We start from the raw sequence: 125,929 nt of genomic DNA, 5'->3' as shown, positions 1-125,929 counted from the left end.
ATAAAAATTCTGAATATTAAACATTTAGGTACATATCGGTTGAACGTTTTATTTATTGTTAATCTAACTGCACTGTCCGATTTACAGTAGACTTTCCAGCGAATGCATGAAATGCGATTGTTTGAGGACGGTTCCCCACATCAAAATAGTTTTCCACCGGCACAGGTTTCTTAAATTCACAAATAGCGATTAAATATTCACTTACTTTTTGAAAATCTTCCTCTGATTTGTCATCCAAAGGTTCCCAGCTATAACACGTAGTGTCGTTTTATTAGATAAAATCCTTCTTTATATCCCAAAAAGTCTGTTTAGTTGGCGCCATCGATTTGACTAATCCACTCGTTCAACATGCCAAGATAGGAATCCGAAAATCTACCCCTAAACTTTGTTTCAACAAGTCAAAATATGTTTCTGTGTAATCCTCAAACTTAATCAAACTATAATATTTCATACGGAAAGAAGTATGTTCAATAGGAATCTGATTTTAGCAGGTGCGTTTTGCCTTCATGGCGCGTGCACACACACATTTCCAAGCAGGTGTCCTTGAACTAAAACATAATTCTTACTAGTTTTGGAAAAAACAAGCCTGCAACCTTGAACAAAGACTACTGACACCCAGTGGAAGCCATAGGAATTGTATACTGGGAGCTAGATAAAATAAATTCCAGTTGGTTTTTCTTTGGATTTTCTCCTACCATATCTATTGTGTTATAGTCTCCTACATTATTTGAACATTTCTACAAACTTCAAAGTGTTTTCCTTCCAATGGTACCAATTATAAGCATATCTTGACATCAGGGCCTGAGCAACAGGCTTGGGCACGTCAGTCAGTCTGAAATTGAGAAAAAAGGACCCTAGCCTGAAGAAGTTTTTTAATGAATCAATTCAATCATTTGTTTTGAAACCATGACAAATGAAAACAAATGAAAACCGAATGTAACCATATGATTCTTTCTCACCAGACAAACATTGTAAAAATTATACATGATGACCAACAGTCTCTAATCAAAAACTAATCAGAAACATAATTTAATTTAATCGAGGACACGACCCTCCTCACAACGTTAGTAGATCCGTCCTTCTTGTTGGGTAGTAGAGCAGAGCAGCCAGCATCAGGACTTTACATTGCACTGTGTTTGTCAAGTGTCAGTTTGTTGTGATAAATATCTTGTTGTCTTGGCTTGGGCTCCTGTGAGACGCACAGACAGACAGTGATACAGGCAGTCTGAAGGAGAGGATAGGTTTCTATATACCAGCAACTGTCACAGGCAGAGGGAAGGAGAGGATAGGTTTCTATATACCAGCAACTGTCACAGGCAGAGGGAAGGAGAGGATAGGTTTTATATACCAGCAACTGTCACAGGCAGAGGGAAGGAGAGGATAGGTTTCTATATACCAGCAACTGTCACAGGCAGAGGGAAGGAGAGGATAGGTTTCTATATACCAGCAACTGTCACAGGCAGAGGGAAGGAGAGGATAGGTTTCTATATACCAGCAACTGTCACAGGCAGAGGGAAGGATAGGAGGTTTCTATATACCAGCAACTGTCACAGGCAGAGGGAAGGAGAGAATAGGTTTCTATATCCCAGCAACTGTCACAGGCAGAGGGAAGGAGAGGATAGGTTTCTATATCCCAGCAACTGTCACAGGCAGTCTGAAGGAGAGGATAGGTTTCTATATACCAGTAACTGTCACAGGCAGAGGGAAGGAGAGGAGGTTTCTATATACCAGCAACTGTCACAGGCAGAGGGAAGGAGAGGATAGGTTTCTATATACCAGCAACTGTCACAGGCAGAGGGAAGGAGAGGATAGGTTTCTATATACCAGCAACTGTCACAGGCAGAGGGAAGGAGAGGATAGGTTTCTATATACCAACAACTGTCACAGGCAGAGGAAGGAGAGGATAGGTTTCTATATACCAGTAACTGTCACAGGCAGAGGGAAGGAGAGGATAGGTTTCTATATACCAGTAACTGTCACAGGCAGTCTGAAGGAGAGGATAGGTTTCTATATCCCAGCAACTGTCACAGGCAGAGGGAAGGAGAGGATAGGTTTCTATATACCAGCAACTGTCACAGGCAGTCTGAAGGAGAGGATAGGTTTCTATATCCCAGCAACTGTCACAGGCAGAGGGAAGGAGAGGATAGGTTTCTATATACCAGTAACTGTCACAGGCAGTCTGAAGGAGAGGATAGGTTTCTATATACCAGCAACTGTCACAGGCAGAGGAAGGAGAGGATAGGTTTCTATATACCAGTAACTGTCACAGGCAGTCTGAAGGAGAGGATAGGTTTCTATATACCAGCAACTGTCACAGGCAGAGGGAAGGAGAGGATAGGTTTATATATACCAGCAACTGTCACAGGCAGAGGGAAGGAGAGGATAGGTTTATATATACCAGCAACTGTCACAGGCAGAGGGAAGGAGAGGATAGGTTTCTATATACCAGCAACTGTCACAGGCAGAGGGAAGGAGAGGATAGGTTTATATATACCAGCAACTGTCACAGGCAGAGGGAAGGAGAGGAGGTTTCTATATACCAGCAACTGTCACAGGCAGAGGGAAGGAGAGGATAGGTTTCTATATACCAGCAACTGTCACAGGCAGAGGGAAGGAGCGGATAGGTTTCTATATACCAGCAACTGTCACAGGCAGAGGGAAGGAGATGATAGGTTTCTATATACCAGCAACTGTCACAGGCAGAGGGAAGGAGAAGATAGGTTTCTATATACCAGCAACTGTCACAGGCAGAGGGGAGGAGAGGAGGTTTCTATATACCAGCAACTGTCACAGGCAGAGGGGAGGAGAGGAGGTTTCTATATACCAGCAACTGTCACAGGCAGAGGGAAGGAGAGAATAGGTTTCTATATACCAGAGGGAAGCTTGTAAGACAAGGGATGGAAATGTGGTCCTGGATTCTGGAAGTGTGGTCCTGGGTTTTAGAAAGTCCTGTGGTCTGGAAGGAAGTGTGGTCCTGGGTTTTAGAAAGTCCTGTGGTCTGGAAGGAAGTGTGGTCCTGGGTTTTGGAAGTATGGTCCTGGGTTTTGGATGTGTTGTCCTGTGTTTAAGAAAGTCCTGTGGTCTGGAAGGAAGTGTGGTCCTGGATTCTGGAAGTATGGTCCTGGGTTTTGGATGTGTTGTCCTGTGTTTAAGAAAGTCCTGTGGTCTGTAAGGAAGTGTGATCCTGGGTTCTGGAAGTGTGGTCCTGGGTTCTGGAAGGAAGTGTGATCCTGGGTTCTGTAAGTGTGGTCTTGGTTTCTAGAAGTGTGGTCCTGGGTTCTGGAAGGTCCTGGGTTCTGGAAGTGTGGTCCTGGGTTCTGGAAGAAAGTGTGGTCCTGGGTTCTAGAAGAAAGTGTGATCCTGGGTTCTGGAAGTGTGGTCCTGGATTCTGGAAGTGTGGTCCTCTCCTATTGGAGTCTTCCACCATGGCCTCACATATAGCTATTAGCCAATATCAGGTTCACTACCAGTGGAGGTCCAGTAGAATATACTGTATAGTATATGAATAAATCAGTGGAGGTCCAGTAGAATATACTGTATAGTATATGAATAAATCAGTGGAGGTCCAGTAGAATATACTGTATACTATATGAATAAATCAGTAGAGGTCCAGTAGAATATACTGTATACTATATGAATAAATCAGTGGAGGTCCAGTAGAATATACTGTATACTATATGAATAAATCAGTAGAGGTCCAGTAGAATATACTGTATACTATATGAATAAATCAGTGGAGGTCCAGTAGAATATACTGTATACTAATAAATGAATAAATCAGTAAATCAGAGGTCCAGTAGAATATACTGTATACTATATGAATAAATCAGTGGAGGTCCAGTAGAATATACTGTATACTATATGAATAAATCAGTGGAGGTCCAGTAGAATATACTGTATACTATATGAATAAATCAGTAGAATGGAGGTCCAGTAGAATATACTGTATACTATATGAATAAATCAGTAGAGGTCCAGTAGAATATACTGTATACTATATGAATAAATCAGTGGAGGTCCAGTAGAATATACTGTATACTATATGAATAAATATACATACTATATGAATAAATCAGTAGAGGTCCAGTAGAATATACTGTATACTATATGAATAAATCAGTAGAGGTCCAGTAGAATATACTGTATACTATATGAATAAATCAGTAGAGGTCCAGTAGAATATACTGTATACTATATGAATAAATGAGTGGAGGTCCAGTAGAATATACTGTATACTATATGAATAAATCAGTAGAGGTCCAGTAGAATATACTGTATACTATATGAATAAATCAGTGGAGGTCCAGTAGAATATACTGTATACTATATGAATAAATGAGTGGAGGTCCAGTAGAATATACTGTATACTATATGAATAAATCAGTAGAGGTCCAGTAGAATATACTGTATACTATATGAATAAATCAGTAGAGGTCCAGTAGAATATACTGTATACTATATGAATAAATCAGTGGAGGTCCAGTAGAATATACTGTATACTATATGAATAAATCAGTGGAGGTCCAGTAGAATATACTGTATACTATATGAATAAATCAGTGGAGGTCCAGTAGAATATACTGTATACTATATGAATAAATCAGTAGAGGTCCAGTAGAATATACTGTATACTATATGAATAAATCAGTGGAGGTCCAGTAGAATATACTGTATACTATATGAATAAATGAGTGGAGGTCCAGTAGAATATACTGTATACTATATGAATAAATCAGTAGAGGTCCAGTAGAATATACTGTATACTATATGAATAAATCAGTGGAGGTCCAGTAGAATATACTGTATACTATATGAATAAATCAGTAGAGGTCCAGTAGAATATACTGTATACTATATGAATAAATCAGTAGAGGTCCAGTAGAATATACTATATGAATAAATCAGTGGAGGTCCAGTAGAATAAATACTAGAATATACTATATGAATAAATCAGTAGAGGTCCAGTAGAATATACTGTATACTATATGAATAAATCAGTAGAGGTCCAGTAGAATATACTGTATACTATATGAATAAATGAGTGGAGGTCCAGTAGAATATACTGTATACTATATGAATAAATCAGTAGAGGTCCAGTAGAATATACTGTATACTATATGAATAAATCAGTGGAGGTCCAGTAGAATATACTGTATACTATATGAATAAATCAGTAGAGGTCCAGTAGAATATACTGTATACTATATGAATAAATCAGTGGAGGTCCAGTAGAATATACTGTATACTATATGAATAAATCAGTGGAGGTCCAGTAGAATATACTGTATACTATATGAATAAATCCGAAGTGGACTAGAAGCTATTTAATCAGTGGGGAGGAATAGTCTTGTGTTACTTCAGCATGCATAAATTAGTCCTCCTGCTGACTTCTGTGTCAGTGTTTTTATTTTTCCAGGCCTGGTTTCCAAGTGTCTGGACTTACACACGATATTGGTGGGAGTATTTTCAGAGCCACAGCTGAATCCAATTAGGACACTACACTCAGATACACACGTCTGGTGCATGCACTGTTTGTGGTTTTCCTTGCTCCTTCACTGTGCACGTCCAACTAAATGAGGTTTCATGTGAACTAAAAAGAGTCTCTTGTCTCATTGTGGACTTTTATGTTGATTTGGAGTGTACTTTCTCAGGTCCTGCAATAGACTAACATCCTGGCCAGGGATTGTACTTGTATATCAAGCTGCCTCACACTTCAGAAACAGGTTATAGGCTCCTGCAAATGTGAGCTGTTCTGGCTGGTACAAGGCTTCTTACTTACTTTCTAAGATATGAATAAGATATGACTCTCTCTCTCAACTCAACACTTGCATGAGTGTCTGAAACAATCAACTTACAGTGCCTTTTAGAACTCTTGATTGTAAATTTCAATATTCACAATGTTAAAATGGAGCCAGTCCAGTTACTGAGCTGGAAATCTCTTGACTAATAGAAGTTACGGTAACTTAGATTATATTGACTATATCATCACGAAGTTCTAAAAATTATTCTTGCATATAAATTGAGTTTGTAAATCCTCCATGATTCACATTTTGATTCAAGTCTTTTTCAAGTCATCGCCTCAATGATATTTTCTCTGATATGAGCTACGAGAATTCAAATACATGGAGATAACACATGACAATCCTGTTTCTTCATCTGAAACTTAACAATGCAATTATACCATTGTCTGTTCTCCAGCTGTTAGTTTGTGTGTGTGTGTGTTCGTGTGTGTGTGTATCTGTGTGTGTGTGTGTGTGTGTTTGTGTTTGTGTGTGTGTGTGTGTGTGTGTGTGTGTATCTGTGTGTGTGTGTGTGTATCTGTGTGTGTGTGTGTGTGTGTGTGTGTTCGTGTGTGTGTATCTGTGTGTGTGTGTGTTCGTGTGTGTGTATCTGTGTGTGTATCTGTGTGTGTGTATCTGTGTGTGTATCTGTGTGTGTGTATCTGTGTGTGTGTGTTTGTGTGTGTGTGTGTGTGTGTGTGTGTGTGTGTGTGTGTGTGTGTGTGTGTGTGTGTGTGTGTGTGTGTGTGTGTGTGTGTGTGTGTGTGTGTGTGTGTGTGTCTGTGTGTGTGTGTGTGTGTGTGTGTGTGTGTGTGTGTGTGTGTGTGTGTGTGTGTGTGTGTGTGTGTATGTGTGTGTGTGTGTGTGTGTGTGTGTGTGTGTGTGTGTGTGTGTGTGTGTGTGTGTGTGTGTGTGTGTGTGTGTGTGTGTGTGTGTGTGTGTCTGAATGGAACAAACGTCTAAATCTCTCAATGTCCCTCATCCATCTGTGTCGGATTGCTCAAGGGAGAGTTGCGTTTAACAGCCTTTTTGTATCTGTCTGGCCCAACATTGATTCATCCATCACCCACAGACACACACAAGATCAGTCACACACTTCCTTGCTTCCTTGGTGCCATTGTTTCCAAGGCTGAAACACCTGTTATCTCTGGCATCTGAAATGACCATCTGACAGACTAACATGGTTGAAGAGGAAAGGAAAACATTTAGGTAACAGGATAGAGGTAGCCAAATGAGTGGTCAATGTGTCTAGTCTGTCCTATGTTTTACATGTTAACTGTCCTATGTTTTATATGTTAACTGGGTTTTACTTGAGCTGCTAACAGATTGCTGCAGAGTTCCATAAGAGATAAATGGCTTGTATCATCTTGTATAATCATCAGAAGATGCCGGATGTGGAGGTCCTGGGTTGGCGTGGTTACACGTGGTCTGCGGTTTTGAGTCTGGTTGGACGTACTGCCAAATTCTTTAATACGATGTTGGAGGCGGCTTTAGGTGGAGAAATTAACTTTCAATTCTCTGGCAACAGCTCTGGTGGACATTCCTGCCGTCAGCATGCCAATTGCACGCTCCCTCAAAACATGAGACAAAACTGCACATTTTAGAGTGGCCTTTAATTGTCCTCAGCACAAGGTGCACCTGTGTAATGATCATGCTGTTTAATCAGCTTCTTGATATGCCACACCTGTCAGGTGGAAGGATTATCTTGGCAAAGGAGAAATGCTCACTAACAGGGATGTAAATAAATTAGTGCACAACATTTGAGAGAAATACGATTTTTGAGCTTATGGAACATTTCTGGGATCTTTTATTTCGGCTCATGAAACAATGAGCCAAAACTTTATATGTTGGGTTTATATTTTTGTTCAGTATAGTCAACACCGTTAAAGTTGTCTGTTTCACTTCAGCTCGGTCCTTACCTCCTGGAGCAAGGAGGTTTAGGAACTGGGCCGGGGACAAAACTCAATAACTCCAAAACAGTGGAAAGATTGCTCCCGTGCAAAATGTTCAAACACAGCAGGTTGACCGGTTTTAAGGAAATTAAAAGCTGTGAAAATGAAAAAAAAAAATGTTTCTGATAAGACTTCAGTTCGTCGTGGCTATATATAATTTATATTAGCTGAAATACTGTCTGCTTACATAACAGTGTCAAAGATAACATGTTAAGAGCAGGGTGGCAGGTAGCCTAGTGGTTTTACACACATACACACACACACACACACACACACACACACACACACACACACACACACACACACACACACACACACACACACACACACACCCTCTGCTTCGCCACCACAGACACACATTGGCAGCCTGCAGCCAATACATATTTTCAGAGTGCAAAGGCTACATATTTCGCTAATACCACACAGATTAAAGGCATAAAAAGCCTATAAACGAAAACAGAGGAAGAGAAGTGATTTTGATAATAGCCTTGACTTGGCTTGAAGCTCCTCATTGTGTCCACCTTCGATATTTGGCCTACATTCTTTGTTGTGGGAGAGATAAATCTAAATCACATTTTTATAGAACACATCGCTAGCTATACCTGTGATGTCTGGTTTTACTTCGTGCAAGGTTGTGGTAAGGTCAACCCTCCAGGACTGATTTACAGAGACTGGGGCTGTGAAGCCTGACTTTGTGCATCTGTTCCCAGTTTCACACCAAATCTGTCAAACCCAGGGACCCTCAGAGGAGACAAGATTGTAATATCTGTTTTTGTGGTTTGTACATATTATGCTGGGTATAGGTTATAATAGGTTGTATAAAAGATTGTACGTAAGCTATGTATGAAAAATGGCATCAGAATTTACACAAACCTATCAGCAAGACAGTGAGTTACTTGATTTATAGGACAGCAGCTTTAGCTCAGTGGGCTTACACAGTCTTGATGGTGTGCAGAAGACCCGGATGTTGAAGTCCAATAGCATGCTTGTTTACTACCATGCTCCTTAGTTCTACTCCATGACAAGTTAGCACTAACCTGGATTGTGCCAGCACTGCTACTAGCAGCCAGACCCAACATCAAACTCAACATCACAGAGAAAAGGTAATGTAGCTGTAGTGTAGCACACTTACAGATCTAATATTGCTGGTTTAGCAAGCTCTCTCTTGCTCTCTGACCCCCCCCCCTCTCTCTCACTCTCTCTGTCTCTCCCTCAAGCTCACTCTCTCTCACCTTCCTTCTCTGCAAGCAATGGGTCTGCAGTTAATGTTAGGGGTTGTTCATTAGCATGGCGTTGCAGAGTTAGGTTCTGTTCATTAGCATGGTGTCGCGGAGTTAGGTTCTGTTCATTAGCATGGTGTCGCGGAGTTAGGTTCTGTTCATTAGCATGGTGTCGCAGAGTTAGGTTCTGTTCATTAGCATGGTGTCGCAGAGTTAGGTTCTGTTCATTAGCATGGCGTTGCGGAGTTAGGTTCTGTTCATTAGCATGGTGTCGCAGAGTTAGGTTCTGTTCATTAGCATGGTGTCGCAGAGTTAGGTTCTGTTCATTAGCATGGTGTCACAGAGTTAGGTTCTGTTCATTAGCGTGGTGTAGCAGAGTTAGGTTCTGTTCAAGCATTTCGCTACACTCGCATTATCATCTGCTAACCATGTGTATGTGACAAATAAAATACAATTTGATTTGATTTGGATTTGATTTGTTCATTAGCATGGTGTCACAGAGTTAGGTTCTGTTCATTAGCATGGTGTCACAGAGTTAGGTTCTGTTCATTAGCGTGGTGTAGCAGAGTTAGCATGGCGTAGCAGAGTTAGCTTCTGTTCATTAGCATTGTGTAACAGAATTAGCATGGCTTAGCAGAGTTAGGTTCTGTTCATTATCATGGTGTAATAGATAGCATCGTGTGGCAGAGTTAGTTTTTGTTCATTAGCATGGTGTAGCAGAGTTAGCATGCTGTAGCAGAGTTAACATGGTGTAGCAGAGTTATTAATAGCATGGTGTAGCAGAGTTAGTTTTTGTTCATTAGCATGGTGTAGCAGAGTTAGTAATAGCATGGTGTAGCAGAGTTAGTTTTTTTTTATTAGCATGGTGGAGCAGAGTTAGCATGTTGTAGCAGAGTTAACATGGTGTAGCAGAGTTAGCATGGTGTAACAGAGTTAGCATGGCATAGTGGAGTTAGGTTATGTTCATTAGTATGGTGTAACAGAGTTAGCATTGCGTAGCAGAGTTAGGTTCTATTCATTAGCTTGGTGTAATAGATAGCATGGTGTAGCAGAGTTAGTAATAGCATGGTGTAACTGAGTTAGTTTTTGTTCATTGGCATGGTGTAGCAGAGTTAGCATGTTGTAGCAGAGTTAACATGGTGTAGCAGAGTTAACATGGTGTAGCAGAGTTAGCATGGTGTAACATAGTTAGCATGATGTAGCAGAGTTAGCATGGTGTAGCAGAGTTAGCATGGTGTAACATAGTTAGCATGGTGTAGCAGAGTTAGCATGGTGTAACATAGTTAGCATGGTGTAGCAGAGTTAGCATGGTGTAACAGAGTTAGCATGGTGTAGCAGAGTTAGCATGGTGTAACAGAGTTAACAGAGTTAGCATGGTGTAGCATTAGCATGGTGTAACAGAGTTAGCATGGTAGCATGGTGTAACAGAGTTAACATGGTGTAGCAGAGTTAGCATGGTGTAACAGATTTAGCATGGTGTAGCAGAGTTAGCAGAGTTAGCATGGTGTAACAGAGTTAGCATGGTGTAGCAGAGTTAGCATGGTATGGTGTAACAGAGTTTGTAGCATGGTATAACAGCAGATGGTTAGCATGGTGTAACATAGTTAGCATGGTGTAGCAGAGTTAGCATGGTGTAACAGAGTTAGCATGGTATAGCAGAGTTAGCATGGTGTAACATAGTTAGCATGGTGTAGCAGAGTTAGCATGGTGTAGCAGAGTTAACATGGTGTAGCAGAGTTAGCATGGTGTAACAGAGTTAGCATGGTGTAGCAGAGTTAGCATGGTATAACAGATTTAGCATGGTATAGCAGAGTTAGCATGGTGTAACATAGTTAGCATGGTGTAGCAGAGTTAGCATGGTGTAACAGAGTTAGCATGGTGTAACAGAGTTAGCATGGTGTAGCAGAGTTAGCATGGTGTAGCAGAGTTAGCATGGTGTAACAGAGTTAGCATGGTGTAGCAGAGTTAGCATGGTGTAACAGAGTTAGCATGGTATAACAGATTTAGCATGGTATAGCAGAGTTAGCATGGTGTAACAGAGTTAGCATGGTGTAGCAGAGTTAGCATGGTGTAACAGAGTTAGCATGGTGTAACAGAGTTAGCATGGTGTAACATAGTTAGCATGGTGTAGCAGAGTTAGCATGGTGTAACAGAGTTAGCATGGTGTAACAGAGTTAGCATGGTGTAACATAGTTAGCATGGTGTAGCAGAGTTAGCATGGTGTAACATAGTTAGCATGGTGTAGCAGAGTTAGCATGGTGTAACAGAGTTAGCATGGTGTAACAGAGTTAGCATGGTGTAGCAGAGTTAGCATGGTGTAACAGAGTTAACATGGTGTGGAGGTCGGTGCCGCTTAAAGACAGGTTTTTTTTAATGAGCATGGCCTTATTTCTATTACAGCACATTGGATGACTGTCATCCATATTCCATTCACCCACTTTTATTTTCTGTAAGTATTATGTTAACAGGGACTTTTTACATAAAGTAAATGAAAAAGACCTCCAAAAAGGTACTGGGTCGTCAGCACAGTTGGTTGTGTGGATGAGTTATATATTTTTAACTAGGCAAGTTAGTTAAGAACAAATTCTTATTTACAATGATGGCCTACCCCGGCATCTTTGGACCAATTGTAGGCGCTATGGGAGTCCCAATCACAGCCAGTTTTGATTCAACGTGGAATTGAACCAGGGTCTGTGGTGACACCTGCTAGTATTGAGATGTAGCGCCTTAGAACGCTGCGCCACTCGGGATCCCCAATGCACAGATGGTTGTGGAGGAGGAGTCATGCACAGATGGTTGTGGAGGAGGACTCATGCACAGATGGTTGTGGAGGAGGACTCATGCACAAATGGTTGGGGAGGAGGAGTCATGCACAGATGGTTGGGGAGGAGGAGTCATATCCTGTTGAGATCATTACATTTTTCCTCTATTTGGAATCCTTTTTTCATCCCTGTTATGCTGCCAAGCATCAACCACCCACCACCTAAATGTATTATATCTTGGCTGGATCAGATAAGAGACGAAGCTGGGAGAGAATGGGAGAAGAGGTTTTATATTTTGACTGAATCAGATAAGAAAGAAGAGGAAGAGGGACCGCATGGATGGTGTGGAGAGTGGTGAAGAGAGAGAAGTGATGGAAGATAAGAGAAAACGAGAAAGAAAGAGAGATTAAGAGAAAGATGATGAGAAAAAGAGATATGTGGAGAGGGAGGTGGAGAGAGAGATGGAGAGAGAGCCGTGGAGAGAGAGATGGAGAGAGAGAGGTGGAAAGAGAGGGAGGTGGAGAGAGGGAGGTGCCGAGAGAGAGAGAGGTGGAAAGAGAGGGAGGTGGAGAGAGGGAGGTGCCGAGAGAGAGAGAGGTGGAAAGAGAGGGAGGTGCCGAGAGAGAGAGAGGTGGAAAGAGAGGGAGGTGCCGAGAGAGAGAGAGAGGTGGAAAGAGAGGGAGGTGCCGAGAGAGAGAGAGGTGGAGAGAGGGAGGTGCCGAGAGAGAGAGAGGTGGAGAGAGGGAGGTGCCGAGAGAGAGAGAGGTGGAAAGAAAGGGAGGTGCCGAGAGAGAGAGAGGTGGAAAGAGAGGGAGGTGGAGAGAGGGATGGAGAGAGAGAGGTGGAAAGAGAGGGAGGTGCCGAGAGAGAGAGGGTGGAAAGAGAGGGAGGTGCCGAGAGAGAGAGGTGGAAAGAGAGGGAGGTGCCGAGAGAGAGAGAGAGAGGTGGAAAGAGAGGGAGGTGGAGAGAGGGAGGTGGAAAGAGAGGGAGGTGCCGAGAGAGAGAGATGGAAAGAGAGGGAGGTGCCGAGAGAGAGAGAGGTGGAAAGAGAGGGAGGTGGAGAGAGGGATGGAGAGAGAGAGGTGGAAAGAGAGGGAGGTGCCGAGAGAGAGAGAGGTGGAAAGAGAGGGAGGTGCCGAGAGAGAGAGAGGTGGAAAGAGAGGGAGGTGGCGAGAGAGAGAGAGGTGGAAAGAGAGGGAGGTGGAGAGAGGGAGGTGGAAAGAGAGGGAGGTGCCGAGAGAGAGAGGTGGAAAGAGAGGGAGGTGCCGAGAGAGAGAGAGGTGGAAAGAGAGGGAGGTGGAGAGAGGGATGGAGAGAGAGAGGTGGAAAGAGAGGGAGGTGCCGAGAGAGAGAGAGGTGGAAAGAGAGGGAGGTGCCGAGAGAGAGAGAGAGAGAGGTGGAAAGAGAGGGAGGTGCCGAGAGAGAGAGAGGTGGAAAGAGAGGGAGGTGCCGAGAGAGAGAGAGGTGGAAAGAGAGGGAGGTGCCGAGAGAGAGAGGTGGAAAGAGAGGGAGGTGCCGAGAGAGAGAGAGGTGGAAAGAGAGGGAGGTGGAGAGAGGGATGGAGAGAGAGAGGTGGAAAGAGAGGGAGGTGGAGAGAGGGAGGTGGAAAGAGAGGGAGGTGGAGAGAGGGATGGAGAGAGAGAGGTGGAAAGAGAGGGAGGTGCCGAGAGAGAGAGAGCCTGGGGATAAGCGGCACACAGGGCGGTTTTCCCTTTAAACCTGTTTGAATAAGAGTCCAGAATGGCACCCTATTCCTTATGCAGTGTCTTTTTGACGAGGACCCATACAACTCTGGTCAAAAGTAGTCCTCTGTGTAGGTAGTAGGGTTATATTTGGGAAACAGCCCAGGGCTCGCTTATTTAGACTGATGTTGTGGTGCCAAGGTCCATAGCCGGCTAATTGTGTCAACCTAGTCAGACAGGACACACACACACACAAAGCTAGGGTTACAGTACGCAAATGTGTGTGTGTGTGTGTGTGTGTGTGTGTGTGTGTGTGTGTGTGTGTGTGTGTGTGTGTGTGTGTGTGTGTGTGTGTGTGTGTGTGTGTGTGTGTGTGTGTGTGTGTGTGTGTGTGTGATCTTAGAGCTAAAACCTCTCAAACATATCTTCGGATTCACACAGCAACGTCAGAGAAGAAACCTGTCCCTCAGATATATTGTTTATCATCAAAGCACTTTTATGGAATGTGAACATTAGCAACATGTTATTTACCATCTAGCCAGGGTAAACGCCTTTCTATCAACACCGACTGCTACTTTGGGAAATGCTTTACATAATAGGGGCTGCAGGTAGCCTAGTGGCAGGTAGCCGAGTGGCAGGTAGCCTAGTGGCAGGTAGCCGAGTGGTTAGAATGTTGGGCTAGTAACCGAAAGATTGCAAGATTGAATCCCGAGCTGACAAGGTTCAAATCTGTCATTCTGCCCCTGAACAAGGCAGTTAACCCACTGTTCCTAGGCCGTCATTGAAAATAAGAATTTGTTCTTAATTAACTGACTTGCCTAGTTAAATAAAAAATAGCTTTGAAATTATTGTATCCATGTCTGTCTGTCGGTTCCATCCCCCAGCACCACCACTCCGATGCCCATGGAGCATGGAGCTGGGTGGTGCTGCACTCAGGGAGACCGGAAGAGGTTCTGTCTCATGTTGACTTCCGGCGCCGACTGAGATGGCCGCCTCGCTTCGCGTTCCTAGGAAACTATGCAGTTTTTTGTTTTTTTACGTGTTATTTCTTACATTAGTACCCCAGGTCATCTTAGGTTTCATTACATACAGTCGAGAAGAACTACTGAATATAAGATCAGCGTCAACTCACCATCAGTACGACCAAGAATATGTTTTCCGCGACGCGGATCCTGTGTTCTGCCTTACAAACAGGACAACGGAATGGATCGCTTGCAGCGACCCAAGGAAACGACTACGAAAAAGAGGGAAACGCGGCGGTGTTCTGGTCAGACTCCGAAAAAGGGCACATCGCGCCCCACTTCCCAGTATTCTTCTTGCCAATGTCCAGTCTCTCGACAACAAGGTTGATGAAATCCGAGCAAGGGTGGCATTCCAGAGGGACATCAGAGACTGCAACGTTCTCTGCTTTACGGAAACATGGCTTACTGGGAAGACGCTATCCAGGGCGGTGCAGCCAACGGGTTTCTCCACGCATCGCGCAGACAGAAACAAACATCTCTCTGGTAAGAAGAGTGGCGGGGGCGTATGCCTCATGACTAACGGGACATGGTGTGATGAAGGAAACATACAGGAACTCAAATCCTTCTGTTCACCTGATTTAGAATTCCTCACAATCAAATGTAGACCGCATTATCTTCCAAGAGAATTCTCTTCGATTATAATCACAGCCGTATATATCCCCCAAGCAGACACATCGATGGCTCTGAACGAACTTTATTTAACTCTTTGCAAACTGGAAAACATTTATCCGGAGGCTGCATTCATTGTAGCTGGGGATTTTAACAAAGCCAATCTGAAAACAAGACTCCCTAAATTTTATCAGCATATCGATTGCGCAACCAGGGGTGGTAAAACCTTGGATCATTATTACTCTAACTTCCGCGACGCATATAAGGCCCTGCCCCGCCCCCTTTCGGAAAAGCTGACCACGACTCCATTTTGCTGATCCCTGCCTACAGGCAGAAATTAAAACAAGAGGCTCCCACGCTGAGGTCTGTCCAACGCTGGTCAGACCAAGCTGACTCTACACTCCAAGACTGCTTCCATCACGTGGACTGGGACATGTTTCGTATTGCGTCAGATGGGAATATTGACGAATACGCTGATTCGGTGTGCGAGTTCATTAGAACGTGCGTCGAAGATGTCGTTCCCATAGCAACGATAAAAACACTCCCTAACCAGAAACCGTGGATTGATGGCAGCATTCGCGTGAAACTGAAAGCGCGAACCACTGCTTTTAATCAGGGCAAGGTGTCTGGCAACATGACTGAATACAAACAGTGCAGCTATTCCCTCCGCAAGGCTATTAAACAAGCTAAGCGTCAGTACAGAGACAAAGTGGAATCTCAATTCAATGGCTTAGACACAAGAGGCATGTGGCAGGGTCTACAGTCAATCACGGACTACAAGATGAAATCCAGCCCAGTCACGGACCAGGATGTCTTGCTCCCAGGCAGACTAAATAACTTTTTTGCCCGCTTTGAGGACAATACAGTGCCACTGACACGGCCTGCAACGGAAACATGCGGTCTCTCCTTCACTGCAGCCGAGGTGAGTAAGACATTTAAACGTGTTAACCCTCGCAAGGCTGCAGGCCCAGACGGCATCCCCAGCCGCGCCCTCAGAGCATGCGCAGACCAGCTGGCCGGTGTGTTTACGGACATATTCAATCAATCCCTATACCAGTCTGCTGTTCCCACATGCTTCAAGAGGGCCACCCATTGTCCCTGTTCCCAAGAAAGCTAAGGTAACTGAGCTAAACGACTACCGCCCCGTAGCACTCACTTCCGTCATCATGAAGTGCTTTGAGAGACTAGTCAAGGACCATATCACCTCCACCCTACCTGACACCCTAGACCCACTCCAATTTGCTTACCGCCCAAATAGGTCCACAGACGATGCAATCTCAACCACACTGCACACTGCCCTAACCCACCTGGACAAGAGGAATACCTATGTGAGAATGCTGTTCATCGACTACAGCTCGGCATTCAACACCATAGTACCCTCCAAGCTCGTCATCAAGCTCGAGACCCTGGGTCTCGACCCCGCCCTGTGCAACTGGGTACTGGACTTCCTGACGGGCCGGCCCCAGGTGGTGAGGGTAGGCAACAACATCTCCTCCCCGCTGATCCTCAACATGGGGCCCCACAAGGGTGCGTTCTGAGCCCTCTCCTGTACTCCCTGTTCACCCACGACTGCGTGGCCACGCACGCCTCCAACTCAATCATCAAGTTTGCGGACGACACAACAGTGGTAGGCTTGATTACCAACAACGACGAGACGGCCTACAGGGAGGAGGTGAGGGCCCTCGGAGTGTGGTGTCAGGAAAATAACCTCACACTCAACGTCAACAAAACTAAGGAGATGATTGTGGACTTCAGGAAACAGCAGAGGGAACACCCCCTATCCACATCGATGGAACAGTAGTGGAGAGGGTAGCTAGTTTTAAGTTCCTCGGCATACACATCACAGACAAACTGAATTGGTCCACTCACACTGACAGCGTCGTGAAGAAGGCGCAGCAGCGCCTATTCAACCTCAGGAGGCTGAAGAAATTCGGCTTGTCACCAAAAGCACTCACAAACTTCTACAGATGCACAATCGAGAGCATCCTGGCGGGCTGTATCACCGCCTGGTACGGCAACTGCTCAACCCTCAACCGTAAGGCTCTCCAGAGGGTAGTGAGGACTGCACAACGCATCACCGGGGGCAAACTACCTGCCCTCCAGGACACCTACACCACCCGTTGTTACAGGAAGGCCATAAAGATCATCAAGGACATCAACCACCCGAACCACTGCCTGTTCACCCCGCTATCATCCAGAAGGCGAGGTCAGTACAGGTGCATCAAAGCTGGGACCGAGAGACTGAAAAACAGCTTCTATCTCAAGGCCATCAGACTGTTAAACAGCCACCACTAACATTGAGTGGCTGCTGCCAACACACTGTCATTGACACTGACCCAACTCCAGCCATTTTAATAATGGGAATTGATGGGAATTATGTAAATATATCACTAGCCACTTTAAACAATGCTACCTTATATAATGTTACTTACCCTACATTATTCATCTCATATGCATATGTATATACTGTACTCTACATCATCGACTGCATCCTTATGTAACACATGTATCACTAGCCACTTTAACTATGCCACTTTGTTTACTTTGTCTACACACTCATCTCATATGTATATACTGTACTCGATACCATCTACTGTATGCTGCTCTGTACCATCACTCATTCATATATCCTTATGTACATGTTCCTTATCCCCTTACACTGTGTATAAGACAGTAGTTTTGGAATTGTTAGTTAGATTACTTGTTGGTTATCACTGCATTGTCGGAACTAGAAGCACAAGCATTTCGCTACACTCGCATTTAACATCTGCTAACCATGTGTATGTGACAAATAAAATTTGATTTGATTTGATTTGATGCACCATCTGTGGCTGCAGAGGTCACACTGCCGGTCGGTGCCGGGTTGGTTCCTCTGGGAGTCGAGGCAGCAGGCAGGGCACTCTGGCGTCACCTCAGGTGAGAAGGCACCATTCTCACCCAGAGCCTTCTGTTGCACAAATGTTTTTGTTCATTATGTTTCCTGAATTTTCCCTGCATTCCCAGCATAAGGCGCTCGTCGATTCAGGCGCGGCTGGGAATTTTATAGACAGATCATTAGCCTTTAGTTTCGGGATCCCCATCATTCCTGTGGAAATGCCCTTCACAGTTAATGCCTTAGTTAGTTGACCATTAGGGTCAGGGTTGATTAGGGAGACCACCGCTCCTCTGGGAATGGTGACGCAGGGGGGTCACACAGAGAAAATCAGTCTCTTTCTCAGTGGCTCTCCTACGTTTCCAGTGGTGCTAGGTCTACCCTGGTTCGCTTGTCATAACCCCACTATTTCATGGCAACGGAGGGCTCTCACTGGGTGGTCGCGAGAGTGCTCGGGTAGATGTTTAGGGGTTTCCATAGGTGCTACTATGGTGGAAAGTCCAGACCAGGTCTCCACCGTGCGCATTCCCCCCGAGTATGCTGATTTGGCTCTCGTCTTCTCAATTACCACCTCATCGACCGGGCGATTGAGCGATAGATCTCCTGGTAGACGCCACACTTCCCAGGAGTCACGTGTATCCCCTGTCACAGGCGGAGACGTTGGCTATGGAAAAATATATCTCCGAATCACTGCGTCAGGGGTGCATTCGGTCCTCCACTTCACCCACCTCCTCCATTTTCTTTTTTGTAAAGAAGGAGGGAGGTTTGCACCCGTGTATTGACTATTGTCATGTTCTGACCTTTATTTCCTGTGTTTTGTATTTAGTTAGTATGGTCAGGGTGTGAGTTGGGTGGGCAGTCTATGTTTGTTTTTCTATGTTTTGGGTATTTCTATGTTTCGGGTATTTCTATGTTTCGGCCTAGTATGGTTCTCAATCAGAGGCAGGTGTCATTAGTTGTCTTTGATTGAGAATCATACTTAGGTAGCCTGGGTTCACTGTGTGTTTGTGGGTGATTGTTCCTGTCTCTGTCTTTGCACCAGATAGGACTGTTTTGAGTTTTCACATTTCTTGTTTTTTGTAGTCAGTTGTTCATGTGTACCTTAACGTATTAAAAAGAACCATGGACAATTACCACGCCGCGTATTGGTCCTCTGATCCGTTTCGCCTCTCCTCTTCGGAAGAAGAGGAGGAAATTCATTACAGAATCACCCACCCAAATCGGACCAAGCGGCGTGGTAAAGGACAGCGACGACAGCAGCAGCAGCATCAACAACAGAGGCCAGCATCACAGGACTCCTGGACATGGGAGGAGATACTGAACGGAGAGGGACCCTGGGCACGGGCTGGGGAAAATCGCCGCCCTAAAGCAGAGCTGGAGGCAGCGAAAGCTGAGCGGCGGCAATATGAGGAGCCAGTGCGACAGGTACGAGAGGCAGCCCCAAATTTTTTTTGGGGGGGGGCACACGAGGTGTGGTACTAAGCCAGGTAGCAGACCTGAGCTCACTCCTCGTGCTTATGATAAGCAGCGCATTACTGGTCAGGCACCGTGTTATGCGGTTAAGCGCACGGTGTCGCCAGTGCGTGTCCATAGCCCGGTGCGCTATAGGGCAGCCCCCCGAAAGTGCCATGCGAGTGTGGGCATTGAGCCAGGGCGTATGGTGCCTGCTCAGCGGGTCTGGTCGCCGGTACGCAGTCTTGGTCCAGGTTATCCTGCGCCGGCTCTGCGTGCTGTGTCTCCGGGGCGCTGGGAGGGTGCAGTGCGTCCTCTGCCTGCGCTCCGCTCGTGCCGGGCAACTGTGGGAGTGGAGCCTAGGGGAGAGGTGCGTGTAGTAAGCACTAGATCTCCCGTGCTTACCCACAGCCCGGTTCAACCTGTGCCTGCACTCTGGAGGGTCTGGGCTAGAGTAGTTGTCCAGCCTGGGGAAGTGGTGCCAAGGTTGCGCACCAGAGCTCCAGTGCTCCCCCACAGCCGGTCTTTCAGGCTCCTCCTAACACCAAGCCTCCTGAAGGTCTCCCCAGCCTGGTGGTTCCTGTGGCAGCCCCACGCACCAGGCTGTCTCTCAGTCTCCTCCCTGCAGGTGCTCCCGCCTGTCCGGCGCCGCTGCCGGAGCCTCCCGCCTGTCCGGCGCCGCTGCCGGAGCCTCCCGCCTGTCCGGCGCCGCTGCCGGAGCCCCTCAGCCCAGAGGCGCCAGAGCCCCTCAGCCCAGAGGCGCCAGAGCCCCTGTCCCTCTGTCCCGAGCCCCTGCCCCTCTGTCCAGAGCTTCTGCCCCTCTGTCCCGAGCTGCCCCTCTGTCCAGTGGGGTCATTGAGAGGGGTTGCCATGGTGAGAAAGCCACGGAGGCGGACAATAAGGCGGACTAAGACAATGGTGAAGTGGGGTCCGCGTCCCGCGCCAGAACCGCCACCGCGGACAGACGCCCACCCAGACCCTCCCCTATAGGTCAAGGTTTTGCGGCCGGAGTCCGCACCTTTGGGGGTACTGTCACGTTCTGACCTTTATTTCCTGTGTTTTGTATTTAGTTAGTATGGTCAGGGTGTGAGTTGGGTGGGCAGTCTATGTTTGTTTTTCTATGTTTTGGGTATTTCTATGTTTTCGGCCTAGTATGGTTCTCAATCAGAGGCAGGTGTCATTAGTTGTCTTTGATTGAGAATCATACTTAGGTAGCCTGGGTTTCACTGTGTGTTTGTGGGTGATTGTTCCTGTCTCTGTCTTTGCACCAGATAGGACTGTTTTGAGTTTTCACATTTCTTGTTTTTTGTAGTCAGTTGTTCATGTGTACCTTAACGTATTAAAAAGAACCATGGACAATTACCACGCCGCGTATTGGTCCTCTGATCCGTTTCGCCTCTCCTCTTCGGAAGAAGAGGAGGAAATTCATTACAACTATCGAGGCCTTAATCAAATAACTGTGAAGTACAGTTACCCGCTACCTCTAATCGCCACGGCGATTGGGTCAATGAACAGGGCGCGCTTCTTCACCAAATTTGATCTTAGGAGTGCTGACAACCTGGTGCGTATCCGGGAGGGAGATGAGTGGAAGACGGCGTTCAGTATGACCTCAGGGCATTATGAGTACCTCGTCATGCCGTACGGGTTGATGAATGCTCCATCAGTCTTCCAAGCATATGTAGACAAGATTTTCAGGGACCTGCTAACCAAGGTTGCCAGGTGCACGGTGTTTCCTCCGACACATTGGTGCGGCTGGCTTCCTGGTTGGATGCGCGCTGTGTTAAGAAGCAGTACGGCTTGGTTGGGTTGTGTATTGGAGGACGCATGACTTTAAACCTTCGTCTCTCCCGAGCCAATACGGGAGTTGTAGCGATGAGACAAGATAGTAGCTACTAAAAACAATTGGATACCACGAAATTGGGGAGACAAAGGGGTAAAAACTCCACAAAAAAAAAAGAACATGGCCAAGATGTTCAAATGTTCATAAATGACCAGCATGGTCAAATAATAACAATCACAGTAGTTGTCGAGGGTGCAGCAAGTCAGCACCTCAGGAGAAAATGTCAGTTGGCTTTTCATAGCCAATCATTAAGAGTATTTCTACCGCTATTTCTACCTGCTGTCTCTAGAGAGTTGAAAACAGCAGGTCTGGGACAGGTAGCACATCCGGTGAACAGGTCAGGGTTCCATAGCAGCAGGCAGAACAGTTGAAATCGGAGCAGCAGCACGGCCAGGACGACTGGGGACAGCAAGGAGTCATCATGCCAGGTAGTCCTGAGGCATGGTCCTAGAGCTCAGGTCCTCCGAGAGAGAGAGAAAGAAAGAGAGAATTAGAGAGCATACTTAAATTCATGCAGGACACCGGATAAGACAGAAGTACTCCAGATATAACAAACTGACCCTTGCCCCCTGACACAAACTACTTCAACATAAATACTGGAGGCTGAGGTCAGGAGATACGTCACCCTCCTCTGGTCATCCAGGCATTGGTCGGACAGTGTCTGACTGGGAAGTACTGGTGGCCCACTTTGGCTAAGGATGTGAGGGTTTATGTTTCCTCCTGCTCGGTGTGCGCCCAGTGTAAGGCTCCGAGGCACCTGCCCAGAGGTAAGCTACACCCCTTACCCGTTCCACAACGGCCATGGTCACACTTGACGATCGATTTCCTGACGGATCTTCCCCCATCACAGGGAAACACTGCGATCCTGGTTGTTGTGGATTGTTTCTCTAAGTCCTGTCGTCTCCTCCCGCTACCCGGTCTCCCGAAAGCCCTACAGACTATGGAGGCCTTGTTTACACACGTCTACCGGCACTACAGGGTGCCTGAGGATATAGTGTCTGATCGGGGTCCCCAGTTCACTTCGAGGGTCTGGAAGGCGTTCATGGAACGTCTGGGGGTCTCGGTCAGACTTACCTCAGGTTTTCACCCCGAGAGTAACGGGCAGGTAGAGAGAGTTAACCAGGATGTGGGTAAGTTTCTAAGGTCCTATTGCCAGGACCGGCCAGGGGAGTGGGCAGCGTTTGTGCCCTGGGCAGAGATGGCCCAGAACTCGCTCCGCCACTCCTCCACTAAATTTTCCCCCTTCCAGTGTGTATTGGGTTATCAGCCGGTTCTGGATCCTTGGCATCAGAGGCAGACTGAAGCTCCTGCGGTGGACGACTGGTTCTGGCGCGTGGAGGAAACATGGGACGCCGCCCATGTTCACCTTCAGCGTGCCGTGCTGCGCCAGAAAGTTGACGCAGACCGTCACCGCAGTGTTCGCACCGGGGGACCGGGTCTGACTCTCGACCCAAAACCTGCCCCTCCGCCTGCCTTGTTGGAAGCTGGGTCCGCGGTTTGTGGGGCCATTTAAAGTCCTGAGGAGAGTGAACGAGGTTTGTTACAGGTTACAGCTTCCCCCCGATTACCGTATTAACCCCTCGTTCCATGTGTCTCTCCTCAGGCTGGTGGAGGCTGGTCCGCTCCAGGAGTCTGAGGTGCGGGAGGTTCCTCCGCCCCCCCTGGACATCGAGGGGGTCCCGGTGTACTCCGTTCGTTCCATCCTGGATTCGAGACGTCGGGCGAGGGGCCTTCAGTACCTCGTGGACTGGGAGGGGTATGGTCCGAAGGAGAGATGCAGGGTTCCGGTGGAAGACGTGTTGGAGAGAGAGTTCCACCGTCTCCGTTCCGGAACGCCCTGCGCCTCGCCCCCGGAGGTGATGACGCGCGCCTGGAGCCGGGGTGGGGGGGTTACTGTCACTGTCGATGCCTCTCCTTGTTCGGGCTGTGTTCTGTGGTCGACGTCGCCGGTCTTCTAGCCATCGTCGATCCAGTTTCCATTTTCCATTTGTTTTGTCTCTCTTTCCCACACACCTGGTTCTCATTTCCCTCATTATGTGTTGTGTATTTAACCCTCTGTTCCCCCATGTCTTTGTGTGGTATTGCTTATTGTAAGTGCTTGAGCACATTTTGTTTGACTGGTGCTCATCGGGTTATTGTGCCCATACTTTGCATTTCTTATGCCATTGGTTTTACTATTAAACTCACAAACTTCTACAGATGCACAATCGAGAGCATCCTGTCGGGCTGTATCACCGCCTGGTACGGCAACTGCTCCGCCCACAACCGTAAGGCTCTCCAGAGGGTAGTGAGGTCTGCACAACGCATCACCGGGGGCAAACTACCTGCCAGCCAGGACACCTACACCACCCGATGTCACAGGAAGGCCATAAAGATCATCAAGGACAACAACCACCCGAGCCACTGCCTGTTCACCCTGCTATCATCCAGAAGGCGAGGTCAGTACAGGTGCATCAAAGCTGGGACTGAGAGACTGAAAAACAGCTTCTATCTCAAGGCCATCAGACTGTTAAACAGCCATCACTAACATTGAGTGGCTGCTGCCAACACTCGGACTCAACTCCAGCCACTTTAATTGGCTGGAGTTGATGGGAATTGATGTAAAATATATCACTAGCCACTTCAAACAATGCTACTTAATATAATGTTTACATACCCTACATTATTTATCTCATATGTATACGTATATACTGTACTCTATATCATCTACTGCATCTTTATGTAATACATGTATCACTAGCCACTTTAACTATGCCACTTTGTTTACATACTCATCTCATATGTATATACTGTACTCGATACCATCTACTGCATATTGCCTATGCCGCTCTGTACCATCACTCATTCATATATCTTTATGTACATATTCTTTATCCCTTTACATTTGTGTGTATAAGACAGTAGTTTTGGAATTGATAGCAAGATTACTCGTTGGTTATTACCGCATTGTTGGAACTAGAAGCACAAGCATTTCGCTACACTCGCATTAACATCTGCTAACCATGTGTATGTGAACAATAAAATGTGATTTGATTTGATTTGAAACTGCTCTGGCTATTATCAAGTTCTGCTCTCCTGCGTCTGACTTCCCTGCCACCAGATAGGCACCCCTTCCAATATTTCTCTTTGAATATGATAGATTCACATTCAAATGGAGGGACTATATATTTTATCTTCACTTGACAATATTTAAAGGATCTGATGTATTAATTAATCAATCAATCAGTTTAATGGTAAATATAAATCAATTTCATTTTATGACATATTTATAACAATCCATCATTTCCATTATCACAATGAAGAAGACATGGTGTACAAACAATTTATTTAGGAAATAAGATCATCTCTTTTAAGTGGAACTCCTCCACAACTATCACAATTAATAATGGTACATTTAACAACAAACAAATAACTTTTACATTTATTTTTTTTTTACATTTCTGCATTGCAATATCGCTCACAAAATATAACAAAGCTAGTTATTAACAAAGAAAACTACATTTGACAACAATTAATGCTATGCAGACTGATGACAACTTAAAAGCTATACATTGCAAATATCCTTGATACATAAAATTCAACCAAAAGTTACAAGAAACATTTTTACTTGATTTTTGAATAGATTCATCTGGTTAAATGTTTGAATAGATTCTAGAATGGTTAAATGTTGGAATAGATTCATCTGGTTAAATGTTTCACTCATTCAAAACAGAAAGTTCTCTTCTCATGACCACCTGTTTCTACGTTAACACGTGACCGACACATTTACATTGACATAAAGTCAAGTGTTTTCATTGTGTCCCATCTGAAATGTCCCCGTCACACCAGGCAAACACACTCAAACATCAGACCGTCAGCTGTCGTGGTCAAGGATGCTGTGATAATAATAATAATAATCATTGTTGTTCTCTCACACATACTACAACTAACCCCAAACATGACATTTGCCCTTACATCAATGTAGCACTCTTACATCAACACTTAAGTCTATGTTCCAATGTCCATACGAGCATACTACTAGAATGCATGCTCAATATATTGCTTGATTCTATCGAAGTGGGATGCCAGAGGGGTATTGGAATAGAGCGCTACAACAAACCCAAACTACTACAACTGTTCCACTTGAAACCACTGCATTGTTTTGCGTGACGATAGGGCCTCTCTTGGGGAATTACTGAACATATGAATCAAGTAATACATGACATAACACTGCATAGTGCACAAAGTTTGTGATAGAATAGACTATCTTGATGTTTGAGACATTTTGATGTTGATATCCAACGATTTTTCTGTTGTACTTCAATTGTGAAATTTCGTCAGTGTAAACAAATAAATAAATGATTTACCATCTCTAACAAACAAAACAAACAAGACATAAACTCAAAATAATAATTTACAGAAGAAATTATAGTACAAACTTAGTATAAACATCCCAAAGTACTTTAAAATGCTATAAAACGGTCTCAAGGTCAACCTTCTTAGAGTTTGACAAACATTTTAAATGGGTAACTAAAGACCAGTTCAGGATGGCATAAGAAACAATTCAAAATATAATTTTGTTTAATTAAGTCAGCAACATACATCAGTGTGCTTTGGTATCAAATAAGAATTTGGCAGTTAATATTACATTTGATTGTATTTTTCACTGTATGGCTGAAACTGCTGAGCTCAATACAGAGACCTTTAGTTGCTGGGCGACCTAGACACCTTTACTGTACCAAGTTGCTCTCTATTCCAGCAAGAATATCAATATTTATCAAGTAACAATCATTTTATATTTACTTTTGTTAATGTAAAGCTGTAGAAAGTTAGAAAAGCACAAAAGTGGTTGTTCAAAGAATCCCTATAATATGTTGTCAACATCAGTTACTTAGTTTTTTTTCCATCGCCAAGGCCTTTTTCAGTTGTCCACTTGTCATCTGTTTTCACTTCTCAAGGAAATGTCTTTTCACATAAGGCACTCAGAAAACCTGCAAAGGGCCATGGCTGCTCTTCAATGGAAAGTTAGAGGCAAAAAGACATTGGAGGGGCGAAGTTGAAGCTACATTTCTTTGGTTGAAACGACAAGCGACTCAGCAATAGGCTGATGAACAAGTTATGAGGTTTAGTGTCTTTAGCCATTTGAAGTTTTCACATCCAACGCTGTTCAGTTATCTAGATAAAAAAGGAAGAAAAAGTATGATTATTTATAAACACAAAGCTAAGGAATAGCAGCATATCCAGAGTCATACAGTATGTAGATTAAGTCTATATACAGTATACAGCTGTATACCTATACAGTCTGGCAGTATGGTTCTGGGAAGGTAGAACACTGACTACAGCAAAAGGTGCAGCATTGGGTGTATCATTCCATAAAGCAAGACAACAACTATTTCACTGTGACAGTGATCAAGCAGTATTCTCATATTTGTGATCAAAGTACCACCTGAAACATTTAAGACCACACACACACACACACACACACACACACACACACACACACACACACACACACACACACACACACACACACACACACACACACACTAGTCTGAGTCATTGGAACCAGGCAAGGTGACAAGCAGAAACAAAGCATGACTGCTGTTTTCTTTTTAACAAAGCGTGATTTTTGTATTTTTTAAAAATATTTTTTACAGCCGACACAAAGCAGAGACCTCTTTATGATTGTTACCTGATGGACAACACAGTTGGAAACTCCAGCTCATCTGAGTATTGGAAAAGATTTAGAAGGTTTTAACAACACTTTCCCCCCCTTCAGCTGCATTTTGTCTCCATAAAGGAGAGATCTCTCACCAACCAACCATTCAACACAGCACAAACAGATCTGGGACCAAGCTAGAATGGTGCTACTAGCTATAGAACTCACCTCTGCACTCGTATTTGAGATCGGAGAAGAAGACCAGTTCCTGGGAGAACACAAACAGGCCTAACCGTCCTCCAGCAAACGTCTTGTCGTACACTGGTCCTGAGTCTGCCAAGATCTGTTTCCCTTCATAAACCACAACCCTGCAAAACGCAACAAGACAATACATGAATGATTGAAAATGATCGCTTGGTGTGATCAACTGGATTCTATCCCAGGTCTCCTACATGCCACCAGACACTTAGATAAAACACACTATGGACAAAACACCCTGGATAATATCTTAGCCTATTGTATATCATTTGTGCTTCTATTATACAAATAATTTTCAGACTGTTATTGAGGAAATAGTGATGGGTGTGATCAACTGGATTCGATCCCAGGTCTCCTACATGCCACCAGACTGTTTTAGCCCACTGAGCTAAATTCTAGGTATTAGGCTAGACTTGCTCACCTGATGAAACCAGTCTTGGGTCTGTGGATGAGGTGCCACCTGTAGGCTGTGTAATCCTTCCAGCCAATGTTTTTGGGATCGTGCCAAAGAGTGCGCACCTGTAGACAACAGAGAAGGAGAAAAATGATTTACTAAAGAGCTATGATCTATGGTTACTTTATATATTTGATTGATTGACTGAAAGATTGCTCAATAGAGGGTATGACTACACCAGAGACACAGTATGATATGTTGGCTTATATGACTTAGCTGTGTCAGGGTGAGTGGCCACTTTGGATGACTTAGCTGTGTCAGGGTGAGTGGCCACTTTGGATGACTTAGCTGTGTCAGGGTGAGTGGCCACTTTGGATGACTTAGCTGTGTCAGGGTGAGTGGCCACTTTGGATGACTTAGCTGTGTCAGGGTGAGTGGCCACTTTGGATGACTTAGCTGTGTCAGGGTGAGTGGCCACTTTGGATGACTTAGCTGTGTCAGGGTGAGTGGCCACTTTGGATGACTTAGCTGTGTCAGGGTGAGTGGCCACTTTGGATGACTTAGCTGTGTCAGGGTGAGTGGCCACTTTGGATGACTTAGCTGTGTCAGGGTGAGTGGCCACTTTGGATGACTTAGCTGTGTCAGGGTGAGTGGCCACTTTGGATGACTTAGCTGTGTCAGGGTGAGTGGCCACTTTGGATGACTTAGCTGTGTCAGGGTGAGTGGCCACTTTGGATGACTTAGCTGTGTCAGGGTGAGTGGCCACTTTGGATGACTTAGCTGTGTCAGGGTGAGTGGCCACTTTGGATGACTTAGCTGTGTCAGGGTGAGTGGCCACTTTGGATGACTTAGCTGTGTCAGGGTGAGTGGCCACTTTGGATGACTTAGCTGTGTCAGGGTGAGTGGCCACTTTGGATGACTTAGCTGTGTCAGGGTGAGTGGCCACTTTGGATGACTTAGCTGTGTCAGGGTGAGTGGCCACTTTGGATGGAATCTTGGATCTTAGCATACCTGATCTTTAGTGTTTCCTGTGTGCCACAGGGCGTTTCTCAGGTTCTCCCCTGTGCCTGTGGTTGAATTGACCACCTTCAGGGAGACACCAGAGATACCGAAGGCCTTGGAGGGTTTGTCTTCCCAGTAGGTCTGAGTGACCTGCTTCCACATCACCACGTAGAAGCGGCCGCTCGACTGGTAGCCAAACACGAAACCAGCGTAGTCGTCATCCCGGTCCGTATTCACATAGAACGTACCACTGAAGTCCACCGCGTTGAACTCATCAAAGCCTGGAATGGTGGGACAGAACATGTGAATACTAAGCATGAAGGGTGGGAGAGAACATATGAATACTAAGGATGGATGGTGGGACAGAACATGTGAATACTAAGAATGGATGGTGGGACAGAACATGTGAATACTAAGGATGGATGGTGGGACAGAACATGTGAATACTAAGGATGGATGGTGGGACAGAACATGTGAATACTAAGGATGGATGGTGGGACAGAACATGTGAATACTAAGGATGGATGGTGGGACAGAACATGTGAATACTAAGGATGGATGGTGGGACAGAACATGTGAATACTAAGGATGGATGGTGGGACATAATATGTGAATACTAAGGATGGATGGTGGGACAGAACATGTGAATACTAAGGATGGATGGTGGGACATAATATGTGAATACTAAGGATGGATGGTGGGACAGAACATGTGAATACTAAGGATGGATGGTGGGACAGAACATGTGAATACTAAGGATGGATGGTGGGACAGAACATGTGAATACTAAGGATGGATGGTGGGACAGAACATGTGAATACTAAGGATGGATGGTGGGACAGAACATGTGAATACTAAGGATGGATGGTGGGACAGAACATGTGAATACTAAGGATGGATGGTGGGACAGAACATGTGAATACTAAGGATGGATGGTGGGACATAATATGTGAATACTAAGGATGGATGGTGGGACAGAACATGTGAATACTAAGGATGGATGGTGGGACAGAACATGTGAATACTAAGGATGGATGGTGGGACATAATATGTGAATACTAAGGATGGATGGTGGGACAGAACATGTGAATACTAAGAATGGATGGTGGGACAGAACATGTGAATACTAAGGATGGATGGTGGGACATAATATGTGAATACTAAGGATGGATGGTGGGACAGAACATGTGAATACTAAGGATGGATGGTGGGACAGAACATGTGAATACTAAGGATGGATGGTGGGACAGAACATGTGAATACTAAGGATGGAGGATGGATGGTGGGACAGAACATGTGAATACTAAGGATGGATGGTGGGACAGAACATGTGAATACTAAGGATGGATGGTGGGACAGAACATGTGAATACTAAGGATGGATGGTGGGACAGAACATGTGAATGCTAAGGATGGATGGTGGGACAGAACATGTGAATACTAAGGATGGATGGTGGGACAGAACATGTGAATACTAAGGATGGATGGTGGGACAGAACATGTGAATACTAAGGATGGATGGTGGGACAGAACATGTGAATACTAAGGATGGATGGTGGGACAGAACATGTGAATACTAAGGATGGATGGTGGGACAGAACATGTGAATACTAAGGATGGATGGTGGGACAGAACATGTGAATACTAAGGATGGATGGTGGGACAGAACATGTGAATACTAAGGATGGATGGTGGGACAGAACATGTGAATACTAAGGATGGATGGTGGGACAGAACATGTGAATACTAAGGATAGATGGTGGGACAGAACATGTGAATACTAAGGATGGATGGTGGGACAGAATATGTGAATACTAAGGATGGATGGTGGGACAGAATATGTGAATACTAAGGATGGATGGTGGGACAGAACATGTGAATACTAAGGATGGATGGTGGGACAGAACATGTGAATACTAAGGATGGATGGTGGGACAGAACATGTGAATACTAAGGATGGATGGTGGGACAGAACATGTGAATACTAAGGATGGATGGTGGGACAGAACATGTGAATACTAAGGATGGATGGTGGGACAGAATATGTGAATACTAAGGATGGATGGTGGGACAGAATATGTGAATACTAAGGATAGATGGTGGGACAGAACATGTGAATACTAAGGATGGATGGTGGGACAGAACATGTGAATACTAAGGATGGTTGGTTATTAAAAATTCATCAGGGATTCAGAATTAAAATGCATATACTATACACTACATGGCCAAAAGAATGTGCACAGATGCTCGTCGAACATCTCATTCCAAAATCATGGGCATTAATATGACGTTGGTCCCCACCTTTGCTGCTATAATAGCCTCCACTCTTCTGGGAAGACTTTCCACTAGATGTTAGAACATTGCCGCAGGGACTTGCCCTGATGTTTGGTGATTAGGCCTGAATCTCAGTCGGCGTTCTAATTAATCCCAAAGGTATTGGATGGGGTTGAGGTCAGGGTTAAGTGCAGGCAAACAGTTATTGTGCTGATGTTGCTTCCATAGGCAGTTTGGAACTTGGTAGTGGCATATTGAACTGGCATATTGAACTGGAACTGTAAAACCAAGGACAGACGGTTTTCACTTGCTTCGCGCTTCAGCACTCCGCGTTCTCGTTCTGTGAGCTTATGTGACCAATCACTTCGCGGCTGAGCTGTTGTTGCTCCTAGACGTTTCCACTTCACAATAACAGCATTTACAGTTGACGGCTCTAAGTGTACGGCTCTAGCAGGAGCGGCAGGGCAGAACTTTGACTAACTGACTTGTTAGAATGGTGGCATCCTATAACGGTGCCACATTGAAAGTAACTGAGCTCTTCAGTTAGGCTATTCTAAAGCCAATGTTGTCTATGGAGATTGCATGGCTGTGTGCTTGATTTTATACATATGTCAGCAACAGATATGGCTGAAATAGCAGAATCCACTAATTGGAAGGGGTGTCCACATACTTTCATGTACACTATATATACAAAAGTATCTGAGGTAAGGTTGTCCTGCTCTACTCGCCCACTGTGATTCAAGGTCAGAATTGACAGTCTGCACATCTCTAAACTGTAGTGAATTAAATATCTCAAACGTATCTCTAATAATTCTATATTTTACGTCAGTATAGGGACTACATATTGAGGTTAATGTCCTTCTCACCAACAGCGATGCCTGGGTCAGAGTTGACGGTCTGCACCAGCTCCTTGCCCTGATGCCTAACCACCCAGTTGGGGTCGATCTGCGTGGTTCCCTTGGGGTCCAGGTGCACCATCTGAAACTTCCGGAAGTTTGTGACGCTGATGGCGTTGTTCTCAGGACACACGTCAAGGATGTCTGGGATGTTGTCGTTGTCAAAGTCGTCTTTGCAGGCGTCTCCTCTACCGTCGCCTGTTGATAGAAGAACAGAAGACGCTGGGTTAAAATACAAAGTCGTCTTTGCAGGCGTCTCCTCTACCGTCGCCTGTTGATAGAAGAACAGAAGACGCTGGGTTAAAATACAAAGTCGTCTTTGCAGGCGTCTCCTCTACCGTCGCCTGTTGATAGAAGAACAGAAGACGCTGGGTTAAAATACAAAGTCCTAGTGTGACAACTTGGTCGTAACGAGGTCTGCTTTTTAAATGAATAACAGAGCACCATGAATTTATAATACAATGTTCCATCTTTGGTTGTTGCTCTCCTATTCCCTTTCAATGGAAGCTTTTATTGATTTCTTATTAGGATCCCCATTCGTTTTTGCAGAAGCAGCAGCTACTCCTCCTGGGGTGCACGATGAGTGAAAACGATCCACGCTAACCTGTAACTTTACTTCAAATGTCCATCATTTCTGGCGACTAAAATTGCCACCCCAGGGAAGGCAGAAGTTTCACTTAGTCTGCTAAGATTTCATCAAAAGAGCGGAACAGAAAATAATCACAGAACTTTTAGCTTTTAATACTAATGTCCTCCAAGTCCAATAAGGAGTCTCAGCCATCTCTGCATGCCATGAAAACGACCATTGATACGTGTAACTGTCTTAGAGGACATCGTCTATTAAAAAATAGACTCAGGGCATAATACAGAGTGAAGGGAAGTGGCCAGCGAGATTAAAGCCTGTGCTATGGTGAAGTAGCTTCATTTTCTCCTCTACTCTTTTGTTATTGCACAGGGGGCTGACTTGATTCTATCAAATAAACACCTTTTGATGAGATGTGAAGAGGATGAAGGGATCTGGCACACTCTCTTTCTCCCTCTCCATCTTTCCCATATCTCTCTCCCTCCCTATCCCCCCTCTCCACACAGACTGTTTCAATTTAAAGCCAACTAAACCATTTCCAGGTAATCCTGCATGATGAAACTGAAATTGGGCACTGTGGATTAATCGAGAGCAAGCGAGCCCAGATGCCCCCTTTTGGAAATAAAACTGTCCTGGCCGCAGGGTGGCTAGCTGGCTGATGATACCATCATGGGTTCCTGCTCCGCACGATGAAGTCATACGCTAATGACTTCATCAACCCTGACCTAGAAATACTCATTTTTGTTAACTCTTTCCTGTCTGACCCACCCACCATACTTGCACAATAAAACTGTGGGAGCATTCAACAACAGTTACTGGATGTGCATATACTACTTATAAACCTCTAACCATACTTCACTATACACCTGCTTTTTATAGAGAGAGAGGGGAAATAGAACAAGGCATATTAAACTGTAAAACGATGAGTGAAAAAGGAGGGGATAAAAGGAATCTCATGTGTGTTTATGGTACACAGGTACAGGGTTAGGGTTCCCAGGTGCAGGGTTAGGGTTCCCAGGAGCAGGGTTAGGGTTCCCAGGAGCAGGGTTAGGGTTCCCAGGAGCAGGGTTAGGGTTCCCAGGAGCAGGGTTAGGATTCCCAGGTGCAGGGTTAGGGTTCCCAGGAGCAGGGTTAGGGTTCCCAGGAGCAGGGTTAGGGTTCCCAGGAGCAGGGTTAGGGTTCCCAGGTGCAGGGTTAGGTTACCCAGGTGCAGGGTTAGGGTTCCCAGGAGCAGGGTTAGGGTTCCCAGGAGCAGGGTTAGGATTCCCAGGAGCGGGGTTAGGGTTCCCAGGAGCAGGGTTAGGGTTCCCAGGAGCAGGGTTAGGGTTCCCAGGAGCAGGGTTAGGGTTCCCAGGTACAGGGTTAGGGTTCCCAGGAGCGGAGTTAGGGTTCCTAGGTGCAGGGTTAGGGTTCCCAGGAGCAGGGTTAGGGTTCCCAGGTACAGGGTTAGGGTTCCCAGGAGCAGGGTTAGGGTTCCTAGGTGCAGGGTTAGGTTACCCAGGTGCAGGGTTAGGGTTCCCAGGTGCAGGGTTAGGGTTCCCAGGTGCATGAATGTAAAAGGGAGGGGAATAGGTTCTGCTTTGTGATTTATGGTGGACAGGTGCAGGGTTAGGGTTCCCAAGTGCATGAATGTAAAAGGGAGGGGAATAGGTTCTGCTTTGTGATTTATGGTGGACAGGTGCAGGGAAGCCTCAAAGGGAGATTCCTGTACCACAAGCAGCAGTCTGTGTGATTATAGATAGTATCTACAGTATACTATATTGGGCTCTTACAGAGTCTACCTAATCGCTACAAATTCAGACAGCTACAGTCACAGCACTGTTCACAGGTGTGAGGGTATTCAATATGCTGATGCACATTGTGTGTGTGTGTGTGTGTGTGTGTGTGTGTGTGTGTGTGTGTGTGTGTGTGTGTGTGTGTGTGTGTGTGTGTGTGTGTGTGTGTGTGTGTGTGTGTGTGTGTGTGTGTGTGTGTGTGCATGGCTATGCATACGTGTTTTCCTCCTTACCATCAGAGTCCAGTTGATCTTTGTTGGGCGTCAATCTACAGTTGTCTCTATCGTCAGGGATACCGTCATTGTCATCGTCGAAGTCACAGGCGTCCCCTTTACCGTCCTTATCGTGGTCTGCCTGGTTTGAGTTGGCCACATAAGGACAGTTGTCCAGGTTGTTCTGGTGACCGTCTTCATCAATGTCCTGGTTGTTGTCACATTGGTCTCCTACAAGGTCATTGTCTGTGTCAGCCTGTTAGAGAGGAGAGAGGAGGATTACAGGTCATATCCTGTGTCAGCCTGTTAGAGAGGAGAGTTACAGGTCATTGTCTGTGTCAGCCTGTTAGAGAGGAGAGTTACAGGTCATTGTCTGTGTCAGCCTGTTAGAGAGGAGGGTTACAGGTCATTGTCTGTGTCAGCCTGTTAGAGAGGAGAGAGGAGGGTTACAGGTCATTGTCTGTGTCAGCCTGTTAGAGAGGAGAGTTACAGGTCATTGTCTGTGTCAGCCTGTTAGAGAGGAGGGTTACAGGTCATTGTCTGTGTCAGCCTGTTAGAGAGGAGAGTTACAGGTCATTCATTGTCTGTGTCACCCTGTTAGAGAAGAGAGAGGAGAGTTACAGGTCATTGTCTGTGTCAGCCTGTTAGAGAGGAGAGAGGAGAGGGTTACAGGTCATTGTCTGTGTCAGCCTGTTAGAGAGGAGAGGGTTACAGGTCATTGTCTGTGTCAGCCTGTTAGAGAGGAGAGAGGAGGGTTACAGGTCATTGTCTGTGTCAGCCTGTTAGAAAGGAGAGTTACAGGTCATTGTCTGCGTCAGCCTGTTAGAGAGGAGAGTTACAGGTCATTGTCTGTGTCAGCCTGTTAGAGAGGAGAGGGTTACAGGTCATTGTCTGTGTCAGCCTGTTAGAGAAGAGAGAGGAGGGTTACAGGTCATTGTCTGTGTCAGCCTGTTAGAGAGGAGAGAGGAGGGTTACAGGTCATTGTCTGTGTCAGCCTGTTAGAGAGGAGAGTTACAGGTCATTGTCTGTGTCAGCCTGTTAGAGAGGAGGGTTACAGGTCATTGTCTGTGTCAGCCTGTTAGAGAGGAGAGTTACAGGTCATTCATTGTCTGTGTCACCCTGTTAGAGAAGAGAGAGGAGAGTTACAGGTCATTGTCTGTGTCAGCCTGTTAGAGAGGAGAGAGGAGAGGGTTACAGGTCATTGTCTGTGTCAGCCTGTTAGAGAGGAGAGGGTTACAGGTCATTGTCTGTGTCAGCCTGTTAGAGAGGAGAGAGGAGGGTTACAGGTCATTGTCTGTGTCAGCCTGTTAGAAAGGAGAGTTACAGGTCATTGTCTGCGTCAGCCTGTTAGAGAGGAGAGTTACAGGTCATTGTCTGTGTCAGCCTGTTAGAGAGGAGAGGGTTACAGGTCATTGTCTGTGTCAGCCTGTTAGAGAAGAGAGAGGAGGGTTACAGGTCATTGTCTGTGTCAGCCTGTTAGAGAGGAGAGTTACAGGTCATTGTCTGTGTCAGCCTGTTAGGGAGGAGAGAGGAGAGTTACAGGTCATTGTCTGTGTCAGCCTGTTAGAGAGGAGAGTTACAGGTCATTGTCTGTGTCAGCCTGTTAGAGAGGAGAGGGTTACAGGTCATTGTCTGTGTCAGCCTGTTAGAGAGGAGAGTTACAGGTCATTGTCTGTGTCAGCCTGTTAGAGAGGAGAGTTACAGGTCATTGTCTGTGTCAGCCTGTTAGAGAGGAGAGTTACAGGTTATTGTCTGTGTCAGCCTGTTAGAGAGGAGAGAGGAGACTTATAGGTCATTGTCTGTGTCAGCCTGTTAGAGAGGAGAGTTACAGGTTATTGTCTGTGTCAGCCTGTTAGATAGGAGAGTTACAGGTTATTGTCTGTGTCAGCCTGTTAGAGAGGAGAGTTACAGGTCATTGTCTGTGTCAGCCTGTTAGAGAGGAGAGTTACAGGTCATTGTCTGTGTCAGCCTGTTAGAGGAGAGAGAGGAGGGTTACAGGTCATTGTCTGTGTCAGCCTGTTAGAGAGGAGAGTTACAGGTCATTGTCTGTGTCAGCCTGTTAGAGAGGAGAGAGGAGGGTTACAGGTCATTGTCTGTGTCAGCCTGTTAGAAAGGAGAGAGGAGGGTTACAGGTCATTGTCTGTGTCAGCCTGTTAGAGAGGAGAGTTACAGGTCATTGTCTGTGTCAGCCTGTTAGAGAAGAGAGAGGAGGGTTACAGGTCATTGTCTGTGTCAGCCTGTTAGAAAGGAGAGAGGAGGGTTACAGGTCATTGTCTGTGTCAGCCTGTTAGAGAGTAGGGTTACAGGTCATTGTCTGTGTCAGCCTGTTAGAGAGGAGGGCTACAGGTCATTGTCTGTGTCAGCCTGTTAGAGAGGAGGGCTACAGGTCATTGTCTGTGTCAGCCTGTTAGAGAAGAGAGAGGAGGGTTACAGGTCATTGTCTGTGTCAGCCTGTTAGAAAGGAGAGAGGAGGGTTACAGGTCATTGTCTGTGTCAGCCTGTTAGAAAGGAGAGAGGAGGGTTACAGGTCATTGTCTGTGTCAGCCTGTTAGAGAGGAGAGTTACAGGTTATTGTCTGTGTCAGCCTGTTAGAGAGGAGAGTTACAGGTTATTGTCTGTGTCAGCCTGTTAGAGAGGAGGGCTACAGGTCATTGTCTGTGTCAGCCTGTTAGAAAGGAGAGAGGAGGGTTACAGGTCATTGTCTGTGTCAGCCTGTTAGAAAGGAGAGAGGAGGGTTACAGGTCATTGTCTGTGTCAGCCTGTTAGAGAGGAGAGGGTTACAGGTCATTGTCTGTGTCAGCCTGTTAGAGAAGAGAGAGGAGGGTTACAGGTCATTGTCTGTGTCAGCCTGTTAGAAAGGAGAGAGGAGGGTTACAGGTCATTGTCTGTGTCAGCCTGTTAGAAAGGAGAAAGGAGGGTTACAGGTCATTGTCTGTGTCAGCCTGTTAGAGAGGAGGGTTACAGGTCATTGTCTGTGTCACCCTGTTAGAGAGGAGAGTTACAGGTTATTGTCTATGTCAGCCTGTTAGAGAGGAGAGAGGAGGGTTACAGGTTATTGTCTGTGTCAGCCTGTTAGAGAGGAGAGAGGAGGGTTACAGGTCATTGTCTGTGTCAGCCTGTCAGAGAGGAGAGAGGAGGGTTACAGGTCATTGTCTGTGTCAGCCTGTCAGAGAGGAGAGAGGAGGGTTACAGGTCATTGTCTGTGTCAGCCTGTTAGAGAGGAGGGTTACAGGTCATTGTCTGTGTCAGCCTGTTAGAGAGGAGAGAGGAGGGTTACAGGTCATTGTCTGTGTCAGCCTGTCAGAGAGGAGAGAGGAGAGTTACAGGTCATTGTCTGTGTCAGCCTGTCAGAGAGGAGAGAGGAGGGTTACAGGTCATTGTCTGTGTCAGCCTGTTAGAGAGGAGGGTTACAGGTCATTGTCTGTGTCAGCCTGTTAGAGAGGAGAGAGGAGGGTTACAGGTCATTGTCTGTGTCAGCCTGTCAGAGAGGAGAGAGGAGAGTTACAGGTCATTGTCTGTGTCAGCCTGTCAGAGAGGAGAGAGGAGGGTTACAGGTCATTGTCTGTGTCAGCCTGTTAGAGAGGAGGGTTACAGGTCATTGTCTGTGTCAGCCTGTTAGAGAGGAGAGAGGAGAGTTACAGGTCATTGTCTGTGTCAGCCTGTTAGAGAGGAGAGAGGAGAGTTACAGGTCATTGTCTGTGTCAGCCTGTTAGAGAGGAGAGGGTTACAGGTCATTGTCTGTGTCAGCCTGTTAGAGAGGAGAGTTACAGGTCATTGTCTGTGTCAGCCTGTTAGAGAAGAGAGAGGAGGGTTACAGGTCATTGTCTGTGTCAGCCTGTTAGAGAGGAGAGTTACAGGTCATTTTCTGTGTCAGCCTGTTAGAGAAGAGAGAGGAGGGTTACAGGTCATTGTCTGTGTCAGCCTGTTAGAGAGGAGAGTTACAGGTCATTTTCTGTGTCAGCCTGTTAGAGAAGAGAGAGGAGGGTTACAGGTCATTGTCTGTGTCAGCCTGTTAGAAATGAGGGTTACAGGTCATTGTCTGTGTCAGCCTGTTAGAAAGGAGAGGGTTACAGGTCATTGTCTGTGTCAGCCTGTTAGAGAGGAGAGTTACAGGTCATCTTCTGTGTCAGCCTGTTAGAGAAGAGAGAGGAGGGTTACAGGTCATTGTCTGTGTCAGCCTGTTAGAGAGGAGAGGGTTACAGGTCATTGTCTGTGTCAGCCTGTTAGAGAGGAGAGTTACAGGTCATTTTCTGTGTCAGCCTGTTAGAAAGGAGAGAGGAGGGTTACAGGTCATTGTCTGTGTCAGCCTGTCAGAGAGGAGAGAGGAGGGTTACAGGTCATTGTCTGTGTCAGCCTGTTAGAGAGGAGGGTTACAGGTCATTGTCTGTGTTAGCCTGTTAGAGAGGAGAGAGGAGAGTTACAGGTCATTGTCTGTGTCAGCCTGTTAGAGAGGAGAGAGGAGAGTTACAGGTCATTGTCTGTGTCAGCCTGTTAGAGAGGAGAGAGGAGGGTTACAGGTCTGTGTCAGATACCAGCTTGATTTTCCAGAACTTTTCTAAATGTTTTCCAGAATTCCCGATTGGAAGATTCCTGGAATGAGGAATAAGGTGGGAGTGAATCCTCCAACTACAACTGGGATTTCTGGGAATTTGTATAATGTTTCTGGAATTTAGCAACCCTAATAGCAATGGGGTAGCTTCTGTAATTACACAAGTAGTGTAATAGTGACTGTTTCTTTTTCCTACCTGGTCAGGGTTGTGTAATAGAGGACAGTTGTCACACTGGTCACCCACTCGATCCATGTCAGTGTCCTTTTGGTCATTGTTGTACACGTACGGACAGTTGTCTTGCTCATTTGGGATTTCTGAAGGAAAGGGGAAATGGACAATGAAAAGGAAATTGTAATATTGTGTGTGCAGGACTTATCTTGAGTCATAATCTTAGATATTTGCTTGCATGTGGCATATATATATATATATATATTTTAAACCTTTATTTAACCAGGCAAGTCAGTAAAGAACAAATTCTTATTTTCAATGACGGCCTAGGAACAGTGGGTTAACTGCCTGTTCAGGGGCAGAACGACAGATTTGTACCTTGTCAGCTCAGGGATTTGAACTTGCAACCTTCTGGTTACTAGCCCAACGCTCTAACCACTAGGTTACCCTGCCACCCCGAGCTAATGCTAATCAATCAGTTGATAGTTGAGGGTGAAAAGATGAATCGCAAATCTGCCAGCTAGTCATTCCTTTGCATGATTTACTATCCCGCAATAATCCATGAAATATCTTCTTAGTACCCATTACCAAGTACTGTTAAAGGGACACTTGGGGATTTTGGCAATGAGGCACATTATCTACCTCCCAGAGTCAGATGAACTTGTGGATAGCATTTATATGTCTTTGTTTCCAGTTTGAAGGAAGTTAGAGGAGGTTTCACAAGCCAATGCTAACTAGCGTTAGCACAATGACTAGAATGTTAGAAGATACCCATAGACGTCCAGCCATTGAGTTAACACTAACTAGCAATTGAGCTAGCACGAGTTAGCAACTTCCTTCAAACCGCATGCAAAGACATAAAAATGGTGTCGGCGAGTTCATCTGCCTCTGGGGAAGGAGATAAATGATCCCTTTAAATAATACATTAGAGGCATATGAAAGTTAAGAGTTGAAGGAGCCTTCCCCTGACTACAATATAACAGTGAAGCAGTGGTCAGAAATAACTGGTACCATCTCCATCAATGTCGACAGCACAGGCATCTCCTTCGCCGTTGTGGTCAGTGTCAATCTGGGCAGGGTTGTGTTCGTAGGGGCAGTTATCACAACGGTCACCCACATCATCTTTATCAAAGTCAAACTGTCTGGGGTTATACAGGAGAGGACAGTTGTCCTGAGGAGAGAGAGAGAGAATCAAAATGAGAATTATTAAAGCGTCCGTTGCTTGAAGATTTGATTTCCTATTTAATTCATCTAAATACCCTGATGAAGGCATTTGCCGAAATGTGTTGGTTTTAACCATAAAACATTGACCCTTGAAGCAAACTTCTATTGTCCTTCCAAGAGATACTGAATATCTTTTCACCCATTTAATACATTTGCCTTAAAGGTCCAACACAGTCATTTTTATCTCAATATTAAATCATTTCTGGGTAACAATCAAGTACTTAACTGTTATTGTTTTCAATTAAAATGGTTGAAAATAAACAAAAATAGCTTCTTAGCAAAGAGCAATTTCTCAAACAATAATTTTGCTAGGAGTGTCTGGAAGTGGTCTTAGTGAGAGGCCTAATTGGAGAAGCCTAATGGGAGGCATAAGTAGCTAGGTTTGAAACTATCTTTGTTATTGGTCTATTAGCTTATATCGCCAGGCAGGTCAAAACTCCACCCATGCAAAACAAGTTGAAATTTCAGGAGGCATTATCATCATTTTCAGAATTTCACACTTTTATTCCAACCTCATAGTGTGGAAATATATATATTAAAATAAAGGACAATAATGTTTTGGACTTCACAGGGCCGTTAAAAAAGGTCTCCTACTCTCTCATCCACGATTGCATCATTGTCATCATCCTTGTCGCAAGCATCTCCCTGGCCGTCTTTGTCAAAGTCCTCTTGTCCAGAGTTAGGCAGGTTGGGGCAGTTATCCTGTTAAAGATTGATAAAGAAATGGAAACAGTTTTAGAAATAGCCACAGGAAGAACTATCAACAAGTGACATACTGTAAGATTGGAAAAATATGGAAAATCTGCAGGTCTGGTATTGAGGATAAACGTTTCCTGGACCTAGATTAAGCCTTGTCCTTGACTAAAGTGCATGACAATTGAAAATCTCAATTGAAACAAATGTTTATTCCAGGACTAGTCCAGGAAGGTCTAGGTTTAATCAAGGACTGTGGACTTTAGGCTTAATGTGGCCCAGGAAACATAATGTTAGGGTCTGTTACCTTCCTGCAGTGATAGGTGGCGTTGGCGTCACACACCAGGTTCTGATTGGGCCATCCGTCTAGGTCAGAGTCCTCTCCACAGATGAAGCCATCCCCGGCATAGCCTATCCTACAATCACACTTATACATGGGGTCACTGAAGTGGCTAAGGTAGATACACTCAGCTGAACGGTGACAGTTGTGGGTCTTGTCTTTGCAGGGGTTCTCTGGCTCGCAAACCTAGAGAGATAGAGATGCGATAGAGAGAAAGAGAACAGTCTAAGAAGACCCCTCAGCCGGGGTATATTGGCCATATACCACACCCCCTCTGACCTTATTGCTTAAATAAACCATTTTGTTTTGTCTAATTTATCATATTTTCATTTCCCAAGGAAGAACATGGTAAAAGTGCTGTAAATCAGCGTATCAATCTCATCGTAAAGTGTGTTCTCAGATGTTATGTCATGTTATGTAACACTATGTGATGTTATGCCATGTTATGTGATGTTATGTCATGTCTTTTCATGTTATGCCATATGTGAGGGCTGTACTTCTGAACCTATATGCCCCCTGCTCTGCCCTGTGGATTCTGCTACAGTGTATTGTGTAGCGACAGCAAGAGAACACTGTTATGGCTACAGCTGTTATATCTCTATGGCTACAGCTGTCCATCTATAGGAAGTGAGTGGATGCCAGTCCATGAGCTCATACCATAACGTTACAACAGTGTTGCGTGATAACCAATAAGAAAACATTTATTCCTTTAATCAGCTCTGGGATACAGAGGCGCTCAATGCCAGCTATGAGACAATTCCCTTTCCCCTTCCCTCAAATCCATTTGTAGGATGTTAGCCTCAGATGTTAGCCTCGGATATTAGCCTCAGATGTTAGCCTCGGATGTTAGCCTCAGATGTTAGCCTCGGATGTTAGCCTCAGATGTTAGCCTCGGATGTTAGCCTCGGATCAGAGCAGGCCTAGTTTTTAAAGGCCAGTGACAAGGTAGTGATTTACTAGGTATGTTATGCAACATTAGGGCAGAGCAGATCTGGGTTCAAATATTATTTGAGATCATTCAAATACTTTTGAGTGTTTGTTTTTGCCTGTCTGGAGTGCCAGAAGGGCAGGGTTTGTAGTTTTGTGACGATTCTATTGGTTCCATTGTGCCAGGTAAGCTCAATCAAGCCCTGATAGTATTTTAAATAATTTCAAATATTATTTGAACCTGGTCTATTGGAAAGCAGAGCTATGTAGCGAAATGATTCAACTTCACAACAGGATTCACAGTTCTAAAGGAGAAACAATGTATGTATACCACAACCGACATGGTGCCAGTGTTAATGACCTAACAAAGCATCATTAAAACATCAGATATTTGTGGTTAGAGTGGAAACCGAGTGCTAACATATACACCATCAGATACACATACACATTACTTTGTAAAGTTCCACACACTTTATAGCAACTACCACCTCTACTAATACTGTAAACCAAGCCTCACACCACCTCTACTAATACTGTAAACCAAGCCTCATACCAGCTCTACTAATACTGTAAACCAAGCCTCACACCACCTCTACTAATACTGTAAACCAAGCCTCACACCACCTCTACTAATACTGTAAACCAAGCCTCACACCACCTCTACTAATACTGTAAACCAAGCCTCATACCACCTCTACTAATACTGTAAACCAAGCCTCACACCACCTCTACTAATACTGTAAACCAAGCCTCATACTACCTCTACTAATACTGTAAACCAAGCCTCATACTACCTCTACTAATAATGTAAACCAAGACTCATACTACCTCTACTAATAATGTAAACCAAGCCTCATACTACCTCTACTAATACTGTAAACCAAGCCTCATACTACCTCTACTAATACTGTAAACCAAGCCTCATACTACCTCTACTAATAATGTAAACCAAGCCTCACACCACCTCTACTAATACTGTAAACCAAGCCTCATACTACCTCTACTAATAATGTAAACCAAGACTCATACTACCTCTACTAATACTGTAAACCGAGCCTCATACCAGCTCTACTAATACTGTAAACCAAGCCTCATACCACCTCTACTAATACTGTAAACCAAGCCTCATAACACCTCTACTAATACGCTGCCTAAAGAATACACTAGGTCTAAAACCGATATAGAGTGGCACAGACGTACCTGTTTGTTCTTGCTGGCAGCCTCCACCCCCACACCGAAGGGCTGTGTTCCCTTGTAGCGGGGTGGGCAGGCCAGACAGTGGAACCCTGGGTCTGTGTTGACGCAACGCAATGCTCCACCAGCTTTAAAGCAGACATCTGACACAATGTCACACTGAGAAGGGGAAAAAACATATCAAATAAATGAATTAATCAGTTCATCAGTCAGAAAGCAGAGCCCATGATCTATCAGAGCCCATGATCTATCAGAGCCCATGATCTATCAGAGCCCATGATCTATCAGAGCCCATGATCTATCAGAGCCCATGATCTATCAGAGCCCATGATCTATCAGAGCCCATGTCACACTGAGGAGGAAGAGGGTCAGATCAATCAATCAATCATTCATATTGATCTATTAGAGCCCATGTCACACTGAGGAGGAAGAGGGTCAGATCAATCAATCAATCATATTGATCTATCAGAGCCCCTGTCCCCTCCTGTCTCAGCCTCCAGTATTTATGCTGCAGTAGTTTGTGTCGGGGGGCTAGGGTCAGTTTGTTATATCAGGAGTACTTCTCCTGTCCTATTCGGTGTCCTGTGTGAATCTAAGTGTGCGTTCTCTAATTCTCTCCTTCTTTCTTTCTCTCTCTCGGAGGACCTGAGCCCTAGGACCATGCCCCAAGACTACCTGACATGATGACTCCTTGCTGTCCCCGGTCCACCTGACTGTGCTGCTGCTCCAGTTTCAACTGTTCTGCCTTGTTATTATTCGACCATGCTGGTCATTTATGAACATTTGAACATCTTGGCCATGTTCTGTTATAATCTCCACCCGGCACAGCCAGAAGAGGACTGGCCACCCCACATAGCCTGGTTCCTCTCTAGGTTTCTTCCTAGGTTTTGGCCTTTCTAGGCAGTTTTTCCTAGCCACCGTGCTTCTACACCTGCATTGCTTGCTGTTTGGGGTTTTAGGCTGGGTTTCTGTACAGCACTTTGAGATATCAGCTGATGTACGAAGGGCTATATGAATAAATTTGATTTGATTTGATTTGATGTCACACTGAGGAGGAAGAGGATCAGAAGTAGGGTCAGATTATAAAAGGGTAACAGGTCAAGACTATGAATGAGTTCAGGATGAACTAATGGTTAGAGTTAGGCATAGCCTGGTGACCTACATTTTTTAGGGCTATGATTAGAGCTAAGGTTAAGGTTAGCGTTAACCATTAGTTAAAGTATCTAACTTGTGTAACCTCCTTTAACCCTAAATTACCTCGTTGACATCTTCACAGTGGGTGCCATTGCCACGGAAACCAAGGGGGCAGGGTCCACACTCCCAGGATCCGTCAGAGCCGCTGTTACAGTGCACTCCCCCAAAGCATGGGTTAGACAGACAGCCGTCTGACAGGGAACAATAAAACATGGTTAGACAGACAGCATTAGCATGGGTTAGACAGTCGTCTGACAGGGATTAGCATGGGTTAGACAGCCGTCTGACAGGGATTAGCATGGGTTAGACAGTCGTCTGACAGGGATTAGCATGGGTTAGACAGACAGCCATTTGACAGGGATTAGCATGGGTTAGACAGACAGCCGTCTGACAGGGATTAGAATGGGTTGGACAGAGCCATTTGACAGGGATTGGCATTGTTAGCAGAAGGCCATCTGACAGGTGTTAGCATGGGTTAGACAGACAGCCGTCTGACAGGGATTAGCATGGGTTAGACAGACAGCCATCTGACAGGGATTAGCATGGGTTAGACAGCCGTGTGACAGGGATTAGCATGGGTGAGACAGACAGCCGTCTGACAGGGATTAGCATGGGTTAGACAGCCGTCTGACAGGGATGAGCATGGGTTAGACAGCCGTCTGACAGGGATTAGCATGGGTTAGACAGCCGTCTGACAGGGATGAGCATGGGTTAGACAGCCGTCTGACAGGGATGAGCATGGGTTAGACAGCCGTCTGACAGGGATTAGCATGGGTTAGACAGACAGCCATCTGACAGAGATTAGCATGGGTTAGACAGAGCCATTTGACAGGGATTGGCATTGTTAGCAGACGGCCATCTGACAGGTGTTAGCATTGTTAGCAAATACATAAAAGAGCTATAACTAAAACAGCCATGTGAAAAAAACATGGGGACCGGTTATGATAGTGAAGAGAACCAATGCATGTCTAATGCAGCTACGTTTGGACATTTGTGTGTTGATATTTCGATATTGACATTTAGCTTCTCCAGGTTGCTCCCTTCAGGTTGCTCCCTTCATGTCTCTCCAAGTTAGCAGGTTTCAGTGCTTTCAGAGCAATGTTAGCATTAGCTAATGTCTTCCTTCTCATAATAGGCCAAACACATCCTCCCAGACTTTGTTATCAGCCCAAATATGTAAATAAATTAGTCTGGAAGCCATTCTAAGAACACCTATCACAGGAATGTTGAAATGAGGTATAATAACTAAACAGGAATGTTAGAATGAACTGAAATAACTCAAAGTTACAGAGGGAAAGGGATGAGGGTGGAGGTGCGACACATACAGACGCACACAAACACACACAGTCCACACACGTACACACACACGTACACACACACGTACACACACACGTACACACACACGTACACACACACGTACACACACACGTACACACTCACTTACCGATAGGGCAGTCCTTTTTGTTGCAGGCGTTACTGTCATTGGTCTCCCCGGGGCACTTCTTGCCTTTGTACTGGGGTTCGGGGCTGTTACAGACACGGGTCCGACCCTTAACTCCACCCCCACAGGTTGCCGAGCAGATCGCCCATGGCGACCACGGTCCCCAACCACCGTCAACTGCAGATGGACAACAAATAAACAGTTAGTGGGCCATCACTACTGTTTGTTAGGATCTCTTTTAGATCACGTTGGGGGCTAGTCTTCAAGAGTCCATGGGGAGGTTTTACTACTTTACATTACTGCCTTATCAAGTCTCTTTGACCGTAAGAAAGTGAATTACAGTAGTAGTTGAAGGCCTACAGTCACAGACAAACCACTCTACACATCTCCTAGGGGTCATTGGATTCTCAGCCCTGTTGTGGTCTGGAAGCTAGAACCGCAGTTGGGCACATGCCGAGTTGATTTGAACTTGACGTTTTATAAAAGACAGACAGAATGTTTAGCATGTGAATGGTGCCCCGTCCTATATGAATGGAACGAGCTATAAAACGTTTCATTCTGCCTGTTTTTAAATACATGTTAGTGGTTATTAATCAGATCAAATTCCCAGGTTCAAAGTAGTTCTCTTTCTAAAGCAAGAGGCAAGCTCAATCAGTGCACAGCTAAAATGTTGAACCCAGGTCTGGTATGGACAATGTGCCTGTCTGTCTGTGTTGTTCCTCTTGGGCCACCATACTCACTGGGACAGGGCTTGGCCTCACAGCGCTGTGTCTCTCTCCCCTGGCCCTCACAGTCTTTGCCCCCCAGTTGTGGTGTGGGGGCATTGCAGTGGCGTATCCTGGTGATCTGACCCTCGCCACACGTCACCGAACATGATGACCATGGAGACCACAGGCTCCACCTACCATCCTGACGAACTGAATACACACAGGTCAGTCAAGGCAGTGTATAGTAAAATACATACATGTAATATGGTGGTCCTTTTTAGTGCAGTAGAACATGTCGCTTGTAACGCCAGAATAGTGGGTTTGATCCCGGGGATCACCCATACATAAAAATGTACAGTATGCACGTAGGACTGCACGTGGCTTTGGATAAAAACTTCTGCTAAATGGCATATCTGATTTTTTCAGATTTAAAAGGTCTTTATTATCAATTTCTGGGTAATTTGGTTGCAGTATAATAAACCACTAATATGTAGATCACTATGGGTGACATTGTTTGGTGGGTACTAGTGAGTCCTTTAGGGCTAACAGGATGGACACACTCTCTACAGCCATAGACATGACCTATTTCCCACAGCAGACAGAGATAGACAGAGAGAGAGACAAACAGAGAGAGAGAGACAGACAGAGAAAGAGAGAGAGAGAGACAGAGACAGAGAGTGAGAGAAGTATTTTGAGTCAGAGTAGGATGAGGTCCCTGTCCAGCCATCTCCAGTCTAGCAGCGCAGTATGTCTATTCAGTCACTTTGTCCCCTGTTCCATCATTACACAGCTGCTTCTAACGACATCATCCTCTCACTTGATCCTTTAACAAATATACACACACACACACACACACACACACACACACACACACACACACACACACACACACACACACACACACACACACACACACACACACACACACACACACACACACACACACAAACACACACACACACACACACACACACACACACACACACACACACACACACACACACACACACACACACACACACACACACACACACACACACACACACACACACACACACACACACACACACACACACACACACACACACACACACACACACACACAGAGAGAAACACATCACAAGGCTGTGTTGGCTAAAACTTCTCTAACTTTCTCAGTGGTAATGGTATGAGATGGGAGAGAGGTACCATCATGTTCACCCAAAGGTCCTTAGTTGGTCTAATTAAATCATATTAAATCAAACTTTATATAAAGTGTATTTAAAATCTCAACAACCTTTAGAGTAAAACAGTCTAACCAATAGAGTTCAAGGTAGGTTGACACAAAGGAGACTGTAGCAGAGATGTTGACTCACCTCGGCTGTCACATTTTCCCAGGCTGCATTTCCTGGTCTGGATGGATGGTCCAGAGCAGGGGTTACTGGTGGCATCACATGAGCGTCCTCTCTGTTGAGTACCTGTCCCACAGGTGACAGTACACTCTGTCCACTCTGACCAGGGGGACCAGCCGTCCTCACTGTCTTTGGCTGGAGGAAACTCAAGGGGTTATTAATGACAAATCATCATGTTCTGTCTCTGAAAAGTGAAAACCCTGCAATCTAGATGAATGTATATATATTTTTTTACAACATAAGCTCTCATAAAAAATTACATTATTTCAACTAAATGTACCAAAACTTAAACAAAATAAACGTGCAGAGCTCCCTTTCTACGATGAAGTCAACTCATTGCATTATTGCATGTCCCCCCACACCATCTCGTCTACAGTTGCTCTGTGTCATTGTTGGAACTAGGAACGCTTCAAAAGATGCAGAGAAACAAAGCTCTGGAGAGTAGTCTGTTTTGATGCTTCGGTTTTATATGACGTCATGGTTCACAGAGACCACTTCAGCACTTCAGAGTATGGCAGCCTGTGGTGCTGCTGTTTTCATGTAGAACAATAAAACGTGGTCGTCCCTTTACAGACCAACCAGCTGTACAACAATAACACGGCTCTATTAGTCAAACTTAATATGCATGGAAACGTTGTTTCTCTGGTACTCAGATTTGGCATTGGAGGCCTTGGCTCTAGAAAGGACTTCAGCCACATGTGAAATGAAGCGAAGTGTGTTTGCGAGAGAATACATGTTATAGTAATTTTTAATATTCAGACAGATGTGAAATTAAGCGAGGTAAGCAATTGTTTATTGGTCAATGTGATGCCATTGTTTTTACAGGGCTCAGGAGTCTCGTTTTCACTTCAGTACGTTTCCTAATTGCGATTACTCTCCTGTAAAGCTTATGGAAACAGTTATTAAAGCCACATTCTGCTATTTTTCCTTCTGTTCAATGGTCATGGGTCAGGATTAGGCTGTTGCAAGGGTTTAATGATGTATAGAATGAGTGGCTACTTACGCAGACACACAGGGCAACACTCTCCGTCGATGAAGGAGGGGCCAACACAGTCCACAGGAGGACAGGTGATTTGGTGACACACAATCTTTGAGTCCTGTCATGTGCCAAAAAACATTTTTCGGGGACATTAGTTGCTATAGGTGACCTATGTATAAATTAGTGTCTTGTAAGACCTCAGGATCTGGGCACTTGTCAAAGGTTTATGACTGATTAATTTGGGATCAATTAATCAACCAACCAACCAACCAACCAACCAATTAACCAAACAAATCTATCAATCAATCAAAACAACATCCACCCTATGACATTCTGTGTCTGTCATGTCTCTCCATTTAAGGAGGTTTGTATGTCTCCTACCTGGCAGGTACATGTGGTGCAGCTGTCCACCACCCAGTCCTCCTTATCTTCAAACATCCGTCCATCCTGCCAGCACATGTGTTTCTCCTTGGAGTTCTTTATCTTTCCCAGAGTGTCCTTCATCACTGTGTTCTCCTCGGTCTGGAGAGAGGAGACAGACACACATACATAGTCAGACACAGACAGACAGACAGACAGACAGACAGACAGACAGACAGACAGACAGACAGACAGACAGACAGACAGACAGACAGACAGACAGACAGATATAGTCAGACACACACACAGACAGACAGACACACAGACATCCACACAGACATAGACAGCCACACAGGCAGAGACAGACACACAGACAGACACACAGATATAGACAGACACACAGACAGACACACAGATATAGACAGACACACAGACAGACACACAGACATAGACAGACACACAGACATGGACAGACACACAGACATGGACAGACACACAGACAGACACACATACAGACACACACACACATAGACATAGACAGACCAACAGACATAGACAGACACACAGACAGATACACACAGACACATCACTGGTTTTTACTCAGCCTTAGGAGAAGGATACAGACACAGACAGACACGCATAGTCTAGACTCTACAGCAGGGTTGGTTTGAGTAAAAATTTTGACAATGAGAATATACAACACATTTTCAGTAAAACCCTTTGGACCTCATTGAAGACCAAATGTGGCCCCGGGGCACCCCTGCTCTATAGTAAAAGCCTGTCTGAGGATACGACAGCCAGAAAGACATAGCCTAGAGTCAAAAAGCTTTCATAAAGCAAAAAAAAGACAATAAAAGCACATAGGACACATAACTCCATCCATTTGAAAGGAAGATGTATGGAGCTAGCCTGTTTTCTTTGTCTGAGGAGACCCCAACAGACAGACAATAGAATAACTTCATACCTCCCTCCATCTGGGAGGGAGCTACAGCACATTTTGCTCCTGACAATCTTACTGCTTCAAGGTCACTTTATTAAGTTGTGTGTGTGTGTGATTATGTGTATGTGTGTGAGATTGTGTGTGAGATTGTGTGTGTGATACCACAGAGGGTAGTGTAGCCCCACTTCAGTGTTACGAGACACCACTTGGTCTGGAAGAGCCTTGGGGACCATAGCTGTTCACAGTGAGCAGTGACAAACACACACACACACAGACACACACACACAGACACACACACACACACACACACACACACACACACACACACACACACACACACACACACACACACACACACACACACACACACACACACACACACACACACACACACACACACACACACACACACACACACACACACACACACACACACACACACACACACACACACAGAGGAAGGAGAATGAAGCACAAGAAGCTGTTTAAACACAGCCAGATATCAGGCTTGAGAGGAGCCGCTAGCTGAAGCCAATCACAGCCAAGGGAAGTTGGGAACACTTCCTATATCCACATGTTACGTGCCATAAAACCAACCTCATTGATTCACACTCTGACTCTGACCACACAGTTAGCTCCACTGCTTTAGTAGTTCTACCACGCCTTGCTTCATGACTTCAACAGGGTCTTCGGTTTGCTTTACCAGCTGCTCTCTAGAAAGTCTCTCATGTTAATCCCCAAAGAAGACTTCAAACTATTTATACCGACTCCCAAATGTTCCCTAATCGTCTTGGTTACACCTAACAACAGTCTATCATTCCATAAACATGATTTTAAAGAATCAAGGTAACTGGTAACATTAGTTCATGGAGTGTACAAATTTTTTCACAAACATAGTTCCATAGAAAGCTGGTTGTAGACAAGACAAACTGATAGTAGACAAGACCAACTGATAGCAGACAAGACAAATTGATAGTAGACAAGACAAACTGATAGTAGACAAGACAGACTGATAGTTGACAAGACAGACTGATAGTTGACAAGACAAACTGATAGTTGACAAGCCAAACTGATAGTTGACAAGACAAACTGATAGTAGACAAGACAAACTGATAGTAGACAAGACAAACTGATAGTAGACAAGACAAACTGCTAGTAGACAAGACAAACTGATCGTAGACAAGACAAACTGATAGCAGACAAGACAAACTGATAGTAGAGAAGACAAACTGATAGTAGACAAGACAAACTGATAGTAGACAAGACAAACTGATAGTAGACAAGACAAACTGATAGTTGACAAGACAGACTGATAGTAGAGAAGACAAACTGATAGTAGACAAGACAAACTGATAGTAGACAAGACAGAACGTATGGAGCACCCCCCCAATGATCAGAGGACATCTGTTACATACCACTTTCTGAAGGCCGTCAATGAGGTTCCCCACTACCACCCGCAGTCCTTTGAGCTCCTGAAACATGATGCTGAGTTCCTCACAGGATCGTTCACACATATCTGCTCCTAGATTCTCTGTTTTCTGGCCAATGAAGTTAGTGGTGATGGCGGTGGAGGAACTCACATCCACCATGTCTGTGCTCTCACTCACCACCGTGTTGGCCTCGTCTGACAGGAGGTCGGAGGGGGGGGGGGGGTGGACAGAGAGAGAGGGAGAATGGATGATCATTACATGTGATGAACCCTGCTGATGCAAGAGCACAATGAAGAGGAAAGCACAAAGAACTTCATCAAATAATTCAATTATTTTCAGTCTTTCCTATCTGTTAAGATCGTCTTAATGAGTCCTTAAAGCAGATGTCATTGAGTAGAAACAGCATAGAGATTGAGGGATTGCATATGTTTCACTTTAGGAAATGAAGTCTTCCATCTATGTGAACTATATCATCATAGAGCACACAGAATCTGAGGTGTAGAAGAGAACTCCTAACAGAGCTGTCTGCTCACAACATGATGCCTCTTAAATCATCACGACCCAGGAGATTATGGAGGGCACTCAGTAGAGTCCTCAATGTGAAGCACATTGTTCAGTTTCATCATCCACTTCCTTTTTATTTTTAACATGGGGCCTCAACCTATCGAACAAAGGAGTATGTCCCAACTGGCACAGAATCCCCTTTAGAGATTCGGTACCAGGGCCCGTAGGGTGCACAAATTAGGGAATAGGATGCCTTATTGGATGCGGGTCCAGAGTTCTCCAACTTTTGTTTATGTGATCTCTGTTCACGGACGGAGTGCTGATCTACGGCAGGAAGCCGTGTTCATGTCCAACACAATGACACTGATCCTGGTCAGTTCAACACACTGACACTGATCCTGGTCAGTTCAACACACTGACACTGATCCTGGTCAGTTCAACACACTGACACTGATCCTGGTCAGTTCAACACACTGACACTGATCCTGGTCAGTTCAACACACTGACACTGATCCTGGTCAGTTCAACACACTGACACTGATCCTGGTCAGTTCAACACACTGACACTGATCCTGGTCAGTTCAACACACTGACACTGATCCTGGTCAGTTCAACACACTGACACTGATCATGGTCAGTTCAACACACTGACACTGATCATGGTCAGTCCAACACAATGACACTGATCCTGGTCAGTTCAACACACTGACACTGATCCTGGTCAGTTCAACACACTGACACTGATCCTGGTCAGTTCAACACACTGACACTGATCCTGGTCAGTTCAACACACTGACACTGATCCTGGTCAGTTCAACACACTGACACTGATCCTGGTTATCATATCCAACACACTGACACTGAACCTGGTCAGTTCAACACACTGACACTGATCCTGGTCAGTTCAACACACTGACACTGATCCTGGTCAGTTCAACACACTGACACTGATCCTGGTCAGTTCAACACACTGACACTGATCCTGGTTATCATATCCAACACACTGACACTGAACCTGGTCAGTTCAACATACTGACACTGATCCTGGTTATCATAACCAACACACTGACACTGAACCTGGTCAGTTCAACACACTGACACTGATCCTGGTTATCATATCCAACACACTGACACTGATCCTGGTCATCATGTCCAACACACTGACACTGATCCTTGTCATCATGTCCAACACACTGACACTGAACCTGGTCATGTCCAACACACTGACACAGAGCCTGGTCATTGTGTCCAACACACTGACAATAATCCTGTTCATGTCCAACACACTGACACTGCGTCTGGACACGACCAACACACTGACACTGAGCCTGGTCATCAAGTCTACCATACTGACGCTGAGCCTGGTCATCTGCAACATACTGACACTGAGCCTGGTCATCATGTCCAACATCCTGAGACTGGGCCTATTCATCATGTCCAACACACTGACACTGAGCCTGGTCATGTCCAACTCACTGATCCTGGTTATCATGTCAAACACACTGACACTGAGCCTGGTCATCATGTCCAACACACTGACACTGAGCTTGGTCATCATGTCCAACACACTGACACAGAGCCTGGTCATCATGTCCAACACACTGATCCTGGTCATCATGTCCAACACACTGACACTGATCCTGGTTATCATGTCAAACACACTGACACTGAGCCTGGTCATCATGTCCAACACACTGACACAGAGCCTGGTCATGTCCAACACACTGATCCTGGTCATCATGTCCAACACACTGACACTGATCCTGGTTATCATGTCAAACACACTGACACTGAGCCTGGTCATCATGTCCAACACACTGACACAGAGCCTGGTCATCATGTCCAACACACTGACACTGAGCTTGGTCATCATGTCAAACACACTGACACTGAGCCTGGTCATCATGTCCAACACACTGACACTGAGCCTGGTCATCATGTCCAACACACTGACACTGAGCTTGGTCATCATGTCCAACACACTGACACAGAGCCTGGTCATCATGTCCAACACACTGACACTGAGCTTGGTCATCATGTCCAACACACTGACACTGATCCTGGTCATCATGTCCAACACACTGACACTGAGCTTGGTCATCATGTCCAACACACTGACACAGAGCCTGGTCATCATGTCCAACACACTGACACTGAGCCTGGTCATCATGTCCAACACACTGACACTGAGCTTGGTCATCATGTCCAACACACTGACACAGAGCCTGGTCATCATGTCCAACACACTGATCCTGGTCATCATGTCCAACACACTGACACTGAGCTTGGTCATCATGTCCAACACACTGCCACTGATCCTGGTCATCATGTCAAACACATTGACACTGAGGATGTCCGTAATTTCCAACACACTGACACTGCGTCTGGACACGATCAACATACTCATACTGATACTGATCATCATGTCCAACACACTGACACTGAACCTTGTCATCATGTCCAACACACTGACACTGATCCTGGTCATCATGTCAAACACACTGACACTGAGCCTGGTCATCATGTCAAACACATTGACACTGAGCCTGGTCATCTTGTCCAACACACTGACACTGAGGATGTCCGTAATTTCCAACACACTGACACTGCGTCTGAACACGATCAACATACTCATACTGATACTGATCATCATGTCCAACACACTGACACTTCGTCTGGACACAACCAACATACTGACGCTGAGCCTGGTCATCATGTCCAACACACTGATCCTGGTCATCAAGTCTACCATGCAGACACTGAGCCTGGTCATCTCCAACATACTGACACTGAGCCTGGTCATGTCCAACACAATAACACTGAGCCTGGTCATCATGTCCAACACACTGACACTGAGCCTGGTCATGTCCAACACACTGACACAGAGCCTGGTCATTGTGTCTAACACACTGACAATAATCCTGTTCATGTACAACACACTGACACTGCGTCTGGACACGACCAACACACTGACACTGAGCCTGGTCATCAAGTCTACCATACTGACGCTGAGCCTGGTCATCTGCAACATACTGACACTGAGCCTGGTCATCATGTCCAACACACTGATCCTGGTCATCATGTCCAACACACTGACACTGCGTCTGGACACGATCAACATACTGACACTGATCCTGGTCATCATATCCAACACACTGACAATGATCCTGGTCAGTCCAACACACTGACACTGATCCTGGTCAGGTCAACACACTGACACTGATCCTGGTCAGTTCAACACACTGACACTGATCCTGGTCAACATATCCAACACACTGACACTGATCCTGGTCAACATATCCAACACACTGACACTGATCCTAGTCAGTACAACACACTGACACTGATCCTGGTCAGTTCAACACACTGACACTGATCCTGGTCATCATATCCAACACACTGACATTGATCCTGGTCAGTCCAACACACTGACAGTGATCCTGGTTATCATATCCAACACACTGACACTGATCCTGGTCAGTCCAACACACTGACACTGATCCTGGTTATCATATCCAACACACTGACACTGATCCTGGTCAGTCCAACACACTGACACTGATCCTGGTTATCATATCCAACACACTGACACTGATCCTGGTCAGTCCAACACACTGACACTGATCCTGGTTATCATATCCAACACACTGACACTGATCCTGGTCAGTCCAACACACTGACACTGATCCTGGTCAGTCCAACACACTGACACTGATCCTGGTCAGTTCAACACACTGACACTGATCCTGGTTATCATATCCAACACACTGACAGTAATCCTGTTCATGTACAACACACTGACACTGCGTCTGGACACGACCAACACACTGACACTGAGCCTGGTCATCAAGTCTACCATACTGACGCGGAGCCTGGTCATCTGCAACATACTGACACTGAGCCTGGTTATCATATCCAACACACTGACACTGATCCTGGTCAGTTCAAAACACTGACACTGATCCTGGTCATCATGTCCAACACACTGACACTGATCCTGGTTATCATATCCAACACACTGACACTGATCCTGGTCAGTTCAACACACTGATACTGATCCTGGTTATCATATCCAACACAATGACAATAATCCTGTTCATGTACAATAATATAATAATAATATATGCCATTTAGCAGACGCTTTTATCCAAAGCGACTTACAGTCATGTGTGCATACATTCTACGTATGGGTGGTCCCGGGAATCGAACCCACTACCCTGGCGTTACAAGCGCCATGCTCTACCAACTGAGCTACAGAAGGACACGACCAACACACTGACACTGAGCCTGGTCATCAAGTCTACCATACTGACGCTGAGCCTGGTCATCTGCAACATACTGACACTGAGCCTGGTCATCTGCAACATACTGACACTGAGCATGGTCATCATGTCTAACATCCTGAGACTGGGCCTATTCATCATGTCCAACACACTGACACTGAGCCTGGTCATAATGTCAAACACATTGTCACTCAGCCTGGTCATGACCAACACACTAACAATGATCCTGGTCATCATGTCCAACACACTGACACTGAGCCTGGTCATCATGTCCAACACACTGATCCTGGTCATCATGTCCAACACACTGACACTGAGCCTGGTCATCATGTCCAACATACTGACACTGAGCCTGGTCATGTCCAAAACACTGACACAGAGCCTAGTCATTGTGTCCATCACACTGACAATAATCCAGGTCATGTACAACACACTGACACTGCGTCTGGACACGATCAACATACTGACACTGAGCCTGGTCATCAAGTCTACCATACTGACGCTGAGCCTGGTCATCTGCAACATACTGACACTGAGCCTGGTCATCATGTCCAACATCCTGAGACTGATCCTGGTCAGTTCAACACACTGACACTGATCTTGGTTATCATATCCAACACACTGACACTGATCCTGGTCACGTCCAACACACTGACACTGATCCTGGTCACGTCCAATACACTGACACTGATCCTGGTCAGTTCACCACACTGACACTGATCATGGTCAGTTCAACACACTGACACTGATCCTGGTCATCATATCCAACACACTGACACTGATCCTGGTCAGTCCAACACACTGACACTGATCCTGGTTATCATATCCAACACACTGACACTGATCCTGGTCAGTCCAACACACTGACACTGATCCTGGTTATCATATCCAACACACTGACACTGATCCTGGTCATGTACAACACACTGACACTGCGTCTGGACACGACCAACACACTGACAATGAGCCTGGTCATCAAGTCTACCATACTGACGCTGAGCCTGGTCATCTGCAACATACTGACACTGAGCCTGGTCATCATGTCCAACATACTGAGACTGGGCCTATTCATCATGTCCAACACACTGACACTGAGCCTGGTCATCATGTCCAACACACTGACACTGATCCTGGTCATAATGTCAAACACATTGTCACTCAGCCTGGTCATGACCAACACACTAACAATGATCCTGGTCATCATGTCCAACACACTGACACTGAGCCTGGTCATCATGTCCAACACACTGATCCTGGTCATCATGTCCAGCACAATGACACTGATCCTGGTTATCATGTCCAACATACTGACACTGAGCCTGGTCATGTCCAAAACACTGACACTGATCCTGGTCAGTTCAACACACTGACACTGATCCTGGTCAGTTCAACACACCGACACTGATCCTGGTCAGTTCAACACACTGACACTGATCCTGGTTATCATGTCCAACATACTGACACTGAGCCTGGTCATGTCCAAAACACTGACACTGATCCTGGTCAGTTCAACACACTGACACTGATCCTGGTCAGTTCAACACACTGACACTGATCCTGGTTATCATATCCAACACACTGACACTGATCCTGGTCAGTTCAACACACTGACACTGATCTTGGTCATCATATCCAACACACTGACACTGAACCTGGTCAGTTCAACACACTGACACTGAACCTGGTCAGTTCAACACACTGACACTGATCCTTGTTATCATATCCAACACACTGACACTGATCCTGGTTATCATATCCAACACACTGACACTGATCCTGGTTATCATGTCCAACACACTGACACTGAGCCTGGTCATGTCCAACACACTGACACAGAGCCTGGTCATTGTGTCCAACACACTGACAATAATCCTGTTCATGTACAACACACTGACACTGCGTCTGGACACGACCAACACACTGACACTGAGCCTGGTCATCAAGTCTACCATACTGACGCTGAGCCTGGTCATCTGCAACATACTGACACTGAGCCTGGTCATCATGTCCAACATCCTGAGACTGGGCCTATTCATCATGTCCAACACACTGACACTGAGCCTGGTCATCATGTCCAACACACTGATCCTGGTCATCATGTCCAACACACTGACACTGCGTCTGGACACGATCAACATACTGACACTGAGCCTGATCATCATGGCCAAAACACTGACACTGAGCCTGGTCATCATGTCCAACACACTGACACTGAGCCTGGTCATCATGTCCAACACACTGACACTGAGGATGTCCGTAATTTCCAACACACAGACACTGAGTCTGGTCATCATGTCCAACACACTGACACTGAGCCTGGTCATCATGTCCAACACACTGACACTGAGGATGTCCGTAATTTCCAACACACAGACAATGAGTCTGGTCATCATGCCCAACATACTCATACTGATACTGATCATCATGTCCAACACACTGATACTGATCCTGGTCATCATGTCCAACACACTGACACTGAGCCTGGTCATGTCCAACACACTGACACTGATCCTGGTCATCATGTCCAACACACTGACACTGATCCTGGTCATCATCTCCAACACACTTACACTGAGTCTGGCCATGTACAACACACTGACACAGATCCTGTTCATCATGTCCAACACACTGACACAGATCCTGTTCATCATGTCCAACACACTGACACTGAGCCTGGTCATGTCCAACACACTGACACTGAGCCTGGTTATCATATCCAACACACTGACACTGATCCTGGTCATGTACAACACACTGACACTGCGTCTGGACACGACCAACACACTGACAATGAGCCTGGTCATCAAGTCTACCATACTGACGCTGAGCCTGGTCATCTGCAACATACTGACACTGAGCCTGGTCATCATGTCCAACATACTGAGACTGGGCCTATTCATCATGTCCAACACACTGACACTGAGCCTGGTCATAATGTCAAACACATTGTCACTCAGCCTGGTCATGACCAACACACTAACAATGATCCTGGTCATCATGTCCAACACACTGACACTGAGCCTGGTCATCATGTCCAACACACTGATCCTGGTCATCATGTCCAGCACAATGACACTGATCCTGGTTATCATGTCCAACATACTGACACTGAGCCTGGTCATGTCCAAAACACTGACACTGATCCTGGTCAGTTCAACACACTGACACTGATCCTGGTCAGTTCAACACACCGACACTGATCCTGGTCAGTTCAACACACTGACACTGATCCTGGTCAGTTCAACACACTGACACTGATCCTGGTCAGTTCAACACACTGACACTGATCTTGGTCATCATATCCAACACACTGACACTGAACCTGGTCAGTTCAACACACTGACACTGAACCTGGTCAGTTCTACACACTGACACTGATCCTTGTTATCATATCCAACACACTGACACTGATCCTGGTCATCATGTCCAACACACTGACACTGAGCCTGGTCATCATGTCCAACACACTGACACTGAGCCTGGTCATGTCCAACACACTGACACTGAGCCTGGTCATGTCCAACACACTGACACTGATCCTGGTCATCATGTCCAACACACTGACACTGAGCCTGGTCATCATGTCCAACACACTGACACTGAGGAGGTCCGTAATTTCCAACACACAGACAATGAGTCTGGTCATCATGCCCAACATACTCATACTGATACTGATCATCATGTCCAACACACTGATACTGATCCTGGTCATCATGTCCAACACACTGACACTGAGCCTGGTCATGTCCAACACACTGACACTGAGCCTGGTCATGTCCAACACACTGACACTGATCCTGGTCATCATGTCCAACACACTGACACTGAGCCTGGTCATCATGTCCAACACACTGACACTGAGGAGGTCCGTAATTTCCAACACACAGACAATGAGTCTGGTCATCATGCCCAACATACTCATACTGATACTGATCATCATGTCCAACACACTGATACTGATCCTGGTCATCATGTCCAACACACTGACACTGAGCCTGGTCATGTCCAACACACTGACACTGAGCCTGGTCATGTCCAACACACTGACACTGATCCTGGTCATCATGTCCAACACACTGACACTGAGCCTGGTCATCATGTCCAACACACTGACACTGATCCTGGTTATCATGTCAAACACACTGACACTGAGCCTGGTCATCATGTCCAACACACTGACACTGATGTCAAACATCCTGGTTATCATGTCCAACACACTGACACTGAGCTTGGTCATCATCTCCAACACACTTACACTGAGTCTGGCCATGTACAACACACTGACACAGATCCTGTTCATCATGTCCAACACACTGACACTGAGCCTGGTCATGTCCAACACACTGACACTGAGCCTGGTCATCATGTCCAACACACTGACACTGAGCCTGGTCATGTCCAACATACTGACACTGAGCCTGGTCATGTCCAACATACTGACACTGAGCCTGGTCATCATGTCCAACACACTGACACTGAGCCTGGTCATCATGTCCAACACACTGATCCTGGTCATCATGTCCAACACACTGACACTGATCCTGGTCATCATGTCCAACACACTGACACTGATCCTGGTCATCATGTCCAACACACTGACACTGAGCCTGGTCATCATGTCCAACACACTGACACTGAGGATGTCCGTAATTTCCAACACACAGACACTGAGTCTGGTCATCATGTCCAACACACTGATCCTGGTCATCATGTCCAGCACAATGACACTGATCCTGGTTATCATGTCCAAAACACTGACACTCATCCTGGTCAGTTCAACACACTGACACTGATCCTGGTCAGTTCAACACACTGACACTGATCCTGGTTATCATATCCAACACACTGACACTGATCCTGGTCAGTTCAACACACTGACACTGATCCTGGTCATTTCAACACACTGACACTGATCCTTGTTATCATATCCAACACACTGACACTGATCCTGGTTATCATATCCAAAACACTGACACTGATCCTGGTTATCATATCCAACACACTGACACTGACACTGATCCTGGTTATCATGTCCAACACACTGACACTGAGCCTGGTCATGTCCAACACACTGACACAGAGCCTGGTCATTGTGTCCAACACACTGACAATAATCCTGTTCATGTACAACACACTGACACTGCGTCTGGACACGACCAACACACTGACACTGAGCCTGGTCATCAAGTCCACCATACTGACGCTGAGCCTGGTCATCTGCAACATACTGACACTGAGCCTGGTCATCATGTCCAACATCCTGAGACTGGGCCTATTCATCATGTCCAACACACTGACACTGAGCCTGGTCATCATGTCCAACACACTGATCCTGGTCATCATGTCCAACACACTGACACTGCGTCTGGACACGATCAACATACTGACACTGAGCCTGATCATCATGGCCAAAACACTGACACTGAGCCTGGTCATCATGTCCAACACACTGACACTGAGCCTGGTCATCATGTCCAACACACTGACACTGAGGATGTCCGTAATTTCCAACACACAGACACTGAGTCTGGTCATCATGTCCAACACACTGACACTGAGCCTGGTCATCATGTCCAACACACTGACACTGAGGATGTCCGTAATTTCCAACACACAGACAATGAGTCTGGTCATCATGCCCAACATACTCATACTGATACTGATCATCATGTCCAACACACTGATACTGAGCCTGGTCATGTCCAACACACTGACACTGATCCTGGTCATCATGTCCAACACACTGACACTGATCCTGGTCATCATCTCCAACACACTTACACTGAGTCTGGCCATGTACAACACACTGACACAGATCCTGTTCATCATGTCCAACACACTGACACAGATCCTGTTCATCATGTCCAACACACTGACACTGAGCCTGGTCATGTCCAACACACTGACACTGAGCCTGGTTATCATATCCAACACACTGACACTGATCCTGGTCATGTACAACACACTGACACTGCGTCTGGACACGACCAACACACTGACAATGAGCCTGGTCATCAAGTCTACCATACTGACGCTGAGCCTGGTCATCTGCAACATACTGACACTGAGCCTGGTCATCATGTCCAACATACTGAGACTGGGCCTATTCATCATGTCCAACACACTGACACTGAGCCTGGTCATCATGTCCAACACACTGACACTGATCCTGGTCATAATGTCAAACACATTGTCACTCAGCCTGGTCATGACCAACACACTAACAATGATCCTGGTCATCATGTCCAACACACTGACACTGAGCCTGGTCATCATGTCCAACACACTGATCCTGGTCATCATGTCCAGCACAATGACACTGATCCTGGTTATCATGTCCAACATACTGACACTGATCCTGGTCAGTTCAACACACTGACACTGAGCCTGGTCAGTTCAACACACCGACACTGATCCTGGTCAGTTCAACACACTGACACTGATCCTGGTTATCATATCCAACACACTGACACTGATCCTGGTCAGTTCAACACACTGACACTGATCTTGGTCATCATATCCAACACACTGACACTGAACCTGGTCAGTTCAACACACTGACACTGATCCTTGTTATCATATCCAACACACTGACACTGAGCCTGGTCATCATGTCCAACACACTGACACTGAGGAGGTCCGTAATTTCCAACACACAGACAATGAGTCTGGTCATCATGCCCAACATACTCATACTGATACTGATCATCATGTCCAACACACTGATACTGATCCTGGTCATCATGTCCAACACACTGACACTGAGCCTGGTCATGTCCAACACACTGACACTGAGCCTGGTCATGTCCAACACACTGACACTGATCCTGGTCATCATGTCCAACACACTGACACTGAGCCTGGTCATCATGTCCAACACACTGACACTGATCCTGGTTATCATGTCAAACACACTGACACTGAGCCTGGTCATCATGTCCAACACACTGACACTGATCCTGGTTATCATGTCCAACACACTGACACTGAGCTTGGTCATCATCTCCAACACACTTACACTGAGTCTGGCCATGTACAACACACTGACACAGATCCTGTTCATCATGTCCAACACACTGACACTGAGCCTGGTCATGTCAAACACACTGACACTGAGCCTGGTCATCATGTCCAACACACTGACACTGAGCTTGGTCATCATCTCCAACACACTGACACTGAGCCTGGTCATCATGTCCAACACACTGACACAGATCCTGTTCATCATGTCCAACACACTGACACTGAGCCTGGTCATGTCCAACACACTGACACTGAGCCTGGTCATCATGTCCAACACACTGACACTGAGCCTGGTCATGTCCAACATACTGACACTGAGCCTGGTCATGTCCAACATACTGACACTGAGCCTGGTCATCATGTCCAACACACTGACACTGAGCCTGGTCATCATGTCCAACACACTGATCCTGGTCATCATGTCCAACACACTGACACTGATCCTGGTCATCATGTCCAACACACTGACACTGAGGATGTCCGTAATTTCCAACACACAGACACTGAGTCTGGTCATCATGTCCAACACACTGACACTGATCCTGTTCATCATGTCCAACACACTGACACTGAGCCTGGTCATCATGTCCAACACACTGACACTGAGCCTGGTCATCATGTCCAACACACTGACACTGAGCCTGGTCATGTCCAACATACTGACACTGAGCCTGGTCATGTCCAACATACTGACACTGAGCCTGGTCATCATGTCCAACACACTGACACTGAGCCTGGTCATCATGTCCAACACACTGATCCTGGTCATCATGTCCAACACACTGACACTGATCCTGGTCATCATGTCCAACACACTGACACTGAGGATGTCCGTAATTTCCAACACACAGACACTGAGCCTGGTCATCATGTCCAACACACTGATCCTGGTCATCATGTCCAACACACTGACACTGATCCTGGTCATCATGTCCAACACACTGACACTGAGGATGTCCGTAATTTCCAACACACAGACACTGAGTCTGGTCATCATGTCAAACACACTGATCCTGGTCATCATGTCCAACACACTGACACTGATCCTGGTCATCATGTCCAACACACTGACACTGAGGATGTCCGTAATTTCCAACACACTGACACTGAGCCTGGTCATCATGTCAAACACACTGATCCTGGTCATCATGTCCAACACACTGACACTGAGCCTGGTCATCATGTCCAATACACTGACACTGAGCCTGGTCATCATGTCCAACACACTGACACTGAGCCTGGTCATCATGTCCAACACACTGACACTGAGCCTTGTCATGTCCAACACACTGACACTGAGCCTGGTCATCATGTCCAACACACTGACACAGAACCTTGTCATCATGTCCAACACACTGACACTGAGCCTGGTCATCATGTCCAACACACTGACACTGAGCTTGGTCATCATCTCCAACACACTAACACTGAGCCTGGTCATGTCCAACACACTGACACTGAGCCTGTTCATGTACAACACACTGACACTGCGTCTGGACACTACCAACACACTGACACTGAGCCTGGTCAACAAGTCTACCATACTGACGCTGAGCCTGGTCATCTGCAACACATTGACACTGAGCCTGGTCATCATGTCCAACACACTGACACTGAGGATGTCCGTAATTTCCAACACACAGACAATGAGTCTGGTCATCATGCCCAACATACTCATACTGATACTGATCATCATGTCCAACACACTGATACTGATCCTGGTCATCATGTCCAACACACTGACACTGAGCCTGGTCATGTCCAACACACTGACACTGAGCCTGGTCATGTCCAATACACTGACACTGAGCCTGGTCATCATGTCAAACACACTGACACTGAGCCTGGTCATCATGTCCAATACACTGACACTGAGCCTGGTCATCATGTCCAACACACTGACACAGATCCTGTTCATCATATCCAACACACTGACACTGAGCCTGGTCATCATGTTCAACACACTGACACTGATCCTTGTTATCATATCAACACACTGACACTGAGCCTGGTCATCATGTCAAACACACTGACACTGAGCCTGGTCATCATGTCCAATACACTGACACAGACCCTTGTCATCATGTCCAACACACTGACACTGAGCCTTGTCATGTCCAACACACTGACACTGAGCCTGGTCATCATGTCCAACACACTGACACTGAACCTGGTCATCATGTCCAACACACTGACACTGAGCCTGGTCATCATGTCCAACACACTGACACTGATCCTGGTCATCATGACCAACACACTTACACTGAGTCTGGCCATGTACAACACACTGACACTGAGCCTGGTCATCATGTCCAACACACTGACACTGAGCCTGGTCATCATGTCCAACACACTGACACTGAGCCTGGTCATGTCCAACACACTGACACTGAGCCTGGTCATGTCCAACATACTGACACTGAGCCTGGTCATCATGTCCAACACACTGACACTGAGCCTGGTCATGTCCAACACACTGACACTGAGCCTGGTCATCATGTCCAACACACTGACACTGATCCTGGTCATCATGTCAAACACTGACACTGAGCCTGGTCATGTAACACACTGATCCTGGTCATAATGTCAAACACAGACACTGAGCCTGGTCATCATGTCCAACACACTGATCCTGGTCTGGTCATGTCCAACACACTGACACTGATCCTGGTCATCATGTCCAACACACTGACACTGAGGATGGTCATCATTTCCAACACACAGACACTGAGCCTGGTCATCATGTCAAACACACTGATCCTGGTCATCATGTCCAACACACTGACACTGATCCTGGTCATCATGTCCAACACACTGACACTGAGGATGTCCGTAATTTCCAACACACTGACACTGAGCCTGGTCATCATGTCAAACACACATGTCCAACACACTGATCCTGGTCATCATGTCCAACACACTGACACTGAGCCTGGTCATCATGTCCAATACACTGACACTGAGCCTGGTCATCATGTCATCATGTCAACACACTGACACATGAGCCTGGTCATCATGTCCAACACACTGACACTGAGCCTTGTCATGTCCAACACACTGACACTGAGCCTGGTCATCATGTCCAACACACTGACACTGAGGATGTCCAGAACCACTGATGGTCATCATGAACCTTGTCATCATGTCCAACACACTGACACTGAGCCTGGTCATCATGTCCAACACACTGACACTGAGCCTGGTCATCATCTCAACACACTAACACTGAGCCTGGTCATGTCCAACACACTGACACTGAGCCTGTTCATGTCCTGGTCACAACACACTGACACTGCGTCCTGGACACTACCAACACACTGACACTGAGCCTGGTCAATGTCAAGTCTACCATAGTGACGCTGAGCCTGGTCATCTGCAACACATTGACACTGAGCCTGGTCATCATGTCCAACACACTGACACTGAGGATGGTCATCATGTCCAACACACTGACACTGAGCTTGGTCATCATCCCAACATACTAATACTGAGCCTGGTCATCATGTCCAACACACTGATGAGCCTGTTCATGTACAACACACTGGTCATCATGGACACTACCAACACACTGACACTGAGCCTGGTCATGGTCATCTGCAACAGCCTGGTCATCATGTCCAACACACTGACACTGAGCCTGGTCATCATGTCCAACACACTGACACTGAGCCTGGTCATCATGTCCAATACACTGACACTGAGCCTGGTCATCATGTCCAACACACTGACACTGAGCCTGGTCATGTCAACACACTGACACTGAGCCTGGTCATGTCCAATACACTGACACTGAGCCTGGTCATCATGTCAAACACACTGACACTGAGCCTGGTCATCATGTCAATACAACACAGCCTGGTCATCATGTCCAACACACTGAGCCTGGTCATCATGTCCAACACACTGACACTGAGCCTGGTCATGTCCAACACACTGACACTGAGCCTGGTCATGTCCAATACACTGACACTGAGCCTGGTCATCATGTCAAACACACTGACACTGAGCCTGGTCATCATGTCCAATACACTGACACAGACCCTTGTCATCATGTCCAACACACTGACACTGAGCCTTGTCATGTCCAACACACTGACACTGAGCCTGGTCATCATGTCCAACACACTGACACAGAACCTTGTCATCATGTCCAACACACTGACACTGAGCCTGGTCATCATGTCCAACACACTGACACTGAGCTTGGTCATCATCTCCAACACACTTACACTGAGTCTGGCCATGTACAACACACTGACACTGAGCCTGGTCATCATGTCCAACACACTGACACAGATCCTGTTCATCATGTCCAACACACTGACACTGAGCCTGGTCATGTACAACACACTGACACTTCGTCTGGACACGACCAACATACTGACACTGAGCCTGGTCATCATGTCCAACACACTGACACCGAGCCTGGTCATGTCCAACACACTAACACTGAGCCTTGTCATGTCCAACACACTGCCAATGATCATGGTCATCATGTCAAACACATTGACACTGAGCCTGGTCATGTCCAACACACTGATCCTGGTCATAATGTCAAACACACTGACACTGAGCCTGGTCATCATGTCCAGCACAATGACATTGATCCTGGTTATCATGTCCAACATACTGACACTGAGCCAGGTCATAATGTCAAACACATTGTCACTCAGCCTGGTCATAATGTCAAACACATTGTCACTCAGCCTGGTCATGACCAACACAATGATCCTGGTCATCATGTCCAACACACTGACACTGCGTCTGGACACGATCAACATACTGACACTGAGCCTGGTCATCATGTCCAACATATTGACACTGATCCTGGTCATCATGTCAAACACATTGACACTGAGCCTGGTCATCATGTCCAACACACTGACAATGAGCTTGGTCATCATCTACAACACACTTACACTGAGTCTGGCCATGTACAACACACTGACACTGAGCCTGGTCATCATGTCCAACACACTGACACTGAGCCTGGTCATGTCCAACACACTGTGTCAGTGTACAACACACTGACACTTCGTCTGGACACGACCAACATACTGACACTGAGCCTGGTCATCATGTCCAACACACTGACACTGAGACTGGTCATCATGTCCAACACACTAACACTGAGCCTGGTCATGTCCAACATACTGACACTGAGCCTGGTCATGTCCAACATACTGACACTGAGCCTGGTCATCATGTCCAACATACTGACACTGAGCCTGGTCATGTCCAACATACTGACACTGAGCCTGGTCATCATGTCCAACATACTGACACTGAGCCTGGTCATGTCCAACACACTAACACTGAGCCTGGTCATGTTCAACACACTGACACTGAGCCTGGTCATGTCCAACATACTGACACTGAGCCTGGTCATCATGTCCAACATACTAACACTGAGCCTGGTCATGTCCAACACACTGACACTGAGCCTGGTCATGTCCAACACACTGACACAGAGCCTGGTCATTGTGTCGAACACACTGACAATAATCCTGTTCATGTACAACACACTGACACTGCGTCTGGACACGACCAACACACTGAAACTGAGCCTGGTCATCAAGTCTACCATACTGACGCTGAGCCTGGTCATCATGTCCAACATCCTGAGACTGGGCCTATTCATCATGTCCAACACACTGACACTGAGCCTGGTCATCATGTCCAACACACTGACACTGAGCCTGGTCATCATGTCAAACACATTGACACTGAGCCTGGTCATCATGTCCAACACACTGACACTGAGCCTGGTCATCATGTCCAGCACAATGACATTGATCCTGGTTATCATGTCCAACATACTGACACTGAGCTAGGTCATGTACAACACACTGACACTGCGTCTGGACACGATCAACATACTGACACTGAGCCTGGTCATAATGTCAAACACATTGTCACTCAGCGTGGTCATAATGTCAAACACATTGTCACTCAGCCTGGTCATGACCAACACAATGATCCTGGTCATCATGTCCAACACACTGACACTGAGCCTGGTCATGTCCAACACACTGACACTGATCCTGGTCATCATGTCCAACACACTGACACTGATCCTGGTCATCATGTCCAACACACTGACACTGATCCTGGTCATCATGTCCAACACACTGACCCTGGTCATCATGTCCAACACACTGACACTGATCATGGTCATCATGTCCAACACACTGCCAATGATCATGGTCATCATGTCAAACACATTGACACTGAGCCTGGTCATGTCCAACACACTGACACTCAGCCTGGTCATCATGTCCAACCAACACACTGATCCTGGTTATCAGGGCTTTCTCCTATAGAGCTCCATTTTTATGGAACGGTCTGCCTATCCATGTCAGAGACGCAAACTCGGTCTCAACCTTTAAGTCTTTACTGAAGACTCATCTCTTCAGTGGGTCATATGATTGAGTGTAGTCTGGCCCAGGAGCGGGAAGGTGAACGGAAAGGCTCTGGAGCAACGAACCGCCCTTGCTGTCTCTGCCTGGCCGGTTCCCCTCTTTACACTGGGATTCTCTGCCTCTAACCCTGTTACGGGGGCTGAGTCACTGGCTTGCTGGGGCTCTCTCGTGCCGTCCCTGGGGGGGGTGCGTCACCTGGGTGGGTTGATTCACTGTTGTGGTCAGCCTGTCTGGGTTGGCGCCCCCCCCCCCTTGGGTTGTACCGTGGCGGAGATCTTTGTGGGCTATACTCGGCCTTGTCTCAGGATGGTAAGTTGGTGGTTGAAGATATCCCTCTAGTGGTGTGGGGGCTGTGTTTTGGCAAAGTGGGTGGGGTTATATCCTTCCTGTTTGGCCCTGTCCGGGGGTGTCCTCGGATGGGGCCACAGTGTCTCCTGACCCCTCCTGTCTCAGCCTCCAGTATTTATGCTGCAGTAGTTTATGTGTCGGGGGCTAGGGTCAGTTTGTTATATCTGGAGTACTTCTCCTGTCCTATTCGGTGTCCTGTGTGAATCTAAGTGTGCGTTCTCTAATTCTCTCCTTCTCTCTTTCTTTCTCTCTCTCGGAGGACCTGAGCCCTAGGACCATGCCCCAGGACTACCTGACATGATGACTCCTTGCTGTCCCCAGTCCACCTGGCCATGCTGCTGCTCCAGTTTCAACTGGCCTGGGCCCTAGGACCATGTCCCAGGACTACCTGACATGATGACTCCTTGCTGTCCCCAGTCCACCTGGCCATGCTGCTCCAGTTTCAACTGTTCTGCCTTACTATTATTCAACCATGCTGGTCATTTATGAACATTTGAACATCTTGGCCACGTTCTGTTATAATCTCCACCCGGCACAGCCAGAAGAGGACTGGCCACCCCACATATGCTCTCTCTAATTCTCACTTTCTTTCTCTCTCTCGGAGGAACTGAGCCCTAGAACCGTGCCCCAGGACTACCTGACATGATGGCTCCTTGCTGTCCCCAGTCCACCTGACTGTGCTGCTGCTCCAATTTCAACTGTTATGCCTTGTTATTATTCGACCATGCTGGTCATTTATGAACATTTGGACATCTTGGTCACGTTCTGTTATAATCTCTACCCGGCACAGCCAGAAGAGGACTGGCCACCCCACATAGCCCGGTTCCTCTCTAGGTTTCTTCCTAGGTTTTGGCCTTTCTAGGGAGTTTTTCCTAGCCACCGTGCTTTTACACCTGCATTGTTTGCTGTTTGGGGTTTTAGGCTGGGTTTCTGTACAGCACTTTGAGATATCAGCTGATGTACGAAGGGCTATATCAATACATTGGATTTGATTTGATTTGATGTCCAACACACTGACACTGAGCTTGGTCATCATGTCTAACACACTGACACAGAGCCTGGTCATGTCCAACATACTGACACTGAGCCTGGTCATCATGTCCAACACACTGACACTGAGCCTGGTCATGTCCAACACACTGACACTGAGCCTGGTCATGTCCAACATACTGACACTGAGCCTGGTTATCAAGTCTACCACGCTGACACTGAGCCTGGTCATCATGTCCAACATCCTGAGACTGGGCCTATTCATCATGTACAACACACTGACACTGAGCCTGGTCATCATGTCCAACACACTGACACTGAGCCTGGTCATCTGCAACATACTGACACTGAGCCTGGTTATCATGTCCAACACACTGACACTGAGCCTGGTCATCTGCAACATACTGACACTGAGCCTGGTTATCATGTCCAACACACTGACACTGAGCCTGGTCATCTGCAACATACTGACACTGAGCCTGGTTATCATGTCCAACACACTGACACTGAGCCTGGTCATCTGCAACATGTTGACACTGAGCCTGGTTATCATGTCCAACACACTGACACTGAGCCTGGTCATCATGTCCAACACACTGACACTGAGTCTGGCCATGTACAACACACTGACACAGAGGCTGGTCATGTCCAACACACTGACACTGAACCTTGTCATCATGTCCAACACACTGACACTGAGCCTGGTCATCATGTCCAACATACTGACACTGAGCCTGGTCATCATGTCCAACACACTGACACTGAGCCTGGTCATCATGTCCAACACACTGACACTGAGCCTGGTCATGTCCAACACACTGACACTTCGTCTGGACACGACCAACATACTGACACTGAGCCTGGTCATCAAGTCTACCATGCAGACACTGAGCCTGGTCATCTCCAACATACTGACACTGATCCTGGTCATCATGTCCAACACACTGACACTGAGCCTGGTCATGTCCAACACACTAACACTGAGCCTGGTCATCATGTCCAACATACTGACACTGAGCCTGGTCATGTCCAACACACTGACACAGAGCCTGGTCATTGTGTCCATCACACTGACAATAATCCTGGACATGTACAACACAATGACACTTCGTCTGGTCATCATGTCAACATACTGACACTGAGCCTGGTCATGTCCAACATACTGACACTGAGCCTGGTCATCATGTCCAACACACTGAAAACGAGCCTGGTCATGTCCAACATACTGACACTGAGCCTGGTCATCATGTCCAACACACTGACACAGAGCCTGGTCATGTCCAACATACTGACACTGAGCCTGGTCATCTGCAACATACTGACACTGAGCCTGGTTATCATGTCCAACACACTGACACTGAGCCTGATCATCATGTCCAACACACTGACACTGAGTCTGGCCATGTACAACACACTGACACAGAGGCTGGTCATGTACAACACACTGACACTGCGTCTGGACACGACCAACACACGGACACTGAGGCTGGTTATCAAGTCTACCATGCTGACACTGAGCCTGGTCATCATGTCCAACATCCTGAGACTGGGCCTATTCATCATGTCCAACACACTGACACTGACACTGAGCCTGGTCATGTCCAACACACTGACACTGAGCCTGGTCATCTGCAACATACTGACACTGAGCCTGGTCATCATGTCCAACATACAGACACTGGGCCTGATCATCATGTCCAACACACTGACACTGAGCCTGGTCATCATGTCCAACACACTGACACTGAGCCTGGTCATGTACAACACACTAACACTGATCCTGGTCATCATGTCCAACACACTGACACTGAGTCTGGCCATGTACAACACACTGACACAGAAGCTGGTCATGTCCAACACACTAACACTGATCCTGGTCATCATGTCCAACACACTGACACTGAGCTTGGTCATCATGTCCAACACACTGACACTGAGTCTGGCCATGTACAACACACTGACACAGAGGCTGGTCATGTCAAACACACTGACACTGAACCTTGTCATCAAGTCCAACACACTGACACCGAGCCTGATCATCATGTCCAACACACTGACACTGAGCCTGGTCATCAAGTCCAACACACTGACACAGATCCTGTTCATCATGTCCAACACACTAACACTGAGCCTGGTCATGTCCAACACACTGACACTGAGCCTGGTCATCATGTCCAACACACTGACACTGAGCCTGGTCATGTCCAACATACTGACACTGAGCCTGGTCATGTCCAACACACTGACACTGAGCCTGGTCATCAAGTCCAACACACTGACACCGAGCCTGATCATCATGTCCAACACACTGACACTGAGCCTGGTCATCAAGTCCAACACACTGACACAGATCCTGTTCATCATGTCCAACACACTAACACTGAGCCTGGTCATGTCCAACACACTGACACTGAGCCTGGTCATCATGTCCAACACACTGACACTGAGCCTGGTCATGTCCAACATACTGACACTGAGCCTGGTCATGTCCAACACACTGACACTGAGCCTGGTCATCATGTCAAACACACTGACACAGAGCCTGATCATCAAGTCCAACACACTGACACTTCGTCTGGACACGACCAACATACTGACACTGAGCCTGGTCATGTCCAACACACTGACACTGAGCCTGGTCATGTCCAACACACTAACACTGAGCCTTGTCATGTCCAACACACTGACACTGAGCCTGGTCATCATGTCAAACACACTGACACTGAGCCTGGTCATCATGTCCAACACACTGACACTGAGCCTGGTCATCATGTCAAACATACTGACACAGAGCCTGGTCATCATGTCCAACACACTGACACCGAGCCTGATCATCAAGTCCAACACACTGACACTTCGTCTGGACACGACCAACATACTGACACTGAGCCTGGTCATGTCCAACACACTGACACTGAGCCTGATCATCAAGTCCAACACACTGACACTTCGTCTGGACACGACCAACATACTGACACTGAGCCTGGTCATGTCCAACACACTGACACTGAGCCTGGTCATCATGTCCAACACACTGACACAGAGACTGGTCATGTCCAACACACTGACACTGAGCCTGGTCATGTCCAACACATTGACACTGAGCCTGGTCATCATGTCCAACACACTGACACAGAGCCTGGTCATGTCCAACACACTGACACTGAGCCTGGTCATCATGTCCAACACACTGACACTGAGCCTGGTCATCATGTCCAACACACTGACACTGAGCCTGGTCATGTCCAACACACTGACACTGAGCCTGGTCATGTCCAACACACTGACACTGAGCCTGGTCATCATGTCCAACACACTGACACTGAGCCTGGTCATCATGTCAAACACACTGACACTGAGCCTGGTCATCATGTCAAACACACTGACACTGAGCCTGGTCATCATGTCAAACACACTGACACTGAGCCTGGTCATCATGTCAAACACACTGACACTGAGCCTGGTCATCATGTCAAACACACTGACACTGAGCCTGGTCATCATGTCAAACACACTGACACTGAGCCTGGTCATCATGTCAAACACACTGACACTGAGCCTGGTCATCATGTCAAACACACTGACACTGAGCCTGGTCATCATGTCAAACACACTGACACTGAGCCTGGTCATCATGTCAAACACACTGACACTGAGCCTGGTCATCATGTCCAACACAGAGACACTGATTCTGGTCATTATGTCCAACACACTGACACTGAGCCTGGTCATCATGTCCAACACACTGACACAGAGCCTGGTCATGTCCAACATACTGACACTGATCCTGGTCATCATGTCCAACACAGAGACACTGATTCTGGTCATTATGTCCAACACACTGACACTGAGCCTGGTCATGTCCAACACACTGACACTGAGCCTGGTCATGTCCAACACACTGAAACTGAGCCTGGTCATGTCCAACACACTGACACTGAGCCTGGTCATGTCCAACACACTGACACTGAGCCTGGTCATTATGTCCAACACACTGACACTGAGCCTGGTCATTATGTCCAACACACTGACACTGAGCCTGGTCATGTCCAACACACTGACACTGAGCCTGGTCATTATGTCCAACACACTGACACTGAGCCTGGTCATCATGTCCAACACACTGACACTGAGCCTGGTCATCATGTCCAACACAGAGACACTGATTCTGGTCATTATGTCCAACACACTGACACTGAGCCTGGTCATCATGTCCAACACACTGACACAGAGCCTGGTCATGTCCAACATACTGACACTGAGCCTGGTCATCATGTCCAACACAGAGACACTGATTCTGGTCATTATGTCCAACACACTGACACTGAGCCTGGTCATCATGTCCAACACACTGACACAGAGCCTGGTCATCATGTCCAACACACTGACACTGAGCCTGGTCATGTCCAACATACTGACACTGAGCCTGGTCATCATGTCCAACACAGAGACACTGATTCTGGTCATTATGTCCAACACACTGACACTGAGCCTGGTCATGTCCAACACACTGACACTGAGCCTGGTCATGTCCAACACACTGAAACTGAGCCTGGTCATGTCCAACACACTGACACTGAGCCTGGTCATATCCAACACACTGACACTGAGCTGGGTTCAATGTCACCTTTTCTCCTCTCGTACAGTTGGTAGTAGACCCACCACAGGCCAGGTCAGAATGGGATGGAAAACATCCAACAGGTGAAGGGGAGAAAACTAGCCTGGTGTGTGTGTGTGTGTGTGTGTGTGTGTGTGTGTGTGTGTGTGTGTGTGTGTGTGTGTGTGTGTGTGTGTGTGTGTGTGTGTGTGTGTGTGTGTGTGTGTGTGTGTGTGTGTGTGTGTGTGTGTGTGTGTGTGCGTGCGTGTGCGTGCGTGCGTGTGTGTGTGTCCGCATGTGTGTGTGTGCCATTAGACATGTGCAGTGTGTCCCCATAGACATGTGCAGTTGTTGTCTCATGGTCAGCCATGTAAATGGTCAGAGATGAATTGGTGGTTAGGGGCTGTAAATCAGGCTTGGTCCAAGTCAAGTTGGCCCTGTTTAACCACAAGATGTCCCACTGTGGCCAAATTGGACAAAGATGTTTTACTTCCTTTCCCCCCCTAAAGTCTGGTGGACTCATGCAACTCTTCCAAATATGTTTCCAGCTGTTGCTATGTGTGTGTGTGTGTGGGTATGCCTTTAAAACAGGTCTGTGGATCTGGTTGATTCATGACTCCTTTCCTCTCCTTTTCCCTTCTTTCCTCTCCTCTTTCCTCTCTTCTTTCCTCTCCTCTTTCCTCTCTTCTTTCCTCTCCTCTTTCCTCTCTTCTTTCCTCTCCTCTTTCCTCTCTTCTTTCCTCTCTTCTTTCCTCTCTTCTTTCCTCTCCTCTTTCCTCTCTTTTTTTTGATTGAATATAGGGGGGAAGAAACATAAGATATTTCAAATGCTTATCGTTAACTCCCCATTATTACCCTTCTGTTTTCCTCCCCATTATTACCCTTCTGTTTTCCTCCCCATCATTACCCCTCTGTTGTCCTCCCCCATCATTACCCTTCTGTTATCCTCCCCATCATTAATATTTTATTTTCCTCACCCATCATTATTACCCTTCTGTTTTCCTCCCCATCATTACTCTTATATTTTCCTCCCCATCATTACCCTTCTGTTATCCATTATTACCCTTCTGTTTTCCTCCCCATTATTACCCTTCTGTTTTCCTCCCCATCATTACCCCTCTGTTGTCCTCCCCCATCATTACCCTTCTGTTATCCTCCCCATCATTAATCTTTTATTTTCCTCACCCATCATTATTACCCTTCTGTTTTCCTCCCCATCATTACTCTTATATTTTCCTCCCCATCATTACCCTTCTGTTATCCATTATTACCCTTCTGTTTTCCTCCCCATCATTACTCTTATATTTTCCTCCCCATCATTACCCTTCTGTTATCCTCCTACCCTTTTCCCCCCCCCCCCATCATTACCCTTCCTATCCTCCCCATCATTACTCTTTTATTTTATTTTCATCCCCCCATCATTACTCTTATTTTTCCTCCCCATCATTGCCTTCTGTTATCCATTATTACCCTTCTGTTTTCCTCCCCATCCATCATTACTTCTGTTATCCTCCCCCATCATTACTCTTTTATTTTCATCCCCATCATTACCCTTCTGTTATCCTCCCCCATCATTACTCTTTTATTTTCATCCCCCATCATTACCCTTCTGCTATCCTCCCCCATCATTACTCTTTTATTTTCCTCCCCCATCATTACCCTTCTGTTATCCTCCCCATCATTACTCTTTTATTTTCCTCCCCCATCATTACCAATCTGTTTTCCTCCCCCATAATTACTCTTTTATTTTCCTCCCCCATCATTACCAATCTGTTTTCCTCCCCCATAATTACTATTTTATTTTCCTCCCCCATAATTACACTTCTGTTATCCTCCACCATCATTACCCTTCTCTTATCCTCCCCCATCATTACTCTTTTATTTTACTCCTCCATCATTACCCTTCTGTTATCCTTCCCTATCATTACTCTTTTATTTTCCTCCCCATCATTACCCTTCTCTTATCATCCCCCAGCATTACTCTTTTATTTTCCTCCCCCATCATTACCAATCTCTTATCCTCCCCCATCATTACCAATCTGTTATCCTCCCCCATCATTACTCTTTTATTTTCCTCCCCATCATTACTCTTTTATTTTCCTCCCCATCATTACCCTTCTGTTATCCTTCCCCATCATTACTCTTTTATTTTCCTCCCCCATAATTACCCTTCTGTTATCCTCCCCCATCATTACTCTTTTATTTTCCTCCCCCATCATTACCCTTCTGTTATCCTCCCCAATCATTACCCTTCTGTTATCCTCCCCATCATTACCCTTCTGTTATCCTCCCTTCATCATTACCCTTCTGTTATCCTCCCCCATCATTACCCTTCTGTTATCCTCCCCCATCATTACCCTTCTGTTATCCTCCCCCATCATTACTCTTTTATTTGCCTCCCCCATCATTACCCTTCTGTTATCCTCCCCCATCATTACCCTTCTGTTATCCTCCCTTCATCATTACCCCTCTGTTATCCTCCCCCATCATTACCCTTCTGTTATCCTCCCCCATCATTACCCTTCTGTTATCCTTCCCCATCATTACCCTTCTGTTATCCTCCCCATCATTACCCTTCTGTTATCCTCCTACCATTCTGTTTTCCTCCCCCATCATTACCAATCTGTTATCCTCCCCCATCATTGCCCTTCTGTTATCCTCCCCATCATTACTCTTTTATTTTCCTCCCCCATCATTACCCTTCTGTTATCCTCCCCCATCATGACTCTTTTATTTTCCTCCCCCATCATTACCCTTCTGTTATCCTCCCCCATCATTACTCTTTTATTTTCCTCCCCCATCATTACCCTTCTGTTATCCTCCTACCCTTCTGTTTTCCTCCCCCATCATTACCAATCTGTTATCCTCCCCCATCATTACCCTTCTGTTATCCTCCCCCATCATTACTCTTTTATTTTCCTCCCCCATCATTACCCTTCTGTTATCCTCCCCCATCATGACCCTTCTGTTATCCTCCTACCCTTCTGTTTTCCTCCCCCATCATTACCCTTCTGTTATCCTCCCCATCATTACCCTTCTGTTATCCTCCTACCCTTCTGTTTTCCTCCCCCATCATTACCAATCTGTTATCCTCCCCCATCATTACCATTCTGTTATCCTCCCCCATCATTACTCTTTTATTTTCCTCCCCCATCATTACCCTTCTGTTATCCTCCCCCATCATTACCCTTCTGTTTTCCTCCCCTGTTTTCATCATTACCCTTCTGTTAGCCTCCCCCATCATTACTCTTTTATTTTCCTCCCCCATCATTACCCTTATGTTATCCTCCCCCATCATTACCCTTCTGTTATCCTCCTACCCTTCTGTTTTCCTCCCCCATCATTACCAATCTGTTATCCTCCCCATCATTACCAATCTGTTATCCTCCCCCATCATTACCAATCTGTTATCCTCCCCCATCATTACCCTTCTGTTATCCTCCTACCCTTCTGTTTTCCTCCCCATCATTACCAATCTGTTACCCTCCCCCACCATTACCAATCTGTTATCCTCCCCCATCATTACCAATCTGTTATCCTCCCCCATCATTACCCTTGTGTTATCCCCCTACCCTTCTGTTTTCCTCCCCCATCATTACCAATCTGTTATCCTCCCCCATCATTACCAATCTGTTATCCTCCCCCATCATTACCAATCTGTTATCCTCCCCCATCATTACCCTTCTGTTATCCCCCTACCCTTCTGTTTTCCTCCCCCATCATTACCAATCTGTTATCCTCCCCCATCATTACCAATCTGTTATCCTCCCCCATCATTACCCTTCTGTTATCCCCCTACCCTTCTGTTTTCCTCCCCCATCATTACCAATCTGTTATCCTCCCCCATCATTACTCTTTTATTTTCCTCCCCAAACATTAGCCTTGTGTTTTTCTCACCCATCATTACCCAGCCAGTCCACTCTCAATGGAAACACATGTTAGTGTCTGTATCTCCTTTTGTTTGTCAACTGTAGCACACGCACGCACACAAACACACACAGGTTGACCTCACGCCACCACAATGACACAGTGATTTCTGTTAACATGATGTAATATTGTCAGATATCTCCACATCTGCAGGATTTCTATGACCCACTAAAATGAAAGACTGAAAAAAGTGATAGAATCAGACACAATGGCTATAAGGAAGAACTCCATATTTTTAATTGTTTGGGTCTGTTGGGGAAATGTGTTATGGATTTATTTAAATGAAATGCAGAACCACAGAGCTGTAAGAGGCTTGGTCTGTTGGGGAAATATGATATGGTTTTATCTAAATGAAATGCAGAACCACAGAGCTGTAAGAGGTTGCATGTGACTGTGACTGCGTCACAAACCACACCCTATTCCCGCTAATTCCCTATGTAGTGCACTACTTGTGACCAAAGAAGTGCACTAAATAGGAAATAGGGTGCCATTTGGGATGCACAAGTAAGGCAGCAGGATGGATTGTTCAGTTGCATCTGCGTTGGATGGGGCTTAAAAGGGAGTTTGAAGCAGGTCGGGAATGACGAATTGAGGTCACGTCATCAGAATGTTCAGAGCATGAAAACAATAGCACAGATCCCCAAAAAGGACCAGCTTGGTCCCAGATCTGTTTGTGCTGTCTTGGCCATTTCTATGATCATTCTATGTTGCCAAACTTGGGATGACAAGGACCATAACAGTTGGCTAACAGCACACACCGGTTTGAGAAAAGGTTCATAATGGACAGTTGCTGTGACATAATACAGCATGAGATTTGAGATTGTGTCCTTGAAATATCTTTAGACCTACATATCATATTGCCCCCTATTGGTAGGTCTCAGTCTATCTAAGCTACAGGGGCATGTTCTTTGGCATGTTAACAGAAAACATTAAAAACAAAATTTGCAATGGAAAACTAAAATGATCCTTTCTCATTGGACAAGTCCAGGTAGTCCGTTCCTTTTTAACAGAAACAAGTGCCTCTCAATGGATAAGTCCAGGTAGTCCCTCCTTGTTTCAAACATTTTTCTTTCTCCATTTGGTGGCTAATGAACACAACCAGTACAGTAATGTTAGCCAAAATCCAACTGTCTCTTACCTGGCTTAGTGACTTCACAGCCCTTGTTCCTAAGAACGTCATCCACGGATGTGTCGAACATGAAGCGAACGTTCTGCAGTAACCCCTGTGTGACAAGAAATTAGGCTGTTATGTGTCACCTTGGACTAGCAGCTAGGAACAACATCTTTAGTATTCACTTACCTTGAGCTTGTATGTCAAGTAAAAAAAATACAGACTGAGTTATTCTTATTGGCTAACATTAGATGCAGAATGACTTAAGGGGCAAGATTTGAAATGGTGTCCTATTCCCAACATCTGGTGCACTACTTTTCTGGACAAAAGTTATTCTTACCCTGAAGTGGTTTTCACGGATGGATCCCTTAGCGACGAACATTCGGCTCCCCTCCGCCTGCAGGTACTCGTAGAACGGCTCATCCAAGATGAAGCTGTCGATGAGACTGCAGCCCACAAACAGATTTGCGTTTTCACCATGAACATGAAGTGTGATATTCTTCCACTGCGAGTCGGACAGGTCAACATCCTCGAAGGAGACAACATTTTGGGAGCCGTCCACCCAGTAGACAAGGTCCAGCGTGTTGGCGCGGCCGTTGGAGACTATTTCAAACTGCCGCTGGCCGTTGGCGCCTTCCATGGCGATGAGGGTTCCCCGCGATCCACGGTCCTGGCGCATGCTGGCCACGAACACAAAGCCCTCATTGTTCTGGATTTGCTGAAGCATCTGTTTGAGCACGGGCGCGCTCACTGAGGGCAAATGGTCGAAGCGGATGAAGCGGTAAGCAGGGTTGTCCGTGTCTTGGCCGCGGAATTGCTTGGCGCCCAGAGTCTTGCGTGTGATACCACTAATATCAAACAGGTCAAACGTTGTGTCGTCATCCAATGTGACCTCGCCATCTTCAATCAGTCATACAAGTGATTGAAAGGGAGAGGAGAACGTGTACAGCCAATTAGCTTGATGAAACAGCAAAGCATTCTATGAAAATCTGACCAAGTGATTATAACTAAGTCTATAGCAGGGCTCTCCAACCCTGTTCCTGATGCAACCAGCTCTCAAAGTCTCACATCAGAATTCCACGTTCATCCATGTTTCTCAATAGTCAAATTTCGAAGTTGTTGCAAACGTCAAATTTTCAAAAGTCTTTGATTAGGCATTAACTCTGAATTTTTAAGGTTAGGATTAAGTTTAGGAATGTTTATAGTTAGGGCATTAACTGCAAAATCAAAATGGTTAAGGTTGGGATAGGCTTAAAACAAAAACAACTTTATATTGCTGGATTCAAACTTGCAACCTTTAGAATCAGCAACAGATGCTTATACCCATCTGCCATCCCCTTCCACAACACCCTAGGAAAACTGAAACTACTTGAAGGTAACAACGCCCCTAGTGGGTGGTTTCCACATCGTCTCCCAACGTCCTCAGACATAGATGGACCACGTTGAATACTGACTTGTATCATGGGTGACCTGGCTGTCCTAGAGAGCGACTCTCCTGTAGGTTTTTCTTCCAACCCCAGTTGTAACTAACTTGATTCGGTTTATCAATCATCTAATTATTAGAATAAGGTGTGCTAGATTAGGTTTGGAGCTAAAAATCTACAGGATGGTAACTCTCCAGGACAGGGTTGGAGTTAAAACCTACAGAAAGGTAGCTCTCCATGAACAGGGTTGGTATTGGAGAGGTTGGTATTGGTTGGAGAGCCCTGGCTATAACTTAACTCGGTATGCTTTCAGTCACAAGAAAAAATGACAGTATCATATTCACTCATAATTCATTTTTAAAAATCAAATTAGTATGAAACATACATCACATTATTATTTAACAATAAAAATGAAATGGCATTGAGGTTATGATAATGATGATGAAAAGTTGTATAAACGTTATGCATAAGTAGATTTACCTTGAGGTAGCGCTGAGGAGCAAAGTAATAAAATCGGCAGCAAGTTGAGACTTCTGAGTATCATATCTCCTTTAAAACACAAGAGACACAAACGCTGATTATCATCCAGGGAAACGGCAAATTTAAAGTTGTTAACTTCATCACGATTGTAAAATTAAAATGATAAATTCTTTGTAGGCTATCTATTTTTTATTCGCCCTCTGCTCAGCTGTCACAAAGCGACACCAAGTTCATTGCAACTGTGAATAGTGAAGTTCTCAGTCATGCCATGCCGTTACAAGTGCATCCCCTACAGTAGCAACGCTATGAAGGAGCCCAACTGTCTCCAAAACTAACACAGGATTATCGTGGAAGATACAATACATACATTACACCTTACAACGTGCACATACTTACTGTATGTGGTCTGTTATAGGCTATTGGGAAACAATTATACACTACTTCTAAAACAGCATTTATGCAAAGGCATAACGTTTAACAAAACGAATCAATTACATAACAAAATATAAGTGTGCTACATTCTTTAACTAAAGTATTCTGACTAGCAGTAAATTTGAAATTTATGGCAACATTGCTGATCGTTTTTGAAAATGCTAAAAAAAATCCCCATGCACATTGGAATGCAACAATTTACCGGGTGAAAGTGCAAATTCCCTTCTTTTAAAATCCGTTAGATATCCAATAATAAAAAAGAAGGTAATAACAAATATATTTTTCAAATAAATATGAATAGTGTAATGAAAGCGGAATAACTCCTGTAACCTGGTGCGTAAAGTGTAATGTCCGCTTGGTTAACTTCACTAGATCTATATAATGTAGGGAGGACTCGAGCGAAAGTGGCTTAGGCACCAGTCTCCCTCCCTCCTATATACTCCTCACTACGACCCTGTCAGTCAAGTTTAAGTATGAAATGTTTGGAACCAATTTCTAAGGCAGAATTACGTAATTCCGTTCTGATAGCGTAATTTTACTTATATCTGTTTAAAGCGGAATTTACCGGTCCCGGGGCCACTCCCTCGCGTTCTCTCGTTTCCCAATCCAACCTCTCTATCAAGCCCACTTCATTACCGAAGTTCCAACGGAATCAGGTTTCGGGGAGGAGTTTTTGATGGAGAAAACGCGATTTTTTATTTATTTATTTTTTATTTCACCTTTATTTAACCAGGTAGGCAAATTGAGAACAAGTTCTCATTTACAGTTGCGACCTGGCCAAGATAAAGCAAAGCAGTTCGACAGATACAACGACACAGAGTTACACATGGAGTAAAACAAACATACAGTCAATAATACATTATAAACAAGTCTATATACAATGTGAGCAAATTAGGTGAGAAGGGAGGTAAAGGCAAAAAAAGGCCATGGTGGCAAAGTAAATACAATATAGCAAGTAAAACACTGGAATTGTAGTTTTGCAAAGTAGAAATAAAAATAATGGGGTGCAAAGGAGCAAAATAAATAAATTAATTAAATACAGTTGGGAAAGAGGTAGTTGTTTGGGCTAAATTATAGGTGGGCTATGTACAGGTGCAGTAATCTGTAAGATGCTCTGACAGTTGGTGCTTAAAGCTAGTGAGGGAGATAAGTGTTTCCAGTTTCAGAGATTTTTGTAGTTCGTTCCAGTCATTGGCAGCAGAGAACTGGAAGGAGAGGCGGCCAAAGAAATAATTGGTTTTGGGGGTGACTAGAGGGATATACCTGCTGGAGCGTGTGCTACAGGTGGGAGATGCTATGGTGACCAGCGAGCTGAGATAAGGGGGGACTTTACCTAGCAGGGTCTTGTAGATGACATGGAGCCAGTGGGTTTGGCGACGAGTATGAAGCGAGGGCCAGCCAACGAGAGCGTACAGGTCGCAATGGTGGGTAGTATATGGGGCTTTGGTGACAAAACGGATTGCACTGTGATAGACTGCATCCAATTTGTTGAGTAGGGTATTGGAGGCTATTTTGTAAATGACATTGCCAAAGTCAAGGATTGGTAGGATGGTCAGTTTTACAAGGGTATGTTTGGCAGCATGAGTGAAGGATGCTTTGTTGCGAAATAGGAAGCCAATTCTAGATTTAACTTTGGATTGGAGATGTTTGATATGGGTCTGGAAGGAGAGTTTACAGTCTAACCAGACACCTAAGTATTTGTAGTTGTCCACGTATTCTAAGTCAGAGCCGTCCAGAGTAGTGATGTTGGACAGGCAGGTAGGTGCAGGTAGCGATCGGTTGAAGAGCATGCATTTAGTTTTACTTGTATTTAAGAGCAATTGGAGGCCACGGAAGGAGAGTTGTATGGCATTGAAGCTTGCCTGGAGGGTTGTTAACACAGTGTCCAAAGAAGGGCCGGAAGTATACAGAATGGTGTCGTCTGCGTAGAGGTGGATCAGGGACTCACCAGCAGCAAGAGCGACCTCATTGATGTATACAGAGAAGAGAGTCGGTCCAAGAATTGAACCCTGTGGCACCCCCATAGAGACTGCCAGAGGTCCGGACAGCAGACCCTCCGATTTAGTTGGTGAACCAGGCGAGGCAATCATTTGAGAAACCAAGGCTGTCGAGTCTGCCGATGAGGATGTGGTGGTTGACAGAGTCGAAAGCCTTGGCCAGATCAATGAATACGGCTCCACAGTAATGTTTCTTATCAATGGCGTTTAAGATATCGTTTAGGACCTTGAGCGTGGCTGAGGTGCACCCATGACCAGCTCTGAAACCAGATTGCATAGCAGAGAAGGTATGGTGAGATTCGAAATGGTCGGTAATCTGTTTGTTGACTTGGCTTTCGAAGACCTTAGAAAGGCATGGTAGGATAGATATAGGTCTGTAGCAGTTTGGGTCAAGAGTGTCCCCCCCTTTGAAGAGGGGGATGACCGCAGCTGCTTTCCAATCTATGGGAATCTCAGATGACACGAAAGAGAGGTTGAACAGGCTAGTAATAGGGGTGGCAACAATTTCGGCAGATAATTTTAGAAAGAAAGGGTCCAGATTGTCTAGCCCGGCTGATTTGTAGGGGTCCAGATTTTTCAGCTCTTTCAGAACATCAGCTGAATGGATTTGGGAGAAGGAGAAATGGGGAAGGCTTGGGCGAGTTGCTGTTGGGGGTGCAGTGCTGTTGACCGGGGTAGGTGTATCCAGGTGGAAAGCATGGCCAGCCGTAGAAAAATGCTTATTGAAATTCTCAATTATGGTGGATTTATCAGTGGTGACAGTGTTTCCTATCTTCAGTGCAGTGGGCAGCTGGGAGGAGGTGTTCTTATTCTCCATGGACTTTACAGTGTCCCAGAACTTTTTTGAGTTAGTGTTGCAGGAAGCAAATTTCTGCTTGAAAAAGCTAGCCTTGGCTTTTCTAACTGCCTGTGTATAACGGTTTCTCGCTTCCCTGAACAGCTGCATATCACGGGGGCTGTTCGATGCTAATGCAGAACGCCATAGGATGTTTTTGTGTTGGTTAAGGGCAGTCAGGTCTGGGGAGAACCAAGGGCTATATCTGTTCCTGGTTCTAAATTTCTTGAATGGGGCATGTTTATTTAAGATGGTTAGGAAGGCATTTAAAAAAAATATCCAGGCATCCTCTACTGGCGGGATGAGATCAATATCCTTCCACGATACCCCGGCCAGGTCGATTAGAAAGGCCTGCTCGCTGAAGTGTTTCAGGGAGCGTTTTACAGTGATGAGTGGAGGTCGTTTGACCGCTGACCCATTACGGATGCAGTCAATGAGGCAGTGATTGCTGAGATCTTGGTTGAAGACAGCAGAGGTGTATTTAGAGGGAAAGTTGGTTAGGATGTTATCTATGAGGGTGCCCGTGTTTAAGGCTTTGGGGGGGTACCTGGTAGGTTCATTGATAATTTGTGTGAGATTGAGGGCATCAAGTTTAGATTGTAGGATGGCTGGGGTGTTAAGCATGTTCCAGTTTAGGTTGCCTAGCAGCACGAGCTCTGAAGATAGATGGGGGGCAATCAGTTCACATATGGTGTCCAGAGCACAGCTGGGGGCAGAGGGTGGTCTATAGCAGGCGGCAACGGTGAGAGACTTGTTTTTAGAGAGGTGGATTTTTAAAAGTAGAAGTTCAAATTGTTTGGGTACAGACCTGGATAGTAGGACAGAACTCTGCAGGCTATCTTTGCAGTAGATAGCGAGGTCGGATGTGAGGCTTTCGTAGCCTTTTAGGTCTGGGAGCAGTGGTGTGCCCAGGTGGTGGCCCAGGGTGGCGGCCCCCCTGAATTCTGATTGGACAAACCCAGTGCCCCCTCCAGAAATGATTCTACAGACAACAAGACTCGATCTCAATCAATCTCACCAGAGAAAGCATCTGAGTGAACGGAACAGCGGTCCTCTGTTTCCAAATGTGTAGCCCATGTATCTTATGCTGTTTGGCCTAATGAATTTACTTAATTTGACTGATATCCTTATATGAACTGTAACTCAGGAAAATCACAAATCATTTTATACGTTTGTTTATTTATATTTGGGGTTAAACATTTTGGGCCCATGAATACACGAAACGTTGTAGGCTGAATGTCATTGCACTTATGGTGTTAGTAATAGATGTATCCTTCCATTCAAATGGCGGGTGCAGAGTGCACTGTTTGGATGCTGGATATATTTTGACGATCAGATGAAAACATAATGACTGGTTGTGTTCATGACACATTAAAAGTTAATACATTTTGTGTTAAATGTCTTATCTTTACTATAAAGCCATAAAAACTATTTGTGCACGTGCAAGTGTGTACACACATACAATTCACGGTATAATTCACACTCTGGATGGCACTTTCAATTTAATTTACTGTTGTATGCTAATACCCTTGTTTAAAATTCTGACCTTTAATACAAACATACAAAGACGTTTGGAAATGATTTATCAATTATTTGAACCAAACCTAAGCTGAAGTATTTAATGCGTTGACCCATCATAATGATATACTTTTTAAACCCACCATGCATCGATTAAGGTAAAACATGTTCTGGCCACCCCTAAACTTGGTCTGTGCCCCACCATTCCCACCCCATGCAACAATGTTTGGATCCAATTTTTAAGGCGGAATTACATAATTCCGTTCTGATAGCGTCGTTTTCTTATATCTGTTTAAAGCGGAACCCCATTCAACATGTTCTGGACACTCCTCTGTCTGGGAGCGCAAAGCTTGGTCATGGCTGTAAATTAAAAATATATTCGCTCTTTAACATATAGTCTTTGGAGTGCAGTATTTTTCAAAACTTTTACCGCACACGTTTTTCTGTTAGTTTATTTAACAGCTCGGAATTTTAACAATTCTTAAGGCAAGCACATCAACTGCAGCCTACCTATTCAAACTACAGTATAGGATTTGTTCTACTTTTTAATCAGACCAGATCTAAACCAGCATTCATTATATTAGGCTATAGTTCACTGATGCCTGTTCAAGTGTACAGTGAATTAATGTGGCTTCTGTAACATTCGTTTGTCAAATGTACATAATATCTATAACCTATAGCCTAATAATTTGTCAATCGTTAAATATCACATTTAGGCACCAAAATAAAGTCAGCAATTCACACTGATCCACTATGATCCGTACATGGGCGGGACAGAACGCGCTGCTTACTGATGGGGGAATACTGATCCTCTAGCGATGTGTCGGGTGATCATTTAGTCAAAGTCATTTAGAACAGTGACTGTTCAGACTGACTTGAACTTTGAGGGTTAAAATGACCGACTGTGACTGACTCACTGGCTGTTGTGTGTTTTTATGAATTTGGATGCTCCCGCGTTGCTGGCAAGTAGTACTGTATCTGGTCTGGAAATAAGTAGTTCCCTTCTACTTCTGCTCCCCTCTATGTTGTCAGATAGGAATGACTGGTATATTCCACTGACATTCCTTCGTTCCCGGCTCATGGAGAGGGGTCATGAAACTAACAATAAATGGAGATAGATGAAGTGCGCGTCATTTGGAGACCTCCTTGTCTTATTTTGACAGGAACAATACGCAGGGAATAGAACAGACAGTAGCTTACCAACATAGCCAATAGGGCTATGGGCCAATAGGGCAGTAATAACTGAGGAATGTTCTAATAAGCAAAGAGTATCCAAATATGTCAGTCTTAGTCATGTTTTTGAGGTGTTGGTTTCTAGCAAGTTTCTAGCATTTTAGTACACTAGTCAGTTATAAGCATATTATTCCAATCAAAGGAAATATGAATCCAGCCAGTCTTTGGCCACCGTTTCCACACAGAATGCCAGTAAATACAAATTGATTGATGCCCCTTCAGTTGCCAGGTGCTCTCTAGAAAGGTTGCAGCTTGCTCTTAGTCTTACCCATAGCCTTTTTGGGGGCCCTTGGTTGGGGTGACCCCAACAAGCAGGTCAAATCTTATTAGTGGCCCCCTCTTGACAGCAGAGAACATTTTTATTTTTAAATTTCCTGCAATTCTATACATTTTGCCATGGACTGCACCAGATTTGCCAGTTCTTGCTATGAGATGTTACTCCACTCTTCCACCAAGGCACCTGCAAGTTCCCAGACATTTCTGGGAGGAATGGCCCTAGCCCTCACCCTCCGATCCAACAGGTACCAGACGTGCTCAATGCGATTGAGATCCGGGCTCTTCGCTGGCCATGGCAGAACACTGACATTCCTGTCTTGCAGGAAATCATGCACAGAACGAGCAGTACTGCTGGTGGCATTGTCATGCTGGAGGGTCATGTCAGGATGAGCCTGTAGGAAGGGTACCACATGAGGGAGGAGGATGTCTTCCCTGTTATGCACAGCATTGAGATTACCTTCAATGACAACAAGCTCAGTCCGATGATGCTGTGACACACCGCCCCAGACCATGACGGACCCTCCACCTCGAAATCAATCTCGCTCCAGAGTACAGGCCTCGGTGTAACACTCATTCCTTCTATGATAAACGCAAATCTGACCATCGCCCCTGGTGAGACAAAACCGCGACTCGTCAGCAAAGAGCACTTTTTGCCAGTCCTGTCTGGTCCAGCGACAGTGGGTTTGTGCCCATAGGTGACATTGTTGCCAGTGATGTCTGGTGAGGACCTGCCTTACAACAGGCCTACAAGCCCTCAGTCCAGCCTCTCTCAGCATATTGCAGACAGTCTGAGCACTGGTGTAACTCAGGCAGTTGTTGCCATCCTGTACCTGTCCCACAGGTGTGATGTTCGGATGTACCGATCCTGTGCAGGTGTTGTTATACGTGATCTGCCACTGCGAGGACAATCAGCTGTCCGTTCTGTCTCACTGTCGCGCTGTTTTAGGCATCTCACAGTACAGCCATTGCAATTTATTGTCCTGGCCACATCTGCAGTCCTCATGCCTCCTTGCAGCCTGCCTAAGGCATGTTCACGCAGATGAGCAGGGACCCGGGGCTTCTTTCTTTGGGTGTTTTTCAGAGTCAGTAGAAAGGCCTCGTTAGTGTCCTAAGTTTTCAAAACTGTGAACTTAATTGCCTACCATCTGTAAGCTGTTAGTGTCTTAACGACCATTCCACAGGTGCATGTTCATTAATTGTTTATGGTTCATTGAACAAGCATGGTAAACAGTGTTTAAACCCTGTACTATGAAGATCTGTGAAGTTATTTGGATTTTTACGAATTATCTTTGAAAGACAGGGTCCTGAAAAAGGGCCGTTTCTTTTTTTGCTGAGTTTACTATTATACTGGTGTCATTGAAGATAATAACTCAATTTAAGAGAAAGAGAGAGAGAGTCAGGAATCTTAACAGTTTTCTGGTGGTGATATTGTTTGTCTGACCCAGATCATATAGACATGCTGGGCTTTGGTTTTCATCTTTCCCCTAGTTACTTTTTTAGAAACAACTAGCTTTGGTACAGCCAGTTAACAGCTGCAGTCCACTAGTCACATGTCTTTTTAGTGCACCGCAGAGATACACATTTTAAAGTTGGGAAACATGGAGAAACTGTGATCTGAGCAAACATCACATCAGCAGTTTTTCTCTCTCTCCCTCTTTCTATCTTTGTCTGTCTTACTCTCTTTCTCTCTCTTTCTCCCCATCCTCTCTCTCTCCCTCTTTCTATCTTTGTCTGTCTTACACTCTTTCTCCCCCTCTCTCTCTCCCCCTCTCTCCCTCTTTCTATCTTTGTCTGTCTTACTCTCGTTCTCTCTCTTTCTCCCCATACTCTCTCTCCCCCCCTCTCTCTCCCTCTTTTTATCTTTGTCTGTCTTACACTCTTTCTCTCTCTTTCTCCCCCTCTCTCTCTCCCCCTCTCTCTTTCTCCTCATTCTCTCTCTCCTCCTCTCTCTCTCTCTTTCTATCTTTGTCTGTCTTACTCTCTTTCTCTCTCTTTCTCCCCATTCTCTCTCCCCCCCCCTCTCTCCCTCTTTCTATCTTTGTCTGTCTTATTCTCTTTCTCTCTCTTTCTCCCCATTCTCTCTCTCCCCCTCTCTCTCTCCCTCTTTCTCTTTGTCTGTCTTACTCTCTTTATCTCTCTTTCTCCCCATTCTCTCTCTCCCCCTCTCTCTCTCCCTCTTTCTCTTTGTCTGTCTTACTCTCTTTCTGTCTCTTTCTCCCCATTCTCTCTCCCCCTCTCTCTCTCCCTCTTTCTCTTTGTCTGTCTTACTCTCTTTCTCTCTCGTTCTCCCCATTCTCTCTCTCCCCCTCTCTCTCTCCCTCTTTCTCTTTGTCTGTCTTACTCTCTTTCTCTCTCTTCTCCCCATTCTCTCTCTCCCCCTCTCTCTCTCCCTCTTTCTCTTTGTCTGTCTTACTCTCTTTCTCTCTCTTTCTCCCCATTCTCTTTCTCCCCCTCTCTCTCTCCCTCTTTCTCTTTGTCTGTCTTACTCTCTTTCTCTCTCTCTCTCTCCCCTCTCACTCTCCCCCTCTCCCTTTTTCCCCATTCTCTCTCTCCCCCTCTCTCTCTCCCCCTCTCTCTCTCCCCCTCTCTCTCTCCCCCTCTCTGTCTCTTTCCCTCTTCATGGCAATACTTTGATGATGGCTGTCACTTTGTTGTCTTCTTCCAAACAGTAACACCATGTGTGTTTTTCACAGAAACTGCCTACTGTAGAGGTTTTACACTTCAGATCATTGGAGAGGTAGTCTGGTTAAATGAGACAGAAAATTGAGTTGACCATTTAATCCACATTGAGCACAGCATTGAGTTTGGTTTAACCAGGCTATTGGAGAGGATGAGTGACATCTGAAGACACATGACATGGAATTTTTTAGGTCAACTCATAGTCATCAAATATGAAGTAACCCAAAAACCTACAACCATGCAATAAAATGAGATGAATTGCTCCTTAATCCAGACTACGCCAGCCATTCAGTCACACCAGTAAATTACATTTGGCGAGGATGGCTAGTGCTGTAAAACGTACCATTCAACCATTTTACAGTCCCTGCTGGCATTTATGTCACTTTTATAACCCAAAAATGTATTATCATTATTCTGAGGCAAAGAGTCGCAATGATGTATACGGTTGCTTAGTTTGCAAGATTTGCTGTGCTTTGCAAAATATCTTCATTTTTGACCTGCCATTGTATACCCAGTAGTAAATCACATTTTCTAAATGAATCAGAAATACTTCATTTTTTTATCAGAAATAACACTTTTGTTTTATACTTGCTGCATTCTCCGGAGCAACATGGTCTGATATCACTGAGTCCCAAATGGCACCTTTGCATTGTTTGTAACTTATTTTGTAAATAATGTTCATGCTATCGTCTCTTATGACTGAAAAGAGCTTCTTGATATCAGAACAGTGATTACTTACCTGAAACTGGATGAAGATTCTTTTTTACGAGTCTGACACAAAGGATATAATGTTGCTCCCGGACAAGGTCCAAATCCCCGTCATTTGCATGAAGAAAAGAAGGAGATACAGGGGTGCAGATCAGGGTGCCTTGTGTTAATTTGTTGATGAGTGGGTAACCCGCCTCTACCATCCGTTCTATTGGCCAACGTGCAATCACTGGAGAATAAACTGGATGAGCGCCGTGTGAGACTATCCTACCAATGGGATATTCAAATCTGTAATATCTTATGTTACAATGAGTGGTGGCTGAACACTGATAATATACAGTTGGCTGGGTTTTCCGTGCATCTGACAGAACAGCAACGTCCGGTAAGACAAGGGGTGGGGGTGTGTGTCTATTTGTCAATAACAGCTGGTGCGCAGTGTCTAATATTAAGGTAGTCTCGAGGTATTGCTCGCCTGAGGTAGAGTACCTCATGATAAGCTGTAGATCACACTATCTAACAAGAAGCTGTACTCTATCTAGATATAAAAATCTATAATTTTCATAGCCGTCTATTTACCACCACAAACCAACACTGGCACTAAGACACTCAAGGAGGCATATAAGGCCATAAGCAAACAAGAAAAATGCTCCCCAAGAAGTGGCGCTCCTAGTGGCAACAGATTTTAATGCAGATAAACTTAAATCCGTTTTACCTAATTTCTACCAGCATGTCACATGTGCAACCTGAGGAAAAAAAATAGACCACTATTCCACACAGAGACACATTAAAAGCTCTCCATCGCCCTCCTTTTGGCAAATATGACCATAATTCTATCCCCCTGATTCCTGCTTACAAGCAAAAACTAAAGCAGGAAGTAACAGCTCAATATGGAAGTGATCAGATGACGTGGGTGCTACGCTACATGACTGTTTTACTAGCAAAGATTGGAATATGTTCCAGGATTCATCCAATGGCATTGACGAGTATACCACTTCAGTCATCAATAAATGCATCGACAACGTCATGTCCCCAAAGTGACCATACATATCCCAACCAGAAGCCAAGGATTACAGGCAACATCCACACTGAGCTAAAGGCTAGAGCTTTCGGGACACTTGTAAGAAATCCCGATATGTCCTCAGATGAACCATCAAATATGCAAAGCGTGAATACACAACTAAGATTGAATTCTACTACTCCGGCTCTGATGCTAATCAGATGTGGCAGGGCTTACAAACTATTTCAGACTACAAGGGGAAACCCAGCCGCAAGCTGTCCAGTGACTCGAGCCTACCAGACGATTTAAATTCCTTTTATGCTTGCTTTGAGGCAACACTGAAGAGTGCATGAGAACACCAGCTGTTCTGGACGTGTGATCATGTTCTGTGTGATCATGCTTTCCATAGCCGATGTGAGCAAGACCTTTAAACAGGTCAACATTCACAACACCCCAGGGCCAGATGGATTACCAAGACGTGTACTCAGAGCATGTGCGGACCAACTGGCAAGTGTCTTCAATTACATTTTCATCCTCTCCCTGTCGAGTCTGTAATACCTACATGTTTAAGCAGACCACACATAGTCCCTGTGCCCAAGGAAGCGAAGGTAACCTCCTTAAATGACTACCACCCCATAGCACTCACATTGGTAGCCATGAAGTGCTTTGAAAGCTGGTCACGGCACACATCAAACACCATCATCCCGGAAACCCTAGACTCCCTCCAATTCGCATACCGCCCCAACAGATCATAAGCCAGCTTAGTGCTTATCTTGACCATTGATGGAGGACAGACAGACAGAAATTATGTAGAAAGAGATGAGAGAAAGCGAGGTGAATACCACAGGAAATACCACATAGATTTCAGATCAATCCAATCTTATGTTTTTCATCTTCACTCACTCAACAACTCTGGAATTAGAGGTGTAAAATAACATGTTACAGAAAAACTATTGATGTAAAGAAACATTTGCATGTTCCCATCACAGCTTTGGGACTATATTCTTACTTCTAGATGTGTTATTTGAGTATGTGGGGCCCCACCACATGCCCGGGGACTTCTAACGGAACACACACACACACACACACACACACACACACACACACACACACACACACACACACACACACACACACACACACACACACACACACACACACACACACACACACACACACACACACACACACACACACACACACACACACACACACACACACACACACACACACACAGTTCAATGGGAAAGAAGGATTCAGAAGGACAGGAACGTTTGACCACGTGTGTTCACGTGAGAGTTAGCTTGAGTTCCATTGCATTTCTGAAGATAAAGGAATTCTCCGGGTGGAACATTATTGAAGATTTATGCTAAAAACATCCTAAAGATTTATTCTATACATTGTTTGACATGTTTCTACGGACTGTAACGGAACTTTTTGACTTTTCGTCTGGTCGTGCGTCGTGAATTTAGATTACTGGGCTAAACGCGCAAACAAAAAGGAGGTATTTGGACATAAATTATGGACTTTATCGAACAAATCAAACATGTATTGTGGAACTGGGATTCCTGGGAATGCATTCTGATGAAGATCATCAAATGTAAGTGAATATTTCTAACACTATTTCTGACTTCTGTTGACTCCAACATGGCGGATATCTGTATGGCTTGATTTGTTGTCTGAGCACCGTACTCAGATTATTGCACGGTTTGCTTTTTCTGTCAAGTTTTTAAAAAATCTGACACAGCGTTTACATTAAATAGGTCCTGGATGGCAGGAAGCTTGGCCCCAGTGATGTACTGGGACGTTCGCACTACCCTCTGTAGCACCTTATGGTCAGATGCAGAGCAGTTTCCATACCAGGCGGTGATGCAACCGGTCAGGATACTCTCAATGGTGCAGCTGTAGAACCGTTTGAGGATCTGGGGACCCATGCCAAATCTTTTCAGCCTCCTGAGGGGGAAAAGGTTTTGTCATGCCCTCTTCACGACTGTTTTGGTATGTTTGGACCATGATAGTTTGTTGGTGAAGTGAACACCAAGGAACTTGAAACTCTTGACCCGCTCCACTACAGCCCCGTCAATGTTAATGGAGGCCTGTTCGGCCAGCCATTTCTTGTAGTCCACGATCAACTCCTTTGACTTGCGCACATGTTGTGAGTGTAATGTTTACCGTTCATTTAAAAAAAATATTTCACTTTTGTTTATTATCTATTTCACTTGATTTGGCATATGTTTCCCAAGCCAATAAAGCTCTTTGAAATGAATTGAATTGAATTGAGAGAGAGCGAACGAGCGAGACAAAACGGGAGAGATGAACAGTCTGAGCGAAGGAGAGAGAGGAAGAGACAGGAAAAGAGAACGATATAAAGAGAGAGAGAAAGAGAAAGAGAAACAGAAAAAAGAGAAGAAAAGAAGGAAAAGGAAAGAAACACAAAGAATGAGTGAATGAATAGAGCGTTTACATTCTCAGAGCTGTCCAGTGTAGCTAAGAAGAAGATGAGGAGTAGGGGGAGGAGCTCTGGCCTTGGGTCCCTGGGCACAGAAGGTGCCGTGTTGCTGCTGCTGCAACGCTGCTTTAAAGCTCTACTACTGCTCTACGATACAGTTCCAACTAAAGGATATCTACACCCTATACTTAACCCAGGCTTAAACTCCCTGCTGCTCTACAATACAGTTCCAACTAAAGGATATCTACACCCTATACTTAACCCAGGCTTAAACTCCCTGCTGCTCTACGATACAGTTCCAACTCTAAAGGATATCTACACCCTATACTTAACCCAGGCTTAAACTCCCTGCTGCTCTACGATACAGTTCCAACTCTAAAGGATATCTACACCCTATACCTAACCCAGGCTTAAACTCCCTGCTGCTCTACGATACAGTTCCAACTCTAAAGGATATCTACACCCTATACTTAACCCAGGCTTAAACTCCCTGCTGCTCTACAATACAGTTCCAACTCTAAAGGATATCTACACCCTATACTTAACCCAGGCTTAAACTCCCTGCTGCTCTTCAATACAGTTCCAACTCTAAAGGATATCTACACCCTATACTTAACCCAGGCTTAAACTCCCTGCTGCTCTACAATACAGTTCCAACTCTAAAGGATATCTACACCCTATACTTAACCCAGGCTTTAACTCCCTGCTGCTCTACAATACAGTTCCAACTCTAAAGGATATCTACACCCTATACTTAACCCAGGCTTAAACTCCCTGCTGCTCTACAATACAGTTCCAACTCTAAAGGATATCTACACCCTATACTTAACCCAGGCTTTAACTCCCTGCTGCTCTACAATACAGTTCCAACTCTAAAGGATATCTACACCCTATACTTAACCCAGGCTTAAACTCCCTGCTGCTCTACAATACAGTTCCAACTCTAAAGGATATCTACACCCTATACTTAACCCAGGCTTAAACTCCCTGCTGCTCTTCAATACAGTTCCAACTCTAAAGGATATCTACACCCTATACTTAACCCAGGCTTAAACTCTGCTGCTGCTACAACATTGCTTTAACTCCCTGCTGCTCTACAATTCAGTTTAAACTCTACAGCAACGGTATCAAACAAATTTTGCCCCAGGGGTGCATTCAGTCTTCAACGAGGTCCTTGGGACTGCACTGAAAATTTGTTATATTTTCTCGCCTTGAAATAAAAAAGAAAAAAGTCCTCTATCCATCGTAAAAATAAAAGATCTATGCTCCCTGATTGTCTAGCTTTCATTTGGGTGATTATTAGTGAGCTGGACACAGTCAAGAATCTGTATGAATGTAGACAATCTCTACAGTTTCCATTTGGTTTTAGTAATTTTAAAGTATATTGAGTTAGTCCCCCTCCCCCCAAATACATACTTTTTCTCAAATCACCCGCAGGCTAGACTTAACCCTTTAACTACTGCTGCTGTATCACAGCTTTAAAACTCCAATACTGCTCTACTATAACGTTTACAGGATATCTACAACCCAGGCTTCAACTACTGCTGCAACGCTCTGCTGTGACTTCATTTGAGTCTTTTAGCAGATGCTTATCTCGAGCAAGGTACAATCATTCAGTTCAACTAAGTGTAAAGTAAAACCTATATTATCAGTACTATAAAGCTATATTTTCAGTACAGTAAAGCTATATTATCAGTACTATAAAGCTATATTATCAGTATTGTAAAGCTATATTATCAGTACTCTAAAGCTATATTATCAGTACTATAAAGCTATATTATCAGCACTATAAAGCTATATTATCAGTACTATAAAGCTATATTATCAGTACTCTAAAGCAATATTATCGGTACTATAAAGCTATATTATCAGTACTATAAAGCAATATTATCATTACTATAAAGCTATATTATCAGTACTATAAAGCTATATTATCAGTACTCTACTTAACACAGGCTTAAACTCCTGAAAGCAATATTATCGGTACTATAAAGCTATATTATTATCAGTACTATAAAGCTATTTTTCAGTACTGTAAAGCTATATTATCAGTACTATAAAGCTATATTATCAGCACTATAAAGCTATATTATCAGTACTATAAAGCTATATTATCAGTACTCTAAAGCAATATTATCGGTACTATAAAGCTATATTATCAGTACTCTAAAGCTATATTATCAGTACTATAAAGCTATATTATCAGTACTATAAAGCTATATTATCAGTACTATAAAGCTATATTATCAGTACTCTAAAGCAATATTATCGGTACTATAAAGCTATATTATCAGTACTATAAAGCTATATTATCAGTACTCTAAAGCAATATTATCGGTACTATAAAGCTATATTATCAGTACTATAAAGCTATATTATCAGTACTCTAAAGCAATATTATCGGTACTATAAAGCTATATTATCAGTACTATAAAGCTATATTATCAGTACTATAAAGCTATATTATCAGTACTATAAAGCTATATTATCGGTACTATAAAGCTATATTATCAGTACTATAAAGCTATATTATCAGTACTCTAAAGCAATATTATCGGTACTATAAAGCTATATTATCAGTACTATAAAGCTATATTATCAGTACTATAAAGCTATATTATCAGTACTATAAAGCTATATTATCAGCACTATAAAGCTATATTATCAGTACTCTTAAAGGAAAAACAAGTGTTAGCAACATAAGATGTTCTTTATTTCTGTAGTGTGTCTACAATTACATTTAGTAAGATTAGTGATTTAGTGAGAAGCTCCAAATAAGTCATATTTTTCTTATTGATATTATTTTCATTGTTTTTAGGTGCTGTGAAATACCCACTCAGTACATTGTGAAACTGTTCTCTAGTGAAACAATCAGTCATTGGCTGGCTGGCCGACTCCTCCTGTCAGATGAGTTTGATGAACACGTGACTTTCTTTCATTCTGTCTTCCTTTTGGCTATTTTTGTGCGTTTGTGTGCGTTTTGGGATTAGCGAGACAGACTGAGTTCATTCCCTTGGACACACCAGAACATCAGCTAATCTCTCTGTCTGGGAGGCCAATAGACCGACTGTGACTGGAAACACAACATAGTTTCAGTCCAATGAAGTGAAGATCCTTGCGTGTCTTATCTTAGCCATGGCCATGGTCGTTCGCAATCTATGCCGACAGGGTTGGAAGGGGTAGTGCTCCATCTATGAAGAATCCTCAGAATCCTCCCTATATAGGGAATAGGTTGCCATTTGAGATTCACACACGACTCCCACACACACAAAAGAAACTATTCATTGAAGACAGGTTGAGGTTTGGTCTGTCGGTTGCTCGCTCGGCGCTCCGGTCTGCACTATGATTTAGCGGGAGTGGATGAAGATTCCCAAATGGCACCCTATTCCCTACATGGCTCTGGTCAAAAATAGTGAATTATATAGGGAATGGGGTGCCATTTGGAACGCCACAGGGGTTGCAGATTCTTGGATTCCTAAGATCCCAGAATAGAATTTTCTGCTCATTATTGGGTCCAGGTTTCAGGGTTGGCACATCAAGTCTGTCTGTACACTGCCTGACGATGTAAATCTGAGATATGCTCCAGCTGTATCGGCCATTCAAGGTAAAGGTCTGATCTACGATGCCATGTTGGCAAATTAGTGTAGAATTGGTTGTAGAAATGCTGTGGGAATATGCTGTCGTTTGTCATAGTCTCTTGCTGTGCTATGCCATGTTTGAAGCATTTGAGTGTCTCAAATAGAGCGATCATGCACCAAATATTTTTGAAAGGGTACTCATTACCGAATCCATCAGTACCAGTACAATTATATTATTATAATTATATTACCACATTATTATTATATTATTATATTACCATATGCACAGCAAAACTAAAGACATACAGTACCAGCAAAACCAACTCCAAAAATCATCATCGTCATTTTGAATGAATTCTTTCCGGAAGATTTGATTTGTATATCCAGGCTGTATCACATCCGGTCGTGATTGAGAATCTTGTAGGGCGGCGCACAATTGGCCCAGCGTCGTCCGGGTTAGGGTTTGGCCGGGGTAGGCTGTCATTGTAAATAAGAATTTGTTCTTAACTGACTTGCCTAGTTAAATAAAAGTTACATATGCTTCACCTCAAACTAAATATGAAACAGTTGCCTTCCTCAAGTATTTAGTCAAAACAAGGAAACAACAATAATAACAACAGCCACAAATCCTCAAGAAACTGAATTGCCCAAGGCCAGTGTTTGGTTATAAAACTAAATGAAACCACTGGTGTATCTGGTGGGACTAAAGCAAAGCAAGTTTATGTCATATTTCCAACTGCCATGTTATTAATGGTGTGGTTTGTATTTGAATGACCATGATGGGTATCATCAGAGTCCATATTAGTGTAATTATATTTATAACCCAGCACACTTCGACAAAGAGATACTCTCACTATCTCCCTCCACTCTATCATTTAGTCTTATTCTCACATACTCACAACCCTTGAGCCCATCAAACTCTCTTAGATCCTTACCCACCCAGATGGAATAATACTTTAATACTTTTAATGACCCAGCTGGATTACTGATTACATCACCACAGAAAAACAGCTGGATAACTGATTACATCACCACAGAAAAACAGCTGGATAACTGATACCATCACCACAGAAAAACATCTGGATAACTGATACCATCACCACAGAAAAACATCTGGATAACTGATACCATCACCACAGAAAAACATCTGGATAACTGATACCATCACCACAGAAAAACATCTGGATAACTGATACCATCACCACAGAAAAACATCTGGATAACTGATACCATCACCACAGAAAAACATCTGGATAACTGATACCATCACCACAGAAAAACATATGGATAACTGATACCATCACCATAGAAAAACAGCTGGATTACTGATTACATCACCACAGAAAAACATATGGATAACTGATAACATCACCACAGAAAAACAGCTGGATTACTGATTACATCACCACAGAAAAACAGCTGGATTACTGATTACATCACCACAGAAAAACAGATGGATTACTGATTACATCACCACAGAAAAACATATGGATAACTGATACCATCACCATAGAAAAACAGCTGGATTACTGATTACATCACCACAGAAAAACATATGGATAACTGATAACATCACCACAGAAAAACAGCTGGATTACTGATTACATCACCACAGAAAAACAGCTGGATTACTGATTACATCACCACAGAAAAACAGATGGATTACTGATTACATCACCACAGAAAAACAGATGGATTACTGATTACATCACCACAGAAAAACAGATGGATTACTGATTACATCACCACAGAAAAACAGCTGGATTACTGATTACATCACCACAGAAAAACAGCTGGAATACTGATAACATCACCACAGAAAAACACCTGGAATACTGATAACATCACCACAGAAAAACACCTGGATTACTGATAACATCACCACAGAAAAACAGCTGGATAACTGATAACATCACCACAGAAAAACAGCTGGATAACTGATACCATCACCACAGAAAAACAGATGGATTACTGATTACATCACCACAGAAAAACAGCTTGATAACTGATACCATCACCACAGAAAAACAGCTGGATTACTGATTACATCACCACAGAAAAACAGCTGGATAACTGATAACATCACCACAGAAAAACATACATCACCACAGAAAAACAGCTGGATTACTGATTACATCACCACAGAAAAACAGCTGGATAACTGATAACATCACCACAGAAAAACACCTGGATTACTGATACCATCACCACAGAAAAACAGCTGGATTACTGATTACATCACCACAGAAAAACAGCTGGATAACTGATAACATCACCATAGAAAAACATACATCACCACAGAAAAACAGCTGGATTACTGATAACATCACCACAGAAAAACATATGGATAAATGGTAACATCACCACAGAAAAACAGCTGGAATACTGATAACATCACCACAGAAAACAGCTGGATTACTGATAATATCACCACAGAAAAACAGCTGGTTTACGAATAACATGACCACAGAATAACATAGAAACAAAAAAAGAACATACAAATCTCAAACAAACATTTTGGAATATGTTGATGGTTTGAGATTGATGCTGTCATTCTGTCTGTCTACATCTGTGGGTGAGGTGAGGTGGAGATTTAGGTTGGTGCCTTCAGCCAAAATTTGAAAATAGTTTATTTTGTAGTTTATTTGAAAATACCAACTTTCCAAATACTAGAGGAAGTCAAATATAGTTTTATCGAGTTTAAACTAAAAGGCAACTATTTTCTGTGATAACCAAACACAGAAAACCATATCATATTTGAAAGATTTTTGAATAACTCTCAGAAAACTAAATATACTATTTAAAGTAACTTGTTATTTGAAAAATACAATTTCTTTGAAGGCTGCAAAATATTTGACGGAAAAACAAAAATGACAAGTTAGTCGAATTAGTCTAAGTATAGGATCATTAGCACATGGTTTGGAGGGCTCTCAGATGTCAATCTTAATTACAGCCTATAGCCTAAATTAAATACATGAGGGACATGGAGTCTTAACATTAGAGTAGACCACTTTTTCATGTTCAAAAGGACTAAGAAAAATGATTTCATAATGAGTGATACATATGGTAATATATTAACACCTGAACATGTGTAGTAACTTTAATTATTACAATAGCAACATTGTTACATAGGACTTTGGAAATGTCTTTATAATGACATAATAATGGAGTTGTTACATAAGTGGAACAAGGAACAGTCACTATTCCTCTTGTGTACAGTACTTACAAAAACTCACTATTCCTCTTGTGTACAGTACTTACAAAAACTAAAATGCAACAAGTAACGTATTATGTAACAACACACTAATAAAATGTTGCTCCAAAAGTAATTACAGTTACAGCACAAGAACATTTGAATGTTAAGAGTTACTGAGAATGCTAACATTAACAACATATTGCTATTAAATGTAGCAAGGAAACTAAATATACAAAAACTGCCCCCCTTGAATCAACTACGTCAAATATAAATGTATTTGTTACATACTTCGTAAACAACAGGTGTAGACTAAATGTGAAATGCTTACTTTTCCAACAATGCAGTTAAAGATAAAAAAATACGAATTAAAACAGAAATAGTGACATAAGGAATAAATACGCAGTGAATAATGAATAACAATCATGAGTAGAAAATAACAGTCGATGTGCAGGGGTTGAGTCTTTTTAAAGGTGACACTTTTTTGGGCCTTCCTCTGACACCGCCTGGTATAGAGCTCCTGGATGGCAGGGAGCTCGGCACCGGTGAGTCATACATTAGTTTATGATTGCTTTACTGGTTTGTCTTGATTACGTACAGCTGGGGCAATGGACATTCAGCAGAATGGATATTTACCGAACGTTAAGATAGAAATGCATTGTGTAGATTAAATATGACTGTCAGATAGATTGGAATAGTATAGGAGATTGTCTGTCCTCTATCCATTCTATTTTTCTATCTTCAACATGCAGTTCCAGATTCAGCCCTGCTATTAATTGAAGGCAGCCAATCCAATAGTTTTGGGAAAGTAGTCACTTCCTGAGATCTCTATAGAAATAGTTTTGGGAAAGTAGTCACTTCCTGAGATCTCTATAGAAATAGTTTTGGGAAAGTAGTCACTTCCTGAGATCTCTATAGAAATAGTTTTGAAAATGAGTTGCCTTCTTCAGATCTGTATTAAAATCATTTTTAAAAAGTAGTTACTTTCTGAGATCTTTATTCAAATAGTTAAAAAGTTGTAATTTATGATCTGTGTTCAAATAGTTGTCACCTCCAAATAACTAATTTCCATGAAGTATAGTTAAAAGCTCTGACGAAGGCCGTGAGGTAGATACGTAAGCTTATTAAAGATCGGTGATACTATCAAGAGCAGTGATACTATCAAGAGCAGTGATACTATCAAGAGCAGTGATACTATCAAGAGCAGTGTGCGGTTTCCTTTTTCCTTCATCTTGTTCAATTGTTGCCATGCACCTGCAAATAAGATTGCTCAGATGTGCGAGTGCCTTTTGAATTTTTCATGGAGGATAGTTAAAACTATACCTGTCCCACTTCTGGAAGAGAGAAGTATATTTAAAACTATAGTTGTCCCAGGTCTGGAATAGAAAAGTATAGTTAAAAGTATAATTGTCCCAGGTCTTGAATAGAAAAGTATAGTTAAAAGTATAGTTGTCCCAGGACTGGAATAGAGAAGTATAGTTAAACGTATAATTGTCCCAGGTCTGGAATAGAGAAGTATAGTTAAAAGTATAATTGTCCCAGGTCTGGAATAGAGAAGTATAGTTAAAAGTATAATTGTCCCAGGTCTGGAATAGAGAAGTATAGTTAAAAGTATAGTTGTCCCAGGTCTGGAATAGAGAAGTATAGTTAAACGTATAGTTGTCCCAGGACTGGAATAGAGAAGTATAGTTGTCCCAGGTCTGGAATAGAGAAGTATAGTTAAAAGTATAGTTGTCCCAGGACTGGAATAGAGAAATATAGTTGTCGTAGGTCTGGAATAGAGAAGTATAGTTAAAAGTATAGTTGTCCCACGACTGGAATAGAGAAGTATAGTTAAAAGTATAGTTGTGTCAGGTCTGGAATAGAGAAATATAGTTGTCCCAGGTCTGGAATAGAGAAGTATAGTTGTCCCAGTTCTGGAATAGAGAAGTATAGTTAAAAGTATAGCTGTCCCAGTTCTGGAATAGAGAAGTATAGTTAAACGTATAGTTGTCCCAGTTCTGGAATAGAGAAGTATAGTTAAAAGTATAGTTGTCCCAGGTCTGGAATAGAGAAGTATAGTTATCCCAGGTCTGGAATAGAGAAGTATAGTTAAAAGTATAGCTGTCCCAGGTCTGGAATAGAGAAGTATAGTTGTCCCAGGTCTGGAATAGAGAAGTATAGTTAAAAGTATAATTGTCCCAGGTCTGGAATAGAGAAGTATAGTTAAAAGTATAGCTGTCCCAGGTCTGGAATAGAGAAGTATAGTTAAAAGTATAATTGTCCCAGGTCTGGAATAGAGAAGTATAGTTAAAAGTATAGTTGTCCCAGGTCTGGAATAGAGAAGTATAGTTAAAAGTATAATTGTCCCAGGTCTGGAATAGAGAAGTATAGTTAAAAGTATAATTGTCCCAGGTCTGGAATAGAGAAGTATAGTTAAAAGTATAATTGTCCCAGGTCTGGAATAGAGAAGTATAGTTAAAAGTATAATTGTCCCAGGTCTGGAATAGAGAAGTATAGTTAAAAGTATAATTGTCCCAGGTCTGGAATAGAGAAGTATAGTTAAAAGTATAATTGTCCCAGGTCTGGAATAGAGAAGTATAGTTAAAAGTATAATTGTCCCAGGTCTGGAATAGTTAAACGATAGTATAGTTAAACGTATAGTTGTCCCAGGTCTGGAATAGAGAAGTATAGTTAAACGTATAGTTGTCCCAGGTCTGGAATAGAGAAGTATAGTTAAAAGTATAGTTGTCCCAGGTCTGGAATAGAGAAGTATAATTGTCCCAGGTCTGGAATAGAGAAGTATAGTTAAAAGTATAATTGTCCCAGGTCTGGAATAGAGAAGTATAGTTAAAAGTATAATTGTCCCAGGTCTGGAATAGAGAAGTATAGTTAAACGTATAGTTGTCCCAGGTCTGGAATAGAGAAGTATAGTTAAAAGTATAGTTGTCCCAGGTCTGGAATAGAGAAGTATAGTTAAACGTATAGTTGTCCCAGGTCTGGAATAGAGAAGTATAGTTAAAAGTATAGTTGTCCCAGGTCTGGAATAGAGAAGTATAGTTAAACGTATAGTTGTCCCAGGTCTGGAATAGAGAAGTATAGTTAAAAGTATAATTGTCCCAGGTCTGGAATAGAGAAGTATAGTTAAACGTATAGTTGTCCCAGGTCTGGAATAGAGAAGTATAGTTAAAAGTATAATTGTCCCAGGTCTGGAATAGAGAAGTATAGTTAAAAGTATAATTGTCCCAGGTCTGGAATAGAGAAGTATAGTTAAACGTATAGTTGTCCCAGGTCTGGAATAGAGAAGTATAGTTAAACGTATAGTTGTCCCAGGTCTGGAATAGAGAAGTATAGTTAAAAGTATAATTGTCCCAGGTCTGGAATAGAGAAGTATAGTTAAACGTATAGTTGTCCCAGGTCTGGAATAGAGAAGTATAGTTAAAAGTATAATTGTCCCAGGTCTGGAATAGAGAAGTATAGTTAAACGTATAGTTGTCCCAGGTCTGGAATAGAGAAGTATAGTTAAAAGTATAATTGTCGTATAGTTGTCCCAGGTCTGGAATAGAGAAGTATAGTTAAACGTATAGTTGTCCCAGGTCTGGAATAGAGAAGTATAGTTAAAAGTATAATTGTCCCAGGTCTGGAATAGAGAAGTATAGTTAAACGTATAGTTGTCCCAGGTCTGGAATAGAAAAGATAGTATAGTTAAAAGTATAATTGTCCCAGGTCTGGAATAGAGAAGTATAGTTAAACGTATAGTTGTCCCAGGTCTGGAATAGAGAAGTATAGTTAAACGTATAGTTGTCCCAGGTCTGGAATAGAGAAGTATAGTTAAAAGTATAATTGTCCCAGGTCTGGAATAGAGAAGTATAGTTAAACGTATAGTTGTCCCAGGTCTGGAATAGAGAAGTATAGTTAAAATAGTATAAATAGAGTTGTCCCAGGTCTGGAATAGAGAAGTATAGTTAAAAGTATAATTGTCCCAGGTCTGGAATAGAGAAGTATAGTTAAACGTATTGTCCCAGGTTGTCCCAGGTCTGGAATAGAGAAGTATAGTTAAACGTATAGTTGTCCCAGGTCTGGAATAGAGAAGTATAGTTAAAAGTATAATTGTCCCAGGTCTGGAATAGAGAAGTATAGTTAAACGTATAGTTGTCCCAGGTCTGGAATAGAGAAGTATAGTTAAACGTATAGTTGTCCCAGGTCTGGAATAGAGAAGTATAGTTAAAAGTATAATTGTCCCAGGTCTGGAATAGAGAAGTATAGTTAAACGTATAGTTGTCCCAGGTCTGGAATAGAGAAGTATAGTTAAAAGTATAATTGTCCCAGGTCTGGAATAGAGAAGTATAGTTAAAAGTATAATTGTCCCAGGTCTGGAATAGAGAAGTATAGTTAAACGTATAGTTGTCCCAGGTCTGGAATAGAGAAGTATAGTTAAAAGTATAATTGTCCCAGGTCTGGAATAGAGAAGTATAGTTAAACGTATAGTTGTCCCAGGTCTGGAATAGAGAAGTATAGTTAAAAGTATAATTGTCCCAGGTCTGGAATAGAGAAGTATAGTTAAAAGTATAATTGTCCCAGGTCTGGAATAGAGAAGTATAGTTAAACGTATAGTTGTCCCAGGTCTGGAATAGAGAAGTATAGTTAAAAGTATAATTGTCCCAGGTCTGGAATAGAGAAGTATAGTTAAACGTATAGTTGTCCCAGGTCTGGAATAGAGAAGTATAGTTAAAAGTATAATTGTCCCAGGTCTGGAATAGAGAAGTATAGTTAAAAGTATAGTTGTCCCAGGTCTGGAATAGAGAAGTATAGTTAAAAGTATAGTTGTCCCAGGTCTGGAATAGAGAAGTATAGTGAAACGTATAATTGTCCCAGGTCTGGAATAGAGAAGTATAGTGAAACGTATAGTTGTCCCAGGTCTGGAATAGAGAAGTATAGTTAAACGTATAATTGTCCCAGGTCTGGAATAGAGAAGTATAGTGAAACGTATAGTTGTCCCAGGTCTGGAATAGAGAAGTATAGTTAAAAGTATAGTTGTCCCAGGTCTGGAATAGAGAAGTATAGTGAAACGTATAATTGTCCCAGGTCTGGAATAGAGAAGTATAGTGAAACGTATAGTTGTCCCAGGTCTGGAATAGAGAAGTATAGTGAAACGTATAATTGTCCCAGGTCTGGAATAGAGAAGTATAGTGAAACGTATAGTTGTCCCAGGTCTGGAATAGAGAAGTATAGTTAAACGTATAGTTGTCCCAGGTCTGGAATAGAGAAGTATAGTTAAACGTATAGTTGTCCCAGGTCTGGAATAGAGAAGTATAGTTAAACGTATAGTTGTCCCAGGTCTGGAATAGAGAAGTATAGTGAAACGTATAGTTGTCCCAGGTCTGGAATAGAGAAGTATAGTTAAAAGTATAATTGTCCCAGGTCTGGAATAGAGAAGTATAGTTAAACGTATAGTTGTCCCAGGTCTGGACAAGAGGACTATTTCAGACACAACTTCAGTTTCAGCTTTGCACCGTGTTACCCGCCAGGTTTGTTGTAGAGTTGAATATTTTCCCAGCATTTTACAAATGTTCCATCCCGAGAATAAACCACTTTTTAGTCGGGTAAGCCGGTATTTCCCGACAAAACCATAAGTGTCATACAAAAGCATTATAAAGTATATACATATGTCTGGATTTGATTAGATATTTGATCAGAATGAAAATTCAAACCTGATGCTACCTGAGCTTGATGAGCCATATATTAAATACATTTTATGTGTAACGGTTTTCTTTAGGTGAAGTAGAGGCGGACCAAAATGCAGCGGTTGTTATTCATTGTACTTTAATAAAGAAACTGTACACGAATAAACTAACAAAAGTGCGAAAACCTAAAGCTGTCCTGTCTGGTGCAAACCACAGACAGGAACAATCACCCACAAACACACAGTGAAACCCAGGCTACATAAATATGGTTCCCAATCAGAGACAATGACTAACACCTGCCTCTGATTGAGAACCATATCAGGCCAGACATAGAAATAGACAAACAAGACATCCGACATAGAATGCCCACTCAGATCACACCCTGACCAACCAAAACATAGAAACATACAAAGCAAACTATGGTCAGGGTGTGACATTATGAGCCCTACATTAAAGACATTTAATACTTTATTTTATTAGGATCTCTTTTAGTTCTCGTTTGGACTAATCCTCCAAGAGTGCTTAAACATTCAAATAAAATGTATAATACGATAACACTTTCACATATAACACACTTTCACAAACAGACATAATACACTGATACATTGACCAGAGAAATACTCTTAACAGTCTGCAAAGATGGATTGATTCCTTCATCTATCGTAGTTCCACACAACCTTCCAATTTATTGTATTTAAATGCTTCTAAAGTATTGTTTTAATTTAAATATTGAAAGGTTTCTGGTTTGCTCAGATAAACTATTCAACTTCTTTATTTCTCTAAATTGAAATGTTGTTTTGCCTATTTCTCTTTTCTGTCTGGATAACACATAGATGGTGGACAATCTGTTCCTAGTGTTGACTGAATGTCTGTCTCTTACCAACTGAATACTGTTGTGAACAGGGTTTGGCCGTTTTAAACGGTGTACATTGTGAAATAAAATAAGCATGTATTTTTCAATTATGTTGTTGATTGATGACCAACAAAGAGCATTGCGCATGACTACAACAGGATAGGATAAGTAATCCTTCTCACCCCCCTAAAAGATTTAGATGCACTATTGTAAAGTGGCTGTTCCACCGGATGTCATAAGGTGAATGCACCAATTTGTAAGTCGCTCTGGATAAGAGCGTCTGCTAAATGACTTAAATGTAATGTAAATGTAACAGAAGAACCATATTTCAACCTTAAAACAATCCTTGCTGCTTTGTTCTGTGCAGCCTCCTAATTTCACTTGCTATTGCATTTCCCCAGACCACAGAGTGGTTCACCTGACTCTCAATTAATGCTTGGGTTGTTTTCTAAAGAATCTTTCTTTGAAAATAGTTTTCTATCAGTCTAATCATGCATGCAATTTTAAGATTATTATTATTTTTTTTTTTTTACATATATGAGTTATTTGAGACGACTATGATACCTCTAAGTAGTTGTCTAGCTGCACCCCTAGTAGTATGGTTTCTGCCACTTCCTCAATTTGTACTCCCCCCATACTTAATTTTATGGGGGGAGTACAGAGATGGCCGCCTCGCTTCGCGTTCCTAGGAAACTATTCAGTTTTTTGTTTTTTTACGTGTTATTTCTTACATTAGTACCCCAGGTCATCTTAGGTTTCATTACATACAGTCGAGAAGAACTACTGAACATAAGAGCAGTGTCAACTCACCATCAGTACGACCAAGAATATGACTTTTGCGAAGCGGATCCTGTGTTCTGCCTTTCACCCAGGACAACGGAATGGATCCCAGCCGGCGACCCCAAAAAACGACTTCGAAAAAGGGGGAAACGGAGTGGTCTTCTGGTCAGACTCCGGAGACGGGCACATCGTGCACCACTCCCTAGCAATCTTCTCGGCAATGTCCAGTCTCTTGACAACAAGGTTGATGAAATACGAGCAAGGGTAGCATTCCGGCGGGACATCAGAGACTGTAACATTCTTTGCTTCACAGAAACATGGCTCACTGGAGAGACGCTATCGGAATCGGTGTAGCCAGCTGGTTTCTCCACGCATCGCGCCGACAGAAACAAACATCTTTCTGGTAAGAAGAGGGGCGGGGGCGTATGCTTCATGGTTAACGTGACGTGGTGTGATCATAACAACATACAGGTACTCAAGTCCTTCTGTTCACCTGATTTAGAATTCCTCACAATCAAATGTCGACCGCATTATCTACCAAGAGAATTCTCTTCGATTATAATCACAGCCGTATATATTCCCCTCCAAGCAGACACATCGATGGCTCTGAACAAACTTTATTTGACTCTTTGCAAACTGGAATCCATTTATCCGGAGGCTGCATTCATTGTAGCTGGGTATTTTAACAAGGCTAATCTGAAACAAGACTCCCTAAATTTTATCAGCATATCGATTGCGCAACCAGGGCAGGAAAAACCTTGGATCACTGCTATTCTAACTTCCGCGACGCATATAAGGCCCTGCCCCGCCCTCCTTTTGGAAAAGCTGACCACGACTCCATTTTGTTGATCCCTGCCTACAGACAGAAACTAAAACAAGAAGCTCCCACGCTGTAGTCTGTTCAACGCTGGTCCAACCAATCTGATTCCACACTCCAAGACTGCTTCCATCACGTGGACTGGGATATGTTTCGTATTGCGTCAGACAACAACATTGACGAATACGCTGATTCGGTGAGCGAGTTCATTATAACTCCCATAGTTCCCATAGCAACGATTAAAACATTCCCAAATCAGAAACCGTGGATTGATGGCAGCATTCGCGTGAAACTGAAAGCCCGAACCACTGCTTTTAATCAGGGCAAGGTGACCGGAAACATGACCGAATACAAACAGTGTAACTATTCCCTCCGCAAGGCAATCAAACAAGCTAAGCGTCAGTATAGAGACAAAGTAGAATCTCAATTCAACGGCTCAGACACAAGAGGTATGTGGCAGGGTCTACAGTCAATCACGGATTACAAAAAGAAAACCAGCCCAGTCACGGACCAGGATGTCTTGCTCCCAGGCAGACTAAATAACTTTTTTGCCCGCTTTGAGGACAATACAGTGTCACTGACACAGCCCGCAACTAAAACATGCGGACTCTCCTTCACTGCAGCCGACGTGAGGAAAACATTTAAACGTGTCAACCCTCGCAAGGCTGCAGGGCCAGACGGCATCCCCAGCCGCGCCCTCAGAGCATGCGCGGACCAGCTGGATGGTGTGTTTACGGACGTATTCAATCAATTCCTATCCCAGTCTGTTGTTCCCACATGCTTCAAGAGGGCCACCATTGTTCCTGTTCCCAAGAAAGCTAAGATAACTGAGCTAAACGACTACCGCCCGTAGCACTCACTTCCGTCATCATGAAGTGCTTTGAGAGACTAGTCAAGGACCATATCACCTCCACCCTACCTGACACCCTAGACCCACTCCAATTTGCTTACCGCCCAAATAGGTCCACAGACGATGCAATCTCAACCACACTGCACACTGCCCTAACCCATCTGGACAAGAGGAATACCTATGTGAGAATGCTGTTCATCGACTACAGCTCGGCATTTAACACCATAGTGTCCTCCAAGCTCATCATCAAGCTCGAGACCCTGGGTCTCGACCCCGCCCTGTGCAACTGGGTACTGGACTTCCTGACGGGCTGCCCCCAGGTGGTGAGGGTAGGCAACAACATTTCCACCCCGCTGATCCTCAACACTGGGGCCCCACAAGGGTGCGTTCTGAGCCCTCTCTTGTACTCCCTGTTCACCCATGACTAACATTGAGTGGCTGCTGCCAACACACTGACTCAACTCCAGCCACTTTAATAATGGGATTTGATGGGAAATGATGTAAATATATCACAAGCCACTTTAAACAATGCTACCTTATATAATGTTACATACCCTACATTATTCATCTCATATGTATATGTATATACTGTACTCTATATCATCTACTGCATCTCTATGTAATACATGTATCACTAGCCACTTTAACTATGCCACTTTGTTTACATACTCATCTCATATGTATATACTGCACTCAATACCATCTACTGTATCTTGCCTATGCCGCTCTGTACCATCACTCACTCATATATCTTTATGTACATATTCTTATCCCCTTACACTTGTGTCTATAAGGTAGTAGTTTTGGAATTGTTAGCTAGATTACTTGTTGGTTATTACTGCATTGTCGGAACTAGAAGCACAAGCATTTCGCTACACTCGCATTAACATCTGCTAACCATGTGTATGTGACAAATACAATTTGATTTGATTTGATATCCCATGCTGTGTTGGCCTTTTTTCTGGTGGAACAGACCAACATAACCTTGGTTCTTCTTGGTGTTCAAAATAAGTTTGTTCCGGCAAACCCACTCCCTGATATTTCCCAGATCTACTTGTAGAGCTTGCTGTACCTGTTGAACCGATTGTCTTGCTGTATAAATTGTAGTATCATCTGCAAATCAGATAAGGCATAAGGAAGGTAATTGGTAAATATTAATTAAAGAAGTGGCCCAAGGCAGCTGCCCTGCCGTATTCCACAGTTTAAACCAGGGGTGGGGGACGTCCGGCCTCCGGGCTAAATACGGCCTACAAGACCGTTTGATCAGGCCCCTGAACCAATTCATAAATATATCTTTTTTAAATAAAAAAAGCTCTAGACGTGAGTCTGTAAAGCGCGCAAAGGCATTTTGTGAGCGGTTTAAGGATGTGAGAAGTAAACAACTGGAGTTGAACATATTTGCAACTCTATTTAATGTCGAACCAGTGGATGTTGGTGAACCAGCGAACCAGAAATTGTTGCAACCCCTATTACTAGCCTGTTCAACCTCTCTTTCGTATCGTCTGAGATCCCCAAAGATTGGAAAGCTTCCGTGATCATCCCCCTCTTCAAAGTGGTAGACACTCTAGGCCCAAACTGCTACAGACCTATATCTATCCTACCCTGCCTTTCTAAGGTCTTCAAAAGCCAAGTTAACACACAGATTACTGACCATTTCGAATCCCAACGTACCTTCTCCGCTATGCAATCTGGTTTCCGAGCTGGTCATGGGTGCACCTCAGCCACGCTCAAGGTCCTAAACTATATCATAAGCCATCGATAAGAGACATTACTGTGAAGCCTTATTCCGAGGCTTTCGACTCGGTCATCACCACATTCTTATCGGCAGAGTCAACAGTCTTTGTTTCTCAAATGACTGCCTCGCCTGTTTCACCAACTACTTCTCTGATAGAGTTCAGTGTGTCAAATTGGAGGGTCTGTTGTCCGGACCTCTGGCAGTCTCTTTGGGGGTGCCACAGGGTTCAATTCTCGGGTCGACTCTCCTCTCTATATGAATCAATGATGTCGCTCTTGCTGCTGGTGATTCTCTGATCCACCTCTACGCAAACGACACCATTCTGTATACTTCTGGCCCCTCTTTGGACACTGTGTTAACTAACCTTCAGACGAGCTTCAATGTTATACAACTCTCCTTCCGTGGCCTCCAACTGCTCTTAAATGCAAGTAAAACTAAATGCATGCTCTTCAAGCGATCGCTGCCAGCACCTGCCCGCCCATCCAGCATCACTACTCTGGATGGTTCTGACTTATATGTGGACAACTACAAATACCTAGGTGTCTGGTTAGACTGTAAACTGTCCTTCCAGACTCATATTAAGCATCTCCAATCCAAAATTAAATCTAGAATCGGCTTCCTATTTCGCAACAAAGCCTCCTTCACTCATGCTGCCAAATAATAATAATAATAATAATAATATATGCCATTTAGCAGACGCTTTTATCCAAAGCGACTTACAGTCATGTGTGCATACATTCTACGTATGGGTGGTCCCGGGGATCGAACCCACTACCCTGGCGTTACAAGCGCCATGCTCTACCAACTGAGCTACAGAAGGACCCCAAACATACCCTCGTAAAACCGGTCCTCGACTTCGGCGATGTCATTTACAAAATAGCCTCCAACACTCTACTCAACCAATTGGATGCAGTCTATCACAGTACCATCTGTTTGTCACCAAAGCCCCATATACTACCCATCACTGCAACCTGTACGCTCTCGTTGGCTGGCCCTCGCTTCATACTCGTTTCCAAACCCACTGGCTCCAGGTCATCTACAAGTTTTTGCTAGGTAAATCCCCGCCTTACCATAGCAGCACCCACCCGTAGAAAGCGCTCCAGCAGGTCGCTCTCACTGGTCACCCCCAAAGCCAATTTCTCCTTTGGTCACCTTTCCTTCCAGTTCTCTGCTGCCAATGACAGGAATGAACTGCAAAAATCACTGAAGCTGGAGACTCATATCTCCCTCACTAGCTTTAAGCACCAGCTGTCAGAGCAGCTCACAGATCACTGCACCTGTTCATAGCCCATCTGTAAATAGCCCACCCAACTACCTAATTCCCCAAATTATTTATTTTTTCTCTTTTTGCACCCCAGTATCTCTACTTGCACATCATCATCTGTACATCTATCACTCCAGTGTTAATGCAAATTGTGTAAATAGCCCTTTCAACTACCTCATCCCCTTGCTGTATTTATTTATTTATCTTGCTCCTTTGCACCCCAGTATCTCTACTTGCACATCATCTTCTGTACATCTATCACTCCACTGTTTAATTGGTATATTGTAATTCCTTCGCCACTACGGCCTATTTATTAACCTACCTCCCTCATTTGCACACACTGTATATATACTTTTTATACTGTATTATTGACTGTATATTTGTTTATTCCATGTGTAACTCTGTGTTGTTGTATGTGTCGAACTGCTTTGCTTTATCTTGGCAAAGGTCGCAATTGTAAATGAGAACTTGTTAGAGAACTAGCCCACCTGGTTAAATAAAGGCGAAATAAAATAAATAAAATGCATGTTTTTCTAAATGTGCCGGATGGCCTACAACACGACGTCATTTAGCTGCAAACAATGACGAGCTCAAAGGAACAATAACCTCCCTCTCCTTGAGTTTTACAAAATGTACGTTAGCGCTGAGCATTTCCCTGTTCTGAGGAGACATGCACTGTGTTCAGGACGACCTACTGCTGTGAGCAGTTCTTTTCCAAACAGACTCTTGCAAAGACTCGTTTCCGCTCAAGACTGACTGACACAAACCTGGAAAACCAGCTGCTGGTAGCGTCATCTTCACTGCCAGCTGACATCAAACGCCTCGTCAAAGATAAGCAGTTTCAGACATCGCATTAGAGGTGAGTTTGAACAAGTAATCATGATAACAACAACATTATTTACAATACTAATATTTATTTAAATAGGAATAGCACTTTTTTTATATACTCAAGGACACAAGAAACATCATAAAAGTCTTATTTAAACTATAAAACTAATGTCAGTGATTAAAGTCACATTAAAACATTTTTATAATATGGCCCCCAAATTAATTTATAAATATCCAAATGCAGAAACGTTTTATTATTCCACAGTTTAACACATTATGGGAAGAAAATTGAACCATTGATGTAGGTGGACTGTTTCCTGTCAGTTAGATATGACTGTACCCAATTCAATGCTACCTCCTTAAAACCACAATGCAATAATTTTGTCAAAGGATCCACTAAATCAAATGCTGCACTAAAATCTAAAAATAGTACACCCACAAACCTGCCATTATCCATAGCATTGAGCCACTGGTCAGTCATGTCAACCAATGCAGAGTGGAATGGTTTTTGTGACAAGCATGCTGATTGACTGAGATCTTTCTTTTCCATGTACTCCCACATTTGTCTACTCACAATATCCTCCAATATCTTACTGAGTGTAGGGAGTAGACTAATTGGTCGACTATTGGCAGGAGTAATGGGTTCTTTGCTGTCTTTCGGAATAGGACACAGTTTAGCATGCTTCCATACATTTGCAAACATCCCCTTTTCCAGTAACCAATTCAATATTTATTTCAGTGGAGCTGCAATCTGGGGAGCAGCAGTAAAGAATAGTCCATAAGATCAGAACCTGTAGATTTACCATCGGTATTACTTCAAAATAGGTTTAACACCTCCTCTACTGACACCATTTGTAGAGTAAAAGAGCAGGTTTGTTTGCTCATAATATGATCATCAATCCATTGCACAATAGCTTGTTTGGAAGAATGGGTGTTTACATTATCGCTCAGTAAATACATTTTCTTTGTAAAGAAATCAGCAACATGATTGGCAATATCAGCAGTTTTTTTTATTGTTCTCCATCAACCTCCACACTAGATGGGCATGATTGTCCATTACCTCAGGATGATTTAAATCACACTACAGATTGATATTGATTTAATAAAACATTGTGTAGCGTGATTTAAATCATCCTCTAGATAAATCAGCTTCCAGGGTACAGCAGCCAAATCATTTTGAAATTGCTCATGATTAAATGTTTTAACATTTCTCTTGACCACAATCCTTGGGGGTTTCTTTGAAACCTTGGTGTTCATGGTTATGGTCACAATATTATGGTCTGTCCAGCCCACGGGCATTGATCTGGCATTGCAATGGTATATTACAGAAGATCAGATCAATGTATGTGTCCGAACGGTGACCCAACTTAGTTGATGATTTTATTTATTTATTTATTCGTTATTTTACCAGGTAAGTTGACTGAGAACACATTCTCATTTGCAGCAACGACCTGGGGAATAGTTAAAGGGGAGAGGAGGGGGATTAATGAGCCAATTGTAAACTGGGGATTATTAGGTGACCGTGATGGTTTGAGGGCCAGATTGGGAATTTAGCCAGGACACCGGGGTTAACACCCCTACTCTTACGATAAGTGCCATGGGATCTTTAATGACCTCAGAGAGTCAGGACACCCATTTAACGTCCCATCCGAAAGACGGCACCCTACACAGGGCAGTGTCCCCAATCACTGCCCTGGGGCATTGGGCTATTTTTTTAGACCAGAGGAAAGAGTGCCTCCTACTGGCTCTCCAACACCACTTCCAGCAGCATCTGGTCTCCGATCCAGAAGCAAGCCAGCAGTGGTATGCAGGGTGGTATGCTGCTGGCTGTATCATTAACCATTTGTTTCAAACCACAGCTCTCAGCATATCTTAGTTACTGTATATATGAATTATTATGATCCTTCCAATTTATATTCAAATCACCCAAGATAATCACATCTCTGTTACTTTCTGTGGCCCGGTAGAACCCTGTGCATAAGTTATCCAGATAGGACACCTTAGAGCTAGGAGGTTTATACACACATCCTGCCAATATGGGTAATTGGTGAGGCAGATGTACTTGAGCCCATAGAGCCTCTATTTGACACACATTAAGGTCATCCCTCCTCTTAAAAGGTACAGTATATGATTCTGAATGCACAGTGCTACACCACACCATTCCTATTCCTGTCCCTTCTAAGTTAGGACATCTACTTTGCGCATGACACAAGTAATATTTCCAAGAATTGTTTACAGACCGAATATTTAACTTATAATTCAGTGTATCACATATCCAGTGGTTCAGAAGTTAACATACACTACGTTGACAGCTTGGAAAATTCCAGAAAATGATGTCATGGCTTTAGAAGCTTCTGCTAATTGACATCATTTGAGTCAATTGGAGGTGTACCTGCGGATGTATTTCAAAGCCTACCTTCAAACTCAGTGCCTCTTTGCTTGACATTATGGGAAAATCAGAAGAAATCAGCCAAGACCTCAGAAAAAAATTTGTAGACCTCCACAAGTCTGGATCATCCTTGGGAGCAGTTTCCAAATGCCTGAAGGTACCAGGTTCATCTGCACAAACAATAGTATGCAAGTATAAACACTATGGGACCACGCAGCCATCATAGCCCTCAGGAAGGAGACACGTTCTGTCTCCTAGAGATATTCTTCAGCGGCAGGGACTGGGAGTCTAGTCAGGATCAAGGGAAAGATTAATGAGGAAGTAGAGAGAGATCCTTGATAAAAACCTGCACCAGAACGCTCAGCGATTCAGACTGGGGCAAAGGTTCACCTTCCAACAGGACAACGGCCCTAAGCACACAGCCAAGACAATGCAGGAGTGACTTCGGGACAAGGTTCTGAATGTCCTTGAATGGTCCAGCCAGAGTCCGGACCTGAACCCAATCGAACCTCTCTGGAGAGACCTGAAAATAGCTGTGCAGCAACGCACCCCATCCAATCTGACAGAGTTTGAGAGGATCTGCAGAGAAGAATGGGAGAAACTCCCCAAATACAGGTGTGACCAAGCTTGTCGCGTCATATGCAAGAAGACTCGAGGCTGTAGTCGCTGCCAAAGGTGCTTCAACAACATACAGAGGGTCTGAAGGGTCTGAATACTTATGAAAGGTCTGAATACTTATGTAAATTTGACATTTCCGTTTTTTATTTTTAGTACATTTGGAAAAATGTCTAAAACCAGTTTTTGCTTTGTCATTATGGGGTGATAATTGATGAGGGGGAAAAAAAACAACATTTTAATCCATTTTAGAATAAGGCTGTAAAATTTGAAAAAAAATAAAGGTGTCTGAATACTTTCTGAATGCACTGTACAGGGATATATATCAATCTAGAACAGGATGATCTATTTTGGATGCAATTTGAATGGAGTTGATGGAGAGAGAGAGACTGTGAGAGAGTGCTCTCCAGTGCAGTTTAAGAAACCATTACGCTGCAATTAAAGAACTTATACTCTTTACAATTAAAAAACAAGGTGACCCCCGAAAGTCTGATGGAAATGGGTAAATTAGACGGGCATTCGGTCTTTAAAAGCTATGCAAATGTAGGCCTACCTGTCACAAGAAAACAAGTTCTCATGATGAGATGATATGTAGGTCTACATACATGGTGAACTGCTCTCCATACTGAGATGGGCTGTCTGAGCCTATCCTGAGGGTAGGTCTACATACATGGTGAACTGCTCTCCATACTGAGATGGGCTGTCTGAGCCTATCCTGAGGGTAGGTCTACATACATGGTGAACTGCTCTCCATACTGAGATGGGCTGTCTGAGCCTATCCTGAGGGTAGGTCTACATACATGGTGAACTGCTCTCCATACTGAGATGGGCTGTCTGAGCCTATCCTGAAGGTAGGTCTACATACATGGTGAACTGCTCTCCATACTGAGATGGGCTGTCTGAGCCTATCCTGAAGGTAGGTCTACATACATGGTGAACTGCTCTCCATACTGAGATGGGCTGTCTGAGCCTATCCTGAGGGTAGATTTATCATGCAAAGGACTTAGAGAAGCCAGATTTAGACAACACATATCATATAACATTTCCATTTCACGCCATGCTGTTCATATAAATAATTTATTATAATTCAACGGTTTCTCAAAATTGTTTATTCAGGGAAAAGAGAGTGGTTTTGTGCAGTAAATCCGAGTAAATCTTGGTAACTGGGTTCCCGCCATTCACCCCTAGTAAGTGTTAACCACCAGGTCTCTGTTACCCTCCAGTTCAGTGTTACCCACCAGGTCTATGTTACCCTCTAGTTCAGTGTTACCCACCAGGTCTATGTTACCCACCAGGTCTATGTTACCCACCAGTTCAGTGTTACCCACCAGGTCTATGTTACCCTCCAGTTCAGTGTTACCCACCAGTTCAGTGTTACCCACCAGTTCAGTGTTACCCTCCAATTCAGTGTTACCCACCAGTTCAGTGTTACCCTCCAATTCAGTGTTACCCACCAGTTCAGTGTTACCCTCCAATTCAGTGTTACCCACCAGTTCAGTGTTACCCTCCAATTCAGTGTTACCCACCAGTTCAGTGTTACCCTCCAGTTCAGTGTTACCCTCCAGTTCAGTGTTACCCTCCAATTCAGTGTTACCCACCAGTTCAGTGTTACCCTCCAGTTCAGTGTTACCCTCCAATTCAGTGTTACCCACCAGTTCAGTGTTACCCACCAGGTCAGTGTTACCCTCCAGTTCAGTGTTATCCTCCAGGTCAGTGTTATCCTCCAGGTCAGTGTTATCCTCCTGGTCAGTGTTACCCTCCAGTTCATTGTTACCCTCCAGTTCAGTGTTACCCTCCAGTTCAGTGTTATCCTCCAGGTCAGTGTTATCCTCCAGGTCAGTGTTATCCTCCAGTTCAGTGTTACCCTCCAATTCAGTGTTACCCTCCAATTCAGTGTTACCCACCAGTTCAGTGTTACCCACCAGTTCAGTGTTACCCACCAGTTCAGTGTTACCCACCAGTTCAGTGTTACCCACCAGGTCAGTGTTAACCTCCAGTTCAGTGTTATCCTCCAGGTCAGTGTTATCCTCCAGGTCAGTGTTATCCTCCTGGTCAGTGTTACCCTCCAGTTCAGTGTTACCCTCCAGTTCAGTGTTACCCTCCAGTTCAGTGTTATCCTCCAGGTCAGTGTTATCCTCCAGGTCAGTGTTATCCTCCTGGTCAGTGTTACCCACCAGTTCAGTGTTACCCTCCAGTTTAGTGTTATCCTCCAGGTCAGTGTTATCCTCCAGGTCAGTGTTATCCTCCAGGTCAGTGTTATCCTCCTGGTCAGTGTTACCCTCCAGGTCAGTGTTATCCTCCAGGTCAGTGTTACCCACCAGTTCAGTGTTACCCTCCAGTTCAGTGTTACCCTCCAGTTTAGTGTTATCCTCCAGGTCAGTGTTATCCTCCAGGTCAGTGTTATCCTCCAGGTCAGTGTTATCCTCCTGGTCAGTGTTACCCTCCAGGTCAGTGTTATCCTCCAGGTCAGTGTTACCCACCAGTTCAGTGTTACCCTCCAGTTTAGTGTTATCCTTCAGGTCAGTGTTACCCTCCAGGTCAGTGTTATCCTTCTGGTCAGTGTTACCCTCCAGGTCAGTGTTATCCTCCAGGTCAGTGTTATCCTCCAGGTCAGTGTTATCCTCCAGGTCAGTGTTATCCTCCTGGTCAGTGTTACCCTCCAGTTCAGTGTTACCCTCCAGTTTAGTGTTATCCTTCAGATCAGTGTTACCCTCCAGGTCAGTGTTATCCTTCAGGTCAGTGTTACCCTCCAGGTCAGTGTTATCCTTCAGGTCAGTGTTATCCTCCAGGTCAGTGTTATCCTTCAGGTCAGTGTTACCCTCCAGGTCAGTGTTATCCTTCAGGTCAGTGTTATCCTTCAGGTCAGTGTTATCCTCCTGGTCAGTGTTATCCTCCAGGTCAGTGTTATCCTTCAGGTCAGTGTTACCCTCCAGGTCAGTGTTATCCTTCAGGTCAGTGTTACCCTCCAGGTCAGTGTTATCCTTCAGGTCAGTGTTATCCTCCAGGTCAGTGTTATCCTTCAGGTCAGTGTTATCCTCCAGGTCAGTGTTATCCTTCAGGTCAGTGTTACCCTCCAGGTCAGTGTTATCCTTCTGGTCAGTGTTATCCTTCAGGTCAGTGTTACCCACCAGTTCAGTGTTACCCTCCAGTTCAGTGTTACCCTCCAGTTCAGTGTTACCCTCCAATTCAGTGTTACCCACCAGTTCAGTGTTACCCACCAGGTCAGTGTTACCCTCCAGTTCAGTGTTATCCTCCAGGTCAGTGTTATCCTCCAGGTCAGTGTTATCCTCCTGGTCAGTGTTACCCTCCAGTTCAGTGTTACCCTCCAGTTCAGTGTTACCCTCCAATTCAGTGTTACCCACCAGTTCAGTGTTACCCACCAGGTCAGTGTTAACCTCCAGTTCAGTGTTATCCTCCAGGTCAGTGTTATTCTCCAGGTCAGTGTTATCGTCCTGGTCAGTGTTACCCTCCAGTTCAGTGTTACCCTCCAGTTCAGTGTTACCCTCCAGTTCAGTGTTATCCTCCAGGTCAGTGTTATCCTCCAGGTCAGTGTTATCCTCCAGGTCAGTGTTATCCCCCTGGTCAGTGTTACCCACCAGTTCAGTGTTACCCTCCAGTTCAGTGTTACCCTCCAGTTTAGTGTTATCCTCCAGGTCAGTGTTATCCTCCAGGTCAGTGTTATCCTCCAGGTCAGTGTTATCCTCCTGGTCAGTGTTACCCTCCAGGTCAGTGTTATCCTCCAGGTCAGTGTTACCCACCAGTTCAGTGTTACCCTCCAGTTCAGTGTTACCCTCCAGTTTAGTGTTATCCTCCAGGTCAGTGTTATCCTCCAGGTCAGTGTTATCCTCCAGGTCAGTGTTATCCTCCTGGTCAGTGTTACCCTCCAGGTCAGTGTTATCCTCCAGGTCAGTGTTACCCACCAGTTCAGTGTTACCCTCCAGTTCAGTGTTACCCTCCAGTTTAGTGTTATCCTTCAGGTCAGTGTTATCCTCCAGGTCAGTGTTATCCTTCAGGTCAGTGTTATCCTCCAGGTCAGTGTTATCCTTCAGGTCAGTGTTATCCTCCAGGTCAGTGTTACCCTTCAGGTCAGTGTTACCCACAGTTCAGTGTTACCCTCCAGGTGAGGGCCAAGGCGGCTTAGTTGTGATCTTAAAGGCTCAGCTGATCCTATATCAGCGCTCCAACTCTGAGACTGTGAATACGGGCCCAGATGGGCAGCTCAGGCAGTGGGACTACATACTGTGGCTTTAATATCATTGTCTGTCTATCTGGCTGGCTGTCCCCTTAAACTGTGAACAGGCTCAATCGGGGTCCAGGAAACTGGTCCTATACATAGTTTAAAACCAGTCTACTGGGTTTTATTCATCATCTCCCTCAGCTGAGAGCAGAAAGCAGGGCCAATGATCAGATCTAAACACTGTGGCTTTGATATCATTGTCTGGCTCTGCTGTCCCTAGCGTGAGAAGTGCTGGCGGTGACTCCTTCTGGATACTGTCTCTCCTCTACAGGATGTTTTCACTGACATGGATTAAGCCCTACCCTTGGACTATAACTGGTAACTCAATGAAATTCCATTTAGACAAAAATAATTTCTACAACGGTGCCCTAAGTACAACAATGAAAACATCAGCTTAACTTCCATTCTTGGATGTGTGGACATCCCATGGCAATTCCTCGCACCTTAAACAAAGTCATTCCTGACCTGTCTCACTTGTATTGAAGAAGAGCTGGTATGCCATCACAGTACATGAACAATAGAGACAGGCTACATGCAGTGCCCTTTCAAGAGGAAGGTATGAAGCATGCCAAAACAATTAGGATTTTCATTCATCATTAAAGATTGTGTTTTATACAGTGTTTTATAATTGATGTGGTGCCAGTTATAACCAGTATTTTCCCTTCTCGTAACTTTTTCCACTGAGACAAACCTTTCTCTGTGTTTGTAGATTAATTCATTAATAATTCCAAATGGTTTCAATATGTTGGGCTGCCCTTCAGTCCTTTGGCATATTAAATCTGTGGTAATTTACAGACAACTTGTCAGATAGAAATGACCTAGCCTTTGAAAGGACATTTGATAGATTTTTATACCCAACATTTAAAAGGTGACAATACAATGGCTGTCACGCCTTGGTCTTAGTATTTTGTGTTTTCTTTAATTATTTGTTCAGGCCAGGGTGTGACATGGGGTTATTGTATTGTTCGTATTGGGGTTTGTAGTATTTGGGATCGCGGCTGATTAGGGGTGTTGTATAGGCTTGGCTGCCTGAGGCGGTTCTCAATCAGAGTCAGGTGATTCTCGTTGTCTCTGATTGGGAACCGTATTTAGGTAGCCTGGGTTTCGCTGTGTATTTCGTGGGTGATTGTTCCTGTCTCTGTGTAGTTTCACCAGATAGGCTGTAATTAGGTTTCTCGTTCCGTTTGTTGTTTTGTATTTTGTATCGTTATTTCATGTGTCACTTTTTTCTATTAAAGTCATGAGTAACCACTACGCTGCATTTCGGTCCGACTCTCTTTCCACAAACGAAGAACGCCGTTACAATGGCATAATATACGCAGCAGCAAATGCAGTTTAAGTCAAAAGGTCACAAGCCTGAACAAACCCAGAAGAGTTGTGTTTTTAGCAGCTGTATTTTATGGAAGAGACCACTGAACAAACCCAGAAGAGTTGTGTTTTTAGCAGCTGTATTTTATGGAAGAGACCACTGGCCCATTGACCTAACATTCCCCTAAAATATATGAATAATAACATAAAAAATGTTCAAGGAAAGAGTTCAAATAAATCATTCACATGCAGAGTGTTTTCTGGGTAAAATGTGACACGCCAGCCCAGTGGGGGAGGATGATGCTAGTTCCTGGGTCACAGTGATGTTTTTATTTACATTTTATTTACAGAAATGCCTTCTGGAACATGTGTACTTTTATGTGCCTGATTGGATTCGAAAAAAGTCATCAACATAATGGCATTTAGTCTTTTTTTCCACCCAACTTTCAACCTAAATCCAATGACACTGTGGCATGTTTTTTGTCGATTTCAGGTTGAATTCACGTTAATTGACCACTCAACCAAATGTAAATCAAAACAAGATGTTGAACTGATGTCTGTGCCCAGTGGTTAGGAAGAAAGACAGGATCCTTTCTGGCTAGCCATGATTGGTTGAGATAACGGAGAGATGCTGGTGTCCAAGATCTTCTTTCTGTCTGTCAGTTTTGTGTTGCTTCCTTTGGATTGTTTAGTACACACACGCATGCACACACACACAACCATACACACACCTATACACACACACACAACCATACACACACCTATACACACACACACACACACAACCATACACACACCTATACACACACACACAACCATACACACACCTATACACACACACACAACCATACACACACCTATACACACACACACAACCATACACACACCTATACACACACACACAACCATATGTAACAATATTGCTTCCGTCCCTATCCTCGCCCCTACCTGGGCTCGAACCAGGGACCCTTTGCACACATTGACAGTTACACACCGGTTACACTTACACACACACACACACACACACACACACACACACACACACACACACACACACACACACACACACACACACACACACACACACACACACACACACACACACACACACACACACACACACACACAGAGTTGAAGTTGAATAACCCCTTTATGACAGTGTAGAAGTAGATTTAGTCAGTGAACCTTATATTACAGTATTACAGTCATAGCAGTGAGAGGAAGGCCAACGTTCAGCACAGCATGAGCAGAAACAAATAACACGTAGTTTTCCTCTTTCTGTTCCACTAAAGTTCATGACAACAAAAGAGACACACACACACACACACACACACGCACACACGCACACACGCACACACGCACACACGCACACACGCGCACGCACACACACACACGCGCGCACGCGCACACACACACACACACACACACACACACACACACACACACACACACACACACACACACACACACACACACACACACACACACACACACACACACACACACACACACACACACACACACACACACACACACACACACACACACACACACACACACACCACCTTTGGCTGCCTTGCATGTTAACGAAGCGGATGGTGTTCCGTCCATTGTCCTGGCCCCCCTCCAGGGTTCTCCACCTGGGGATTTCTATCAGAACAGAAGGGTGGAGTACTGCTGGGAAAGCCTTGGAGAGAGTCCCTGCACTGGACAGAGGTCTGGTAGAGGCTGTGGACCACATAGAGTCAGACCACAGCCATGTTGACTCTGAGCCTGGATGGGGTACTTAGGAAACACTTCAAAAATGAAACTGTATACGTGGACTG

The 125,929-nt window shown here is 44.4% G+C and overlaps 1 protein-coding gene across 5 annotated transcripts; it reads right to left on the bottom strand.

Moving 5' to 3' along the window:
• Positions 1-24,499: 24,499 nt before the first annotated feature.
• On the bottom strand, positions 24,500-83,895 carry LOC118362970 (thrombospondin-2-like). 5 transcript variants are annotated; one of them, XM_052514681.1, is made up of 23 exons: positions 83,867-83,895; positions 82,870-82,938; positions 81,306-81,865; positions 80,993-81,077; positions 51,746-51,954; positions 49,412-49,552; positions 49,055-49,148; positions 48,016-48,186; positions 46,694-46,870; positions 45,957-46,130; positions 44,576-44,703; positions 43,325-43,477; positions 41,165-41,383; positions 40,759-40,866; positions 39,952-40,111; positions 38,968-39,086; positions 34,244-34,478; positions 31,623-31,850; positions 28,493-28,764; positions 27,509-27,606; positions 27,058-27,197; positions 26,863-26,896; positions 24,500-26,345 (listed from the first exon to the last, which is right to left on the bottom strand). In XM_052514681.1, the coding sequence occupies exons 2-23, from the start codon at positions 82,931-82,933 to the stop codon at positions 26,342-26,344; spliced, it is 3,573 nt and encodes a 1,190-aa protein (XP_052370641.1). In that variant the 5' UTR covers positions 82,934-82,938; positions 83,867-83,895; the 3' UTR covers positions 24,500-26,341. The 5 variants fall into 5 exon arrangements, with proteins under 5 accessions (XP_052370641.1, XP_052370640.1, XP_052370642.1 ...); XM_052514680.1 differs by lacking the exon at positions 83,867-83,895 and adding an exon at positions 83,504-83,749; XM_052514682.1 differs by lacking the exons at positions 26,863-26,896; positions 83,867-83,895 and adding an exon at positions 83,504-83,749.
• Between the last annotated feature and the right edge of the window lie 42,034 nt (positions 83,896-125,929).

This window comes from Oncorhynchus keta, unplaced genomic scaffold (genome assembly GCF_023373465.1).
Source record: "Oncorhynchus keta strain PuntledgeMale-10-30-2019 unplaced genomic scaffold, Oket_V2 Un_scaffold_19327_pilon_pilon, whole genome shotgun sequence".
In the NCBI taxonomy this organism is placed as follows: domain Eukaryota; kingdom Metazoa; phylum Chordata; class Actinopteri; order Salmoniformes; family Salmonidae; genus Oncorhynchus; species Oncorhynchus keta.
Note: the sequence above shows the minus strand (reverse complement) of the source record. Positions and strands in the feature narration are given on the sequence as shown.

Bases quoted from the DNA above. Each gene is read 5' to 3' on its own strand.
- LOC118362970 (XM_052514681.1), bottom strand. From the start codon at position 82,933: ATGATACTCAGAAGTCTCAACTTGCTGCCGATTTTATTACTTTGCTCC. The intron at 46,131-46,693 runs GTGAGTATGGTG...GTCCATCTGCAG, and splicing joins TGAGGCCAAGCCCTGTCCCA to TTGACGGTGGTTGGGGACCG. The intron at 27,607-28,492 runs GTATGCTAAGAT...TGTTGTCTACAG, and splicing joins CAGGAAACACTAAAGATCAG to GTGCGCACTCTTTGGCACGA.